The sequence below is a fragment of the Cnephaeus nilssonii genome, assembly GCF_951640355.1.
Source record: "Cnephaeus nilssonii genome assembly, chromosome: 3".
Classification (NCBI taxonomy): domain Eukaryota; kingdom Metazoa; phylum Chordata; class Mammalia; order Chiroptera; family Vespertilionidae; genus Cnephaeus; species Cnephaeus nilssonii.
Genome location: NC_137074.1, coordinates 42090436 through 42230681, shown reverse-complemented (window position 1 = coordinate 42230681; position 140246 = coordinate 42090436). Strand labels below are relative to the sequence as shown.

Sequence of the window (140246 nt, the reverse complement as noted above, 5' to 3'; positions counted from 1 at the left end):
CCGCCATTTTCGGGCTCACAAAACTCCTCACCTACTAGCATGATGTATCACACTTCAGAACATCATAACTTCAGAGCAAGGAACCCTTCTGATGGCAAAGGAAGTGTGACATGGACCTATGATCATAGGATCTACTGATCTTACTGTGTTCTTCAGCACCCCAGAAACAAACAGTCTAAGAGAACAGTGGAATGACCTGTTGAAGTCTCATCTGAGGCATGAGCTTGAGGACAAACCCCTGTGGAGTTGAGGTGCATCCTCTAAGACGAGGCATAGGCACTGGCCAGTGCGCGATAGTGTTATTTCTTCAGTAGCTGTTTGACATGAGTCCAGGGACCAAGAGTTAGAAGTAGGATTGAGTCTTCCCATCATTACTCCTAGTGGCCCATTTTCAGACTCTGTGCTTCCTGTATCAACAGCCTTATCCTCCGTTGTATTAGAAGACCTGGAGTGGGGTGGGGGAGAGGAGAAAGCATCCTATATAATAAAAGCGTAACATGCAAATCTACTGAAGGGTGGAGCCAGGCCAGCCAAGGCGCATGCCAACGGGCAGAGGGAGAGGATGGCGATCAGGGGGGTTAGCAGCGACCAGTGGCAGTGGAGGGGCGATTAGGGGGCAGAGCTGGCCACTCTCAGGCCTGGACCGTCCCCTGATCAGCCTGCCATGTCGCCTCCCGCAGAAAGAGGCCACCAGTGGTGGTGGCAGCAGCGGCTGTGGCAGAGGGAGGCCAGACTGCGACTTAGGCCCACTCCCTGCGACTTAGGCCCACTCCCGGGCCTAAGCCATCAGTCGGACAACCCCTGAGGGCTCCCGGACTACAAGAGGGCGCAGGCTGGGCTGAGGCACCCCCCACCCGAGTGCATGAATTTTCATGCACTGGGCCTCTAGTCTAACATAAGGGGTCTAGTGAACTTGAAAGTATACCTGCTATCTGGACTCTGGAATCCTATGCCAATGGACCAATAAGCAAAGATTACTCACTGGGGGTGATTGATTCTGATTGCCATGAAGAACTAGAGGTCCTATGTCCAGTGATAATGGTGATCAGGTAATAACTACAACCACTGTCCAACAAGAGCATGGTAGCTAAGGCTCAGATCCATTGGAATGAAGGTCTCCCCACCAGGCAACCAAGCCACACCAATCAAAGTGCTGGCTGATGGAGAGGAAAATCTATAACAGTGACAGGAGAAGGAGACGATAAATGCCAATTTCAGCTTTGGGACAGCTGTAGCAATGACGACACCCTTGTATAACATTCTTGCAGAGACTATAGCTGACAAACTTCTTGATTGGAACTCTATGGTGGACTGGACTTGACAGAAGACAAGCACAAATCTGAGTGATACAAGGATCCCCCTGTGCATCACCTCAAATCATCTTGGCCAAACCTCTTACTCCATCCACTGCTTTGGCAACCAGGTATGCACAGACTTTAATCAATCAGTTCTTTGCCTGTGCAACCTGACAGTGCCTTGCCTTGAGCCAGTGCTCTATACGTCTAGTTCTGTCCTGCTATTGGCACTTATATACATTACTAGAGGCCCGATGCACAAAATTCATACAAGAGTAGGCCTTTGCAGCTGCAGCTTCATCTGGAAGGTCATCCAGAAGGTCATCCAGACGGTCGTTCCGCTGTTTGGCCATTTGGTCAATTTGCATATTATGCTTTTATTATTATCCTATCTAATAAAGAGGGAATGTGCTAATTAACCATCACTCTGTCACAAAGATGGCTGCACCCACAGCTGAGGCCAAGTTCCCATAAGGAGCCTTAACGAGCAATCAGCAGGGACCTGAGGCTATGCCTCCCCCACCCCCATATAGGGCTTGACAGGGGACCTCAGGCTGTGTCCCCCACCCAGCGGGGCTTGACAGGGGACCTCAAGGTGCGCTTCCCATCCTGGTGCTGGGCTAGGGGAACTCAGGCTGCTCCCCCCGCCCCAGCGCCAGGCCAGGGGACCTCAGGCCGTGCCCCCCACCAGGTGGGGCTTGACAGAGGACCTCAGGCCGCACCCCCCAACCCCGGCACCAGGCCGGGGGACCTCAGACCGCACCCCCACCTGGCGGGGCTTGACAGGGGACCTCAGGCCATGCCCCCACCCAGCGGGGCTTGACGGGGGACCTGAGGCTGCCCCCCCCCCGCAGGGTGGGGCTTGACGGGGGACCTCAGGCCATGCCCCCCACTCAGGGGGATTGACAGGGGATCTCAGGACATGTCCCCCACAAGGCGGGGCTTGACAGAGGACCTCAAGGCACAACCCCCGCCCCAGTCTGGGCTGGGGGACCTCAGGCCACACACCCCATCCTGGCGCTGAGCCAGGGGACCTGAGGCTACGCCCCCTGCCCGGCGGGGCTTGACAAGGGTGGGACTGGCTGGCTCTGGATCTATCCCAATGGCAGGGGGGGGCGGCCGGGTCTGGGTCTCACGCAATTTTGAGATGCATGTGGGTGGGCAGGGACTTGACTCTGGGTCCCGTGGTGAGCCCCAGACTCTGACAGGAGGAAGATTGTCATATACATTTTACTAATTTTCTTTCATCTCTGACACTTCTATTATAGAGAAAGGGCAAATAGCAATATTAAATTGTTTCCTCTAATTAATCCCCTTTTAATGTGCACAAATTTTGTGCACCAGGTCACTAGTCTACACTAATAAAAGAGAAACATGCACATTACCATCACTCTGCTATGCTACCAACCAATCAGAGTGAGTATGCAAATTAACTTGAAACCATGGTGGCAGCCCCGCCCCGCCCCTCACCCCGGGCCTGTAGGGTTCGGAGAAGTCGGCCGCCAGTGCCTGAGGCTGGCTGCAGCCCGGGAGATGAAGAAGCCCCCTGCCCCATGATCCCAGGCTACAGCCAGCTGGAGAAGCCTCATGTCCACCTGCCCCACGTCCTGGGGGAGACAGAGAGATTGGCCCCAGCACCTGAGGCTGGGTGTGGCCCGGGAGATGAAGAAGCCGCCTGCCCCATGATCCCAGGCCGCAGCCAGCCGGAGAAGTCGCCCACACTGCATCCCAGGGAAGACAGAGAAGCCATCCGCCTGCGGTCCAGGCACCAGCACCTGCAGCTGGCTACAGCCTGGTAGACAGAGAAGCCACCCACCATGCAGTCCCAGGCACCAGTACCTGCGGCTGGCTGTGGCCTGGTAGACAGAGAAGCTGCCCACCCTGCGGTCCCGGGTGCCAGCACTTGCGGCTGCAGCCCAGGCGAAGCCACCTGCCCACCATCCCCTGCGGCTGCAGCCGGCCTGGGCGCCTATGGGTGACCAGAGGGAGGGAAGCCTGGATCCTGGGTGCCTGTGGTCGGCTGGAGGAGGGAATCCTGGGTCCCAGATGTGGGGCCAAGGCAGAGGTGGTTAGGGGCGATCAAGCCAGCAGGGGAATAGTTAGGGACAATCAGGCTGGCAGGCAGAAGAAGTTAGAGGCAATCAGGCAGGCAGGCGAGCGGTTAGGAGCCAGCAGTTCTGGATTGTGAGAGGGATGTCTGACTGCCGGTTATCCCCTGAGGGGTCCCAGATTGGAGAGGATGCAGGCCAGGCTGAGGGACACCCTTCCTCCCTGCCCCGCTCCCATGCACAAATTTTGTGCACCAGGCCACTAGTAGATTACAATAGATGTGCAATCCAAAATACATGGGGATTTAATGCTTGTGGTGCTATTCTTAGAGTCTAAGACTTAGATCAGTGGGGGATAGAAGACAAAGGATAAATTCTTCCTCTTTCATCCTTCAAGCAGAGAGCTCTGAGATGCATTCATGAGACTTAGCAGAAGGCTTCTAGACTGAGCACAGTCATGCATAGCAGTGGTCAACTCACAAACACATCCTCTGACCCTGTTTCACTTGTTCTTCATTCTTGCTTCCTGAGATCACATTCCCAAACAAACTGCCACCTGAAAGCCTTTATCTTAGTATCTGCTTTGGAAGAAACGAAGATAAGATGCATGACCACACCTAATAACTGCAAAGGATATCACTGGGCAGCTGTGTCCAGTTTTTCTTACTAAGAAGGAGGGAGAGGGTGTTGACGGCCAGCTAGCAGTCTCCACCTCAGCAGGGAAGTGTGAAAACATTTAACAGATGCCCCATCTAAAGAGGTAAAAATAATAAAAGTTTTGATGCATAAATGGATAAGTAGTAAAATTTCCCTTATCCTAAGAGGAGAAAACATTTCTTTGGCCGTGACCCAAGAGTGGAGAGAGGAGTATTCTAAGGGACAGGTGGCTAGGATGTGACCACGCTTAGTGGACAAGAAGGAAAGGATGAGCCATTAAAGGAGAAAAAACATAAGAAGTTTGGGAGGGAGGAGGGGCAGATGAACAAAAACAGGTGGTAAGGCTGCTGCTCACAAACCTATAAATTTGGCTGTAAACATTATTAGTATGAGAGTAGTGACGTGTCTCCCTTCCCTGTCAAAACCATTCCCTCTCTTGACTCAGGGACTCTGCTTTCTTTTCTGTCTCAAAAGAAACTGTTCCTTCTTGCTTAGATTTATCCCTTCCCTGTGTTCCAGACTCAGTTTTCAGAACTTGCTTCAAATATCCCGTCTCCTTCCTCTCTTCATTTTCACGGATTCTTTCTCCTTGTCTGGATTTCCCTCCTTCCCCTTCCTTGTCCCTTGCTCCCAAACTGCCAGGCAATAGTCCATTAGCCTCGTCTCTACCTCCTCACCCCCTACCCTCAACCCAGTACAGCCCCGCTTCAGCCCCAGTTCCTCCATGGAGACTGTTCCAAGACCACCAGTGACTCCCAGTTGCCAGTCTAAGGGCATCTTGTCTGTCTTGATCCCACTTGTCACTCTTGACCCCTCACTCCCTTACTCTGAAAACTCATTCCTCCCTATGTCTTCTTGACCCTTTTCCTACATTTCTGGCCTCTCCTTCTCATTGGTTCTTATGGTTCCTCCTGCCTTGTAAATACGGGTTCTCCCCAAAAGCCCCACCTTCAGCTACAATATAGTTTGCAATTTGGATAAATTGGACAACTTTCTCACAAAACTTACCAAAACTGAAAGAAATAAAAATTTAAAAAATGTGTGGTATCTTTTTAAGAAACTGTATTTGGCATTTAAATTTTCCAATATTCTAGGACATGGCAGAGTAACTAGTACTGGACTAGCCCTCCTGCTATAAATAACTATAAAACTAGACAACATGTATGAATAAATTTTTTTAAGATATTGGGACAACAGTTAGTAGAGAACTGTGATCCCTAAGAGGAGAATCACCCAAGTGAGCTCCATGAGTATCTGGCTTCTCTTTCTGAAGACATTTTCTAGACCACAGTACCGAGAGGTGGAGCCCAAGCAGAAAACAATGCACTCACTGAGCTGAAAGACAGAAATTAGATTTTAGGCCTGCTGAAGCAGCTGGAACTTGGTGAGGATGGTACTGGAAATGAGAGAGCTACACAGAAAAAGAGCTTTAGACATCTGTATAGGAGTCCCCTTAAGTCTTTGACTGTGAGCATGGACAGATGAGCAAAGCATGGCAGAGAACAGCTAGTGAGGAGCTGGGAGCTGCGCAGAGATTACAGGGGACTAACAGCAGGAAACTCAGACGTTCCAACCAGCCAGAGTGGCTGAACAATGTAAAATTCATTTGAGGCCTCAGAAAGGCCACATCTTAGGAGTAGTGCTATTCTAGCCCTAAAATAAGGAATATTCTAGACCAGTCCTAACAAAGCTTAAAACAAGCTTTGAAGAAAAAAAAAATCAAAGTGATTTATCAGCAAATAGATTGCCAGCAAATAGATTGCCTGCTAAAACAAACCTCAACAACCTTTACTAGTAAAGGAAAACCACATAATTCCAACAACATGGCACGTACAAGGTACAGCCTACAATTAAAAATCACTAGACAGGCAACAAAGTAGTAAAATGTGATTCAAAATCGGGGGGCGGGGGGTGGGGAATAGTTAGGAGAAACAAACCCAGACATGATAGAGATGTTGGGATTAATAGACATGGGCTTTAAAACAGCCATTATAAAAATGTTTAAGGGTTTAAAGGGAAAAACGAAACATAATGAGTAAACAAATGGGGAAATTCAGTAAATAAATGGAAACTATTAAAAGGGGTCAAATGCAAATTTTAGAATTGAAAAGTACACTATCAGAAATTAAAGTCTTCTTGACTGGCTTAAGGGAAGATTAGACACTGTAGAAAAAAATATTGGCAAACTTAAAGGCGGGGCAACAGAACTATCCAAAGTGAATCACAGAGATACATTTTTTTCAATGGCAAAAAAATTAACAGAGCCTTCGTGACCTGTAGGACAATATTAAGCAGTCTACTATATACGTATATAGATGAAGTCCCAGAAGGAGAGGTAAGAGGTTGTAGCAGGAATAAAACATATTTGGAGAAATAATGGCTGAAACATTTCAGACATGGGAAAAACAAGTCGATAGACAGACAGAAATTGAACGTGTAACCCAAATCAGTATCACCAATGAAGGGCAAGTGAGCACTGTGTTCCTCTGAATGTGACGCCCTGAAAAGGACACAGTGTCACTTGTATAGTGTCACTGCCCAGGATGTGTAAGCTACATCCAATATGGAAAGAATTGCTTCCTAATGAGATGAGATCTTAAGTACACAAAATTACCTAGGGAATGTACTTGCCAAAAATGTTTAACCTGTTTAACATACACAGATAAATCCAGAGCATGCAACATTCCACAAGATAGCTAGCCTAAGCTCTTCAAAAAGTCAGCACAATGAAAAACTGCCCCCAAAAGTGGTAAGGGGAAACTGTCCTAGGTTAAAAGAGAATAAGGAAACATAACTAACTGTAATACGTGACTCTTGATCCAATTCTGGATTTTACAAAATGCTACTAAAGTAAGTTTGGGCACAAATGGGGAGAATTAAATATGAACTGAGTATTAGGAGATATTATTGAATCAATGTTGTGTTTGGAGTGCAGTAATGATCTTGTGGTAGATAAGAGAATATTGTTATTCTAAATGGATATATATGCTGAAATATTTAAGAGTAAAATGTCATAATGTCTGCTATTACTTTCAAATGATTCAGGAAAAAAAAAACAGAAAGAGAGAAAGACAGCAAATGTAGCAAAATGCTAATGGTTGATGATTAGGGAAAGGGTGTACTCATATTCAGTGCACTATTTTTTCAACTTTTTTTAAGTTTGAACATTTTTTAAAATAAAAAGTTGAGAGACCCAATGAATTCAATTTTAAAAATTTGAGAAAACTATAAATCAGGAAAAATTGCCCAGCCGGGTGTGGCTCAGCTGTTGAGCGTTGACCCAGGAACCAAGAGATCACAGGTTTGATTCCCAGTCAGGGCATATGACCAAGTTGCAGGCTCAACCCCCAGTAGGGGGCATGCAGGAGGCAGTCGAACAATGGTTCTCTCTCATCATTGATATTTCTATCTCCTTCTCCCACTCTGAAATCAACAAAAATATTTTTTAAAAATAATAAATAATACAACAGGAAAACTGATCTTAGATAAGACTCGGGGAACAGTCCTAACCAGTTTGGCTCAATGGATAGAGCATCGACCTGCGGAGTGAAAGGTCACAGGTTTGATTCCAGTCAAGGGCATATACCTTGGTTGCAGACACATCCCCAGTAGGGGGTGTGCAGGAGGCAGCTGATTGATGTTTCTCTCTCATCGATGTTTCTAACTCTCTATCCCTCTCCATTCTTCTCTGTAAAAAAATCAATAAAATATATTTTTTTTAAAAACTCACAGAACAAGAGAAAACTTAAAAATATGCATATAGTGTCTTCAGGGAAATTTGAGAAGCTAGTACAAGCATTAAAAAGCCAGAATGCTCTATAATCAGAAAATTCAATGAACAAGACAGCACTCTTAGAAATTAAAAATATGATCACTGAAAAAATTTCAATAGAAGGATCAGTAGATCAGAAAATAGATCAAAGAGCATTTGAGATCCTGCTCCCTTGCCTATGTCATCAGTTTGGCTCAAATAAACTCTTATAAAAATTCAAAAATATATATTAAAAAGACAACAAAATAGAAAATGTAAGATAAAAGATAAGAGCTGTAGAGGATCAATCCAGGACTCCAACATATGATTAATAGAAGTTCTAGAAACTGAGGACAAAAATATACTGGGGTGGGGGAAAAGGGTATATGCTCAAAAAATAAAACAAGAAAATTTCCTAGAGATGATGAACATTTGACTTCCATCAAGATACCAAAAAAATGAACTGAAAATAATTCCATCAAGGTATATTTACATTGTCATTGTGCACGTTCACGGTGCTGAGGATACAGAGATTGTCCAAAGATTCCATGGAACGTGTTAAAATAAATAAAGGAAACATCATTTAAAATGAAGTCAAGAAGCCCTAAAGGGGAGCCAGACCCCAAACAAGAGGACACACCACAGCAGAAGGAAGGAGAATTTCTCCTTGTCCTGCAAAACACCTTAATGGTCACCAGAACTTCTTTTGCTGGTTGCCTTGGGTTTGAGCTCCTGGTTACAGCCCAGCCAATGAGAAGCCGTCACCACCTTGGACTCTGCAGCAGCCCCTCCCAACTTCCACTGTTGCCCTATAAAAGCATGCTCCCCTCCACTATTTTACAGACTTGCCTGTGGTTTACCATAGTTTGCTGGTCCTGAATTGCAATTCCTCTACTATTCCCAAATAAACCCCTTTTGCTGGTAAAAAATAGATGGTTCATTTGTTTTTGAAGGTTAACAAGAGATGTAAGCAAACACTCTGACTTGTCACCTGCAAAGGACCAAGAGTCAAGTGAGGTTCTGGACATTGTTACCAGACACTTGACTCTGGGAGACCCTCAAGGAGTACGTCTCATAGCAGGAGGCCTTGGCCACCAGAGGCTGGGCCTCCCCCCAAGAAGGCCCTTATACTTTGCCCAAGACCATAGTTACTGGCACATCTTTCTTTTTCACTAGGAAGTGAGTTACCTGAGAATAAGAATGCCAACTTATTTATTTTATATCCCCCCCCCCTCTCTTTATTTCTAAAGTCCTACAGGAAAGAGTCAAAGTTCCTTTAAATAAGCTCTAGTCAGTCTCCATCTCACTAGTTCCTCCTTGCCCATTTTCTCTCCCCTTCTTTCTCTCTTAGCTGTTCAAGCCAGAAGCATTGATGGAGACCCCAGTGTGCTAGGTGAGGGGTTATCAAATAAAGACCCGTCCTGGGTTCCAGGAGTTCACAGCTGTGAGGAGAGAGACTACATGCAGGCACTCCTGGGACCTTCCTCTCCAAATTACAGCACAGAATCCAGGTAGACCTACGCAATCGTGTAATGCTAAGTGTTGTAAAACTCGAGTTAGACGTGAATTAAATTTTCTGCTTATGTAGTTTAAACATTTAACTGGTTTTTACTTATGGAATTTTCTAAAGGGCCCATGGCTCCTGAGGGAAGAAAAGTTTCCTCCTTAATATTCTTAAAAGCAAAAGCAAATGAAGACCCTCCTTGAAGGTTTCCCGGGCAGACAAAACCAGGATTTAGCCTAACTCCCAGTCACTGTGAAGCGCCTTCTCACTGTAGAAGCTGCTTCATTACAGTGTTCCTCGGCGTCTCATCCTATGTTTTGGTCTGAGTGCTCCGGGTTTGCAAACTCCTTGGTGTGTACACAGTAAGCTTTTACTAATTACTGCTTCATTGGTTTTACTTTGACTATCTCTGAACCTTTGACAGTATAGTGCAGGTAAAATCCATAGGTACCCTCCAACGGCTGTACCCACTACCCCTGTGAGTTATTCCTTGAAAGGGGACGCCACGGCATGCCATGCCGATGAAGTCTCATCCGCACCCCTGGGCCCGAGGATAACAATGGGGAGTGGCCCAGAGACCCTGAGTGCCTTGGAAGGGTGACTGGGAGCCTGAAACTCGTCACAAGCAGTATCCAGGTGCGCAACTCCCTCTAGTGGCCATCAGTGGAAGCTGCGGTGCTCTCAGCCCAGGAAATTCCTCGCACATACCCCACCCACACACCCAGACCCTGGGCCACCTTTTCCGAGTCTGTCCTGTGGAAGAGGCACAGGCCACCGCCATTTATACAATGTCCCTGGGTCTGGGTGGAACTTGCGGTGTACTGGACTCTCCTTGGTTGTACCAGATCAGAGCTTTTGCTCGGGGCCTGCTCTGTGAAGGCAGCTTCTGCCTGCCCAGCCCCTCTGGGCATCAAACCTTGATAATGAAGCTTAAGCTTCAGCACCCTCCCTTGTGCAAGTCCCTTCTGAGGCCAAGGCAAAAAAGTAAGGTTTTTAAAAATTATTTTTCCTAAAGAGCGTTCCACAAATTGTATAAGACACAAAGTTTATATCTGAGCCTCTTGGTAACATAGGGACCACTCAATCCGGAGCTCTCTGAACAGTTATTTGATTCAAATGTCCAGTCCCTAACCCCACTTCAACCCCAAACATCACACAGAGGACTTTGAGAGGCCAGTCTGGGCAAGGGTCAAGGACACAGGTTTGTAGATCATACAGACATAGGTCTAAACCCTACTACTTGCCTGTGCCTCTCTTTCTTCATCTGAGACATAGAGATGATAGCCCTGGCCAATTTGGCTTAGTGGTTGGAGTGTTGGTCCACTGACCGAGGGGTCGTAGGTTCAATTCCTGGTCAAGGGCCTGTACCTCGGTTTCAGGTTTGATACCCAGCACTGGTTGGGGCATGTGTAGGAGGCAACCAGGGTTTATGTGTCTCTCTCACATCAATGTCTCTCTCTCTCTCTCTCTCTCCCTCCCTTTTATTCTCTCTAAAAAAAATAGAGAGATGATCATTGTACATACTCTTTAGGTTGCTGTGAGAATAGAATCAGACAATGCATAGTAAGACTTCGGTTTGATGCAAACCGAGGCACTCCAGGAATAAAGGCTATGGGAAGATTTATAAATAGACTAGTGGCCTGGTGCACAAAATTTGTGCACATTAAAAGGGAATTGATTAGAGGAAATATCATTGTTCATTGTTTTTCAATTACAGTTGACAGAGGGCTCAGGGTGTATGTGGGGGAGATGTTGGAAGGGTAGATGGACTTCAGAATCTCTTGAGTTCCCCAAACAGTACCGAGGGCCTGGACGCCCAGGGCCTGCTGGCTCCAGGGACTGAAACCCTGAGGTAGGCACCCCCCAGAGTGAGATGTTCATAAAGAGACCCTGATATCACCCGCTCCCCCTGTTCAGCAATGATTAACAGAAGGTCTCAAGGGAGAAGTGAGGACAGAGCCTGGGTGGGCAGGAGGCTGAGAAGAGCATGAGGGGCCGGGCATTGGGGCAGTGCCATGAGGGGACGATGGGGGTACTTTAGCTGCTGCTCTGCTGCTCCTGCTCATGGATGAGGTTGGCGATGGGGCTGGTGATGCCTCCTATCAAGGTCCAGTACTCGTCAAAGCTGATGCATCCATCGTGGTTGGCGTCCAAGTCCCGGATGAGCTTGTCAGCAGCCTTTCGGTTGCCCGTGTCCATCAGCATGTGGTTGAGCTCTTGCTGAAGCATCTTTCGGAAACTGCTCTTACTGATCTTGTTCTTGACCAGGCTGTACTTAGACACATATTTGTAGAAGTTTTCCACCAGAACTGCAACCGCCTTCTCTTGCTCTGTGTAGCAGTCCGCCATCTCACTGCCTCACTCCTCGAGGGGCCTGGGCACCATGAGAATCACAGATGAGAATAAACCCCACAGGCCAAACCTCCTCCCCCACATACACCCTGGGCTCTCTGTCAACTATAATTGAAAAACAATGCAAAATGATCAAAATTTTTTAAAAAAATTTAAGCCCCGTCGGTTCTATCTACTTCTACCCTGCAGGGACAGGGGGACCAATGCTTCTAGCAAAGACCCACGCCTGGGGAGGGAAGAAATCTAAGTGCAGTTTCCAGCAACCAGGCAGCTAAAGAAATATGGAATATGGTGGGAACACAGAGGTAGATGCAGGTTACTGCTAATGTTTTAGTTCTTAAAACTCGTAGCGAGCAGGGATATCTAATGAATAACACTAAAATCATTGGTCTTGCTGGGATTGAATCTGGGGAAAACAAAGAAAAGACCTGTATCTGGTTGGTGGGAGAAGAAGAGAAAGAGTCACCATGAAATGTGGGATGCAAATGATCTCAGCGATGTTGAAGAGGAAGAGACTTGCAGCTGAGAGCGAACCTGAAATTGTCAGCCTCCTGGAGTTCACAGAAATTTTCATGAAGCCTTCAAACTTCTCCCAGAATGAGGAGAGAAGGTGCAAATAAAACTATGATGTCGGCTGACACATTACATAGATGAAATGAAGTTCAGCTAAAGCACCCCTTATAGAAATATGTATCCCTTGGTACAATTGGGGAGCCACCCCTTCTACTGGCACGAACTTGTTCTATGAGATGAATCAGCACAACGTTTGGAAGTGTGGAGAGGCAGAGAGAAGGCAGGTGATGCCTGTCATAAATATGGAGAAGGGATCCCAAATTGATCCCATTTTCTATGATCCCCACTAGTGAAGCAGCTGCAATCCCACAATGGATTATGTGATCAAGGGATTGGAAAGCTTCAAGAAGCATCGAGAGGTTTTCCAATATGGCAGACAAGTTGAGCTGTAGTTTGAAGCTATCACTGAACATCACCTAAAGAAGCCGTGTTCCTGAGCATAGAAAACAGGTCCTACGGGGCTGAAGGGCAAGTGGTTAAGATAGAAAAGGTGAGCAATGGAAGGAACGGAAATGGGAAGGGTCTGGCAGACTCATCCTGGGATGGCAGACTCCAGATGTTGGAAGACGAAAGATTCCTCATCCTCCAACAGCTGGAACCAGACCAGCCCCAGCTTATCTTCCCAGGGGAGAGGCCCAGCCCCGAGATCTAATCCAGGCAGACTTTCCAGAACCCTGTTGGTGAGCACATCTCTATACCTACTGACAAAGGCAAGAAGGTGAACAGATGCGGGAGAGACACACAGAGCACAGGCCTCCAGCTAGCCTTCTGGGAGGTGAATTTGCACAGGTCGGTCCTGTGTACTATACCGTTGATGGCCCTGTGAACAACTTGTGGTTTTCTCTACACATGTGTGCTCTCACCCAGCTCAGCAGGAATCTGGCCACACAGACATATGACTCACACCAGTGGATTTCTTGTGTTTCTTTGAGACTTAAAGGAATGTCAACTTCATTATAAAAGAACTTCACTCTTAAATATTATAATTGAGATGTCATTTCATTGTGCCATTTCCATGGAGGAAAAAATAATATTTATTCACTTTTTTTATGATCACAAAAGTAATAAAATTCATTGGAAAACAGCTAAAAACTCAGATACGTATGAAGAAGAAAATTAATATTGCTCATAAGTTGACCATTCATTCATTAACACTTACTGAGCTCAGTCCTTCTCAATGCCTGGTCTGCTCTGGGCTGCAGAGATTAACCGAACTGGCAGAGCCTTTGTTCTTGTGCTGTTTACATGCTGATGGTGAAGCAGACAAGAGACATTCAATTAGCATAAAATATGCCTGGTCATCACAAATAGCATGAAGAAGAATAAGCAGGGCAAGGGGGCAGGGAGACGAATGGGAGGGGCAATTTTGCCCAGAAAGAAGCATAGTGAATTTTGGGGATTTTTTTTCCTTCTACTCTTTTATTTTTTTATTTTTTATTTTTTTTTATTTTATTTTATTGATTTATCACAGTGAGGAAGAGAGGGGGACAGAGAGTTAGAAACATCGATGAGAGAGAAACATCGACCAGCTGCCTCCTGCACACCCCCCACCGGGGTTGTGCCCGCAACCAAGGTACATGCCCTTGACCAGAATCGAACCTGGGACCTTTCAGTCTGCAGGCCGACGCTCTATCCACTGAGCCAAACTAGTTTCGGCTCCTTCTGCTCTTTTAACTATCCATCAACATTTTTATTATCAGTTGCAACTTTTCACATGAAACTTTAAAAAAACAAACATACTTTCTCTGTCTGACTTATTTCACTTAGCATAATACCCTCTAGGTCCATCCATGTTGTCACAAATGGCAAGATTTCATTCTTTTTTATTGCTGAGTAATAGTTCATTTTAAATATATATATATATATATATATATATATATATATATATATCACATCTTCTTTGTCCATGTATCAATGGACATGACAAATACCATATGATTTCACTTGTATTTGGAATTAAAAAACAAAACAAAAACAGACCCATAGAACCAAATCAAACTGATGGTTGCTAGAAGGGAGGGGTGGGAGGGGGAGAGGTGAAAAAGATGAAGGGGAATAGTCAGCGATATTGTGATAACTATGTACTGTGACAGTTGGTTACTAGACTTGTGAAATCACATCGTAAGGTATATAAATGTTGTACATCTGAAACTGTACACAGTATTGTATGTCAACTGTACATAAATAAATAAATAAACATATTTTATTTAAAACATAATTTTGCAGAAAACCTGGAACATATGGAAAAGTAGCAAGAAGACAAATCTCCCACAATAGTACCACAATAGGATAATCTTGCTAAACTCATATAGTATTTATACATTGAATCTTGCTTTTCTTTCTCTTAACTCTCCCTCATAAACATTGCCCCATGAGGGTCAGAGTTTTGAGAGAAAGTACCAGAAGCTACGATTTCTCTTCTATGTGGGAAAAGGCCTTCAGAGACACCTAGGTGCCCTGCTCCCCGGCTGGGAGAGGGAGAGAGGGATAGAAACATCAATGAGAGAGAATCATCGACCAGCTGACTCCTGCACTCCCCACACTGGGGATTGAGCCCACCACCCGGACATGTGCCATGACTGGGAATACAAGCTGTGACCACCTGGTTCATAGGTCAACACTCAACCACTGAGCCACCGACCGGGCCTTGGCAGCTTCTTAAAAAGTTAAAACTACATCTACTATACGACCAAACCATTCCATTTCTAGGTAGCTACCCAAGAGAAAAGAAAGCACATGCCCATCCAAAGACTTGTATACAAATATTTACAGCAAATTTATTTATGATAGCTAAAAACTGGAAATAACCCAAATGCCTTTCAAGAGATGAAAAGATAAACAAATTGTGGTTTAAGATAGAGTACTATTAACCCATAAGATAGAGTACTATTCTGCAATGAAAAGAAACGAACTATTAACACACACAACAGCATGAATAAAATTCAAAATAATAATGCTAATTAAATAAGTCAGATAGAAAAAGAGTATATATTGTATGATTTCATGTATATAAAATTTTAGAAAATTCAAGCTTCTTGGTAGTTCTAGAAAGTAGACCCATGATTGTCTAGGCCAGTGATGGCGAACCTATGACACGCGTGTCAGCATTGACACGCGTAGCCATTTCTGATGACACGCGGCCGCTAAGGCGGCCGCATGCCAAGGATAAAACATTTGAGAAATAATGTTTTTTCCTCAAAGTGACACACTACCCGAGTTATGCTCAGTTTTTTGGCGAAGTTTGACACACCAAGCTCAAAAGGTTGCCCATCACTGGTCTAGGCACAGAGGGTAAGGGAGGGAAGACTTACAAAGGGACAAAAGGAAACTTTTGGGACTAATGGATACATTCATTATCTTGATAATGTTGATGGTGCCAAAACTTATCAAATTGTACACTTTAAATACAAAGTTTATTGAATATCAATTATACCTTCTAATAAAGGTATAAATGAATATCTCAATAAAGCGTTTAGGGGGAAAAAAAAAAAGCAAATGTCCACTATAACTCTCCCCCTTTTTCTCTTGGGAGCCTGTATTTAGGGCCTTGCTTTATTTCCCCTTTTTCTGCCTTCTCTGTCTCTCCTTTAATTTCATAATCTTCCTAAATTAGTCAAGACTCTCCTCTCAGGACTGGGCAGTAATGTCATTCTCCCAGAGCAATGACATGAAAATATTAGGACACAACTAATCAGAATCCAATTACAAAGTTAATTCACCCTGTATTTCCTCTTATGGTGCCAAACAGTACCCAGATATTAATCGCACTGATTTGGCCCTATGTCAGGGGTCCAATTTCTGTGTTAGTCTAGGCAGGTGTGGTTCTCAGAGCTGAGGTGGCTCTCCTGGCAACAGACTAAACAGAGAGGAGTCTTTTCTGGAGAGCATGGCCTCTGAGCAGCAGCCATATACTTATTCCAAGGGCAGAAGTTGTTACTACATGTCTTACTACTTTCCCGAGAACAAAAATCATGACACCTCATTGTACATTTCTTTTTTTTTTCTTCTTTTTTTCTTTTTTTTGTGTGTGTTAATCCTCACCTGAGGATATTTTTCTATTGATGTTTAGAGTGGAAAGGAGAGGAAGAGATAGAGAAAGAGAAAGATCGATGTGAAAGAGATACATCGATTGGTTGCCTCCCACATGCGCCCCAACCAGGGCCAGGGACCAAGCCTGCAACTGAGGTATGTGCTCTTGACCGGAATTGAACATGGGACCCTTCAGTCCATAGGCTGATGCTCTATCCACTGAGCCAAACCAGTTAGGGCTAATTGTGCATTTCTTGAGTTATTCAATGACAAAGTGGGAAAATGTCCCTCAGTCATAAAGAGAAAACTAAAAAGCAAACCACGGTGGCTTTAAAACAAAGATGGATTTATGACAGGGAATTACAAGTATTTACAATATACCTCTGGCTGTGTACATTATAAGTAGAAACAATAATCAAGTCTGTTAATTCCATCTGCTTCCTATAAAAGGGAAAAATTCCTTACATGTAGGTATCAGGAAGCCTCCAGTTAATGGAGGGGTTTTCCCCCCAGAGTCTAGCAGAATCCCCTCCCGGTGGTGTTTTGCCTTCTACAAGCTTCACTTCTTCCACTGCTGTGACAAAGTGCTCGCTGTCTGCCTCAGCTTCCTTCTCATCACCCGGCCCTGAACTCGTCTCCATTTGGCTTTGGCCTCATCCCTCCAGTGAGGCAGCTCCCAAAAGCCACCAGCAGCCTCAGTGTTGTTTTCCTGACCTTGTTTTAGGGCTAGTCCTATCACCTCTCACACTCTTTATCCTTCTTCTCTCCTCTGCCCTTCTCCAAGTCTCCCGCTACCTCTCTAACCACTCTCTTCCATTGGTTCCTCATTTTATCCCAACCTCTTAAGTGTAGGTAATTTCCTAAATTCTATGCTTGGCTGGCTTTTCTTCTCTCTGTGCACAAGCTCTCTCTGAATATCTTTTATCCTCCCATGCTTCAAGTTTTCTTTTATTCTTATGACTCCTAAATCTACGTCGTTAGTTAGCCCTAACCTCTCTCTTCAAGCTTGAGATTCATAGATGGTGGCCTGTATGGCTCAGTTGGTTGAGCGTTGTCCCATGCACCGAAAAGTCGAGGTTTGATTCCCAGTAAGGGCACATACCCAGGTTGCGGGTTCCATCCCTGGTAGGGGTCCATGCAGGAAGCAACTGATCAATGTTTCTTTCTCACATCCATGTCTCTCTCTCTCTCTCTCTCTCTCTCTCTCTCTCTCTCTCTCCCTCTTTCTCTCTCTCTCTCTCTCTCTCTCTCTCTCTCTCTCTCTCTCTCTCTCTCTCTTTCTCTCTCTTTCTCTCTCTCTCCCTCTCCCTTCCTCTCACTCTTAAAAAAATCAATAAAAACATTTTTAAAAAGAACAACACACTTTTTTAAAAAAAGATACATTTCTAACAAATAAAAGAAAAAAATTTTTTAATCTGAAATTCAAAATTATGCAGGGGTCCCCTTGCTAGATCAGAAACTGTGGAGAATTCCTAAAGATGAAATGCTGATAAAATAATGATGGGACTGGACTAGAGAAAGAAAACAGTCCCGTGGGAGAGCACCATGCCCAGAGGAAGGAGTGCCCTGAGAGCTGGACCGGACCAAGGAAATTCAAAGGAGACCCACCAAGAGGAGCAGCATTTGGTCTCTGTAAACAGCCCTGTCACATAAACACAAACCCCCAGCCAGTTAGAGAGACCTGGGACATTCCCTCCGGGCAACACAGTAGATGTGGGCTTGGCTCCGTGCTTGCTTCAGACAAGGCAGTGTACCATGCATACCAGAAACTGGAGCTCCCACACCCACAAGACAGCCTCTGCCCTACCCTACTTCCCACTGCCCACCCTTCCCCTGCCCCACACTCACGCCCATGCCACACCTTCTCCAAGCAAGTAGCACGAACAGATGCTAGAGAGTCTAATGAGGTAAATCTCTCAACTACAACAATGAACATTGTCAGCAATCAGCAAACTTCTGAGGAAGGCCAACACCATGAAAGAAGTAGAGCAGACATTAAAAAAGAATGTACAGAGGCAACGTATAATCATAGCAAGACCTAAACATAATCCAAGTCCTCAGAGGAATAAGTGAGAGTCTGGCATCCAAGAATAGGCAGTCTGTGGTGAAAGGGCCAATGAGAACTCTTGAAAATAAGAAATTAAACAGATGAGCTATAACAAAATAATTACAGTTTATAAGAATTATTGAGCTGTAAAACTGAACTGAGGGATTCTTCTGAAATGTAACACAAGGAAAGGAAAATATGAATTAATGTTTTTAAGAAATGTGGAAAGTGGGTCCAAGATGGCAGCCTAGGAAGACCCCAAAATTACCTGCTCCCATGGACACTCCAAATATACATCTATATACAGAGCAATTCCTCCTAAAGAACAACTGATGGCTGAGTGAACAGCTTCTACTCAACAAACGAGAGAAGGACCACCTACGGACGGATAGGAGAGATGGAGAGGTGGTAACTAAGGAAACCCTTCCTCAATGGGTGACCTGCAGTAGGGAGGGATAACACTGAGGGGTCTGCAAGAGCAGACTTGCCTGCTCTGGGGCACAGAAACAAAATATTTATTCAAAGGACACCTAAACTGTATGTGAAAACAACCCATTTACTAACCCAAAAGAGCCTGCCAAGCAGGTGGGGGACTGTAGAAAGTTTTCGGGATCTGCAGCAATTGGAGATGCTGGTGAGTACCATTGTTCACATTCCCCCTCCACCTAGATAGCATGGGCAAGAGCTCAGGGCAAGCACTCTAGCCACCTCCACAGCACTCCTGAGCTTTTCCAGGCAGTGCCTGCTGCAGCCCCAGCCAGCCAGCCAGCCACATGCTCCAGGACACCTTAACCAGTGCTTACTGTAGCTCTGGCTGGCTAGCCTCCTGGGTGTCCCATGTGCCACACTTGCCAGATTTTGTTCCAGCCAGCCTGCCAAAAACACCCAACACACACAGTCTACACAGAGGTCATTCCTACATAAGACCACTTCTTCAAGATCAAGAGAGATAGATAACCTGGCTGGCGTGGCTCAGTGGTTGAACATGGACCTATGAATCAGGAGGTCACGGTTCGATTCCCAGTCAGGGCACATGCCTGGGTTGCTGGCTCGGTCCCCAGTGTGGGGAGTGCAAGAGGTAGCTGATCAATGATTCTCTCTCATCATTGATGTCTCTTTCTCTCCCTTTCCCTTCCTCTCTGAAACCAATAAATATATATATATATATTTTTTTTTAAAAGAGAGATAGCTGTTTTATGTAATTTATAAAAACAAACACAAAAAGTCAAATAAAATGAGAAGACAGGAATATTTTCCAAACGAAGTAACAATAATTAATTAATTAATAAATCAGAAAAAAACCCTAATGAAATGGAAATAAATAATTTGCCTGATAAAGAATTCAAAGTAGCCCTAACTGGTTTGGCTCAGTGAATAGAGCATCGGCCTGTGAACTGAAGAGTCCCAGGTTTGATTCCAGTCAAGGGCATGTACCTTGGTTGCGGGTACATCCCCAGTAGGGGTGTGCAGGAGGCAGCTGATCAATGTTTCTCTCTCATCGAAGTTTCTAACTTTCTATCCCTCTCCCTTCCTCTCTGTAAAAAAATCAATAAAATATTTTTTAAAAGAGAAAAAAAACAATTCAAAGTAGCATTCAAAAGAAGTTTGCCAAACTTGGGAGAACAATAGAGGAATTCAGTGAGAACTTCAACAAAGAGTTAGAAAATATAATAAAGAACCAATCAAAGCTGAAGAATACAGTAACTGAAATGAAAAATATACTAGAAGCATATAGATTAATGAAATGAAACAGAGACCCCAGAAATCAACCTATGCCTATATGCTCAATTAATATTTGCCAAAGGAGGCAAGAGCATACAATGGAGTAAGGACAGTCTCTTCAATAAATACTGTTGGGGAAATTGGACAGGTACATGCAAAAAAATGAAACTAGATCACCAACTTACACCATACACAAGAATAAACTCAAAATGGATAAAGGACTTAAATGTAAGTTGTAAAACCATAAAAATCCTAGAAGAAAACATAAGCAGTAAAATCTCAGACATCTCACATAGCAGAATATTTGCCAATACATCTCCTAGGGCAGTGATGGGCAACCTTTTGAGCTTGGTGTGTCAAAGTTTGCCAAAAAACTGAGCATAACTCGGGTAGTGTGTCACTTTGAGGAAAAAACATTATTTCGCAAATGTTTCATCCTCAAGAGCAGCAAATGTTTCATCCTCGGCATGCGGCCACCTCAGCGGCCGCGTGTCATCAGAAATGGCTACGCGTGTCAGTGCTGACACGCGTGTCATAGGTTCGCCATCACTGTCCTAGGGCAAAAGAAACACAAGAAAAAATAAACAAATTGGACTACATCAAACTAAAAAGTTTCTGCACAGCAAAAGAAACCATCCACAAAATGAAAAGGCAACCCACTGTATGGGAGAACATATTTGCCAGTGATACATCTTATGAGTTAATTTCCAAAATATATAAAGAACTCATACAACTCAACAAAAGGAAGACAAACAATCCAATTTAAAAATGGTCAAAAAACTTGAATAGACACTTCTCCAAAGAGGATATATAGATGCCCAATAGACATAAAAAAAAATGCTCGATGTCACTAATCATCAGAGAGATGCAAATTAAAACTACAATGAGGTATCACCTCACATCTGCCAGAATGCTACCATCAACAAATTAACAAATGACAAATGCTAGTGAGGATGTGGGGAAAGAGAACCCTAGTGCACTGCTGGTGGGAATGCAGATTGGTGCAGTCACTATGAAAAACAGCATGGAGAGTCCTCAAAAAATTAAGAATGGAACTGCCATTTGACCCAGCAATCCCACTTCTGGGAATATATCCTAAGAATCTTGAAATACCAATCAGAAAGAATATATGCACCCCTATGTTCATAGCAGTATTATTTACACCAGATAAGGTCTGGAAACAGCCCAAGTGCCCATCAGTAGATAAGTAGATAAAAAATTTTTAAAAAAGCTGTGGTACATTTACACAATGGAATACTCTGCAACTATAAAAAAGGATTGTTGGGGAGCACAAGAGACTTGGTTGGAAAGTTGTAAGGAGGATATTCCCAGAAAAGGAAAGTGAATGGATGGCCACCTGCCCTGTTTATCAGAATTCCAACTTAGGGGAGACTTAGGAGAGTGTTTGAAGGCAGCGCCCCTAATTATTCCTTGACCTTCCCAAACAAGTCTGTGCACATGCAGACCCCCAGGTGTTTACTGCAATCCTTATGCTTGGATGCCCTTGCCTAAAGGAAAATGTAAACACATGTGTCCTCCCAAGATTACTCACCCTACTGATTGTATCTAAAGATAAAAATTCCAATAAAAGCCTAACAAGGCAGGCAATCCAGGCTGCTTGGACCCTTGAGCCAGGCAAGCCCCTTAACTCTCTCCCCCCACAGTGAAATTGTGTCAGAGTAATCTGTTCATCCATTGTTCAGGGGCTGCTGGTCAGCTCCGGCAAAGGATCTCTTACTTTTTGAAACAGCATGGATGGACCTGAAGATTATTATGCTAAGTGAGATAAGCCAGTCAGAGAGAGACAGCATCACATGATCTCACTATATGTGGAATCTAATAAACAAAATGAACTGATGAACAAATAGGTCCAGAGACATGGAAACATGTAATATATTGACAGATCTCAGAGGGAAGGGATTAGGGAAGGGGAGAAGGGAGAGGGGAAGGAGGGGAGAAGAAGAGGACAGAAAGAGATTAACCAAAGAACTTATATGAATATATGCATAACCCATGGATACAAACAATAGTGCAGTGAAGGGAGCTGAGAGGAGTGGGGAACATCTCTAATATCCTCAAAAATAATTTTTTAAAAATACACTAGAAGAGTTCAACTGCAGATTAGATAATACAAAAGAACAGATTAGGAGCCTAGAAGACGGAAAAGTTTTAATCGCCTAATCAGAACAGCAAAAAGAAAAAAAAAAAGAACTTTAAAAAATGAGGATACTTTAAGGAACCTCTGGGACAACATCAAGCACATTAACACTTGCATTATGTGGATCCCAGAAAAAGAAGACAGAGAGAAAGGTGCAAAAAATGTATTTGAAGAAATAATAGCTGAAAACTTTCCTAACTGGGGAAGGAAAAGAGACATCCAAGTCAAGGAAGCAAAGAGAGTTCCAAAAGATGAACCCAAAGAAAACCACAGCAAGACAGATTGTAATTAAAATAACAAGTGTTAAAGATAAAAAGAGAATCTTGAAGGCAGTAAGAGAAAAACAACTTGCCACATACAAGGTAACTGTCATAAAACTAACAGCTGATTTCTCAGCAGAAACTTTACTGGCCAGAAGAGAGTGACAGGATATATTTAAAGTGCTGAAAGAAAAGAACATATAATCTAAAGTGCTCTGTCTGGCAAGGTTATTATTCGGAATTGGAGAGATAGTTTCCCAGACAAGCAAAAACTGAAGGAGTTCATCACCACTAACCTGGCATTTCAAGAAAAGTTGAAGGTCTTCTTTAAGTGGGGGGGGGGGGGGGGGGGGGAAAGGCCATAGCCAGAAATTTAAAAATATACAAAAGAAAAAACCTCATATGTTAAAGGCAAAAATATAGTAAAGGCAGTGGATAAGCCACTGAAAAAGCTAATATAAAGGTTAAAAGATAAAAACAGCAGAATCAAACATAAATACAATAAGTAGTTAAGGAATACACAAAACAAACAGATCTAAAATATTACATCAACCAGAGACGTAGAAGCATGGAACAGACTGTGGAATCTCAGAGGGAAGGTGAGGGTGGGTGGGTAAATGGGAAGAGATCAACCCCAAAACTTGTATACGTATATGTATAACCCATAGGGTGGTGAAGGCCTGGGGTGGGGGACTAGGGCAGGCTAGAAGAGTTCAATGAGGGAAAAGGGGGGACATATGTAATACTTTTAACAATAAAGATTTTTTTTAAAAATAAAATATTACATCAAAACAAAGTGTGGAGAGGGAGTAAAAATAGAGCATTTTAAATATACATTCAAACCTAAATGCCTATTAACTTAAAATAGACGGCCACATATGGAGGTCAATATACATAAACCTCATGGTAACCACAAACTAAAAATCTACAAAAGATACACAAAAAGTAAAGAGAAAGGAACACAAACATAACACTAAAGAAAAACAGCAAACTACAAGGAAAGAGACCAAGAGAAGAAGAAAGAAACAGAGAACTACCAAATCAATCAGAAAACATTCACGAAATGACAATACATACATGCCTAACAACAATTGCTTTAAATGTACATGGACTAAATGCTCTAATCAAAAGACATTGGTAGCTGAGTGGCTTTTTTATTTTTTTATATATTTTTATTGATTTCAGAGAAGAAGGGAAAGGGAGGGAGAGAAACATCAATGATGAGAGAGAATCAACAATCAGCTGCCTGCTGCACACCCCCTACTGGGGATTGAGTCCACAACCCAGGCATGTGCCTTAGACCAGAATTGAAGCTGGGACCCTTCAGTCTGCAGGCTGACCCTCTATCCACTGAGCCAAACCGGCTAGAGTCTGAGTGAATTTTTTAAAAAGACATCTATATGTTGACCTCAAGAGACTCACTTTACATCAAAAGACACACATAGACTGAAAGTGAAGGGATGGGAAAAGATATTTCATGCAAATAGAAACCACACAATAAAAGAAAACTGGGGTAGCAATACTCATATCAGGAAAAATTGACTTTAAAAGTATCTTTTTATTGATTTTTTTTTAAGAGAGAGAGGAAGGGAGAGGGAGAGAGAGAGATAGAAACATCAGTGAGAGAGAAATATCCATCAGCTGCCTCCTGCACGCCCCTTACAGGGGATCAATCTCCCAACCTTCGAATGTACCCTGACCGGGAATAGAACCAGTGACCTCTTTGTTCATGGGTCAATGCTCAACCAATGAGCCACACCATGGCCAGGCAGGAAAAATAGACTTTAAAACAAAGACTGTAAAAAGAGACACAGAAAGTCATTACATAATAATAAAAGGGTCAACCCAAGAAGGGGATATAACATTCATAAAAATGAGCACATAAATATATTAAGCAAATGTTAACAGATATAAAGGGAGAAATTGACATATTAGGTCAATTTAATACCCCACTTATACCAATGAATAGATCATCCAGACAAAAAAAATAATGAGGAAATATTGGCCTTAATACATTAGACCACATGAAATTAATAGATATTTACAGAATATTTTCAAAAGCTGTAGAATACATATTCTTGTCAAGTACACATGGAACATTCTCCAGGGTGGACCACATGTTAGGCCACAAAACAAGTCTCAATAAATTCAGGAAGATTGAAATCATATCAAGTATCTTTTTCAACCACACTGTATGAAACTAGAAATCCTATATAATAAAACTCTAATATGCAAATCGACTGACCAGGGGAACGACCAGTTGCTATGACATGCACTAATCACCAGGGGGCAAACACTTAATGCAGGAGCTGCCCCCTGGTGGTTAGTGCACTCCCACAGGGGGGAGCACCGCTCAGCCAGAAGCCAGGCTCACAGCTGGAGAGCGCTGTGGCGGTGGTGGGAGCCTCTCCCGCCTCCACTGCAGGCGGGCAGTAAGGAGCGAGGGGTCCCGGACTACGAGAGGGCGCAGGCCAGGCTGAGGGACCCACCCCCCAGTGCACAAAATTTCATGCACCAGGCCTCTAGTCAAGTATAAGAAGAAAACTGGAAAAAACACAAACATGTGGAGACTAAACAACATATTACTAAACAACCAATCGGGCAAAGAGGAAATTAAAAACTATCTTGAAACAAATTAAAATGAAAACACAACTCTCCAAAATTTATGGGATGCAGCAAAAGCAGTTCTAAAGAGGAAGTTCTTAGCAATACAGGTCTCAAGAAACAAGAAAAATCCCAAATAAACAATCTACTTTACATCAAAAGGAAGTAGAAAAAGAAGAATAAACAAAACCCAAAGTTAGTAGGAGGAAGGAAATAATAATGATCAGAGTAGAAATAAATAAAATAGAGACAAAAAAAATAGAAAAGATCAATGAAACTAACAACTGGTTCTTTAAAATAATAAACAAAATTGATAAACCTTTAGCCAGACTCATCAAGATAAAAGAGAGAGAGCCAAATAAATAAAATCAGAAATGAAAGAGGAAAGATTGCAACTGACACCACAGAAATACAAAGGACCATAAAAGAATACTATGAACAATTATATTCCAATAAATTGGACAACCAAGAAGAAATAGATAAATTCCTAGAAATGTACAAACTTCAAGACTGAACCAGGAAGAAACAGAAAATCTGAACAGACTTAATAGTAGTAATGAAATTGAATCAGTAATCAGTAATAATAAAATTAAATTAAAAACTCCCGACAAACAAAAGTGCAGGACCAGATGGCTTCACAGGTGAATTCTACCAAACATTTAAGGAAGAATTAATACCTATCCTTCTCAGACAATTCAAAAATTAAGAGGCAGAAACACTTCCAAATGACGCTAGCATTACCTGATATCAAAACACTACAAAAAAAAATTATAGGCCAATATTCTTGATGAACAGAGATGCAAAAATTCTCAACAAAACATTAGCATATCAATTTCAACAATACATTAAAATGATCATACACCATGACCAAGTGGAATTTATTCCAGGGATGCAAGGATGATTCAATAGCCATAAATTCATCAATGTGATAAACCACATTAACAAAGCCATGGATAAAAATCATATGATAATCTCCATAGATGCAGAAAAAGCATTTGACAAAATTCAACATTCATTTACGATAAAAACTGTCAACAAAGTGGCAGGTTTTTTTTAATATTACACCTCAATGTAACAAAGGTCATATTTGATACACCCATAGCTAACATCAGACTCAACGGTGAAAAGCTCAAAGCTTTCCCTCTAAGATTAAGAACAAGACAAGGATGCCCACTGTCACCACTTTTGTTTATTATAGTATTAGAAGTCCTAGTCACAGCAATTGGACAAGAAAAAAAATAAAATAAAAGGCATTCAAATTGCATAGCAATCAGACAAGATGACATACTATAGGTAAAAAATCCTAAAGACCCTACCAAAAACTATTAGGACAAATAAATAAATGCAGTCAAATTACAGAATACAAAATCAATATTCAGATATCCATTGCATTTTTATACACTAATAATGAGCTATCAGAAAAAGAAATGAGGAAAACAAACACATTTACAGTGACATCAAAAAGAATAAAATACCTAGGAATAAATTTAACCAAGGAGGTAAAAGCCCTGTGCAGTCAAACCTCGGTTCTCAAATGTCTCCCATCTGGAACAGTTCAGTTCTCGACCCAGTTGTTCATTGAAAAACGTCTCGGTTGTTGAACAAAACTTCAGTTCTGGACCCAACAACCTTTTCATGCTGATACCTGCATAATGAGTCATGCATCTCTCAGGTGACAAACGAAGGAGAGAATGCAGGAGTGTGAGTTTAGTTTACCGCTAAACCTGATGTTGTTAATGTCTCAGGGAATTGTACCGTGAATATTGATTGAGAAATATCACTATGACAAAGAAGTAACAAACCTTGCAATAAACTTGTTCAATGACAATGCAGTATTTCACTTCAGGCAAGTGTTAAAATGCAGGCAAAATCCCAACAAAGAACAAGTGTTGGTGAGGATGTAAAGAAAAGGGAACCCTTGTGCTCTGTTGATGAGAGTGTAACTGGTGCAGCCACTATGGAAAACAGTTTAAAACAGAACTACCATGCAACCCAGCAATTCTACTTTGGGGCATTTATCTGAAGAAAAAGAAAAAAAATATTTTAAAAAGTTATATGCACTCCTATGTTTAGGTCTGATCAAACCCCACCCCCCAGAACTGACCTTTAGGCCACTTCACAATGGACATTCCACTTGCTTAGACCACATTCCACTTGCTAAGACCATTATCTATCCCCTCTGGAGTTTCCCAGAATCCCAACCCTCACAAAGAATTCTCCGCCCAGAAAAAGCCCGCCTAGAGTCCTTTAAAAACCTCTGACTCCCTGTCTTTGGGTGCTAGCACCATTTTGGGGCCCAACCCATGTGGAATCCAGATGACCTAATAAATTTATAATCCCTTACCACTTTGGCCCCTTGCGTTCCTCCTTCCATGACCCTAACACTATGTTTATTGCAGCACTATTTATAATAGCTAAGATATGGAAGTAATCTAAGAGTCCATCAACGGATAAAGGTGTAATATGTGTGGGGTGGATGTGGGTGTAAAGAATGGAATATTAGCCATTAAAAAGAATGAAATCTTGCCGTTTGCAACAAAGTGAATGGACCTAGAGGGTATTATGCTAAGTAAAATGAGTCAGACAGAAAGACAAACATCATATGACTTCACTCATATATAGAATCTACAAAAACAACACAAACGAACAAACAAACCAAGTGCACAGGGCTCTCATAGTTACAGAGAATAAACTGATGGTTGCCTGAAAAGGAAGGGTGTCAGGGGATGGGTGAACAGGTGAATGGGACTAAGAGGTATAAACTTCCAGTTAGTAAATAAATAAAGCATGGGAGTGTGATCTGCAGCGCAGGGACTATAGTCAATAATATGGTGATAACTTGGTATGTAACCGACAGTTTACCAGATTTATTGTGTTAGTCACATTATAAGGTATATAAAAATTACTATGTTGTACACCTAAAACCAATATAATATTGTATGTCAACTATACTTATTTTTAAAATTAATAAAAAAGTAACTTAAATATTTACAAAAGTTTAAAAAAGGGAGAGAGCTAGAAATGTGGAAAATAAATTTGAAGTTCCAATTTTTCTCTAATAGGTGTTCCAGAAGAAGAAAATAAAAGAGAGGAAATTCTTAAAAGAAATGCTAAAACTACAAAATAGAACAGAAAATAATATAATACTGTGTTTCCACAAATCAGGAGTGACAATTTATAATGCTTTACCAGATGTGCCTTTAGCAATATTTTTAAAGAAATAAAACTACAAATAAAGCTGATGGTCTTTCTGACCCCAATCTCCCTTCCTCTCCTTTTTCCTTAGGGCAGCAACCACCGTCATGAATTTGTATGTATCTGTCTGGTCCAATAATGTGCATTGCATAATACAGATGATGCTGTTGCATATGGCTTTAAATCTCACTTAAGTAATAATATACCGGACATAGGGCTCTGCAACTCACTCCTTTTACTAACAGTGTAAGTTTTATCTCTCTCTCTGCATTTATAGGGAGAGTGCCAGTTAATTTCTCTGGACTACTGTAGAATATTTCATTGTATTACCAACTCTGCCACATTTTATATTATACCCTTGTTTATAGATGGACTTTTTACCATCATGAAACAATGCAATAATATGAGCCCTATGCACATGGGTGAAGGTTTTTCCAAGTGTATATCCAGAAGTAGAATTGCAGGGAGATAGGATATGCACATTTCCAATTTTACTAGGTTCTGTGAAACTGCTCTTCAGTTTATATTCCAACAAGCAGTATATGGCTGTCTCCGTTTTCCCTCAACCACACCAAGATGTAATATTTTCAGACTTTTTAATCTTGCCAGTCTAATGGGTGCAAAATTGTCCCTCATTACAATTTTTAGTTGCATGGCCCTTATTTCTAGTAAGTTTGACCATCCTTTCATAGTCTATTGGCCACTTGCCATTCCTTTTCTGTAAATTGTCTCTTTGAATCCTTTTTATTTTAAGTGCTATGTAATTTACATATTACATTATATTAGTTTCAGGTGTATAGCATAGTGATTCAATATATGGCAAGATGATCACCACAATAAGTCTAGTTAACATCCATCCCCACACATAGTTACAAATTGTTTTTTCTTGTATTGGGAACTCTTAAGATCTACTCTCTTAGCAACTTTCAAATATACAAAAGAGTATTATTAACTAAAGTCACCATACTGTATATTATATCCTCATGACTTAGTTATTTTGTAACTGGAAATTGATACCTTTTGACCCCCTTCATCCATTTCGCCCACCCCGTGAATTCTTTCTCAATTGTATTTATAGCGTCTTTTTTTTTTTCATACAAAAGCTTTTTTTTTTTTAATCCTCATTGGAGGATCTGTTTATTGATTTTTAGAGAGATGAAGGGGGGGGAAGAGAGAGAGAGAGAGAGAAGTTGCCTCCCTAACCTGCAGCCTTCAGGTGAGTGGGGAGAAAGATTTCTGTGCGTGTCCCAGCTGCTAACGGCGATGCTCGGAGCCCAAAGTAACTGGCGTGCTATTTCCTTGCAGCCTGGGTATGTGCCCTGGCAGGGAATTAAACCTCCCCTAACCGGTTTGGCTCAGTGAATAAAGCATCGGCCTGCGGACTGAAGGGTGCCAGGTTCGATTCCGGTCAAGGGCATGTATCTTGGTTGCGGTCACATCCCCAGTAGGGGGTGTGCAGGAGGCAGCTGGTCGATGTTTCTCTCTCATCGATGTTTCTAGCTCTCTATCCCTCTCTCTTCCTCTCTGTAAAAAATCAATAAAATATATTTAAAATAAATAATATTTAAAAAAAAAAAACTGCAACCTTTCGGTGTTGGGGACAACACTCCAACCAACTGAGCCACACTGGCCAGGGCAGTTTTTAATTTTTTTTATATTGTCAGATTTAACAATCTGATGGAAGATATATTTTTTGAAGAATGGATGGCCTCAAAATGGAGAGGATACACTGAGTGCTCAACGGGATGAATATAGCAAATGCCCATTTAGACACAGTGCAGTGAGACTTCAGAATATGATTGTCTGAGGGGTTTAGGGGCTTGGGGGTGGGGCTTGCTGTTTGTGCTAGCTTTTGCAATGAGACCAAAAGAGGGGTGGTGGGGGGCTCTCTGGGTGCTGGGAGAAACTGGCAAGGAACTGAGAAGCATTCAGCATTTCATTCTGTCAGTTGTGACTGCTTCACAAATCACCAGGGACCTTGAGACATTCCTGCAAACAGAATTCTGGAGACTCATTAGGAAGCATGGGTGTAAGACGTTTGTTGTTACTGTTTAAACAATATCTAACAGTTTAGAGTTCACAAAGCATTGTTTACATATGAGGATGAACCATCCGAACTCGGCATTTTTGTGGAGTAAAAAACGATTGAATGCTTGTTGGCTATGTCTTCGGGTTCAACCTAATCCAAGATTTCATTTCATCCTGTGAGATACACATTATTATCATGAACTTCGTCTACAGATGAGCAACCAGTGTGGCAGGGAGCTTAAGTCTGCTGACGGGGGCCTTCTGACGGCTCAATGGCAGCGGTTAGTTTGCCTGCTCCAACTTCCTACCCCCGTCTGAGAAATAGGAAAAACACTTCACGCTCTTCTCTTCCTGAGGAAGACTGTGCCTGTCACAGAGTCATCTGTCTTCTAGGGAGATCAGACTCAAGATCATCCGTGCCAAGAAATGGCTTTTGCCAAGAGAACTTGGCCTGGACGTTGGGACAGACAACATGCTTCAAGCATAACATATGAGCTGGAGAAAAGTATGTCAGGGCAAGAGCAGACTGTAAGCCAGAGAGGATCAGGTGAGCGGGGAGAAAGATTTCTGTGCGCGTCCCAGCTGCTAACGGCGATGCTCGGAGCCCGAGGTAACTGGCGTGCTATTTCCTTGCACCAACAGTATTCCAGGAAGGAAACCTCCCCGGCCTGGATGACAAGTCCAGCCAGCCTGAGAATTTTCTGCTCATTCTTAGAATAGTGTCTGTGGTCACTTTGGTTGCAAACCCAGTCTCCGTTCAGAAATTAGAATGCTAATGCAAGGTATTCATCCACAGTCTGAACCTTTTACCATAAACCCCACTCTTCCCCCCACCTGCCCAGCTGGAAGCCCACAGTGGGGACAGTGTAGAGGGGCTGGCTTCTTCTCTCTTTTTCCACTAGGCCTCCCCAGCCAGTTACCATGGCTACGACTACTGCTGCTCTGTGGGAGCAGTCGGGGAAGGGGCAGCAACAGCTGTTAAGTTGACTTCAGGCTTTCTTGCCAGGCAGATGCTAAATTCTGCCTCTTTCTCGCCAAGTGCTTTAATGCCCTCTCCAAGGGTTCCCCACTCGGGCTCTTTCTCCCAAAGTTCTCTCTAACTTCTGGGTGTATCTCCAGTCCAACCTCACTTGGGGTGGTCACCTGAGACCCCTTCCTCAGCCCCTGGGCATTCAGCTCCAGCCTTCAGCTAGTGGAGAGCCCCACAGAGGAACAAAGACATGGAGTCCTTGCAGGACCTCTCTACTGTGAGGCCCACATCTGTCCAGAGGAAACTCGCATGCTTCTCATCCCCACCCCCACAAAAAAAGACTCTGCAAGTACAGGCTGGTCCCAGCATAGTGGCAGCAGCCCAACCAAAGCAGCTCGTGGGCCCTCCTTTCACTTTCCAAGTTTCCCAGGTGGGACCAGAGCCCAGGCCAAAACGCCCAGCTGGAGGGGTCACACATTATGCTCTCAGAGCAGCCCTGTCCCCCAGGCGCAAGACCTCAGTAGGCTTGAGGTAAGGGAGCAGGAACTCACTTATCCCCGAGATGGGACTCCCAGCACAGCGTTCTTCGAGGAAATTTGCCCTCGCAAAACCCTCCTGTCTCCTCTCTTTTTCCTTTTACACAGTCCCAAAGTGGGCAAAGGGGTTTGAAAAGTCTTGGGTCAGATTCAGACATTTCAATAGGTGACTTGGCATCTCAATTTGGGTTTTCACATCTGTGGTACGTATTGGTGCCTGGTGGACATTTTAGTTACAAGGCCCTGTTATAACTCATATGCATCGACCCTTTTTATGGTCCTAAGTACAGATAGCACGATTTCTCACTTTAAAGAGGAGGGAAACTTATCTCTGAGGGCTCAACGAGGGAAAGCCAAGGCCACCCAGCCAGTCAGTGATGGAGCTGGGATTCCAGCCAGGCGTGTCCAGCGACATCTGGGAGGTGTGTGCTCCCTGGCCTTGTACCCAAGGAAAGCATTTAGAGACACCGAGGGAAGCGCTTCCTTCATTTAGGGCCCAGGCCCCAAGTCACAACAAGAGGCTCCAGGCCACTCTAGAGCTGACGTAAGACAGCTCCTGTGGCTCGCTCCTGCCCACACCCTCCCAGGACATCTTCTGGGACCTGGTTTCAGAGAGAGGACTGGTAGGACTTGGGCTGTGGGAGAGACCAATAAATAATTCTACTGATCTGGCAGTGACCCCATCTCAGTGAGACTTGCGACTGGAAGGAGGATGCCAGGAGGGCTGACTCACCTAGTCTAACATCCAAGCCAAACACTGAGGAAAGGGCTCAGCTCGGCCAAGACTGTAACTGCAGGGGGACGGGGAGTCGGTTCTGGGATCCCAGCCATGCCTTTGCCTCGATGTTTTCTCAGTGTGTTTGGGCCTCTTTTTCTCCACGAATTTTGTGTGCTTGGGAACAAGGCGTGCCGGGGCTTCACCTGGTGGTGCAGAAACAGCACACAGAGGTGTTGAGAGGGGAGATAAGGACAAACTGGCGTAGGGTCCTTGCAGGAGTGGGGAACATGGCAGTGGCCAGCTCCCGAGATGAGCTTAATTTGCTCTTCAATGAAGTCCAGTCTGGTAGGGGTTTCCAACACAGGGAGTTAGTTCATAAGCCATGGTCCATGCACAATGAGAGGCCACTGAAGAGCATGGCATAGCACACTTAATTATTGGCAAGATTATTAAGGGAAGAATGTGGAGAGCAGGATCCTGTGGGCCCTGGGATCACACCCTTCAATTAAGTTCCTTCTTATCCTCAGGCTGACCCAGCGGTGTAGCGTCAGGACAGGCCCCAGCCCCTTCCACTTGCTAAGGTCCGAGCACCTCACCTCCATCTCTCCTACATCCTCTCTCGGGGATCTGTCGGCTGGTCTTCCACACCCTTCAAATACAAACCGAGTTACCGTTCCCCACAGCATTAGCCCCAGACAACTGGGCTCACTCTGATGAATGCTCCCTGTGGGGATTCCAGAAGCCTTGCCCCATCCCACCCCCAATTTCTGATAGGGCTTCATCCCTGAGGCCAGAATGTGTTTTTGGCGCGCGCGCTCTTGTTTAATCTAGGTCAATCTACCTTGAAACAAAACCACAAACACACATATAAATATTGTTTGGGTTTTGTTTTTACACCCAATCGGCTCATAAGAGGTCTATTATTCTGCCACTAGGGTTGAGCTAAATTCATGCTTAGGACTGAAACATTTCCCCAAGGACATGGTCTGCAGAGATGCACCCCGTATGCCCCCACTGCAAAGGTGACCTTTCAATACGTTGGCAGGGCAGCCAGGTCTCGGTGCCTCAGACCGCTGCACGCCAGCGGAGGCTACAGGACGTACAACGAAAGAGCTGGAGGCAGATTTCTCAGGACGAGGAAGAGAGCTCAAACAGCTATCTCTCCTCAACACTATTGGTAGCTCCAAAATGACAGGGTTTGGATTTTGGATTCTGATGGGTTTATTTTGACTCTTAGTCTCTCCATTAGAAGGAGGACTGACTTCCTTGTTACGTATTTATGCCAGTATATGTATGCTTAGAGCAAATTCTGGAAGTAAATACAACAAAATGTTTAAAGTAGTTATGGAAATGACTTGACCTTAAAATATTCTTTCTTTTATTGTTACCTGTGTTTTCCACAATAAATGTCTTTCTTCTCTATTTTGCCAAAGAAATTGAAGCCATTGGCTTGAGCTGCCTGAAATTCCTGTTGCCTTCTCTACACCACTCCTCTAAGTTCTCATCCATCTCTGTGACCACATGCATCCTTCCCTCCTTCCCTCCAAAATCAGAGACTGAGGCAAACTCTCCTTCCATGTCCTTATTACCTCTCTCTGTGTTCTAACTATACCTAACGTGTAAAACTGACCTATTCATGCATTACAGAATTGTCAGCAGCCATACCTCTGATAAATAAAAAGAGCACAGTAATGATGATGATAATGTTTTGCCTCTCAGTACCTCAGTTTCTTCATCTATAAAATGGGGTGATTATAGTACCTATCTCATAGGACTGTTGTAAAGATTAAATGAGTTAATTTTATGTTAAGGACTTAGAAGAGCACCTGATATACAGTAGGTGTCTGTAAGTGTTTGCTAGTGTTAATATTACTGTACTAATTAGTGTTGCTAATATTAATATTAGTGCATTCCCTCATTTCTGCCAAAACTTTGATTCATCAACTATCTCCCCCCTCTCCAATATTTTGTTGTTGTTGTTAATCCCCACCAGAGCATTTTTTTTCCATTCATTTTTAGAAAGAGTGGAAGGAGGAGGAGAGACAGAGAAAGAATAACATTAATATGAGAGAGACACATCGATTGGTTGCCTCCCGCACGGGCCCCGACCAGGGCCAAGGATTGAGCCTACAACCAAGGTACATGCTCTTGACTGGCATCGAACCCGAGACCCTTCAGTCTGCAGGCCAGCACTATAAGCACTGAGCAAAACTGGTTAGACCCCCCCCCTCCTATATTTTAAACCTCTCTCTCTCTCTCTTCAGATTCCTTCCCTTAGTTTATTTAGAGTCAACAATCTTCAACCCCTAGCTCCACCCTTGATTTTACTAACCTACCTTCCTCCCCCCTTCAAGTCCAGACGTCTGAAAGAAGTGGGTTTTGAGGTTCACTTTTCCACATTTACTCACATTCAGCACTTCGTCACTCATGATATAATACAATCTGCTGTCCCTCTCACATCTCCAGTGAAACTCCTCCAGCAAAGACCACAAATGCCCTGCTTTTACCAAATTCAAAAGCACTATTTTGTTATCTTTCTGTACCTTTCTTCCTTATCTGACCCCACTCTCTCTCCTGAAACCTTTTTCCTTGCCTCTCCTGTCCTCCTCCTTCTCTGGACTCTCGTCTCAGCCTCCTTGCCTGGGTTCTTTCTCACCACTCAGTCCTCAAGCACTGATGCTCCCCAGGGTCTGTGTGCAGCTGCCTGCCCTCCTCAGTCTGTCCTCTCTCCCTAAGGATGCATAGGCACTGCCAGACTACTTATCCTCATTCTCCTATAACAACCAAATTACACTTCTGGCTCTGGCCTCTCTCCTAAGCTATAGTCCATTTATCCTAGTACAAGCTGGATATTTACACCTGGAGGTCTCACAGCACTATTTAAACTTAAACTCACTGTCTTCTTAAACTTACATGTTCTTTAGGATTCCCCACCTAAATAGGCAAAAAATGTCATGGCCAGCCACCATCGCCATCCTCTGAGCGAGAGCCTCAGGAAACATCCTGGGCTTCTTCCTCTAGTCATGTCTCAAGTCCAGCAGAGCTCATTTTCCTAGTTTTTCTCAAGTCCATCCACTTCTCTCCATAGCAGGCCATGTCAGATGCAGGCAGTAAAAGCATTGTCTCAACCTCTTTATCTATCCTCCTCCTAACTTTCCTTCTTTTTCATTCCCCTCTTGATCTGTTTACTCATTCAATCAGTCAGTCAGTCAACCAACAAACACAGGTTGAACATCTACAATATTCTAGGACCTAGGAATACAGAAAGGAAAAAGACAATTCTCCTAAGGGAGCTCAGGATTGGTGAGAAAGGGCTACCCAGAAGCCCAGCGTCATGAAATATGCACACACGGGAGCTCGGGAGTCCTTCTGTCTGAACTGAGAGGATTTTTATATAATATTTTAAGCAAACAAAGAAGTATAGACACTAACATATCTTACATATAAGCACCCAACACCCAGCTCTCTGGAATGCTGATATTTATCTTCCCCCTGTATATTATAAAATATATACACTGAGTGGCCAGATTATTATGATCTCTGAATGCATAATAATCTGGCCACTCAGTATATATATATATATATATATATATATATATATATATATATATATATATATTAGAGGCCCAGTGCATGAATTCGTGCATGAGTGGGGTCTGACCAGCCTGGCCAGGGGGAGGGGACATGGGCGGTTAGCCGGCCTGCCTGCTGGTCAAACTCCTGGTCAAGGGGACAATTTGCATATTAGTCTTTTATTATATAGGATATACACTGAGTGCCAGATTATTATGTGTTCAGAGATCATAATAATCTGGCCACTCAGTGTATGTATCTGTTACAGTATTCATGTTTTCAAACTTCATGTAAAATGTCTTTATGATATTTTTTCTCAACAAATACGTTTTTGAGATATATCCACTGTGTACATCAGGAGTATTTTCACTGCTTTGTAGTATTGCATTTACTTATTCATTCTCCTGTTGATGGATATGTAGACGATTTCCAGGTTTTCCAATATGAGCAATGTTATAATAAATTTTTATGCATGTCCCATATGTGTCTCCTTGTGCACATGTAGGATTTCTCTAGAAGTCCATTGTAGAGTTGACATTCCTTAGACATTGCCAAATTGCTCTTCAACATGATTGTACCACCAGCAGCCCATCAGAGTGTCTGTTTATCTACTCTACATCCTTGTAAATATTCAGTAGTATCCCTTTTTAATTATTGCCAACCCAATGGGTGTGAAATGGTATCTCATATAGCTTAAATTTTTACTTCTTTGATTATTAATAAAGTTGCCCATTCAGTTTCTTTTTGAGTAGCAAATACCTTCCCCTAGCCTGAGTCTTGTCTTCAAATTTATTTAAGATGTCTTTTTTGAACAGAAGTTGTTCTGAGAATGTCCTTCATTCCCTTTATGGTTGATTTTTGTGTCCTGTTTAAGAAATCATTACCTGCTCAAAGGTCATAAAGATTTCTCCGTATTTCTTCTAAAAGGTTAGCTTTTTAGTTATTTATTTTGGAGGATGAAACTAAGAACCTAATTTAATGTTTTTCCACGTGGATAACAAATTTTCCAAGCATCACTTATTTTTAAAAGTAATTTCTTTCCCCTGCTGATTTGAAATGCCAACTGTTGTATATCTTTTCCATATGTGCGTGGGTCTCTTCCTGGGCTCTCTGTTCTGCACCATCACCCCACTCTCTAATTATCATTCCTTTATAATATCACTGAGTCTTGTTATCTTGTAGGTTAAGTCTTCCTCCCATCCCACCTCCGTGTGTTCTTTTCTAAACTTATCTAGCTCTTGCTCTTCCATATGAATTTCAAGATCAGTTTGTCAAGTTCCATCAAAAAAAAAAACTTCATAGGGATTTTAAAATTGAAATTTAATTGAATGTCTAGATTATTTGGCAGAAATTGGCATATTTAGGATATTGAGTCTTCTGACCCATGAACCTATGTCTCTTCACTTATTTTCAGGTCTTCTTTTGCATTCTTCCCACAATGTTGTACTATTTTCTCCATAAAAATTATCCTATCTTCTGTTAGATTAATCACTAGGCATCTCATACTTTATTGTGCCATTATGAGTGAGATGTTTGTTTTTACATTGCTAACTGTCCATAATTGATGTGTAGGAAGACTAATAATTTTTCTCTGTTGACCTTGTGTCCAGCAATATTGCTGAATTAATTTAATACTTTTAATAGTTTATCTGTACATTCTTTTGAATTATCTATGTAGACAATTACAGTCTGCAGAACAAAACACTTACATTTCTTCCTTTCCAATTTTTATACCTCTTCTTTTTTTCCTTGAGTTGTTGCATAGGCGAGGTTCTCCAATGTGGAAAAGAAGTGATGATAGTAGGCATCTTATCTTACTCCTGAATATAAAAGAAATGCTTCTGAAATTGCACCATGTGAGTATGTTTGCTGTTGATTTTTTAAAATATATTTTTATTTATTTCAGAGAGGAAGGGAGAGGGAGAGAGAGATAGAAACATCAATGATGAGAGAGAATCATTGATTGGCTTCCTCCTGTACACCCCCCACTGGGGATCAAGCTTGCAACCTGGGTATATGCCCTTGACCAGAATCGAACCTTCCGTCCACAGGCTGACGCTCTACCCACTGAGCCAAACCAGCTAAGGCATGCTGTTGATTATTGATGAATAACCTTTATCCTGTTCAAAAAGTTTTCTTCTATTCACAATTCAGTGAGTTTTGTCATGAATGGATGTAAAAATTTATCAAATGCTTTCTCTGTATCTGTTAAGTTGTTCATATATTTTCTCCTTTATTTTTTTAATATGGTAAATCACATTAATAAACTTTCCTAAATTAAATATTCTCACATTCTGAAATAAACTCTAATTATACACTGCTAAATTCATTTTGCTAGTATTTTATTTATAACTTTTGCATCTAGGTTCTTAAATGAGTAACAGTTCTCCATGACAATAACAACTATCCCAAATTAGCTGATTAAATCAGCAATAAACATTTATTATCTCTCAGTTTCTGTGGGTCAGGAATATGGGAGCAACTTAGTTGGGAGATTCTGTCTTGGGGCACTCATGAGGTTACAATCAAGCCAGTGCTGCAGTAATATGAAGGCTTGACTATGACTGGAGGAACCACTTCTAAGATGACTCCTCACATGACCGGTGATTTGGTGTTGGATGTTGGCAAAAGGCTCAGTTCTTCATCATGTGGATCTCTCTATAGGGATGCTTGACTGTGTCCATGACATGGCAGCTGTTTCCTCCAGAGTGAGCTATCCAAAAGAGTAAGGCAAAGAAGCTTTAGTGTCTTTTATGAACAAGCCCCCAAGTCACTTCTGCAGTATCCAATGGGACACACAGACAAGCCATGGTTCATTGGGGGCAAGTATTACACAAGGATGTGAATAGCAAATGAAGGTCATTGAGGGCCATCTTGGAGGCTGGCTACCAGTGAGATTGGTTTATAATTTTCTTTTCTTGAATCTACCTTGTTTGGTTAATATCAAGAATATACTAGCCTCGCCCTGACCGGTTTGGCTCAGTGTATAGAGCATCGGCCTGCGGACTCAAGGGTTCCAGGTTCAATTCTGGTCAGGGGCATGTACCTTGGTTGCGGGCACATCCCCAGTAGTGAGTGTGCAGGAGACAGCTGATCGATGTTTCTAACTCTCTATCCCTCTCCCTTCCTCCCTGTAAAAAATCAATAAAACATATTTTTTTAAAAAGAATATACTAGCCTCAAAAATTAATTTCCCTGTTTCAATTTTCTAAAGCAGTGTTTTGAAGGTTCAGCAAAACCTTCCTGCAAAATTCATGTCTTTTGAAGGGGGATGTTTGATTAATTATACAATTATTATTGGTTAATTCAAACTTTCTATTTCTCCTTCAGTCAAGTTTGATTACTTACATTTTTTCGAAAAGTATCCATTTCTTATTTTCAATTTCATTGATGTGAACTTGTTCTATTGTTCTCTTACTATTTTTTAAATTTTATGTTCCATTTCTAGTTTTGCCTATTTTTGTTTCTAATATTGATTATGACTTTTTTCCTTGATAAGTATTGCTAGAAGCTTGTCTATTTTGTTACTTTTCTTTTTCAATGAACCACCATTATTTTTATTCTCTCCCCCTACTTTCCTTGGGTTTACTCATCATACCATTTTTGTACTGAGTACCTAATTAATTTTAAACCTGTCCTTTTTGTAATAAATGCCTTAAAATTATAATTGTTTTGCTTTATATTATAAGCTTTGCTATATAGTATTTTGTTATCATTTGGTTCTAAACATTTGGTAATTTCTGTTGTGATTTCTTTTTAACTCACTTTTTTAGGAATGACTCCTTACAGTTCATATATATGGTTCATGTGCTTTTATCCATTCTGATCATCTCTGCATGTAATTGGTCAACTTTATATAAATAGTGGTTACTTAAATATTTTATCTTATTGATATCAGTTTATTAAATAGAAGTTTAATAATGTTTCCTCTTTTTCTCTTTGAAAAATCTTTGCTGTTTTCTGGTGAATTGATAGTTTTTATAGTATCTTATTTTCTCTATGTTGGTTTGGAAGCTATATGTTGTATTTTAATTCTTCAGTTTATCTTTAATTCTTTTTTTAAATTCTTTATTGTTGAAAGTATTACATACGTCTCCTTTTTCCCCCTTTGACCTCTCCCCACCCACTCCCACCCCCCAGCACAGGTCCTCACCCCCCTACTGTCTGTGTCCATTGTTTATGCTTATATCCATGCATACAAGTCCTTTGGTTGATCTCTTACCCCCTCCCCTCCCCTGCCTTCCCTCTGAAGTTTGACGGTCTATTCGATGCATCTATGCCTCTGGATCTATTTTTGTTCATCAGTTTATGTTGTTCATTATATTCCACAAATGAGTGAGATCATGTGATATTTAGCTTTTTCTGACTGACTTATTTTGCTTAGCATATGCTTTCCAGGTCCATCCATGTTGTTGCAAATGGTAAGAGTTATTTCTTTTTTCAGTTATTTCTTTTTTATGGTACTTCATTGTATAGATGTACCACAGTTTTTTAATCTACTTATCTGGTGATGGGCACTTAGGCTGTTTCCAAATCTTAGCTATTGTAAACTGTGCTGCTATGAACATAGGGGTGCATATATCCTTTCTGATTGGTGTTTCTGATTTCTTGGGATATATTCCTAGAAGTGGGATCACTGGGTCAAATGGGAGTTCCATTTTTTATTTTTTGAGGAAATTCCATACTGTTTTCCATAGTGGCTGCACCAGTCCGCATTCCCACCAGCACTTGTTGTTTGTTGATTTGTTTATGATAGCCATTCTGACAGGTGTGAGATGGTACCTCATTGTCATTTTTTTTGCATCTCTCGGATGATTAGTGACTTTGAGCATTTTTTCATATGTTTCTTGGCCTTCTGTATGTCCACTTTCTAAAAGTGTCTAGATCCTTTGCCCATTTTTTTGATTGGATTGTTTATCTTTCTTTTGTTAAGTTGTATGAGTTCCCTATAAATTTTGGAGATTAAACCCTTATCGGATGTTACATCGGATGTTACATGCAAATGTGTTCTCCCATGCAGTGGGCTCTCTTGTTTTGTTGATGTTTTCTTTTGCTGTGCAGAAGCTTTTTATTTTGATGTAGTCCCATTTGTTTATTTTCTCCTTAGTTTCCATCGTCCTAGGAGATGTATCGGTAAAGATATGTCTGATATTTTGCTGCCTATGGATTCTTCTAAGATTTTTATGGTTTCCCATCTTATATTTAAGTCTTTTACCCATTTTGAGTTTGTTTTTGTGTATGGTGTAGGTTGGTGTTATCTTTAATTATTGACTATTATATCTAATCATAATTTATTCTAACAAATCTAAAGTTGTTCCATTTTCTTCTTCATATACATCAAGGACACTATCACACTTTACTTGATCATTAAACAACTCCTCAATCTTTTGTCATCCAGAGTAGTGCTGTCCTATAGAAATAAAACATGATCCATGCATATAATTTTCTATTTTTAGTAGCCACATTTTAAATAGTTTAAAAGGTGAAGTTTATATTAGTAGTATATTTTATTTAACCCAATAAATCTAAAATATTGACATTTTAATATGTAATTTTTTTCAATAACGGGCCATTTCGCATTCTTTTGTTCATACTAAGTTTCAGAAATTCAATGTATAGAGCTACACTGTAAATGTAATACATCTCATTTTAGACTAGCCACATTTCAATTGCTCAATGGCCATATGTGGCTAGTAGCTACCATATTGAGCAGCAAAGGTCTAGGTTTTAGTTTTGCCTATTACTTAGGTGAGGGGGGGTTGAAGATTTCCAGTTAACAATTACCCCAACTCCTTCCCAAGTCTCTATTTTAGAACTGTCTAAAATGATTTTTTAAGCATAAACCCACAAAAGAATGAAAGACAAAAGGACACCATTTGGAAGCTGAAAAACAGATAGATGAGGAGTAGCAGACCCAATATACCAGAAAAAACTGACACCAAAGCCCACCATACAAAAAATTCAGGAGCAAAGTGGTACAGTGGGCCCAATCCTGAAAAGTCATAGAAACTGGGAATACCAGGTATCTCTGAGAGTAGAGATGTGGGACTGAACATAGGATGATTTATTTAAAATCTGTGTGAGTTGGACTATTCAGCATCCCAGAACATGGCAAATGGGTTAACACCTCACAGTCAACAGATGAGATTCTTCTCCAGAGAGGTTGACCAGTCCTAGAGAAAAGACTTACATATATTGGCACTTGTGGACTCATGGGAAAGTGGTTCAGTCAAACCATCCTACAGTGAAACCCACCTGGACAACACCAGCCCATGCACACAGAGCTTCCAGTCAGCTTTTTATTGCTTTATCCTAAATAATAACAAGCAAGGATTACCAGACATTTGAGCCTCCTCTGGGAAGAGACCAAAAAAAAAAAAAAGGATATAAAGACAATTGAGAAGAAAATTGCTTAAAAGTCTATAATTAATATCCTTGGAAAGATAAGCAGAGATATGTGAATAATAAAAATATGAGAGAAGAAATGAAAAATTACAAGGAGGTTTTGGGGAAAAGCCAAAAAATCTCCCTGCATGTAAAACAGAGAAAGGGAGAGAGAGAGAGAGAGAGAGAGAGAGAGAGAGAGAGAGAGAGAGAGAGAGACGGGAGGGGGGGAGGGGGTGTGTTAAAAAATAGGAGAGAAAAAGTAAGACCTCTAAATAATCAACCTTTAGATTTATTAACATAATTTTATCAATTTATGTGCTTAGCATTGTTTATTGTATCCTTTCCTTTCTTTCTGGGTTCATTTTTCTTCTTGAAGCACACCCTATAATGATGCTTTCAGTGAGGTTTTTATCTGTATGGAAAGGTTCCTTTTTGTCTTTAACGTCAACTGTAAGTTCGCTGGGTATAAAAGTCCAGTGGCACTTTGAAAATACTACTCCATCATCCAGATATTTTTTTGCTGAGGCTAGAAGTTCCTTTGTAAGTAATCTGTCTTTCCTCAGGTCTATTGTAAGGTCTTTTTCTCTTTGCCTTTGATGTTCTGTAATTTCCCCAGGGAAATTTCTCTGCTACTATTTCCTCATATATCACTTCACTGTGATTCCATTCATTTTTCTTTTTCTAAAACTCGTATTGGACATACATTGTCATTTTACACGCCATCTTTCATGATTCATACGTGCTTTTATATTTTTAATCTTTGTCTCTGTTTATTGTATTAGTGTTCATTCCTAAGCAATGTCTTCTAATTCACTAAATCCCTCTTGTGTCTAGTCTAACAGTTTATTCTGTCTAGTGTATTTTTTAATGATCACTGTTTTCATTTCCAAGATTTCTTATTGATTCTTTTTACATCTACTTCTCGTTTTATTTCTATCTACCCTCATCCATGTCCTGTTAAAGTTCAATGGATATTAAGCCTTCATTTGCCTTTTTAAGCATACTAAACATTTTTTAATTATTTATAAGACTTTCACAAAATTAATTTAATCTAGGGTGAATTCATATTACAAATGTGGATTCTGTTGACTGTTTTCTTACCACATTTTCATATATTTTGGTTTACAATCTCATAGTGAGTTAAAGAATTTTTAAATTTTGTATTTACATCTATTTTTTCATCTGTTTCTGAATGTCCTGAGCTTGAGACCCTAGGCTCCGTTGAAAACCAGGTCTTATAATAGTGTCTCGGGGCTCCTGCTCTGTGTGGTATGAGGACATCACAGATCCAGGAACATAGCCAGAGGACGGCTTGGCTCTGCTCCTAGTCAAGAGTTTGTCTTCATCTTCCCACATTTCAAGCCCCAGACTGCATAGAAACAGCTGGCTTTTTTTTTTTTCTTGCCTCTTTTCATAAACAGAGGGAACCTCACCCCACCTCGGACTACAAGAAGCCAGGCTGTTGTCCCCTGTCTCACAGGGAGCACTTCAGTTCTTCACCAGGAGCTATGCCTCCGCAGCTCTTGCTGCTTTTAGACCCCGAGGCCAACCTGCCCTCAGCCCCACATTTCTGATCTGCTCCTGGTACACAAAGATATCCATTTTGATTTGGGGTCCAACTATGTCCTTTTATTTATCATTGTAAAAAAATTGTTTATTATTGTTATGTGTTTGGAGGAGAGGGAATAGGCCACAGCATGAACTCACTATGCCATCTTGGCTGGAAATTGAGAGCTGAATTGTGTGATAGCCATACCTACAGAGAAATCCCATGTTTCCTTTTATTAAATGTAAAAGAGAATATATCATTTTACAGAAATGTGGTAGGCATTTGTACATGGGCTTAGCTATGAATACTGTCTGAGGGCCAGTGGTTCTGATGGAACACATTTCCTCCTCAAGATAAAAGAGGTCCTCAGTTACTTATGTACCCACTACACACACACACACACACACACACACACACACACGCTCATAGTGAGTTGTTTTTTGAAAGGGAAGACCACAGGATGGATGCAGACAAGGCCTTAACAGCATCCACTCCTCTCTCCTCAGAGCAGAAGTAGGCCTGAGAATAACTGCAGGGAGTGGCCCTGTGCCATTGAAGGGGACCGCCCCCTAGTGGCCAAAAGAGGAAGCTGCCATGCCCGCAGCTAAGGAAATGTCCACAGGAGTTAAGGTTTCCTCATACATCCCATCTTGGCCCACTTCTGACCAGTGGAGAGGGCACAGTCAACCCAGAGGGCCACTTACACAGGCCCCAAGGTGGAATTCTCTCTACTGTCTCCCCTGATGTGCCAAAATGTAGCCTACCCTACTCGGGTCTATTCTGTGAAGGCTGCCACTTCCTGTCTTGCCCCTTTACTCCAGGGGCCCCTTGATCCAGAGAGCTCTTTGAGTGGGTTCCTTAAGTCAAATGTCCAGACTGTCCCATGAAGGCTACACAGAGGGTTGTGGGAAGTCAGAACGTGGGTTTGGGGATAAGATAGACCTGATCATACCTCTGTCACTCACTAGCTGTGTGTCTCTGAACAAGTTACTTAACCTCTCTGCGTCTCTGTTTCTCCCTCTGTAAAGTAAAGATACCGGCTGCACATACTTCAATGGGTCATTGTGAGGAAGACCCAGATAATCAGGTAACTCCCTGTGTCCCCTATATGCAGTCCCTGTTTGGGGGGTGCCGAGGCTCTTACGGCCCCCTCCCCTCCCGTTCCTGGGCCCTGAAGTCTTCAATCAGCCTCCTTTGGCCTTTGGGTAGCAGGGATGGGGGAATTTTCTAGAATAAGCCAAACCCAGGTGGAATCCACACTGCAGAGGCCCACATGAAGGCCAAAGTCCTGCCTAAAGCTGTTCCTGGGTATCAGAAACTCACAAACATACCCTCTGACTGACAGTGCCTGGCTGGCTCCTATTTAACTATTTCCCACCCAGTGGCCTGCAGACCATACTCTCAGAAGACACATGCAGAATTCTGGAGCCCAAGCCAGAGGCACGATTCAAGCACAGCCAAGCTGGGCACTCAGCCGGCCAGTAAGTTGTTAGGTGCCTGCTCTGTGCTGGCCCTGGGTGCTCAGGGAAAGGAGGGGAGCCCTGTCCTCAAGGCATTCACAGCAGGGTGGGGAGACTGACAGGCAGACCCTCATGGCATGGCTCTTATAACTGCTTTGAAGAGGGTTGCAGCGCAGAGGAAGAGCATAGATCAGGGCCGGTCTGGGCTCACCAGGGACGGCTCCCAGCAGAGGGGCCTCCGGCTGGGCACTTGAATGTGGGGTAAAGAATCTGCCGAGCACAGACTTCATCAATTGGTTCAACACATTTTTATTCAATACCCTCTCCTCCAGTTTCTGTTCTATCCACTAAGGATTCAATGGTCATAAAAAGAAAGCTATCCCTGGCATCCTGGTTTTTGCCCTGGCACCCACAGCCAAGCTATGGCATTCTCCTGTGGAATATAAACAATTTCACAGAACATCAACACCAGACAAGGCCACTCTATGACCAGGATGGATCTAGACAAAAACAAGCCCAAACCCTGCAGGTCCTTTCTGACGCCCGCATGAGAAGCTCCCAGTGCCCCGTGGTGGGTGTTCTCCTTCACTGCAACTAGCAATAAACCCAGCTCGCTCCTCTGCAGGTGGGTTCCTGGCGGTCTTTGGGTGGAGGGCATTGACAGTGATGACCAAGAGGTAGGACTGGAGTGGAGACAATGAAACGAGGGGCAAGCCACGTGGAGACGTGCGGGAAGAACATTCCAGGCAGAGAGAACAGCCAACGCGAAGGCTCGAAGGTGAGAATATGACTGGCATGTTTGAAAAATAGCAACTCGGCTAACCTAGCTGGAATAGAAAAGGTAGAGTGGGTTTTCCAGGCAGAGGGAGCAGACTGCAAAACTGCATGTCCAAGAACGTAAGCTATTGCCTGGCAAGTATGGGGAGTTCCATGTGGTTGAACCAGAAAGTCGGTGCGTTGTGTTCTGGGGAAGAGAGACAGGTACAAAGGAAAAGCACAACGAAGAGTCTGCATTGCCTTTTTTGAGAGACTCTCAGCAAAGTCACCCTGGGTCCTAACACTCTGTTGGAGCCACTCACGATGGCACTTTTCTTTTATATGGCAAGGGAGTGAATAGATCAATACGTTCTCTTTTTGAGCAAGATCTACCAAACGCAACTTCACTTGTTCATAACTATCCTTCGTGTTATCGCTAGGGAAAAGAGAAAATAGATGCCAATCCCCCCACCTTTTGGTGATCCCGCCAGCTCCCACTGTGGATGTGTCTCCCTAATCCATCTGGGGGAAAGCCTGTCCCTCTACTCTAGCAGGATTACCTAAGCCAAGTATTTGTGTGGTCCAATGTGATGGCATAGTGAGGGAGACTGAACAAGTTTTATCACCGGCTGTAATTTATGCCCCAGAAAGAATACAAAAAAAAAGAGTCTGCCTTCTCACTGCTGGCAACATAAACCGGAAATTTCCTGCAGCTGCTCAGGGCTGCGGCCACAGGTGTGAACATACACACACACACACACACACACACACACACACACACACACACCATTACACCATCATTGTACCCCAACTCCAACCAACTCAGGGCTCAGAGCAATTCAGCAATTAAAGTTTCCCAGAGAAAAAGGGACAGAGGTGATGCAGGTGATAGCCAAACACTGTTCAGCATTGACATTTAATAGAGAACAAAAGTGAAATTTTGACTCTATCTCTAGGTGTCCTGAAATTCCTGTTTCATTAAAATTAATAGAATCCAATAAAAACTCTGATTTAGAACAAAGCCTTCAAAATGTCATGCACAGATTTCTGGTTTTTTATCCTGCTGCCAATGGGGAGCAACGGAAGTATTTTGAACAGAAGGGAGATGTAATCAGATTTAAATGTTAGAGAGATCAGATTAAATAATAGAGAGATCGCTCTGTTAGCTTAACAGTGGTAGACTGGGCCAACGCATTCATCCTCCGTGCTTTCTGAAATCAATTTTTTTTAATATGTTTTTATTGATTTCACAGAGAGGAAGAGAGAGGGATAGAGAGATGGGAACATCGGTGAGAGAGAAACATCATTTATTGGCTGCCTCCTGCATGCCCCCTACTGGGGATCATTCCCGCAGCCCAGGCCTGTGTCCTGACTGGGAATGGAACTGTGATCTCCTGATACATGGGTCGACGCTCAACCACTGAGCCACACCTGCCAGGCTGAAATCTTTTTTTTTTTTTTTAAGGTTAAAAAGTCATAAGGAAAAAGAGAATAGAAGAAGTGTCAATAGCAACATTTTAGAAGCTGGAAAGCAACTAGACAAAAGGTAACCAATGTACCAGACTTCAGAAAACTCAGTCCTGAGCTGTGGTGCAAGTAAAGGAAACATCCTATTAAAGCCGAAGAACGGCCAAATGGTTCAGGAATCAGTGGCACCAGGTACTTCTGAAAGTGGAGCCAAAAACAGGAGGATTGAGGGTCCTGACCATCCCATTCCATCCCTCATTCCAACAAACACTAGAGGTGGTTTTGTTTTTTTTGTTGTTGCTTTTTTCTGAACTGACATAGCAGGCAGAGTGAGGGCAGGGCACCACGCTCAAAACGGGGTCCAATGCTGGGTTACATGTTAAATGCTGAGACGTGCCCCACCCACAGCCCCCTCCCCCGCACTGGCAGCCAGGTTCCGAGCCCCCAGCCAGGACCCTGGAAGAGCCATCTCCAGAACTCTGACCCGCTCAAGAAGAAATCCCTGAAAGTTCTGAGAGCCACACTCCTGTGAAGCAGCCCCGCCCATCCCAGTCCCACATCCATGCTTGAGGCGAACCGGCTAGATCTGGTGACAGGGGGTCAGGGAGGGGAGGAGCCCATACAGTGCCTGGCTTCTGTTCATCTGGTCCCAAAAGACACTTCCCCCATGCCTTCTCACCAGTCTCTTCCTCCTGACTTTCCGCCTGGCTAGCTCTGTGAACCTCACTGCGAGGAAATGATAGCAAGGCTGTTATTACTCACGGCGCATTGGTTCTTCAAGAACTGTTTCTATTAACACAACATGGACCTTCCTGCCTCTGCGGTTCCATCACGACTCATGACACTGCATCGCCCACAGTGCAGCCATGAGTGCTGGCTTCCAGGACTCTTCAAAGGTTGTGCGAGGGCTCCCTTAGTAAATGATCACAAATGCAAGTCTTCCTAGAGTGTGCAAAACAATATGTGCAATTATTTATTTTCAGATCGTGTTAAATTTACCCCTGGGGGGACTTCATAGCATAAACACAGACAGCACATCTTCCAGCCGTAACTCCTCTAGAACTCTCTAGGCCATAATCACTGAATTCCTAGAACACGATCTCCTTCCCTGTTGACCACACCCATGCCTTCCAGAGGAAGGAAAGGTGAGAGGGCCCGTGGCCAGAGTGAAAAGAACAGACTCGTTCATGCTCCCCATAACATCACAGCAAGCAAAAGCACCCATGGGGAAAGCCCCTTGCTGTTGAGCTGGTGTTGAAAGCCCTGGGAGGAGATGAGTAACACCCAGAAGACTGCCTGGAGTGGCCGTCCTAGTGCCACTGGCAAGGTGGGGAGGGTGCCCAGAGCGCCCTTGCTGCCAGCCCCACCACCCTCAGGTGCTGCCGGCCCGAGGCAGCGCGGCAGTTGGAGCACCGCCAGGCGAGAACTGAAGCCTGGCGTCACACACAGGCAAGCCCAAGAGTTGGCCGTTGACCATTGTTCGCCCAGAGCCTTGAATTTGTCCTGTATCCTGAATGACTCAGTTATATGATCCCACAAAAAAAAAAAAATACTGTGCTGGCTACAGGAGCAATCCACTCACCAGGCTGCCCTCCTGGAAATGGGGCCCAGGCCCAGGCCCCAGGAGGACACCTGGTCCTGGCTCAACGATTCTGCTAGGAGGGCAGCTCTGACTCGTCTAAGCGGGCAGAGTGAGACTTCAAAAATTTTGAGGAACAGGCTTCTGGAGACCATGGGCCACAGAGGCCCCAGTGCAGGCTCAGGGCACCTAGCCCAGCTGGTGCCCCAGCCCAACCCAGACATCCAAGGGGATGGAGGAGAGGTTGGAACATTTGGAGGAAGGCACTCAGAAGCATTGAGTCCTCTGAGGCCTGGCCCGGGGCAGAGACCTGCTTGCCTGCCTCTAACGGCAGTATTCCCAGTTTACCTCCAAGCTGTCCCCTCAGCCCTGAGTTTTGGGGGCCCTTGGTTCTTCTGGTTGCAGGTATGTATGATAGTCAAGGTCCTCCTCCACAGTCTTCCCTGGCCTATCTGTCCAACCTCATGCCCTCATCTCCTGTTCCTTCTCCAACCCCACTGAGTCTAGGACTGAGTCTCTATAAACAAGTGATGGAAACCCAGATGGAGCAAAAAGGGGCCGCTCTGGCTCACCAACTGCTAAGCAAAATACTGCTTTGCGTCAGGCCCAGCTGTGTCCGTGTAGCAGAGTTTGTCCCTCTCTCCACCTCTTGACTCTACTTGGATCTAGTTTTTTCCCATCGTAGAGGTAAAGGCCTTTAGAAGTGCCAGGGAAAATGAGAATTCCTCCCCTCAAGTTCACAGCTCTGCCCACGAAGATTCTAGCTGACACTGCTTGGACCGCATGCCAGCGTTGAGCCAAAGTATGCTGATGGATGCCCTCCCCAGGTGTGTCTGCCTGTATCCAGGGGTGGAGGTCGGCTGGCAGAGGGGTCCCCAAAAGCACTAGAAGAAGGGGTCTGGCTGAGCAAGCATGGTGAGAATCCAAACGTCCACTGAGCTCAGTCCTGTTCAGAGCAAAGACAACAATGCCTGACCCTCACAGTCTCAGAAGGCCAAGCATCATCTTACTGAAGATGATTTCTGTTATATGTAACCAGAATAGCAAGGCAACCCCCTTTCATGCATCTATAACAGCACAGGCAAAAGACTAGATGGTTACATGAAAATCTTTTTTTTAATCATCTTTTAATTTTCACTTACAATTGACATGCATCATTATATTTGTTTCAGATGTACACCCCAATAACCAGATATTATGTAACTTAATAAGTGATCACCCCAATAAATCCTGCACCCATCTAGCACCACACCTAGTTATTAGAATATTATTGACTAGGCCCGGTACATGAAAATTCATGGACTGGAGTGGGGGTCCCTCAGCCCAGCCTGCCCCCTCTCACAGTCCGGGAGCCCTCAGGGGCGAGAGGCGCCCCAGCGATCAGGTGAAGGCGACGCCCCCATCACACCTCTGCTGCTGCCACTGCCAGCAGCACAAGCCTTGGCCAGCCCTGGTTATCTGAGCTTCAGGCAGCCCTGGGCGGCTGGGCAGCCTCCATCCAAGGCTTGCCTGCACCTCGGGCCAGCCCTGGGCAGCCGGGGGGCTGAGGAGACTAGGGGACTCCGGAGGCAGGAGCACAGTGGGGCTGAGGGGACTGGGTGCCGCCATCTTGTGGCTGTGGGCACCTCCATCTTTGTGGGCGTGGCAGTCAATTAGCAAATTCCCTCTTTATTAGATAGGATATTCCCTATGTTATTACTTTACATCCCCATGACTATACTGTAACAACTAATTTGTACTTCTTAATCCCTTCATCTTTTTCATCCATCCGCCTAACTCCCCTCCCTTCTAGAAACTAACAAAAAGTTCTCTGTATCTATGAGTCTATTTCTGTTCTGCTTGTTCATTTTATTTGTAGATTCAATTGTTGATAGAGATATATTTATTGCCATTTTATTGTTCATATTCTTTGTCTTCTTCTTCTTAAAGAAGACCCTTTAACATTTCATATAATACTGGTTTGGTGGTGATGAACTCCTTTAGCTTTTCTTGGTCTGGGAAGCTCTTTATATGTCCATCGATTCTAAATAATAGCTTTGCAGAATAGAGTAATCTTGGTTGTAGGTCCTTGCTTTTCATCATTTTTAATATTTCTTGCCACTCCCTTCTGGCCTGCAAAGTTTATTTTGAAAAATCAGCTGAGAGTCATATGGGACCTCCCTTGTAGGTAACTAACTGCTTTTCTCTTGCTGCTTTTAAGATTCTCTGTTTGTCTTTAACCTTGTGCATTTTAATTATGATGTGTCTTGTTGTTTGGGACTCTCTGCACTCGCTGGACTTGTATGTCTGTTTCCTTCACCAAGTTAGGGAAGTTTTCTGTCATTATTTTTTCAAATAGGTTTTCAATTTCTTGCTCTCTCTCTTCTCCTTCCAGAATCCCCATGATGTAATGTTGGTATGCTTGAAGTTGACCAGAAGCTCCTTACAATCTTCCCCTTTTTTAATTTTTTTTATTCTTTTTTCTTTTTGTTGTTCTGATTGGGTGTTTTTTGCTTCCTTATATTCCAAATTAATGGTTTGACTCTCGGCTTCACCTACTCTACTGATGATTCCCTATAAATTATTCTTTATTTCACTTGGAGTAGTCTTCATTTCTGACTGGTTCCTTTTTATTCTGTTGAAAGCCTCACTAAGTTCCTTGAGCATCCTTTTAACCAGTGGTTTGAACTTAGCTTATAGTAGATTGCTTGTCTCAATTTTGTTTAGTTCTTTTCTGGAGTTTTGTACTGTTCTTTCATTTGGGCCATGTTTCTTTGTTGCTTCATTTTTGCCACCTCCCTGTGTTTGTTTCTATGTATTAGGTAGACTTGCTATATCTCCTAGGCTTGGTAACATGGCCTAATGCAGTAATTGTCCTGTAGGGTCCAGTGGCACAGCCTTCCTGATCACCCCAGCTGAGTACTTGAGATGCACCCCGGTATGTGGGCTGTACACCCTTCTGTTGTAATTGAGTCTTGATTGCTGTTGGCATGTCAATGGGATTTGTTTCTATGTATTAGGTAGACTTGCTATATCTCCTAGGCTTGGTAACATGGCCTAATGCAGTAATTGTCCTGTAGGGTCCAGTGGCACAGCCTTCCTGATCACCCCAGCTGAGTACTTGAGATGCACCCCGGTATGTGGGCTGTATACCCTTCTGTTGTAATTGAGTCTTGATTGCTGTTGGCATGTCAATGGGATGGATTTACCCAGACTGATCAGCTACAAGGATGGGCTGTGACTACTTATCACCGACCTCCCACCACCTTGGAGGATCAGTTGTGCAGAGGCCCACTCTGAAGAGCAGGAGTTACCTTATAGGGGCTCTGGTACCCACTGAGTCCACCCTTTGAATGTATTGCTTGTGGAGGTGGTTGGGTGGTGGTGCCTCAACGTGGTCTGAAGCTGTCCCCTGGGTGCACTGGCTCTGGGGGCTCTTGGGAGATGCAGACCAAGGTCAGCCACAGCCTGTGTAGCATACTAGTAAGCAACAAAGCAATCTGCAGATGGCTACTTCTTGTATTGTGCTTGAAGGTGAGACCAAGGTCAGCTGCTACTAGTGCCAGACCTGGAGCCACTTAGCAAGAGGTATGGGGCTTGCTGAGCCCAGATGCTACTTGTTTGAGAGAATTTAGAAAAGTCTCAAGCATGAGCCAAGACAGGCCATTCCTATGGTAAAGCCACTGGAAACAGCTTGGATGGGCCCAAAAGTTGGGTGGGGGAGGGTCTCAGGGAATCACCAGGGTTAGGGTTGAAATTATACATGATTTTGGTTTTCTTCTTTATATGGTTTTTTATGTTTATCCAGATTATACTTACTTTACCTTTATAATATAAGTACTAAATATTGATATAACAAAAAATGTAAAGAAAACAACATGTTTTTCAGCAAGAATCCTGACACTCAGGGATCATTGACTATTATGTTTTGGCTTCTTAACAACAACACACACACTGTGACCTGTGGAATTGAGTGACACCATCCTGTAGGTACCCTTTATCTATAATAATAAAAGCATAATATGCTCATTAGACCGGATGACCTTCCGGATGAAGCCAGGGCTGCAAGGGAAACCCAGTCCCAGGTGCCAGAGGGAAGCCGGTGCCTGCAGCTGGGGGAAGGAAGGCCTACTCTTGCACGAATTTCGTTCATTGGGCCTCTAGTGTTGTCATAAAGTGCTTGGAGACATTAAAAGAAGTATTTTTGGCCCCGTGGAAAATAAGTTGAACCCTAATCATATTTAAGATTCACATGTGTATGGAAAGCTGTAATGCATAGTTGGTGGGTGGGTGATGAGATCCATGATATGAGCAGCAACTAGAACCCCAGGAAAGCAATTACCATGAGGAAGTGGGCCAGACTCAACACCACAATGTGAAGGCCAGGGGCAGTAGTGAGATAAAGGCTCCTGATCACTATAAACTGAGCTCCACTTGGAATGCAAAGATCTGAGGTTAAAGGGGCAGGGGGAGGGAGACATATATCATGGGGAACCTATTCAACTATGTTAGTTTGGAAAATTACTTCTATGTACCTTGTTTTTCTTATCTGCACAATGGGGATAGGAGGATAATAATAACCATTTCATGGTTGCTTGCAGGACCACATGTATGTTAACTCTTATCATGGTGCTCTTTGGTTCACGGTAAACATTCAGTAAATGGTCATGAGGGTGATGCTGAAGGAAGCACGTCTCCTCCCAGAAAGGCTCAGAGTAAAAGGGGGGCCAGAGCAGTGAGGGGAGGAAACACCATTAGGAACTCAAGCATGGGACACACGCATCTTCTCCCCTTAAAAAGCTAAACTGAAATAGAAGGATTGTAAGCCCCAGAAATTTGGGAATAAGTGACAAGGCACTCTTAGGCACAGGCAAAAGAGTGAGCATTGTCCCAAGACCCAGGGACAGGCTGAGGATGTGTCACCAACTCTGCATAGGCAGCCAGTCCCACGAGGTACAGGAGGAGGCAGAGACGGGGGTCAGAGATGACTGGCAAACAGTAGGGACAGGGGCCCGTGGCAGGGAGGTAGGAGATAGTTGACAACACAGCAGAGAAATGGTGAAAGCAGCAACTGAAAGGAGCTTCAGAGACCTGCTCTAATCGAAATGAGACACCCCACACACACCCTACCTCTTCTCCATTCTCATCCTTGACCCCAGGACACCTGGAGAAATACAATAAGAGGAAAGGTTATGGTCCTACCTTTTGAAAGTTGATGGCAATTGACCCAGTACACTTGCGGGAGCGCGGGGCGGGAGGGGATGTGTAAACTAGTAACCTTACCCAGAACCCACAAGTGTGTGGGGTTTAGGAGACTTCTATGGGAGATCCCTGAACCTTCTGGTACTAACTACCCTGGAACAACCTTCTCATGGGCACCGATAGCAGATTATCACCATTGCTTTTGACCACAGTGTACCGAAGTTGCTGCACCCTTCTCTGACTGGCTGCTCTGAGAGAGACCTCTGACATGGTCACATCGCCTGCCTTTGTCCTCCTCCCTCACCTGCATCAGCATCCCATGGGGAGCTTTCTAAAACTGTTGCTGCCAGGCTCCCACCCCCAGAGAGTCTGGTTTAGGAGCCAGGCATAGGTGTTTAGTAAAAACTCCCAGGTCAGAACTACTCCTCTACGTAATCTGGACCTTGCAGACCTTTTAAAGACCTGCGATGAAACAGGCACGACCTCCTTGAGAATTCTGTGAACTGGATGAGGCCCCATGAAGCCTTCCTCAAGGGGACCGGGATCCTGGACACTGACTCTGGGAATCCTTAAACATCCTGTCCCTTCCCTTAAAACTAAAATGATGGCGGGGGGGTGGGGGGGAGGTGATGACAAATATGTGATACCTTAATCAATAAAGAAATTTTTAAAAAAAAGAAAATTGACATACAGACAAAAAAAAAAACTAAAATGATCCCACCCAGCCAGTGTAGCTCAGTGGTTGAGCATCAACCCAGGAACCAAGAGGTCATGGTTAGATTCTCAACCAGGGCACATGCTCGGGTTGCAGGCTCCATCTCCAGTAGGGGGTGTGCAGGAGGCAGCCAATCGATGATGTTCCTCTCTCACCGATGTTTCTACCTCTCTATCCTTCTCCCTTACTCTCTCTCTCTAAAAATCAATAAAAACATATTTTTAAAAAGATAAAGTAGCCCTAGCCAGTTTGGCTCAGTGAATAGAGCCTCAGCCTGTGGACCGAAAGGTCCCAGGTTCAATTCCAGTCAAGGGCACATACCTCAGTTGCAGGCTCCTCCCTGGCCCGGGCCCTGGTAGGGGCTTGTGCAGGAGGCAACCAATCGAAGTGTTTCTCTCACATTGATATTTCTCTCTGTCTTTCCCTCTCTCTTCACTCTCTCTAAAAATCAATAGAAAAATATCCTCAGGTGAGGATTTAAAAAAAAAAGGATAAAATAAAACGATCCCTTGAATTCATGTCCCCTGAGTCAGAACTTCATTTGAGCCCTCACCCAACCACTTACTATCAGTGTGTCTTTGTACGCCTTGCCTAATCTCTTAAGCCTCAGTTTCCTCTTCTATAAAGTGGGAATAATAGTACCTACCCAAGGGCATTATGGATGAAATTAAGAATGTAGCCCTAACCGGTTTGGCTCAGTGGATAGAGCGTTGGCCTGAGAACTGAAGGGTCCCAGGTTCGATTCCGGTCAAGGGCATGCACCTTGGTTGCAGGCACATCCTCAGTAGGGGGTGTGCAAGAGGCAGCTGATGGATGTTTCTCTCTCATCGATGTTTCTAACTCTCTCTCCCTTCCTCTCTGTAAAAAATCAATAAAATATATATTTTAAAAAAAAAAAAAAAAGAATGCATGTCACAGCCCTGGCCAGTGTGGTTCAGTTGGTTGGGCATCATCCTGTGCACTGAAAGCTTGCAGGAGGCAGCCGATTGACGATCCCTTCTCTCTCTCTAAAAATCTATTTAAAATCGTTTTTTAAAAAAGAATGCATGGTTCAGTGTAGGCATGTAATAAATAATAGCTGTTGTCATTCATTGTATTATTACCCCAAACCAGTAAGGACAGAAGGAGCACATTCGCACATCTGCCACAACAACCCCACACACATATCACCACCTCCACAAAGTACAACAGTGGGGAACCAGACACCACTGCTGAAATGTGGCACTATCGGGACCAAGGATAGACACCTCCCCTGTACCAATGACTGGCCTCCCCAGTGTGGGCTTGCCTGGATTCATTACTTGGTCCTTATCTTCCTCTTCTCCATCTTCCTCTTTCCCCATTGATACTTCTATTTTTTTCCCTTCTCCTCCTTTCTACCTGCTCTTACCCTATTTGTATCATCAAGTTTCATGACTTACAAACAACAGAAACTTATCCTAGCCATTGGAAGCAAAATGGGAATTGGTATGATAAGGAGGAGGAAGCAGGGACGTTCTTGAGAGCAGTAAGAATGTCAAGGTCTCAGCACAGGACCATCTATCCACAAGCTGCTGCCGTTGACACAACGGAATTCACCTGCCACCATCCTCAAACCTTTGGTCACAGCCCAGGAGAGGGTATCCGATTGGTTGAGCCCAACTCACCTGCCCACTCACAGCTGTCCCCGAGAGAGGGATAAATGGTCTCTTTGGTTTATACAGGGGACTGTGGCTATGCCTTTTATCAAGACTTCTCTGAGTGGAGAACTGGGAGGCTGAGGGTGATCTCTGAACTGGTGATCTGGGAGCTAATAGGATTGGGAGATTTCATTGGCAGTCTCAAAATGACAAGTAATCACTAGACTACCATCCCCCCTCCCCCAGTTTGTATTAAGGTATATGTTACATGTGATAAAATTTACCCTTCCTAGAATTCAGTTCTGAGAGCTTTTGATAAATGTATATAATCATGTAAACACCACTACAATCAAGATATAGAATTGTCCCATGATTCCAAAATTCTCCTGTGCTCCTGTGTAGTCAACCTCTTCCTCAGCCCCAGTCCCTGAAAACACTGATCTCTTTTCTATCCATATAGTTTTGCCTTTTCTAGAATGCCATATGAATAAAATCATACTTTCGAGTTGGCTTTTTTCACTGAGCGTAATGAACCTGAGATGCATCCACGTTGCTGTGTGTCTTAGTAGTTCGTTATTATTTATTGCCTAGTGGTTTTGTTTCACTGACAGACCCAGCATAGTTTGTTCATCTGTTCACCTGCTGAAAACCTTTGGGTTGTCCCCGGTTGTTGACAGTTATTAACAAAGCTTCCATAAACATTCATGTGCAGAGTTTTGTGAAAACGTGGTTTTCTTTTCACTAGGTACCTAGTGAAAGTAAAGGGTAGACCGTCATCACTACAGACCAACATCACTACAGACCAACGTTCCCTGGGCATCAGCTGTGTACAAAGCCCAGAGATAAGATAAGCATAGGGCCTTGTCTTCCCACCCTTTACTTTCTCCTTCTGGCCAGGGTGCAGATCTCCCCCGGCCCCACCTGGTGAGCTGCAGAAGCTCTGAGGTTCCAGAAGCTTCACCTCAGAGCCCTGGGCCAGACCAGGTCCTGAGGGCTGCTTGGGTGGGAGAGGGGACACTCTCCCCAGAAAACCTGAGGAAGCAGCCCTGTAGCCACTGACTGTTACTTCCTTCCCCCATGAAATGCAGCTCCAAGAACTCTAATCCTAAAAGCCTAGATAGCTGGGCGGTTCATTCTCAGAGTAGATTTATGTTTAAGAAGCACAATTCGTGCCCTAACTGGTTTGTTTCAGTGGATAGAGCATCGGGCCTACAGACTGAAGGGTCCCAGGTTCGATTCCGGCCAAGGGCATGTACCTTGGTTGCGGGCACATCCCCAGTATGTGCAGGAGGCAGCTGATCAATGTTTCTCTCTCATCGATGTTTCTAACTCTCTATCCCTCTCCCTTCCTCTCTGTAAAAAATCAATAAAATATATTTTTAAAAAAAAAAAAAAAAGAAGCACAATTCGTACCTCCTGATATGACCCACTAGGAAATTCAGAACACTCCTATGAAATATTCCTGTGGAAAACTTGAACCAGCATCCAATCAAGACTCTATATTTAACTTTCGGTTTTCAGGAACATAGGGGATGCGGGAACAAATTATATGGCACTACAAGGAGCCAATAAATAAATACATACATACATACATACATACATACATACATACATAAATCTAGAATGTGGATCATTCTGTAGAGATAATCTAGTTTCTCCAACAAATCACTGGCATGAAATAAAGGGGGGACTATAACAGAATTGTAAGACTTGAGAAACATAATAAGAACAAAAGATGCACAACCAAAGTTAAACAGAGAATTGCCATATAAACCAGCCATGCTGCTTCTGAGTAAATATGCAAAGAATTCAAAGCAGGGACTCAGATATTTGTACCCCAGTGTTTATGGTAGCATTATTCATAATAGCCAAAAAGTGGAAACAACCCAAATATCAAAACCAACAGGTGAATGGTAAACAAAATGTGAAATATACATACAATAGAAAATTATTCAGGCTTAAAAGCACGAAATTCTGATACATGCTACCACATGGATAAACTTCGAAAATATTATGTGGGGTGAAATAAGCCCAACACAGAGCACCAATATTCTATGATCCCACTTCTACTAGGTGTCTAGAATAGGCAAATTCAAAGAGACTGAAAGTATAATAAAAGTTACCAGGGGCTGGAAGGCGAACGGGGAGTTGGTTATTGTTTAATGGGTTCAAAGTTTCTGTTTGAGATGATGAAAAAGTTCTAGAAATGGATAGTGGTAATTGTTGCACAACACTGTACCAGTAAATATACTTAATGCCACTGAATTATACACATAAAAATTGTTTAAATGGTTGATTTTATGTTATATACACAGGGTAACCCCCAAAATGTATATACACTTTAACAGCTGATAGCTCAATTTTGAAAATGAAATGTATTTTAATGAAATAGTGACTTTATAATTATTCAATGTGTGTATATACATTTTTGGACACCCTATATATTTTACCACAAAAAAATAATTCTATTTTTATTCATATCTTGCAAAATATTAAAGGAGACCTATAAACACAGCCCACAGCAACCTGTTGGAGCCTCTTTGCTCTCATGGCTACTTCCCTTTCATTCACATTGCTGCTGCACACTTCTCCAGCCCCAGAGCCCTGCCCCTGCACCCCATCTCTCTCACCACTTGATTAGGTAGATTGGCTTCGCCTCACTCCCAGCAAGAAAGAACGTTTCCTCTCTGTGCTGGGAAAGGAGGGTGAGGATTAGGCTGGCTACGAAAGACTCTCTTTGACAGTAGAAAGGCAGCAATAATGTGTGTCCTATCACACAAGAGAGGCCTTAGCACTCCATTTCCTCTACCCCAGAATAACCTCACCCTTCCATGGGCATGCACAGCACTTTATACCTCCCTAATGAATCCCATCCCAATCAGGTCTAATTATAGTGATGTCATTGAGTGTCAACTCTATGAAAGAAGATATTTGCAAATGATATAACTCCAAAAAGGAGTTATATCCAAAATATGTTTAAAAAGTCATACAACTCAACAATAAAAAAACAACTCATTTTTTTAAAAAATGGGCAAAGGATCTGAATAGATATTTTCCCAAGGAAGACAGACAGATGGTCAACAGGCACATGAAAAGATGTTCAACATCACTAATTATTAGGGAAATGCAAGTCAAAACCACAACGAAGTATCAATCACCGTACACCCATCAGAATGGCTATTATCAAAAGATGAGAAATAACAAGTGTCTTTGAGAATGTGGAGAAAAGGGAACTCTTGTACACTATTGGTGGGATTATAAATTGTTGCAGCCTCTATGGAAAACAGTATAGCATTTCCTCAAAAAATTAAGAATAGAACTACCATATATCCAGCAATTCCTCTTTGGGTATTTATCTGAAGAATATGAAAACACTAATTCAAAAGATATATGCAACCATATGTTCACTGCAGCACTATTTACAATAGCCAAGATATGGAAGCCACCTAAGTGTCCATCAACAGGTGACTGGATAAAGAAGATGTGATAGCCCTAGCCGGTTTGGCTCAGTGGATAGAGCATCAGCCTGTGGACCAAAGGGTCCCAGGTTTGATTCCGATCAAGGGCACATGCCCGGAGTTGCGAGCTCGATCCCCAGGGGGGTGCGTGCAGGAGGCAGCCAATCAATGATTCTCTCATCATTGATGTTTCTATCTCTCTCTCCCTCTACCTTCCTCTCTGAAATCAATAAAAATATAAAAAAAGAAGATGTGATATAGATATGGATGATAGATATAGATACAGATATAGATACATCTAGGTAATGGAACATTACTCAGCCATAGCAATGATGAAATATTGCCATTCATGACAACAAGGATGGACCTTGAGGATGTTATGCTAAGTGAAATAAGTCAGAGGAAAAAGTATAAACTGTGATTTCATTCATAGGTGGCATATAAACCGGAAAAAAAACACACACAAATGAACTAACAAAACAAAACAAACTCATAGATACAGACAAAAGATTGGTGTTTACCAGAGGGAAAGAGGATGAGGGAGAGTGAAATGGCGAAAGGTGGTCAAATGTTCCGTGAGGGACGAAACAAGGCTTTAGGTGGTGAGCATGCTATAGTGTACACAGATATCAAATTAGAATGTTGTACACCTGAAACTTATATAATGTTATTAATCAATGTTATCTCAATTTTTTTTTAAGTGTCAGGCCCTGTATTCAAACCACTGTACTAAGCTGCTGCTGCTTCAAGACATGCCATGTTTCTGGGAAGTTTTTACAAGTAAGTAAACTGAGGCAATAGAGGTCAATTGACCATGAGGGTCTCTAGCAAAGCAGCCTTTTCTTGCTCCTCAGGCCCGGCTCCACCACCATCCCCAACAACTGCCTCCCTTCTTCTCACAAAATGTTATCTCCTGAGCCCAAATCCACTCAGCGGAGTCTTCTTGGCAACCAAAATGAATACACACGTTGCAAACTATTAAGGTAACCACAGCTATGTGGAGAGAGCTCGTCCAAGCTTCGGAGCAGCTTTTCCCTGATCTCAGGGGGACAGCCCCTCCCCCCCCCTGGAGGCACATCTGTGACTCCCTCTAACTGCCACTTGCCAGCATCTTCATGGCTCCCCACTGCTTCAGACTGTGGTTCATCTTAGGTGTCCAAACTCATTCCTTCTTTATCCCAGGCGCTGTCGCCACGTATCTGCTCTGCCATTATCCCACCAGACCGAGGGCCAAGTTTAGCCCACGCCCGCACTCAGGCTGCGGGGTGTCAGCTTATCCCTCTGCTTCTGCGTCTGGCTTCACCCTTATGTGGAAAAAGAGTCTCTTAAAACCCCAACAATCCATGGCAAAAGCTCATGAGATATGTGATAATAGGGCCAAGCAGAGAAAAGAAGGATATAAAACTATAAACACAGGATAAACTCAACAAAACACACAAGAGGAAGAAAGTATCTCAAAAAACTTTGTATTCTCTGCAAAAACAAATTCTGGATTTTTTTTTTCTTTAACCAGATTTTCTACATTATTGCAAACATTACTTTTATAATTTAAAAAGATGGTTCACTAGAAATAACCATCTGAAATGTTCAGATAAATCATGGTATAGCACTGTTCAGAAAAAGGCTAGGAGGGAAATCAAAGTTAAATGAGGATTATTTCTGAGGTGGTGTTTTAATTTTATTAGGTAATGGACATTAAATGTCTTCACTTTACCCTCTTCTGTTTGCCAAAACTTTTTTTCAATAAAAATTAATTAAATTTGTCACCAGACGAAAATAAAACACTACTTTTTTAATCCCTGTCAGGAAGTTCCCTCGTTCGCCTATCTCTGGAGGAGAGCTGGGGAAATTAAAAACTACCTCTGGCCCAGCCGGTGTGGCTCAGTGGTTGAGTATCCACCTATGAACCAGAAGGTCACGGTTTGATTCCTGGTCAGAGCACATGCCCATGTTGTGGGCTCAGTTCCCAGTGTGGGACTTTCAGGAGGCAGCCTATCAGTGATTCTCTGTCATCATTGATGTTTATAACTTCTCTCTCCTTCTCCCTTCCTCTCTGAAATCAATAAAAATATTTTTTAAAAAAAAAAACTACATCTGCCTAACCGGTTTGGCTCAGTGGGTAGAGCGTCAGCCTGTGGACTGAAAGGTCCCAGGTTCAATTCCGGTACCTTGGTTGTGGGCACATCCCCAGTAGGAGGTGTGCAGGAGGCAGCTGATCAATGTTTCTCTCTCATCGATGTTTCTAACTCTTTCTCCCTCTCCCTTCCTCTCAGTAAAAAAATCAATAAAGTATATTTTTTAAAAAACTACATCTGAAGGTCTTCCCTGGTGCCATTCCCAGTGGTACCTCCTTTGGAGCCTAAGTGATCCTCAGTTGAAACCTATGAGAAAAAAGTTCCTTCATAATAACGTCAGCCTTTCTTAAAAAAAAAAAAACTCTGAAAGTCAGGAAAAACATAGTTGATGTGAATCATATGTCTGAGTGGCCGAGTTCCCGCTAAGCTGGGAGAGTGCACAGATGTGCAGGACAGAAATTCCATCTCACACAGCAACTATTCCTCGTGGAGGTCTGGAAGGTAACAGCCCGGCCCTCGTCAATGTCCCCGCCTGGAAGGCTGTCTGTGCGTTCCCATTTCCCTACCTCCTCACCCTTCCGTCGCCCATCCTCTACCTTGTTTCTAACTCCCCCCTTGTCAAAAGAAAGAGAATCTGACAATAGTCATTTGCATTTGTTGACTGATAGGTTGTACTTGAGCAGATGACCTACTATCTTAACCAGTTGTTTGCATTTTAAAACTCCCATCTTCCGGTTGTGGAAGGAAAAAACTCTTCTAAAGGAATTTCAGGCATCAGCCAGCAGGTGCAGTAATGTTTGTGTCAAGGGGAGAGGGGGATGAGTCCTGAAAGTAAATCTATTTAGACCTCCTGGAACCTGGGGGGAGGGGGGTCAGAAGGAGAAGTGCTGGGCCACTCCCCAGGTGGGCTCCCTGCTCCCCTGGGAAGACACCTGGGGTTGATCTGGTTCCAGCTGCAGGAGCTGCTGAAAAGGGGTGGGGGCGGGAGAATGAGGCATCTTTTGTCCTCCAGCATCTAAGAGCCTTTCCAGGGCAGGTCCATCAGGTACCCACCCCTACCATCTTTCCTTGCCCCCCTTCTTTCGCATGAACCCCTTTCCTGAGCGGTTTCAGGAGCCCATTTGTGTGTTCTGCGTGGTGCTTCTTTAGGAGGTGTTCAGTGAGATTTTCAAACTACAGCTCCGCTAGCCAACCTCTGCTGCCCACATGAGGACCAGACAACCTCGAGGCCTACCCAACACCCCTCCGCTGAGGAGCTGGAACCCCCCTGGTGGACTCCAGTCAATGCCCTGAAAATCAAATCACTGAATACCAACCCATCTGCCAACTTCTCTGAGTTGGTGAAAATTTTTTCCAAATTTCTGGGGTTTTGCCTCCCCTGCCAATTTAAATACAAAGGGTCAGGTTTCCCTTAAATGCAATCTCCGGCTTTCCTTATTTGTGCAGACGTACATGCGCTCCAGCTCCAGAGGTTATCACACGAATCCCCTCAGCTGGGGCAAGGGCAGGCATCACAGCCACTCCACAGGTGGGGACAGAGGTGCTGCAGGGGCAGGACCCAGAGTGGGGGCCGGACTGGGGCTGGGCAAACTAAAACTCAGAAAAACGCTCAGTGAGTTATTAATAGCGATTATGCAGGGGTTGGAATTCTATCTTTCTAACAGGTGAATTTTTCTTTCTTCCCCACACATTTGTGTATTACTATAATTATTCGCAATGATTTACTTTTATGGTGAGCAAAAATAATCCTGGCAGCCCCCTTGATCCATGAAAACATATCTTAGAGCCAAACAAAAGGGTGGCTTCATTCTCAGAACTGTATAATCATTAACAGTCACACAAAAATCCCTCCCTTGTGCCATCCTTAACAGTATATTTCCAGGATTCCATACATATTCTGTTTTTTCCTTCACATTTCATCTCTGACTGACCGAAAATCTGGTGAGCGAAAATGTGTCCCTTCCAGTATGCCTGCTGAACCCCGTCCTGGTCCTAATTCTATTACTTTATGAGACACCCCCTTCGTCACTATCATTGTGTCAGAAGGGTCACACTTTTGCCCTGGCTGGTTTGGCTCTGTGGATGGAGCGTCAGCCTGTGGACTGAAGGGTCCCTGATTTGATTCTGGGCATGTACTTCCGTTCAATCTGATTCAAGTGTGTCTCTCTCACATTGATGTTTCTCTCTCTCTGTCTCCCCTTCCCTTCCACTCTCTCTGAAATGGAAAAATATCCTCGGGTGAGGATTAACAACAACAAAAAGTGTCACACCTTTGTGTGTCTACTTCCCATTGTTTTCTTAAAGGCTAAGGGTGAAATGCAATAGAACAGTTGTCTGAAACTCTTCTTTCTGAGAAGTGCAGCAGCCTACGTGGAAGTTGAGTGGGGGGCCCTGGACTCCCCACTCCCCACAAGCACCTGGGCTGTTCACTCTCCACAGCCCCCGTTCTCCTGCTGCCTGGAGGCCCTTTCACACGTCAGAGGGTCCGAGGCAGAGTTTGGAAATTACCATTCTGAAGTCATTGCCGTAAACTACTCAAATACCTACACAGACCCTGCTCCACGTGACAGGCCCAAAGCAAACTGGTGGCTGCCAGCTGCCAGCAGCCAGCAGCGCCACCAGGTCACAGCCCGCATGGCTATCCCTCACCAGACACCAAAATTTGGATGTGGCGAATAAAAGATGGCACAGGGGTGTCCCCGCAGAAAGCCCAAAGATGCTCACAAGTAGAAAGCGCAAAGTGGAGGACTGCATGTGAAGGACACTTCAAAAACCAGGTGTATCAGAACCACCCCCCTCCCCTCTGGCAGCAGAGCCCCTGTGTATTACCTTCCATCTCTTTCCCCGGAGAAGCTTAGAGGCCCAGTCAAACCCTCTACCACATAGAAGGCTTGACTGACCCAATTTTAAATCTTACCAGCACCTGATTGGAGACACTAAAATCCTCTGCCCAGGATGGGCTCTCCTTGGGTTTTGTTATTGTTGTAGGGTTGCTTTTGTTTTTTTAGGAAGGCGAAGGACTCTCTGGGGTAATGCAGTTGCCTAAAGGTGAATGGATGGGGTGCCCTCTTGAGGTCTCTGCAAGTCAGGGCTTCCAAGTTGTCTGACCTGTGGCTCCCATGTGCCCAGGGCTGGACCTCTGCAGTCACTATACCAGGTCCCCAGGATCTGGGGACAGGTCAGCTCTGGTTAGAATGCAGGCCCGTGAGGGGAAAGGTGTTTCAAGGACTGTGGTCTAAGAAGAACAATGGTCTGCCTAGATCCATTAGCTCTTCATTCCTTTGCTCAACTGGCATCCACTGATGCTGCTCTGAAGGCTGGCTGGGTGCCTGGGGCAGGATCCAGGAGCAAGGCCCTGCCTCTCGGAGCCCATGGAGCCACCCTGTGGATGCGCACTCTTCCTCTTGTCTTGTGTCAGTAGCAAACTCATGTTAAATCTAGGGATCAAAATTTCCTTCCTCAACCCTTCTTCCCACCAAACTCCCTCATCAGAGGGGCAGTACTGTCAACTCATCCATTTCTGGGCTAAATCCTCCATCATACCACACCTGGAGCTGACTTGGTTCCCTGCACTTAGCCCCATGCCGATCCTGCTGCTTTTTCTTCCCTATCCGACCCTCTGATACCCCTACTGACAGCCAGGGCTCTGGGCCAAGTCCAGTCTCTCCCATCCTCATCGTCTTCTCATCCCCAGCCTGGCCTCCCCATTCCGCCTGAGCACTCGGCAGACTATCACACCAAACAAAGTTGGAACCCACTGCCACTCTCCTCCCCAGATTTCTCCCTGCCTTTTATTTCAAACCAGCTCCAGGAATCCTACCTCAGCTCGAGTATCTTTGCAATGAATGTATGCCAAGCACTGAGCTGTGTGATTCACAAGCTCTGATTGAATCCTGTGAGGGAGATCTCTGTTCTACAGAAAGGAAATAGGGACTCGCGGAGGTTAAATCACTCAGCTAGTTAATAGCAGAACTGGAACTAGATGCTTCAATGGGCTAAGACCATAACTTCTCAAGCACAGCGCACCATGCCTATCCCTAAATAAGAAGGCGCTGGTTTCCGCTTCCTACTACCCCAGTAGGTCATAAAACTCCAGACTCATTTCATCCCACATTGTTTATACAAAAGACAAGCCTGCAGGTGTGTGTATTTGACAGCTCTCGATCCTGACGCTCTTATTTCCCACAAGCCTGTGCGGTCTGTGGGAGCGCCCAGGTGCTGGTGGCAGGAAAGGGGAGAAAGGAACAAGGGGCCTTATTCCGTCCACCACTTAGATAAGCTCAGCCAAGAACTGGACTAGGGCTGATTCCAATCCGCTCTGATCCAGAATTTCCCCAGAACTGATCCAGAATGCAATTAGTTTCCAGGAAAGATTAACAGGAAGTGTTTGCCTCATTTTAGATAAAGAAAATAGAGGCTGGTTATACTTTTTTCTCTTTTTGGAGCAACTTCAAACGTGGAGTCAGCAAAAATGCAGCCATGGGTAGACCAGTGGAAACCAAACTTGCACTTCAGTTCTGCTTCAGAGTGCCATCGTTCTTGAGGCTCTAGTCCACCTCAAAGACAGGCCCAAGCTTCTCTGTGGAATCAGGCCTGCCAGCCAGCTGCTGTGCCATCTGCTTCATCTCAGGTCTCTTCCCGCTCCCCAAGGGTCCGAGCAAAGCTCCCGGAGCCAGAGTTCATCTCTCCACCCTCCTACTCTCAGACCCTTGTCCATGGGGTCCCTGGCCATAAAGAAAGACCTTTAGCTCAAAGATTGAAAAAGATGTTTTAATAAATACAAAAATCTTCAATAATGACTCTGCTCAGCTCAGGGGCAGCAGGAGTGAAGTAGGGGGGGACCCTTGGTGCTGAGTGAGGATAAATTAAAAATCCCAACAAGCCAGTGACATTATGTACAGAAGGAAAGGGGTTGGGCTTCCAAGGCAGAGGCCAGAGGGTGACAGGGCAGGAGTTGGAGTGGACATGGCCTTGGTCTGCCCTGACAGCCCCTCCCCCTTGTGGAGCTGTGGTCCCAGAGGTAGTGGGGGAGGGAGAAGAGGCAGAAAAGAGGAGCCAAAGGCACTGGGTTTCCCGCGGGAGGAGGCAGGGTCCTCGGCGCCACTCCTTCTCCCAGCCCAGGCCCCATCCTCTTGGTCATGGGCCTTCCCGCTGCTCCCTAGGAGCCCGGGGCTTCTTTCTTCAGCTCTGGAGCTGTCCTGGTCTCTGGGGCTGCTGAGGACAGAAGGGAGTGAACTTTGGAGGAGGAGACAGGGAAATGAGGTGGCACAGAGAGCCCAGCAAAGTATCCCTGTTCTGGTCCCAGAAAGGTCAGTATTTTCTAAGCAAGTTTGCACAGAGCAGCTGTGTAACCTTAACCTAGTAGCCTAACTCCTGGGAGCTTCAGAAATCTCATATGTAAAGAAAAGATTATGCCTGGCCGGCGTGGCTCAGCGGTTGAGCATCGACCAGGAGGTCACAGTTTAATTCCCGGTTGGGGCACGTGCCCAGGATGTGGGCTTGATCCCCAGTGTGTGGCATGCAGGAGGCAGCCAATCAATGATTCTCATTGATGTTTCTCTCTCTCTCCCTTCCTCTCTTTCTAAAAATCAATAAAAACATTTTTTTTACAACAATGGAAGATTACCAATAACAAGCCCACCAGGTCAGCTGTGAGGGCAGAATAGAGTGGCAATTGTGAAGCAGAGGGCACTGTCCCTGGCACACGGCGGGTGCTCCCCTCCCTCCTCAGCACCCCACGGTCAGTGCTGCCCCTGGGTCCCCTCACTTACATCGGCGGGGCGTGCAGTGGGAGCAGCAGCGACTCTCCTTCCCTGAGCCGCAGGACAGTGGCAGCGAACAGTCATCTCGCTCACAGTGGGGCACCCCTGCCTGAGGCAGGACAGAGCAGATCCTGAGGGTCCCCAGAGGCACGGGGGCACAGCAGCCTTCAGCCTCTTTAGGGAGGGCTGCCCCCCGGACCCTGCCCTCCCTGGGAAGGTCGCCCTAGTCCAGGTCAGGCCTCCAATGCCCACCTCACACAAGCCCCTCACGCCTCACTTACCCCACATCTGCAGGTGATACAGCTCATCTCCCCAAAGGGGGGCACTGAGGGGTGCCAGCTCTGGCTCTCCGGAAACCACTGCCCTGCAAACCGGCAGCCCCGGGGCCCATCGGCCTGCATGGGGTCCCCCAGTTGGAGGTGGGTTCCTGACCCCACTGTTGGAAGGGAAAGAGGGAGATGAAGAGGAAGAGGTCAGTAGATCTGAGCTCTATGAGGGCCACCCAGGTTTTATTTGTCTTTGAATCTCCAGCACCTAGCAGTTTCTGGCCCTTAGTAGGTGATAAATCTGGATGGATGGATGGATGGATGGATGGATGGATGGATGGATAGATGGGGCAGGAACTAGAACCCATCATAGCCCCCTGATACATGCACATCTTTCCATTGTGTTTAGAACCCTGGCTCCAGACTAGGCACAGCGTGGTGCCCAGGAAATGCTGAATGAGCTGAGAAGTCCCTTCCATCCACCCTCACTGTGCATCCCCTCACCCAGGACACGGCGTGAAGGGCCCCATCTGCCCCAGGAGGCCTCAGTGCCCACGCCCCTCACCTGGACACTGTTTGCAGCAGTCAGTGGGGTTGGCGCGGACAGGCTGGGCACAGGCCAGCCGGGGACACTGCACCTTCTCACAGTGCACCTCTCCCGTGTCCCCCTGTAGGGATCCGTTGTGTGAGGGGTGTTAGGAAGGAGGGGGAGCACTCCTGCTTCCTCCCTCTCCTCCCGCATACCTCGAGTAATATATCCATGGCCTTCTACTCAGGCCCTGGGCTGGTGCTTTATACACCTGAACTAAATGCTCACCGTCGCCTGCCAGGCAGGTGCTAGCACATCCGCTCACAGGAGAGGAAAGTGCAGCTGGGGCGGGGGGGGGGGGGGGGGGGCGGGGGGGGGCACAGGAAGCGCCCGGGTTACATGGAGACAGTCAGCTGGCAGAATTCACACAGGTCACCCTTGCCCTTCTCCTGCAGGAAGCCAGCTCTCAAAGCCCAAAGGACTTTCCCATATTATTTTGATCTTTGAGCCCCCCTCACCAAGGCTGGGCTTTTCCTCTCCTGGAGCCCCCTTCCCATCTCTGCAGCCCCCCGGGGTTATAGCACTGGGGAAGACTCAGCAGCCATACCTTGCAGGTGCAGACGGCGCACTTAATTAAGCCAAAAGGGGGGACGACGGGGTGCCACCGGGTACCCGCTGCCCGCCAGCTCCGGTCACCATCAAAATAGCAGCCTGGTGGCAGACAGTGGCCAGCTGCCATTAGTACTGAGCTCCTTGGCTGGATCCAAAAACCAAGGCTTCAGGCTCAGGCCAACCCCACACCCTCTAACCCCTGGGCCCATTCTTGGGCCAGTCACTCTAATGAAGCCTATCAGGTGTTGTGCCGCGCCAGCACAGCCAAGGGTTCGGCGAGCCTGAGCCGGGGCGACGAAGGATGGAGAAATGATAGACAAAGAGAAAAGGCCGGGTCTAGGTGGATCTTCTGTGCCTGGCTGAGGCCACAGAACAGATCCAGACTGCAAAGCTGAGGCTTTGTTTATAATCAGGGACAAACAAGGTAATCTGCAATGTTGTTGTAAGTTTCACTTGTTTTGGCAGCACTTGCTGCCCCGCCCACAGCCCACTAGCTACCCAGGAAAGATCTAGGGAGCAGTCACAAGATCAAGCTTAATTATGCTTAGAGGATTGTGCCCTCCAAGCTGGGACTTGTTTGTGACTTTGCCAGCAGGTCAGTCCGAGGCTTAACCCTATAACCGCTTCCTACAAGGTGTCACTGAAATCTGTATCCCTCAGCCTTCACCCACCCATATCTATTCTCACCCTACCGTCCCCCTCCTGGTCCCACCCAACAGCGCCTCTTGGTTCCCCACCCTGGCTCATACACTGCCAGCTCACCCTCTCCGGGGTCCCTGCTCCTCGGCAGCCCGGGCAGGTCTCTGACATCTTGTTTCTCTGTGGAGCCAAAAAGTAGTGAAGGCAGAGGGTGACACCCTCCTTCCCTTCCTAGAGGCCTCATCCCCCGTTGGCGGAGCCCCCGTGACCGTCTCCACCCCTGCATGGCACTCACCGGGGCACACAGGGCAGCACTGGTCCGGCACCTGCACTGGACTCGGGCAGCTGAGCAGCGGGCACACCACAGGGTCACAAATCACTGTCCGCCTCTGCAGGGAGAGGTGGGAGGTTGACTGGAGCCCTTGCCCCAGAACCCAGGCCCCAGTACGGCCTGCCTTTCCGGGGCCTCCTACCTGGCAGGTGCAGAGTGAGCAGAGTGGGTCGTAGTTAGGTGCCCAGCGAGCCCCATGGGGGCGCTGCTGTCCCTCGAAGAAGCAAGTGTTGGGGTCTCGGGCTCTCCAGGGGCTGCCAGGTTTGACTGGCGCGGGGGCATCAGGGCCAAGCACAGCGGGCAGCATGGGCAGTGCAGCTGCGCCCACTGCCTCAGGAGCCCCAGGCTTCCGGGCCTCCTCCGCCCCTGCCTCCGCCAGGCGCAGGCCGCCCACCTCGCATTGGTTGGCGAGGTGCACCTGGGAGGGGAGGGGAGCTGAGGCAGCGCCCGGGCTGCCCCTTGCGTCTCCACCAGCTGTGGCCAGCCCGCCAAGCATGAACACCTCATCCCCTGCGTGACCCTGTGCCCCAGAAGGATGCTCTTCATCCCAGCAATCATTCTCACTGCCAGGCACAGGGTGGCCTGCTGCCAGCCTTGTTATCTATGTGCCTCGTATGGCTTCATCCTCCCAGGCAGCAAAGCAGTGTGATACTTCCACCCCCGGGGGCTTGGAGAGAACAAGTGACACGGAGACACAGGGTGCCAGCCCAACTCTGACCCACCCCCACTGCTGCCTACCTGCCCTCGAAGCTCCCCTTGGGGGCTCCCCTTGGTGGAGATGAGCAGGGAGGCAGTGCCCTGTGCCAGGTGCAGCAGCAGCTCAGGCTCCAGGTCCTTCACCACGCCCTGGGCCTGTGAGTAGATAGGATAAGGGATGGGAACAAGGCACTCTAGGGCTGAGTCTACTGTTCCCGACTTGCAGATGAGGAAACTGAGACCCAGGGAGATTAAATAAGGTCTCCAGGATGCAAAGCTCATTAGCAATGGTATGGAGCTCAGGAACCCAGTCTCTCTGACAACAAGTCCATGACCGCCCATCTACTTCAGGGGGCGTGGTCACCCCACCTACTCCTCTGGAGGTCCAGGATATGACCTACTATTCAAGGGATCCCACCAGAGAAGGACGCAGGGAAGAGAATGAATAATAAAAGGCTGGGTCAGGTTCACAGCCCGGTCTGTCTGACTCCTGAGCCCATGCCAGCTCTGCCATACCAGGCAGCCTGTTCTCTTACACACACACACACACACACACACACACACACACACTCTCACACACACACACACTCACACACACACACTCACACTCACTCACACACACACACACACACACACACACACTCACACACACACACAGCCGTTTAAGCTAAAAAGCAGATATTTTCCAAGCTGCCTCCCACCATCGCATCCTCACCTCTGGGCCATAGAATCCCTTCAGCAGCCGCCGGGGCCCTGGCATCCCAGGTGGACCGAGGAGGTGGGCAGTGACCGTGCCCTGTTCTGAGCCACCAAGCCCGGCCAGCAGCACTTCATAGTGCAGGTGACAGTGGGTATCCAGGGAGAGCCAGGCATGCCCTGCAGCCTGACTCTGCACAGGGGGTAACACCAGGGCTCCCGCCAGGGGCACGGGCAGTGCTGGATCCGGACAGAGGAGAGGTGACAGATGAGCAGGTGGCCTAGAGCAGCCGCTCAATCCCGGCTTTCCCATGTTGCCCAGCACAGACTCCATGAGCTGGCAGACACTGCCCATCGGCCCAGGGCTGGGGGAGCAGCAAGTTTTAGACCCCTGCACCATCGCAACAGGGAGGGTCTCCCAGGAGGGCCACCCTTTACATCCCCACCTAGACATCTCCAGATGCGAACTAGAGCTCAGGCACAGAAAGACACATCAGGCTCTCGCACTGACACCAGCCCTTATGTGCTTGGGTCACTGATGAGAGGGCAGCCAAGGGCAGGCAAACCCGTGGGGCACTCACTGTCATGGCGGGCGCTGTGCCCGCTGTAGGGCAGGGCAGCCACATGCCCCCGCAGCTCTCCATCTGGGAAGTCCTTGGTGGCCACGTTCAGGAACAGCTCATTCTGCAGCAGCATATGAGTCCCTCGGGCACCCAGCCCAGGGCAGACGCCCATGGCCTAGGGGACAGTGAAGGGTGAGCCCCAGCTGGAGCCTGCCAGATCCCAGATGAACCCTCCTCAGCTTTCACACAAGCCTAAGATTCTGAAGCCTTTCCATGTTTTGTGCCCCCACTACACCCATACACACTTCCCCACACCAGTCACACTGAATAAGAACCGTGCAGGCCCAGGTTCAAGTCCCTTCTCTGCCACTTCCTACCTACATAATAACCTTGAAGAGTTAACCTCTGACCGTTCACTTCATCGTCTCTAAAATGGGTACTGTGAGGGCCAAAAATAATATAAGTAAGGCAACCAGCATAGTACGTGGCACCTAGAAAGGCTCAGTAAGTGGCAGCCATTGCCCTCACAATTAGTATATCATCTCCTGCACTGGTCTCCCTGTCTTACTCCTCTCGTTGGACATGAGCTTGCTGAGGACAGGGGCCATATCTGATTTCCTTTGTCCTCTTTGGCCTGAGTCTCACTAAAAATGTGTCCCGTGAATCAATGTATCAATGAGAGAGCCTGTGAATGCGTGAAGGATGCTGAACCTATCTGCTCCTCCAACTTAGCTTCCCACAACCCCCACGTCGTGGTACACGGGCCCTGGGGCCCCGCTCTGCCTGTAGCACTCACTGTGTGTCCTCCCGCCTGGAGTCCAGCCATGTGGCACAGGACCGTGCGCTGGTCCCCTCCGCTGAGGCTTGGTCTCCAGCGTCATGGCCACCACCTCACTGCCTGTACCTACCACTTGTACCTGGTGGGCAGAGTTGGGGAGAGCAAACTGGAGTGGCAGAGAAGGCCTGGGGCCTGAACTGCAGGCCAAATCTCTAGCCTCACTCTGCTGCCCTTCCACCTCCTGCAGCCCCTGACTTACCTGGTAGATTAGGGAGCCGTTTCCTAGCAGTGTAAGGCTGGCTGAGCCAGCGGCACCTGTCTGAACTGGGGTCAGGGCATCGGCCCCACAAAGGACACTTTGCAGGACTGCAGAGGGGCAAGACAAGTGGAGGCAGGCTGGCCCCATGGCCATTCATACCCCCAGCCCCCAGGATCCCTCCCATATCCACCCTGGCCCTGCCCCTGGCACTTGTCTGTGCCTCTCAGTCGTGTGTGCCCAGGGTGCCAGGCTCCACCCTGCCTCACCATCGCAGCTCTGCCTGGCAGCAATGTGTCCACTGATACGCAACCCTGGGCTCCCTGCCCTCTCCAGGGCTATCTGCAGCTTCCCCAGCACCAGCCAGTCCATCTCCTGGGCTGTCAGGTTAGGCAGCACCTCAGCGAAGCCTGGGTCCTAGGGACAGAGCAGGATAATCGGTGGGAGCAGCAAGAGGCCAGAGCAGATGGCAACGAAAGCCAAACCTTCGCTCACCTGGGCTGAGGCATTGGCCTGGAGCTCTCGCAGCAGCTGCCCCTGGTGTAGAATCTGGAGCCGCAAGGGAACCTGGGCCGGTCCTGAAACGATGGTACCTGTGGACACCTCTGAGAGCCAGGTGCTCTCCCGCCCGTCTCACATCCCTCCCCGTATCCCACTTACCCCCACTCCTGGATTCCAGCAGCCCACGGAAGAGCAGCAAAAAATGCAAGGAGTCCTCTGTGTCACTGAGAGTGAGTAGGGTGATGCCCCCTATGCCCTGTTGTGGGGTGCCTTCCAGGGTCAGGATGGCACTGAAGGTCTCTGGGGGAGGTTAGGACCAGGAGAGCCCATCAGAAAGTCCCCTCCGCAGCCCACTCCATTCCTTGGGATAGAGAAGACAGAACTTCATGCCCAGGGGCTGTTGCTCCCCTCACCTGCAGCCAGCGCCCGGTGCCGGATGAGGGGCCCCCAGACCTCGCCTGAAGGATGAGCGGGTGTCACAAGTGCCACGTGTAGCTGTTCTGCCCTGAGGAGCCGCAGAGACAACCGAGGCACTGCTCGCCACACCCCACACACCTGGAGCAGAGAGACAAGAAGACCCTACTCAAACAGTATGCAGGACAGGCCAGCGAAGAGGCCTGTCTGATGAAGAGGGAATACGGGAAGGAGCCCCCATGCTCTCCTAGGAAGCTTAAGAAAGAATCCAGCCCTAGCCGGTTTGGCTCATGGATAGAGTGTCGGCCTGCGGACTGAAGGGTCCCAGGTTCATTCCGGTCAAGGGCACATGCCCAGGTTGCGGGCTCGATCCCCAGTAGGGGGTGTGCAGGAGGCAGCCGATCAATGATTCTCTCTCATCATTGATGTTTCTATCTCTCTCTCCCTCTCCCTTCCCCTCTAAAATCAATAAAAAAATATTTTTTTAAAAAAGAAGAAGGAATCCAGGGGTCTAAGTCCTGGCCCCACCACTTACTAGCTGTGTGACCTTGCGCAAATCACATTCTGCTACTGAGCCTCAATTTCCTCATCTGTAAAATGGGCATATAACATCAGTGCCTTCCTCCCACTTGGACTGTTGTGAGGACCAAAGGCGGTAATGCAGAGCACACGCTCAGCACAGTGTCCAGACGAGATAAACACTCATAAATGGCATCATCTCACCAAGCCATCTTGGGTCGGGGCTGCAGGGTGTTCAAACAGGACGCTGCCAGTGGAGTCTGAGAAGCGGATTCGGGTTGGACGGTCCAGCCTGGGAATGGGGGTGGAGGGGAGCGCGGACTCTGAGCCTGGGCCCGAAGCAGCCCTCCAGCCCCTCCCGGCTCTCCCGCCCCAGCGCCCGGCCCGCTCTTCCTCCCTCCTTGCCCGTTCTCACCGCCGGTAGGAGATGGAGAAACGCAGACTAGAGCGCAGCAGTATCACTCGGGCCCTGGCCACGGCCTGCGACCTCGGCCCCGTCAGCAGCGCCACGAAGTCTGGGAGAGAAGGAAGATGTCCCTAACGTCTTCACCCGCTGTGACGGCCTGGCCGCGCCAAAGCCGCGACCCCGGTCCTGGCTGGGTCCCTGCCTACCCGTGTGGCCATCCCCACGCGCCCGATCCTCGGCGCCCGGCTCCCCGCGGTCGCTGTAGCTGCGGTGCTCCGGGTCCCGCGGATACTCGAAGGCCAGGCCGGGGGGGCTGCTTCTCCGGGCCGCTGCGCTCTGCGCCGGGGGTGGGGGCGCGGGCTTCAGCGGGGCGCTGGGGGGGCCCGTCGGCCGCTCCATCCGCTCTAAGGGCTCCATCCGCCCCGGAGGAGGGGCTCAGGACCCAGAACCCCGCCCTGCCGCCCTCCCCTCACCGCGGAGCGGGCCTCACCCGGCGGGCAGGTCTGGCAGCAGTGGCCCGGCAGCTGGCGCGGCTGCCCGCAGGTCAGGGTGGGGCACTCGGGTTTAATGTTCTTGCAGCTGACCTTGCCCGGGCCCCTCCCGCGGCGACCCCACTGGGGCTGCTCACGGAAAAGACAGACAACTGGGTGAGTGTAAGGCACCGATCCCAAGACCCAAGGAGGGGGTGTCAGAGACCAAGGTCCCGCCCAGGCAGACACGGCCCCTTCCAAGCTGCGGACCCCAGACAAGTTACTCACACTCTCTGGGCCTCGGGGTCCCTGTCTGAAAGTGGGGACAATAACCATCTACCGAGGGGGGCTGTGCTGGGAGTCAATACGTGAGGGACCGATGAGGGGAGCTGGCAAACAGCCCGGCACATAGTGGGCGATCCAGAACGGTCCACACCTGCGCCTGGACGGGGGCGCTTCCGCCCCAGCCCTCCGCCGGGAAAGCACCCCAGATATCTGCAGGCTCGCCCTTTCTCCTCGCCATCTCCGCGTCCCCTCCGACACCCCGGACCCCATGCCCCCCGCCCCGCCCGCCCGCGAGGGGCCCGGCCAGCGCCGTTGGGGGCACTCACCGTCTCGCAGGCGCACAGCACACAGCGCATCACCCCGAAGGGCTCCCCCAGGTCCGGGTGCCACGTCTCGTCCAAGGCATAGACCTTCCCGCCGAAGGAGCAGCCTGCGGGGACGGGGTTGGCTGGCAGCCGCCGTCCCGCTCCTGCCTGTGCCCGCCCCGGGCGCTGCCAGCGGGCCCTGGGTCCCCGGCACCGCGCGCCTCGACCCCCGGCCCCCCTCCCGGCCCCCCGCCGCGCCGAACCACCTGCGCCCGCGCCCCCTCGGGGCGGGCACGGACTCGCCCCGAGCGGACTCCCCTCCCGCACCTCCCCGGGGCGCCCACCTACCTGCCGCTCCCCGAATGGGCAGCGGCTCCTTCTCGGGCCGGATGGGCAGCGCGGGCGGCTCGGGGCCGGCGCCGCGGGCCGGCCGGGGACCGAGCAGCAGGAGCCCGAGGAGCAGCAGCGGGGCCGGCGGGGCCGGGAGGCTCGGCATGACGCGAACCGGACAGCTGGGGAGGCGGGAGGAGGAGGGGGCAGGAGAGGGAGGAGGGAGGCGGGAGGAGGGCCGGGCCGGGGGCGGTGCGGCGGAGGGGCCGGGGCCAGGGCCCGGGCAGTGCGAGGGGCTCGTCGGGCGGCCGCGGAGTCGGCGCCGGGCCAGGCGAGAGAGAGGCCGGGAGCGCGAGCGGTCGGCTCTGACCCGGCGGTCCGCTGCTCTGGTGCCCCGGGCGCCGCGCTGGCCCGTTTTATGCCCCGTGCTCCGCACCCCGGCCGGGGGCCTCCTCCTCTGCAAACGGGGCGGCGGCGGCGGTGGCTCGGCGAGGGGCCGGGCTGAGCCCGGGGGGTCCGGCCCAGCCGCCGCGGCCCGGATCGCGAGTGGGGGAGGGGAGGGAGGGGCTGGGACCGGGCAGGGGAGGAGGGAGGGGCTGGAGGGCCAGGGGGAGCGAGGGGGGAGGGGAGGGGAGGGACCAGGGGGCGCGAAGAGGGGAGGAGAGGCAGGTCTGGAGGGCCCCCCCAGCCCCCCCTCCCCTGCCGGTGGCCCCAGGGTGGCTGGACCAAGCAGGAGGTGCGTGTCCCGCCCAGGATGAGAACCCCAGGCCAGGGAGGGGCAAAGGCTAGGCCTGAGGCCTGGGCCGGGATTCGGTTCCTGCGGGAAGGATGAAGACTTGTCTTTAAGGGTGACAACGTCAGGAGAGGCCTGTCAACCGATCTCCCCCTGACTCTGGGCTCACAGCACCTCTCAAACCTCACCCACCCACTTTCACTGCCTAGCCTGTGTCCCCACCTCTTGTCTGAGGTCTCTCCTCATTCTACTGTTCACCAGGACAGAAACTTAGCCAGAAATAGACTGTGTCCTTTCCGCCTGGTGACAGTTCCCTCCCGGCTGTGTAACCTGTCCTCAAGATCATCCAACCACCATCGTCCCCACCTGACAGGCTTTCTCACCTCTTCCTTCACCGAGGGCTGCGGGGACCCTCAGCCTCCCCACTCACCTCAAACTCCTCTGTCTTGGTTGGTTTTCTGGTCATGACTGCCTCCCTGTCCCCACCCACACCATCCCAACCATCCCAGCACCCTCCTTCCTAATCTTGGGAGGCATCTCATCTGGTTGAGATGGAGAATTCCGGGATCTAGGCCATACTCCTTAGCAGACAGCCCCATCCTGCCTGGGGAGGAGGAGCAGGAGAGAGCCTGAAGAAGAACTTGGGGGGGGGGGGGAGGGGGGATGGGAACAAGGTCAGGCCAGGAGGCCCTGAGGACAGAGGCTGTGGGGAGCCTGGGACTGAGAGGAAAGTAAAGGACCTAGAGGCAGGGCCAAAGGAAGAGGGGGGCTAGGCCAGCAGGAGGTATGGGGCCGGGGGGGGGGGGGGGGAATAGCAGCTGTCTTTCCTAAGACTGGGACACATGGGCCTGGTTATTCCTCTTGTCACATGTGGAATGGTAGGAGATGGAAGAGGGAGAAAGACCCAGCAAGCAAAGGTGTACACTGGCAGAGAGAAGTGGGCTTAGCTGTCCGAGCCAATGGGCCCCAGCACACACCCCCTCACTGTGCAGTCCTTTCAAACTGTCCAAACCCTTTCCCCATAACACTGACCTCTGACAGCGTCATTCTCTAATACAGGCAATACCCATGTTCCCGCTCAGAAAGGGGGTATAAGACACTACCCCCTAGGGGTTATAGGAGAGAGAAGCAGGAAGGCAGGAGCCTTATTGGATTTCAGCAGCAGGTGTGGTATCTCGGGAAAAGAAATTTGGCCAGCCAGGAACTGAAAACAAAAATGTCCTGCTGGATTCCTCCTGGGAAAAAAAAAAAAACCTGTTCCCCTCCCATCTGCTCTCCAGCCAGGTCCCAGGTTGCGCATTTCCCAGGAAAAGACAGATCCTCCAGGTGGTGTGTGTGGGTGGAGGAGCTGGGCTCTGATAGTAGACCATGGTCCAGGCAGGGGCTCCAGGTCCAGTGAGGGTGGGAGGAGAAGGCGTCACTTCCGGGGGCCCTCCGCAGTGTCTGGTGGCTCCCTGCTCTCTGATTGGGCAGAAGTGGCCCAGGCAGGCGTGTGACCCCACTGCTGGGAAGGGGCTATGCCCCAACGCCACAAGCTTTCCTACCCATCTGCTCCCCGAGTGCCTCCTGCTCTGCACCTGGGTCCTGGAGCCCTTCTCACCCGGTGAGTGGCAAGCAGGGCTTGCAGTTAAGTGAGGGTAGGAAGGACAGGAAAGAGGAATTGGGCTCTCAGCTGGGGGAGGGGCGGGCAAACTGGAACCTACAGGCACTGACCTTTGTCAAGAAGCGTGTGGCCTTCCCAGAATGGGAGGAGTAGAACAGAGCAGGGGTAGGGGGTGGGGTGCTGTGTTCTGAGGGACTGATCACAGACTTCATAGAATACAGCACAGTCCCGGCGGGCACTAAGGAAAGGAGACATGGGCTGGGGGTGGCGGGGGGATGAGAAAGGAAGTATATTATTAGGACTGGGGGAACACGGCGCCAAGGTGGACACAGCTCCAATCTTCATTCTTACCCAGTCATTCCTAATTAGCTTAAGGTTCTGAATCCAGGGGCTGGGGAGCTGGGTCAGGCAAGCCAGGGCACAAGGAGAGAGGGTGATGGGAGGAGGGTTCCTGCATGTTGACAGACCTATAGGAAATCCCAATATTGAAACAGGTGCAGGCCTCTTTGCACAACTTGTGAAAGAAGGAGGAAGCCATGTGGGGGGTCCTGTGAAGGAACCGGAAGGGGTCTGAAGAGGGGGCAGGGAGGAAGGTATGGGCTATGAGGTATGGTGGGTGGCCGTGGCGAGGTATACCATGTAAGGAGGGCATCATCTCACTCAGTAGGTATCCATTCCTGGACAACGTGCCTCAGGAAGAAAGTCTCAGGAATGTTAGCCTACCTCCTTGCCTTGGAAAACCCAGTATTTCAGAACTTGGGGTGCAAAGAAAAACTTTAAGAGGCTTTATGTGTGGGAGTAAATAGGGAAAGAATGAGAGGTTAAGTTCTCCCATGCCACCTTCTCTTAATCTTTTAATCAATGACTTGTATTAGTCCAATGTTTTGTTTTTTGTTGGTGTTGCTTATTTGTTTGTTTTTGCCTAATTCCACTTCCCAGCCCCACGCCACAAGCTACCCCTCCGCACATTGTACGTACATATTTGCCAGTTCCCCATCCTGGCCTTTTTCCGGTTTCCGCCCTCTCTTCTTCAGGTTTGTGCCACAGTGCTCCCTTCTCTATCCCCATTCCAGATTTTATCCCACCAAACAATCAAGGTTGCTCAGAATTTGAGGCCCATTAAGATGTGTGTTTGTGTACATATCCTGTCCTGCTGCTCTCGGCAGGAGGCACCAAACTCGTGTCAGATTCACTGAGAAACCCTGACAAAGAGGAGACACCATATGCTACAATCACGAGAAAACGTGGGAGCGCTCAGAGCTTTAGCAGTTCTAGGCTGGTCAGTCAGCATCGCAAGCCCTCCCAGCATCTGTTCCCCCAGCCAGAGTCTCTTCCTTAAAACTTGAATAAGTGTTCATCACTCCCGTCACTCGCAGGATAGATTCCAGACCCTCTTCCTCAGCCCACCTGTGCCGCGCCCCACCCAGCTCTGTGTGCCCCACCCCACTCTGCCCACAAGTGCAAGAGCCCAAGCCGCCTCCATGGCCCCAGGAAGGATTCAGGGCAGAGGCCCCGTACAGGGAGCCACTCCAGCCAGACAGCCTGGCCAGAATGGAGCTGACTGGTAAGCACACGCTTGCGGGGCTGAGAGCCAAATCAGAGCACGGAAGAAGGGGAAAGAGAAAGGAGATATGCTGCAGTGGGGGAGGGCTGGGAGAAGCCAATTTCCGAGGAATGAGGCATCTGAGTGGCAGATTCCGTGGGTTTCAGGTCTGGGTCCTAAATGGGAATTCCTGGACCACCACCCAACAATGATTTCTTCCTTATCCACCCCTTCGAACCTCGCCTCTCCTGATCTAAGAACTGCTCCTCGTGGTCATGCTTCTCCTAACTGCACGACTGACCCTGTCTAGCCCGGCTCCTCCTGCCTGTGACCCCCGACTGCTAAATAAACTGCTACGTGACTCTCATGTCCTTCACGGCCGACTGGTGAGAACCCCCAAACACTGTCCCCTCTGCCCGTTTAACTGGTAAGATACCCTCACTCCCTGATCCAATCCCTGTTCTTCCAATATTGTCTTTGGTAAGACCATGACCTTGACAAGGGTTATGATTTGCAATCAAGCTCTCCTCTAAAAGCTAATCTGGACCTATTACTCATGGACGCATCTTAGTCATTAGGTTACCATGTCCTTTCTCTTCCCCTCTCCCACCAATTTTTTCAACAGAGCCAGTGCCCAGACATTCACCCTTTGTCCACACCTGTCCTGCTGCCTGCTGTGGACTTTAGCTTGGGAGAATGGAAAACCCAGACGGTAAGAAAGCCACCCCTTCCCTGGGTTTCTCTAAGTCCTGTCTTCGTCAGTTTCCTATTGCTTCCTGTGGGTTCTTTAAAATTCCTGAGTTCTCTGAAAATATCTCATCTTCAGCTTGGCCACTCTAACCCAATCTACATTCTACTGTGATAACATCCTCTGGACAAGAGGATGACTTGCAGTTCCAGTGTGTTAAATAGATTCAAAGCTGAACATCATGAAAAGCTGGATAGAGGTCTCTCATGGGCCATGCCTTTGACTTATTCCAATTCAAGCTTCTTCAGTTGGCATGAATAAGTAAGACTGATCTGTCATCCACAGATGACACAAAGCTGGGAACCACCACAAAAATAACAAAAGACAGAATCAAAATTCAAATCACTGAAAGGCGAGGTTCAAAACATGGTGGAATTTAACAGAGATAGATAAAAAAAATCTACATGTGTAAAGTACTTGAGCAAAGTCCTATTCCAGCTTGCAGGCCACAATGCCCTGCTTCCCTCATATAAACTTCTGGCCCTAGAATTTACTATGAAAAGGATCCAGGAGGGTTGAGTTGACCCCAAACTTCACATGTAACAACATTATTGAGGCAGCTATTTAAAAACCTAGTGGTTCTGGGTAGCTTTCAATGTTTAGCACCAATAATGTGGAAATACTCCCATAAAATTCCGAGTGGACTGCACTTAAAAATACTGGACTAAGTACTAGACACACGCTAATTTATTCAGAGGACCTATTAAACTAACATATACCCAGGAGGAAACAACCTGAACAGTAAGTGATTAGAAAACATGTTATATGAGGAATGGTTTAAAAAAATAAAAAGCCTGCCCTAGCTGGTTTGGCTCAGTGGATAGAGCATCGGCCTGCGGATTGAAGGGTCCCAGGTTCGATTCCGGTCAAGGGCACATGCCCGGGTTGTGGGCTTGATCCCCAGTGGGGGACGCGCAAGAGGCAGCCAATCAATGATTCCCTGTCATCATTGATGCTTCTATCTCTCTCTCCCTCTCCCTTCCTTTCTGAAATCAATAAAAATGTATTTAAAATTTTTTTTAAAAAAATAAAAAGCCTGTCTGATTAGCTTGGATGAAGTGGCAGTCTCATGGTATAGCATGGGGAGCTTTAGTCAGAGGCTCAGGAAACCACTGGGAAGGAGCACTCCACGGTAGGTCAAATCTTCTATCCTCAAGACCCCTGGAATCTCATTCTCCCTTCGGGTCCTAGGGGGCTGGGCTAGGGGGGGGGGGGCAGCTCCTGGAGAGCCCTTAGTTCCAGCTCTGCCACGTACCAGCAAGCCCTTCCCTTCACCTTTATGCTCTTCATGATGGTTTATCTCTACATTCAGTTAAAAAAGAATCACATGATCCTAAGATTTTGTAGCAGAAAGAGATTTTTTTTGCAGCACTAGAACCAAGAGGCAAATGCCATAAAAGGGCAGATTTCGGTATAATGTAAGAAAGAAAGAAAAAGAGCTTTTCTGACTGAAAGTAAGTGTAAGACCAGGCAGGGTTACCGGACACTGGAGTTATTCAAGCAGAGGCTGATGACCAATTGTCGGGAGACTGTGAAGGAATTCCTGTGCTGGGTGGGACCTTGGTCCTGTCCAATTCTCAGCTTCTATGATTCATTCTGCTGGCTACTCCTCCCAGCTTCCCACCCGCTATTAGCATGCCCTTTGAAGCAGTGCACTCCTCTCGTCCATCTCTTTCCCAGGAGCAGACCAAGGCACAGGACGTTCTGGGGGCGACGACCCTCCTGCTGGAGGGAGTGATGTCAGCACGGGGACAACTGGGACCCACTTGCCTCTCATTCTTACTGGGGCAGCTTTCTGGACAAGTTCGCCTCCTCCTTGGGGCCCTGCAGGGCCTCCTTGGAACCCAGGTAAGTCCCCAGTCAAGGGAACTATAGGAAATGTCCCTCTTTCCTGACTCAGTCTCCTTAGAAGGCCTGAGGGAAGAGGAATTCTAAGAATCTTGAGGTAGAAGAGATGACCTCCCAAGGAATGCTCCCTCCCAGCCATAAAGCCTGGGTGCTGGTACCCTCTCTTCCCACATAGACAAGGGAGGCATGAGATCTGGCCCAGGTCTCTGGCCTCAGGCCCATCCTCTGCCCTCAGCTTCCTCCACAGGGCAGGACCACAGCTCACAAAGATCCCCATGCCATCTTCCTGAGCTTCCAACAACTGCTCCGAGGAAAGGTGCGTTTCCTGCTGCATGCAGTAGGGCCCACCCTCTGTGCCAAGCGGGCCCTACCCACCACAGCGCTCCCACACAGTACCTCTCTACTCCTCACACTGAACAAGCTTCCAAACAGGACTTCTGGATTGTTGGAGACGAACTCCAGCGCCCTGGCCAAAACTACTGGCTCTGGACTTCTGAAGAGGCTGCAGGGAGTCAGAGCCAAGAGGCCTGGTCTGCTGAACCAAACCTCCAGGTTCCTAGACCAAATCCCTGGACAACTGAACAGGACACACGGACCTTTGAATGGAACTCATGGGCTCTTTCCTGGACCCTCACCCAGGGCCCTCGGAGCCCTGAATATTCCTCCAGGAACTTCGGACATGGGTTTCCTGCCACCCAACCTCCAGCCTGGATATTCTTCCCTAACCCTTCCTCCCACTGGACAACATACACTCTTCTCTCCTTCACCCTCCGTGCCCACCCCCACGGCCCAGCTCCAACTCCCGCTTCCTGACCCCTCTGCTGCCATGCCCAGCCCCACCAGTCCTCTCCTTGCGGGGGCGCACCCTCACTTCCAAAATCTGTCTCAGGAGGAGTAAGGTGCTCAGGCACTGCCCACACCAGCAGTGTCTCCCATTGTAATTCTCTTACCCGGAGGAGAGGCCCGGGAGACAACTGCAGCTCCACCAGGTTTCCTGCTTTCCCTGGAACCCACAGCCCTGGTAAAGGCAGATACATAGGACAGAAAGGGGATCGTTTTTCACTGTTTAAAACACCAGAAGCTATTTTTTTAAAATATGTTTTTATTGATTTCAGAGAAGGGAAGGGGGAAGGGGGAAGGGAGAGAAACATTGATGTGAGATACATCGATTGCTGCCTCCTACATGCCCCCTCCTGGGAATGGAGCCTGCAACCCAACCTGGGCATATGCCCTGACCAGAATCGAACCAGCGACCTCCTGGTGCATGGGATGACGCTCAACCAACTGAGCCACACCGGCGGGGCAGAAAAAGCTATTTTTTTAACCTATCAATAATATTCACCAGAGCAGCTAGTTATCGTTGGTCTATTTTCTGTACAAATCTACAACTTACGAATTCTCTATATGCTTTTTCGTATGATAATTCCTTAAAGGCCTGGACTGGCCTGCCCTCTGAACAAAGGTAGAGACTAATCTTATGTCAGAAAACAGAAAAGCGAGCTTTGGTTTTCTGCTCAGAACTAAGGTTAGTCTCTTTACCATAACCCTTTACCTCATTCTCAATGGCATTCTGATCTCCTTTTCTTAGGAGATCCTTACCCCTGAGAAATGAATGAGACGTTGTCTCCCAGAAAGACTGTCTGAGCCTGTATAAATAAAGAATAAATTAAGTACCCAAAAGCTAACTGAAAAGAAAAAGATATTCTTCTCAGAGGGCAATAGTTCTGCTCCTCCCTAACAAAATTAAAAGAAGAAAAGAAAAAAAAAGAAAAGAAAAGCTAACAGGAAGCCTAGGAGTGCCTCACACCTCAGGTAAGGATGTGCAGACAGTTCAGGCAAGACAAGACCTGGAAGTGACAGCTGAGCAAACAGCCGGAGCTTCAGCAGCTCAGCGGGAAGCTTCGCCAAGCTTGGGGTCCTGCCTCCCTCCTGTGGAGGTCAGGGGGAAGTGCAGGAAGTGGCATGAGTCAGCCTCCTAGGGCTCACACAGCAGGAGACACAAGTTACAACTCAAGTACAAGTTGAAGGCTCATTTCCCAATACCCAGAGGTAAATAGTATCTAAAAAGCAGCTTTGTGTGACCACCATAAACTCTGTTAGGGGATCTCCAGAGAAAAAAGCCAGGCTTATGGGGCTTTGCCCATAAATGCCATCTTGGTGCTAAGGGAGCGGAGGTTTATATTGCCCAGAACAAATCTCCACTGCAAAGGTCAACACTACCTCCAGAGGCTCCTGTAGGGAAAACTAATGGAAGTTCCTCCTCTTCCCTCCCCACCAAAAGGTCCCTATTGAATATCTAACCCATTCCCAAATCATTGTCTCCTCTTCCCTTCACACAAAACAAAACAAAAAACTGTTACGACAAGGAAGTTCCTATCTCTATTCAACTGTGTGCCAGTTCTTTCTTCTGGCACCCAGAGCAGCTAGGACAGGAGGGGCACGTCCACAGTGTAGGCAGAGGAGCCAGGAACCCAGAGCTCCCAACTCTGCCGCCAATACCTGGGGTCACTGGAGGCGTGCTGAAGCAGGATGAAAGTCAGTGTGCCAGGAACCGTATGGCCTCCTTTAAGGCTCCGGCGACTCTCTATTTTATAGATGAGGGAGAAGCCAGGCAAGTTCCCAAAGGTTTCACAGCCTGTGAGAAGGAAAAGAAACACCCTCACGAGCCACATGCGGCTGTTTGGCCCCTTGAGTGTGGCTCTTCCACAAAAGACCACGGCCTGGGCGAGTCTAGTTTGAAGAAGTGGCGTTAGAAGAAGTTTAAGTTTAAAAAATGTGGCTCTCAAAAGAAATTTCAATCGTTGTACTGTTGATATTTGGCTCTGTTGACTAATGAGTTTGCCGACCACTGGCCTAGGCCAACTTAGTCTAAAGCGCATGCTCTCCCCAGTGCGGTGCACTGTCCAATGTTATTCAGTGATTCTGTTTATTAGGGAAAATTCCCAAGTCCTTAGGGAGTAAATACATCAACAGATAAAAGAGTTCTGAGTAGAAAGCCAAAGCTCTTGGTACGAGTGACCAATTTAGACATCTCCATGTGTCCCTCTCCCCCATTATGGACAGAACAGTTGCCATGGAGAAGGAATCAACAAATGCACAAAGCTCAAAAGTGTTGTCCAAATCTCGAATGGTGTCAGTTTCTACGTGGGAAAGAATCAGTTCATCTACACTACAAATTCCAGGATGCAGTCAAGGGAATGATAAGTGGAAATTTTAATTTACTGCAGTACTCAAGTAGAGTACATCTAATAATCAAATGAAACCCTTTATGGTACATGAAAGAGGCAGCACCCAGAACCAGGTATGTCAAAGGGACCAGAGACAATTAGGAGTTCTCAGCACAGTCAGATGAGACAAAGATAGCAAAACTGCAGAAAGTATGTAGCCAGAAAGTTCCAGGCATCCAGTATTGGCATCTGACTTGCTCTGGGGCAAATGTAAATAACTCATGGGCTTCTCCAGTGTGAACTAATTTGTCCCTATTGAATATCTAACCCATTCTCAAATCTGTCTCCTCTTCTCTTCACACAGAACAAAACAAAAAACTGTTACAGCCAGAACATTCCTATCTCTTTTCAACTGTATGCCAGTTCTCTTTCTTCTGCCGCCCAGAGCAGCTAGGACAGTCTGCTGTGCCACCCCAGAAACTACTATTGATAATTAGGTTCTCCCACTCCAACCTAAATTCACCCTTCTCTACCTGTCTCCCACCCCAAAACTGGACTCTATGGAAAGGCTGTAGGATCCCATAAAAATCCACCCCAACACCCACTGCATCTCCAGTTTCCCTCTCCACCCTCCCCACCCCATACTAAAGCAAAAGAAACACCTTTACCTCCTCCCCTGCAGGGACCACTCATTTTCAACCCATTTCCCTAAATACTCTAACACCTCATGTAAAGACCTGAAAATGATGGGGAAGGAGATACCCCAGGCATCCCACCAGGGGCCCAGCTCCCCTGGCAATACAAGAGATCAAAAGAGACAACTGCTTAATACACACTCACAAATCTCTGGATAGTTACCCTGAATTTCCCAGGGGTAATCAGAGTCCCGCATGCTTTCTCAGGGACCTTGCATGCCAGGCTGAAGAGCCAGCTCCTCTGCTGGAGTCCTTGTAAGCATCACCATTTCCTCAACTGGGTGCTTCCTCCACGTTCCAGGTGGTGACTACAGTCAGGCTGCTGCACTGTCTCGGGCACTGGCACTGGACTGCCAGCCTCATTGGTATTGGTGCCCTGTCCGCTTCACTGGTCTGTGCAGCAGCTCCCTGTTCAGTGTCACCGGTAAGAAACTTACCCTCCCTCCAGGTCACCACCAGAACACAGAGCAGACAGCTAGCTCCTCCACCTGGTCCCATAACCACCAAATCCACTCTTCCTATTTTCTTCATAGTTGTGTCCCATGCTTGTGTATAAAAGCCTCTACCCAAAGCTTCCTTCAAAATGATGAACATTTCCAGGCTACCCAAGTGACTCTCTCAAGTCAACGTGATTTGACTTCTTAAGCGACTGAAAGTGTTGGAAGGACACAAGCAGGGCTCCTTGCCAATTCAAAATTCTATGCCAAAGGGGGTTATCTTCTGCGCCTGGGGGTGCCCCAGGAGCCAAAAACACCATATCTTCTCTTGTGTAGAAAATCACATTGGAGGACAAATGTTGGGGATAGTCAGCCAGGAGACTGAGAAACTCTGAACCTAGATACCAAAAGGCTGAGACAGATCTTACATTGGATGATCATCTGGCTATGGGCCAGAGACATAATATACCATAGGCAATCTAAAAATAAATGATTTTAAAGTAAATGGGGGAAAAATTTAAGGGGAGGAAAAGTCTGAAAAAGTAAAGTTTAATTTAAAAAAATCATACACACAAAACAACTCTGGTTCATTTTAAACTCTCCCGCTGGGTCTTTCCCAGGCAAGTCAGTTTCCCACTGAGTCCAGACCAGGTAGAGAAGCACCAGTGGACAGAGAGCCGGCCCCTCCTGAACAGGACAACAGCCACTGCAACTCAGGCTTGAACAAATGTCCATGACCTGAGTGACTAAGCAGCAAGGTTGGCTTCCCAGTGGTTCAGAAGGCCAGTTTCTTCATCAGCAGATAAACTCTGGAATCCACTTCAAATCCATGCAGGTTGTTGGCATCACCCTGCAGCCTCATGAGCAGGCCCCCGTAGGACACGTAGGCAGAGCTGAAACAGAAGGTCCAGTCCCATGAGTCTGAGATTTGGAGCAGCTGTTATTCAGCAGCTCTCCAGCCCAGCCTAAGAAAAAGAGGCACCTTTCTAATGTTTTGTCACTAGGAACCAAAATTCAGACAAAAATGAATGCACAGACATATGCAAGGCAGTGTTTTTTATATTAGCAAAAGTGGAAAATACTACATGCCCAGAATAAAGGAAATGGTCAAATCAATTCAGATATATCCATTTACTGGAATGTTAGATATACAGCTATTAAAATGTTTAGGAAAAGCTCTAAACTGACATGGGGAAACATGTTTTACATAACGTTAAGCAAAAAGAGTAGAAGAAAACATTGTAATAAACAACAAGATCTCAAAGAAAAAAGCACAGAAGAAAAAAATACCTAAATTATTCAAAAATGTTTATGTAAAAGGTTCCCTCTGGGTATGGAATTATAGATGACTTTTGTTCCTTCTTGACATTACTTCTCTGCTTTTCATATTTCTTACAAAGGGCACATATTGTTTTAATAAGATTTTAAAGAAAAGAAAAAATAGCTAGGCAGGGAAACCAAAGAACTAGGGATTGGGTTGCAGTGTAGCAACATATACATATACATACATACATACATACATACATACATACATACATACAAACACACAAACACACCTAGCAGTTTAATTACTTAATGCTGCATTTATTTCCTAAGGAAGCAACCTTCCTTTGCACCGCACACAGCAAGATTATCAGTCTCTCACTTGGACCACCAGGGCCGAGACCCTGACAAAGAGCAAAGTGAGCAGCCTACATTTTAGACTGAAAACTGTTCCCAGAAGTTTCTTTCTGGGTCCTGCTTAGGTCTGAGGTACTTAGAGAGAGGGACCCAACACAGGAAGGATAAGCAAGTCCCAAATTCTCAGAACAGGGCAGGGTGAAAGGGTTCTCACAAGACCAAGGAACTTACAGACGTGTTGCTGCTTCAGTAGACGTTTCGTCTCCCTCAATCCTGTACACTTTTCCATACATTACATACTCAAATTGGTCAGCCCTGTGGAACAATAGAGGCAGTTACTCTTAAAAGTAGTTAACAATGCCAGGCCAGTGTTGCTCAGTGGCTGGACATCGACCCATGCACCAAGAGGTCACTGGTTTGATTCCTGGTCAGGGCACATGCCCAGTTGGGAGCTCAATCCCCAGTAGGGGGCGTGCAGGAGACAGCCAATCGAAGTTTCTCTCGATGTTTCTATCTCTCCCTTCTCCCTCTCCCTTCCTCTCTCTCTAAAAGTCAATAAAAACATATTTTTTAAAGTAGTTAACAATAATAAGAGGTTCTTTAAAGTTGGTAACTACTAACTAAGTGCCAGCATTATAGCAACAGGCACTTTCCAAATACAATGTTATTTAGTCCTCACAGCAAACCTGTGAACTAGATACAACCATCTGTCTTTCACTGACAAGAAAACTGAGGCTGAAAGAGGTTAAGGTTATTCAACAAATGAGTGGTAGGACTGAGATTTTAACTCAATGGGGCTCCAAACTCCCATCACACCAAACTCCCCCCCAAGACTCAAGGCCCATACAGCCTAGGTCACTCAGTAGTCATTTCCTCCACCATCAAAAAGCTACAAATCACAAGCATGTACTCACTGTTCTGGATAAACACCTTGTTAATTCTTTTTTTTAAATATGTTTTCATTTATTTCAGAGAGAGAAAGTGAGAGGGAGAGATAGAAATATCAATGATGAGAGAGAATCATTGATCGGCTACCTCCTGTATGCCCCACACTGGGGATCAAGCTTGCAACCCAGGCATGTGCCCTGACCAGGAATCGAACCATGACTGCCTGGTTCATAGGTCGACACTCAACCACTAAGCCACACTGGCCAGGTACCTTGCTAATTCTTAAGTGCAGCAATTTCTTTAACTTCCTCAGATTCTGCTGATAATCATTTATTCCACGACAATTAAATAAGGGTCTTTCTATACCACTTATCTACTTTGTTCTCAGGCATATTTCAAGTACTCCCTTCTTCACTCCCTCACCTGGAAGGTCTGTCATCTGTGGGGTTATATTCACCATCATCCAAGGTACCATCTTCATACAAGGTACTGGCTATGACCAACCGGAACTTGTCACCTGAAAGTAACGGCAATATCTGAGAGTGAAAACAGCCGAAATGGCAAAAAGTCTCCTGCTATTTTCTGTGTTCAATACTTACCCAAATCTACAGGGTAAATCTGAATGTTTACATCTAAGATAAGGTCCATCTTGAAAGATTCACTCTCACAATGCAGTCGGGACACTGAAGAGAAGTAGAGAAAGAGTGGCAGAGGGTAAGTGCCTGACCCAGGGTGACCCTGCAGACCACACTTTGGGGGGCAGAACGCAATAGAAGACTCAACCTAACCCAATTTGCATCCACTGGCCTCTCATCTGCTCTCAGAAGTGCAGACTCAATCAGAACCCGATATGCAAGAAGCAAAGTGGAGAAAATTCCAGGAAAAGAATCAAAAGTCCTCTGGCAACAAAGAATATCCAGACTCCAGGCCTACCTCGGTGATTAAGAAACAACCTAACTTTGGGCAAAGGTTTTGTCTTTCTGTGTCAGGTGCTGTGTTGAGGGGATTATTAGGACATGTAAGAACTGGTGTTTGTCTTGAAGAACATCTCAGTCTCCAGGCAAAGGGTGAGAAAACAGAAAGAAACAATTATTGATCAATGACAGGATAAAGAGCAACTCTTTATTATTCCAAGCAGTCAACTCTAACTCGGAGAGGGCTTCACAAAAAGCTAAAGATCCTAAGGGCAATACAAGAATATAGGTGGAAAGAGGCTTTACTCTGGGTGATGGGCTCACGATGCAGTATGCAGATGATTTGTTGAATTGTACACTTGAAGCCTGCATGGTTTTGTCAACCAATGTCACCCCAATAAACTCAATAAAAACTAAAAAACAAACAAAAAATAATATAGGTTCTGGAGTCGGATTACTTGCTGTGCAGTCTTGGGTGGGTTACTTCTCAAAGAAAAATGGGTAAGACAATAACTACCTCATGTAGATTCTTGAAAGAAATAAGACAAAGCGTGTAAGATGCACAGTACAGCGCCTAGCGGAGTGGGCAGTGACCGGAAAGATGCCCAGGAGTTTCCTAGCACCACGAGGAAAGGCCACCCAGACACGGGCACAGGATGCGTGAACCCAAGGAGAGCTCGGAGTCTCCGTTCTTTCATCTATAAAATGTTTCCTGAGCGCGGTCCCTACATCAGGACCTGACGGTAGGCGCCTGCCACGTGGGTTGGGTGGACCGGGGCCGGCCGGGGGCGTGTCCCCAAGAACCAGATTAGTCCCTTACCCAAAACCGCCTCTATATACCTCGCTTACCTCGGTCAAACTTCTTGCCCTCCGGGTCAATGTCTTTCACATCAAAAATATCCTCAAACAGAATGCCGGCCATGGCAATAGGGCGACGAGAGTAGCACAGGGGGCGCTGACCGCGCAACCACGACTAGGAGGACGGCGCACCCCCCTCGCGCGGAGAACAGGAGCAGGAGCGGGGGGGAAAGGTACCGCCAGAACGGCAACAGCCGGGAAATGGAATAGCGCCTGCGCACAGACAGGCAGTAGCACGGCCACTTCCGTCGCCTAGCTCTCGGGGCTTCCTAACTTCCGCCCCGAACTACTGCTTCTGAGAGCCTTCAGTGCTGAGGGCGGGCCTCAGGCCGATAACCCCGCCCCAGGGCGGGATCGCAACAGATAGACCCCCACCTCCCGCGGAGGTGGCGCGGTTTCTCGCTCTCTGCGGAGGCTCGACTGCGCCCTCTGCAGTATTCCTGTTGGGAAAACTGGAACGCACGGGGCGCTACCCCAGCCAGAGACCTTGATCCTTGGCCCAGAGAAGCCCAGCCCAGCCCAGCCCTACCCTGCCAGCACGCGTGCTCGCCGAGGGCACAGTCCGCGCCGAGAAAGGGCGGAGCAGCACCCCGCCCCCAGAGCGCCGGCTCCGCAGGGCGCAGTCCCTAGCCCCTCCGGCTGGCACCGAGGCCCTTCAGGCCGGCCTGGCCCAGCTCGGCCCGGCTGGCTGTCACCCGAGCTGGGTCCTTTCAGTTTGGGAATTTGCCATGATGTCACTATGGGGAAGAGGAAAGCCTGCACTATCCCTGCCCCTGGTACCGCACCCTCCCCACCATTGTCCTCTGGCCCTGAGCCCTGCTCTCTTCCCCCGCACCGCCCCTGTAGCCTGGCATTGACCCCATCACACTGCCCTCGGGAGCACTGCCCCTTCAGCTTGGTACTGCTCGTTCCCTCTCCACTGCCCTGTCCCCCTGGGCACTGATCTGTGTGCCCCTTCACCCTGGCACGCTCCTCTCCTACGGATACTCTGGCCTTACACTGGCTGCCCCTTCCTCCAGGACGCCGGCTCCTCTCACACTGCCCCCTTCCTGGGCGCTGTGCCCTCCCCCCAGCCAGCACCTCTACCTCCCACACGTCCCTCCATCCTGTTGCCTCCTCCGGCACACCGCCTCTTTCCTGGGCACTGGCCTCTGCCCTGACACTATCTCTGACACGCACACACAGACCATCCACGCTGCGTTCACCCCACCCTCTGCTCTATCCTTCTTCGAACCCTGATGGAGAACCAAGAGCCCATCGGGCCATTTCCCCCATGGCGGCGAGATGTCAGCAGCTACTCGGGTTTCTCCGTGGGCCCTGCCAGGGAGAAGCGACCTCTGTCCCTCCACGCCCGCCTCCAGGAGCGCCCTCTCCCGCACCTAGACCTCCCTTCCTCCGGGCCTCACTGCCCCCCCCCCCGCCCCCCCCCCCCCCCCCCCGCTCCCTCGGCCCAGCCCCGCACACCCCGCAGTCCAGAGTGCTCCAGGTGCACCTCCCTGGGGAAGCCGCGAGAAAGGGGAGGAAGGGAAGGGATGAGAGAGACCCAGGGCCTCAACTCCGAGCATTGCCCCCCCCCAACCCTACCCCCCTATTCCTGGACTTAATGCTCCCCTCCGAGCCCCGCAGTTTTGCTTCTCACTCCAGACGGAGCAGCGGCGTCTCTGAGCTGCTGGTCCCTCCGGAGAAGCAAGAGAGGGACCCACTTCCGAGAGAGAGACGGGGCCTCCAGAGCCTGATGCGGACGGCGCCGCCGGCCCCGGTCCCGGCTCTCCGACCCCGGCGTCTCCGGTCTCTCCCGCTCGGCTCGGGCACCGGGAGCTGCAGACCCAGCCCGCCCCTCCACGTGCCAGCGGACCCGCCCCCGCTCGGGCACCCGGCGCCCCGCTCTGCCCCCCGCCTCCGCGGAGAGGGGGCGCGGGCTCGCGCGTTCCCAGCGCCCCCTACCGCCTCTGCCTCGCCTAGGAGGCGGCCCCCGCGCAGACCCCGGCCGGGCTGGGCCGGCCCCCGCCAATGGGCCGGCGGGCGGGGCAGCACCGTGGGCGCCGCCCTCGGCCCGCCCGCCGAGGAGGGGACGCGAGCGGGAGGCTCTCTGCACTCGGCCGCCCGGGCTGCGGGGACGGGACGGGTGTCGGCGCGGGCTCTGCGGGCGGGGAGCCGAGTCCAGGCCAGAGCCCGAGCCGCGGCGGGAGGCCGGAGGGCTGTGCGCGGAGATGGCGGCCGGAGCGGCCGCGGCGGCGGAGGAAGGGATGGAGCCGCGGGCGCTGCAGTACGAGCAGACCCTGGTGAGTGAAGCCGAGCCGAGCTCTGCGGCGTGCGCCCCGGACCGCTGCTCCCGGCTCCCCTCGGAAGCGCGAGGACCCGGGACCTACCCGAGCCCCGCCCCAGCCTTCTGAGCTGGGGAAACTGAGGCTCGAGGGCCTGAGAGGTTGGAGGGCTAAGGGACAGGCTGCATGCAGGTTTCTGGCCGAGGCTGGGGCCTGCAGAGGACAAGATCAGGTGCTTGTCCGAGGTGTCCTTCCCATTACCTCTCCCCACCACACACCACGTTCTCTTAGCTCCTCCCCCTGGCCACCTGGACCCAAGTCTCAGCACCCCACTACCCCTCCCCAGCACCGCTCACACCCGTTGAACTTTATCTGTCTACACCTCTATCTCCACCACCAAGACATTCTCTCTGTCCCCAGTACGTGCACTTTACTGTGCTAGACACAGAAACAAGAGTGTGTAGAAAGATGGTCAAACCCAGCCCCCAATATTGGCAGGAACCCCTGCGTCTATTCTTTGGGGGGAAAAAAAAAAAAGGTGACCTGCTGCTCTGGGGGACAGGAACTTAAGGGGGGATGGGTCAAGCAGGAATGGGTGTGGGAATTGGGACCTTTGTCCATGCTTACTCTGAGTATCCAGCCCCTACCCACCCCAGGGGTGTCCCTTGACCTCATTAGAAGCAGGGGGTCCTGGGGTTCTGAGCTGACGTGTGGCCACCACTGTAACTTAGTGTTTGAGAAGCCTTTTGCCCTTCCTTGTTCACTGGGGTGGGGGGCCCAAACTCTAGGGAAGGGCTCCTTCATAAACAGCTGGTCCTGGAATTTGCCCAGGAAGGAGGCAGGGAGGGAATCTCTCCAGGAGGAGGGAGCCCCTGGCTGTAATTGAGGCTGGGAGGTGCCCAGTTCAGAGAGGGAATGGCCGGATGGAACAGGATGACAGGGAGAGGTGACAGGGGTGGGGGTGGAGCGAGGGTATAGGGTTGAGCCTTCACATAGGGTGGGAGGTGTCTGTCCATCTGCACAAGCCAAGAACGGGGGGGGCATTGGTCTAGGAAGCCAGGCACCTGGCCCCAAAACGGTGTCTATCAGTTGCACCAGCCCAGCCCCATCCCCTGCGCCTGGGCTTTATCTCTGGTGTGAGTTCTCAGGGTCACGCTCTCTCCCGGGCACTCTCTGCTCCAGGCTCTCCCCCTTCTCCTTCCGATCCCTTTGTCTTTTTCTCACAGGCTCACCTCCCACTCTGACATTGTGTCGGCCTGTTTATACTCTACTTTGTTTCTCTCCCTTCCTCCTCCCTTCTTCTCCCTCTTCTCTGCTCCTCCCCAGTCCTCTCTTCCCTCCCCACCTTTCCTCTCTCTGGTCTCTCTCCTCCCTTTTCTTGCTCTCTCTCTCTCTCTCTCTCTCTCTCTCTCTCTCTCTCTCTGTCTTTCCCTCCCTCACCACCACCACCCCCCAGTCCCAACAGGAGCTCTTTGTGTCTCGAAGCTCTGCGGGTGGCAGCCGGAATCTACTCCTCCCCACCCCTCAACACATGCCCAGCTGGGCAGGTCTAGCCATAGCTCGGAGACTCCCCGGTCCCATCACCCCAGCATCATAGCCCAGCCATCAGCTTCTGCTGTCCCCCAACCTACCACTGGGCTCAGGGCAGCTCCAGTGTGGGCTGAGGCCACCAAGTACTCCCCACCCACCCTCGAGACTTTCCACTCCCAGCTGGTCTGGCAGGCTGGGGCGGGGGGGGGGGGGGGGGAGAATAGGGACAAGGGGATTAGGATGGGAGGAAGGGGTACAGCTGACTCGGTCACAGGCCAGAGGCCCAGCAGGAACGTGATAAGGATTGAGGCCCCGCCTGTTCCTAGACCCAACTCAACTGCCCCCAGCTCCTTGAGGATCTTATTGTTACCCGTGTGCCCTTGACCTTCCCTCCTCCCACTTTCAGAGCTGTAGGTTTTTCCAGCTCTCCTCTGGGGCTTCCCTCCCACTCCTCCTCAGCGCTACCCTCCCCCAGGCAGCGCCGTGAGAAGAGGACTGATTATTCTGCCACCCCCCCGCGCTGTGTCCCTGTACCTTGGCAGTCCCCATCACTCCGCAGGACAGCTCCCACAGTCTGCAATGTGCATTGTTCCCACACCCCGAGCCAAAGTGGGACCTGTGGGTTCAAGAGGGGATATATAATCTGGGGGCTGGGAGAAGGGGAGCGGAGACCCCAGGGCCCTCCCTGAATCCCCTCTCAGCCACGCAGAGCTGCTAACCCTGTCTTCCCCATTGCTCAGATGTATGGCCGGTACACTCAGGACCTTGGGGCTTTTGCCAAAGAGGAGGCTGCTCGGATCCGCCTGGCAGGGCCCAAGCCCTGGAGGAGCCCGCTGTCCCCTCCGGCTCCCCTAGAGCTCCTCGAATACGGACAGAGCCGTTGCGCCCGGTGCCGCAGTGAGACTTGGGTTGGGCAGGGGATCTGGCTGTGCTGTACTGGGGGGACAGAGGCCATTCATTAGAGCTGCCCCTTGGGGGTTGGGGGAGGCAGGGGTAGGAGCACTTTGGTGCCAGCCCCCCGTTGTTTCCTTCCCTGCCCCCAGTCTGTTCCGTGCGCTGTCATAAGTTCCTAGTATCCAGGGTTGGTGAAGACTGGATCTTCCTGGTCCTGCTGGGGCTCGTCATGGCGCTGGTCAGCTGGGCCATGGACTATGCCATTGCCGCCTGTCTGCAGGGTGAGGACAAGGGCTGGCAGGGGAGGGCTGGGAAACGCCAGCCTGCGTCCTCCATGCCAAACTTGCCGAAGTATCTGGGCTCCTTGGCCGCCTGAGGGCCTATCTTCAGACATAATCACTGCCACCGCCCATCGGCCGTGACTTCTCGCCTCCCCTCTCCAACTGCCCCTCTTACCTACAATGATCTCTCCCCCGCTGAAGGCCTGTAGGACCCCCTCCCTGCCCCTGTGCCCGGGCTCTGTGTGGTATTCCCTGGGACAGCCTCTCCTATCCATGTGGCCCAGCGGCCAGGCGGGCCCTGGGTGTGCCCCCAGGGGTCCAGCAGCACCTCCTCTCCCCACAGCTCAGCAGTGGATGTCTCGAGGCTTGAACACCAGCCTCTTGCTCCAGTACCTGGCCTGGGTCACCTATCCTGTCGTCCTCATCACTTTCTCAGCTGGATTCACACAGATCCTGGCTCCTCAGGCTGTCGGTACAGCAGGGCGAGAAGGGAAGGGCGGGCGGAGGTGGGTCCTCCGGAACCAGGCCCATCCAATTCCTCTCCTGGGACTGTCCACTCGCCAGGGTCCGGCATCCCCGAGATGAAGACCATCTTGCGGGGCGTGGTGCTAAAGGAATACCTCACCCTCAAGACCTTTGTAGCGAAGGTCATCGGGCTGACCTGTGCTCTGGGCAGTGGGATGCCCCTTGGCAAAGAGGTAACTGCGGGCTGGGGAAGAAAGGAGGCCCTCCCAGCGGAGGAAGAAGCCAGGCCGGGGCCAGGGTGTGCGGCTTCCCCTCTCACCTCCGGACCCCCTCCCCCAGGGCCCTTTTGTACACATCGCAAGCATGTGTGCTGCGCTGCTCAGCAAGTTCCTCTCCCTCTTCGGGGGCATCTATGAGGTGAGGGGTGCCCTGGAGGAGGGCAGAGGAGAGGGGTGTGCTCTGAGCCCAGCTGACTCCCCGGTCCACCACTCCCGCCAGAATGAATCACGGAACACAGAGATGCTGGCCGCCGCCTGTGCCGTGGGAGTGGGCTGCTGCTTTGCAGCACCTATCGGAGGTAGGTGGCCAGTCCAGCCCCCGGCCCTGCCCGGGGCCTTACCTTCTCATCGGCTCTGAGTCCTGGCCCAGGCCCCGGCCCCGGCCTGAAGTGGCGCTCCCCGGCCCCCCGCAGGTGTCTTGTTCAGCATCGAGGTCACCTCCACCTTCTTCGCGGTGCGCAACTATTGGCGGGGCTTCTTTGCTGCCACCTTCAGTGCCTTCATCTTCCGGGTCTTGGCCGTCTGGAACCGGGATGAAGGTGGGGGCTCCTGGGGGGGTGCGGGGAGCCCCTGAGATGGCTCAGGTGGGGCCCTCGACGCTACACCTGCCTCCCTCTGCTACTCTGCCTTCCCCCAGAGACTATCACTGCCCTCTTCAAAACCCGGTTCCGGCTCGACTTCCCCTTTGACCTCCAGGAGCTGCCAGCCTTTGCTGTCATTGGGTGAGGAGCTGTGGGAGCTGGGGCGGTGGGAGGGGAGGAGGTAAAAGAGGGAAGACCCCTCTTGCAATGATGCTTCTTCCCTCCCCAGTATTGCCAGTGGCTTTGGGGGGGCGCTCTTCGTCTACCTGAACCGGAAGATTGTCCAGGTGATGCGGAAGCAGAAAACCATCAACCGCTTCCTCATGAAAAAGTGGGTTGGCTTTGGGTGTGTGCGGGTCACAGTGCGGTGGGGGGGTTGGGGGGGGTGACAGGTGAGCTGGCATATAGTGGCCCAGTCAAAAACGGGGCACTCCAGCCCTGGCCAGTTTGCTCAGTGGTTAGAGTGTCGGCCCAAGGACCAAAGGGTTGAGAGTTCGATTCCGGGTCAAGGGCACATACCTCAGTTGCAAGTTCGATCCCCAGCCCCAGTCAGGGCACATGCGGGAGGCAACCAATTGATGTGTCTCTCTCACATCGATGATTCTTCTCTCTCTCTCCCCCTCCTCCCTTCCCTTCACTCTCTCCAAAATAATCAATGGGAAAAAATATCCTCAGGTGATAATTAAAAAAAAAAATAGGCACTCCATTGAGAAAATCAGCCAGTGGTGTTTTCCTGGTGGGTTGACCAGTTTGGCTCTCACATGAATTACCTGAAAACTGGCACTTTTGACTTTGCAGTCAGTAGCAGAGGGCACTTAGGTCAAAGACTAAGACCTCCTGGCCCTGGGCCTGGCGCCTGCTCCCTGGAGAGTAGATGAGCCTTTGTTTCCTCCAGGGAAGCATGGAGATGGGCGAGACTTTTTTTTAATCTCCAGAGCACAGCTCTCTCAGTTGTGACCTGAGGATTGGGAGGGGGAAGCCCAAGACGTGACTTTTGTTGGGACTAATGTCCTTCAGGGGAAGGGCAGCCAACTGAGCCTGCTCCCTATGGCTCCTTCAGTCAACTTCATAAGTGACCCCCGCCTCTCTCCCCTAACACTGACCTTCAGCCTAAGTCACCGCAGAGAAACAGACAGAGCCAGAACCCCTTTCCTCTCGCGCAAAGCCCTTCAGCTAGGCCTGCTGAGGGCGAAGGAAGGAGACACAGCTCCGAGGTGTCCCGAAGGGAGCTGGGGGGTGGACTTTCTGCCATTGCTGCCCGCCTAGGGAGTTTGGAGCCAACAGAAAGTCGTTGGGGCTCGTGATAACCCCAGTGGCCACCACCCTCCGGGCCGTCATCTCGTGAACAGCCAAGGGGACCCTCTCGGAACCGGGTGCTTTTCTGTAAGAGCTAAGGCTCTGCTGCCACCTCAGCCCTGAGGTGCGCGAGGGCCCCCAGCCGCTCCCCCGCAGCAAGGGCACCGCGTGTTTGATGCTGTGAAACCTACATCTCTAGACGCCTGCTCTTCCCGGCGCTCGTGACCCTGCTCATCTCCACGCTGACCTTCCCCCCTGGCTTGGGACAGTTCATGGCTGGACAGGTAACCCCAGGCAGAACAGGAACGTATGCTTTCCGTTGCCCCTGCTCTCCGACGGACCCCGTCCCTTCATCCTAAGACCTGAGGCACCCTTTTCCCCTATAGCTGTCACAGAAAGAGACGCTGGTCACCCTGTTTGACAACCGGACATGGGTCCGCCAGGGCCTGGTGGAGGAGTTGGAGCCTCCCGGGACTGCACAGGCCTGGAGCCCTCCACGTGCCAATGTCTTCCTCACCCTGGTCATCTTCATTCTCATGAAGGTGGGGCTCCTTACCAATGTACGGCTGATGCTTACAAGGCTTTTTAGGTGCCAGGCACTGTTCTCAGCACTTTCCGCGTATTAACTCCTTTAAGCCTCACAACAACGCTATGGAAAGGTACTATTAGTCTCCCTGTTTTAAAGATGGGCATTCAAGCCCGGCCAGTGTGGTTCAGTGGTTGAGCATCGACCCATGAACCAAGAGGTTACTGATTTGATTCCCTGTCAGGATGGTCAGGGCACATGCCCGGGTTGCTGGCCGATCCCTAGTAGGGGGCATGCAGGAGGCAGCCAATCGGTGTTTCTCTCCCATCGATATTTCTATCTCTCTATCCCTCTCCCTTCCTCTCTAAAAATCAATAAAATTTTTTTTAAAAAAGAGCCCTAGCCAGTTTGGCTCAGTGGATAGAGCGTCAGCCTGTGGACTGAAGGGTTCCTGGTTTGATTCTGGTCAGGGGCACATGCCTGGGTTGCGGGCTCGGTCCCCAGTGGGGGGCATGCAGGCGGTAGCCAATCAGTGATTCTCATCATTGATGTTTCTATCTCTTCCTCTCCCTTCCTCTCTGAAATCAATTTTTTAAAAAAAGATGAGAAGTTGAGACATAAAGGGATCATAATTGGCCCAACATCACATAGCTAGTGGCAAAGTGAGAATTTAAACCCACGCCATCTGGTTCTGGAGAATTTAAACCCAAGCCATCTGGTTCTGGAGTCCTTCATTCCTGGGGAATTCTGGGATAGCTGGTAAATCTACATTTACCTGATAAGCAATGGGGAGTCCTTGGGGTGGAGCTGGGGGCTACCTGGAGCCAGGTGGCACTTTTACCTGTTTGAACTGCCTTCCGCCTACAGTTCTGGATGTCTGCACTGGCCACCACTATCCCAGTACCCTGTGGGGCCTTCATGCCTGTCTTCGTCATTGGTGAGTCCTCAGTTGCCTGTTTTCCCTTCCCACCTTCTGGCTACCCCCTGGCCATACCCTCACTGCCCGGGAGTGGGTTTTGGTCCAGCCCTGTCCCAGTGCCCACCCCCAAAGGACTGTCCCCTGCACTGAATGACCCACTGGCCCCTCCCCCACCCTCTGACCCTCTCTCTTCCTAGTGTTCCCACCCTCCCCCTCCACTACCTATTTCTCTTCCCACCCCACTCCCTGAAGGAGCAGCATTTGGGCGTCTGGTGGGCGAAAGCATGGCCGCCTGGTTCCCAGATGGGATTCACACGGACAGCAGCACCTATCGGATTGTGCCTGGGGGCTATGCAGTGGTGGGTGAGTGCTCCAGTTCCCCACAGGTCCTGGAAAACCCCTGGTAGGGCCACAGGGTCTGAGGCTCTGGTGCCCCCTGCTGGCAGAAACCAGGCTTCCTTCAAATGCAGAAACCCAATTCTCAAAACTGTCCTGGGCAGCCCTGCGGGTACCCATGGGACTGTCCCCAGGTGGGAAGGGCCACCTGCTCCCTGGGCACCCGGAGACTAAAGGTGGCTTCCCTAGGAGCGGCTGCACTGGCAGGAGCAGTGACCCACACGGTGTCCACGGCTGTGATCGTGTTTGAGCTCACAGGCCAGATCGCCCACATCCTGCCCGTCATGATCGCCGTCATCCTGGCCAATGCTGTTGCCCAGAGCCTACAGCCCTCACTCTACGACAGCATCATCCGAATCAAGAAACTGCCTTATCTGCCTGAGCTGGGCTGGGGGCGCCACCAGTACGGAGGGCCGGGCAACCAAGGGGTTATGGGTGAGGGGCAGGTGACCTAGGACCCCCTCACACCCACCTCCAGCAGGGTCCACAGTCAGTGAAGCTGGGAGACCAGCCACCTTGCTCCCTCCTGCCCAGAGCTCCCCTTGTCCATACCCTGGCAGGGACTACTCCTTGGCCCTTAGTCCTTGTCCCCATGGGCTCTGGGGCCTTCCCTAGGGCCCTGCTGGTAGTGCTCCGGCTATCCTCCCCATGCTCACCACAAACCAAGTGCCTCTCTGCCCCCAGGCAGTACCGGGTGCGAGTGGAGGACATCATGGTGCGAGATGTTCCCCATGTGGCCCTCAGCTGCACCTTCCGGGACCTGCGGTTGGCACTGCACAGGACCAAGGGCCGCATGTTGGCCCTAGTTGAGTCCTCGGGTGAGACCAGCAAGGGGCCAGGAGCAATGAGCCTCTCCCAGGGTCGCTGCTCAGGAAGGGGGAGGGAACAGGAAGAGCCAGCATTTGCCAGGCAGGGCTTTCCCCCTGGTGTGTGGCCTGTGTCCAAGGCCCCACTCTGAGTGCGGGAGAAGGTTGGGGTGGGGAGGAGGGCCTCACTATCGGCTCCTGAGTCCTCCCACCTGCTCTGTTCAGAGTCGATGATCCTCCTGGGCTCCATTGAGCGCTCGCAGGTGGTGGCGCTGCTGGGGGCCCAGCTAAGCCCAGCCCGCCGGCGGCAGCACATGCAGGAGCGGAGAGCTGCCCAGACTCCTCCGCCCCCCGATCAGGAGAGTCCCCCCAGCCCTGAGACCTCAGTCCGCTTCCAGGTGAGGGAAAGCCCTGCAGTCACACACACCTCCTCCCAACTGCGTGGACTGATCAGGAGGGCGACCTAGCGGTATCCTGGGGCCACCGCCTCACCAGCCCCTTTGCCTGTGCAGGTGAGCACAGAGGACCCGGGCTTCCCGGCAGCCCGGGGGGAGACTCACAAGCCCCTGAAGCCCGCTCTCAAGAGGGCGTCCAGCAACTCCATGAGCCTCAGGGAGAGTCCCCCAGGTGAGCCCAGCACCCACCAGCACCTCCCTCCGCTCGCCCACAGAGCTGGAGCCCGGCCTCTGAGACCACACAAGGGCCCCTGCGCTCCTTTTAGCTGGGGCACATCCCAGCGAAGAGGCTGCCCGAATGGACCGGGGGTAGAACCAGGATGCCTCTCCCCTTGCCCTCCTCCCCTCTCCCCCAAAGATGACATTGCCCCAGGGCCTTGTGTTTGGGAACACAGGGAACGTGGAGCAGGCTGGCATCGCCCTCAGGAGCCTCTTCTGTGGCAGTCCACCCCCCGAGGCTGCTTCAGAGGTGAGTGGCTGGAGCCTCTCCGTCTAGCTCAACCTCTAGTGCTGAGATAACCTCTCCAGTAGCCCTGTAGCACCTGCTTCCATTCTCCCTGCCCTTCTGCCCTCCTGGATGCCAGCTCTGTCCTTGCAATGCACCCTTCCCCCCGGCTCCACCACTCTTCTCACCTCCCTCCTCCCTATAACGTCAATTCCTCTTCTCTCCCTGTCGGCTCTAACCAAGGTGGAGAAGTCGGAATCATGTGACAAGCGCAAGCTGAAGCGGGTCCGAATTTCCCTGGCAGTAAGTGCTCACTTCTTTCTGCAGCTCAGGAGCACTAGACAGGGCAGGCCAGGGTCTAGGTGATAAACCTCCCCCAGTGGGGGGGGGGGGATGTACCCCCTTTCCCCAGCCCCAGCTGCCAGCCTCCCTCCCTCTCTCCTAGAGCGACTCAGACCTGGAAAGTGAAATGACCCCTGAGGAGGTAAGGTGTGACTGGACTCTGGACTCTGTTTCTTCCGGGATGTGTTCAGTCATCATCTTGGCTTCTGTCCCCATGGGAGGGACCACGGGGTAGGAAAAGGGGCAGGCCAGCTTTCAGGGAGGTGAGGGCCGCCGGTGGCACCTTCTGCCTAACCCTCCTAGTCTCATACCCTCAGATTCTGGAGTGGGAGGAGCAGCAACTAGATGAACCTGTCAACTTCAGCGACTGCAAAATTGACCCTGCCCCCTTCCAGCTGGTGGAGCGGACCTCTTTGCACAAGGTAGGGCCAGCAACCTGGGGCTGGCCTGGGTGGGGGTCTAGGTCCTCCCACAAGTTTGGGCTCAAGCCAGTGGGCAAAAAAAGGGACAGCGGAGAGCGGGCTCTGTGCTGAGCTGTTTTTCAAACACATTGCTTCACACGACGGGGAGGCCAGGCGCGGGGTCCCCTGAGCCTCTTCCTGCCTGCGGCGGAATCAAGCATCATTTTTCCTCTTCTCCGCCTTGCCCCCAGGGAACTCTGGACCAAAGCAGCAACACAGACCCGGCTCAAGCTGGGTGGGAGCCAGGAGGCCAGGCTAGGGTCAGAGCTAGGGGGGAGGCTGCCAGCTCCCAACAAGGCTGATACACCCACACTGAAAAAGAAAGGGTGAGAAACAGGCAGGAAAAGAAAATCTCCTAAACAAGCTAACAAACATCCAAGTAGGGGTGGGGACACTGCAGAGAAGAGATAAACAAAGATGAGAAACGCCCAGTGGGGGGCTTGGAATGTCAGACCCCAGAACGTCTCAGTTAATGTAGGCCAAAGGAAAAGGGGTAAGGACGCAGGAAGATAGCTCAGCAGAAGGGCAAGACCAGCCTGCAGAAATGGGGAGAAAACGTGAGTGCAGACAGGTTGGTGGTGGGTGAGGCTGACATTAGAGAACAGGGCTCTCTGGGGAGGACTGCCTTGGGCTCATCACTGGGCACCTTCAGGGTCCTCAGTGAAGGCGGGGCGTGCAGGCACACCCAGAAACCTGTTTTAGCTAAATTGTTAGATTTAATGTGCAAACCTCTGTTGTGTGGGGGCCGGGGCCAGTGGGGGAGCATTCCCAAGGTCTGCAGTTTGGACAGCTAACTTAGATGCAAGCTGTGCCTCAAAGCCAGTTTAGTGTAGACAAGCAGGGGCCCTGGCAGGGAACAAAAGAGAAACAAAAAAGCAAAAAATGTATTAAAGGAACTTATAAGCCTTTGGGTAAAGACCTCTGATCAGAGTGAGTGAGGAACTGCAGCGCAGTTGCAAGAAAAAAAGGAGATAGGCCCGAGAACAATACATTTGGCTTTTATTTAAAGCAGGGGTGGGAACCTTTTCGCTGCCAAGGCCCATTGGGATATTTATAACATCATTCGTGGGCCGTACAAAATTATCAGCTGTTTATATATTAGCCTGCTATGTTCGGCCAAACGTTTAATCAATTCACCCCTAATGCCTTGGCAGGGCCAGACCAAATGATTTTGCGGACCTTATATAGCCCGCGGGCTGGATGTTCCCCACCCTGATTTAAAGCCTTTCTTCCCAAGACCGCTAAAGCTTTTCCATCATCTTACTTAGTTCTCAAACGTCACAGAAAGATGATGATGCTGCTGACATTCTATTAGTGCCTGCTGAGTCTCAGGCACTGGGCTAAGCTGTTCACGTGTTTGATTTCATCCTCACAACCACAGTGTAAGATAGATAGTGTGATACTCCAGTTTTTATGGATGGGGACATTGAAATTCAAAGAAGTTAAGCAATTTGGCCAAGATCACATAGCCAGTAAGTAGCAAAATCCAAGATTGACCCAAAAGCCTGTGGTTTGAACCATTTTGATACATGGGGAAACTGAGGCAGTGAGGTCACTTGCCTCGGTCAGCATAGCAGAGTCAGGCCGAGAGCCCAGATTTCCTGGCCTCAGTCCCAGTATTCTTTCAGCGGGCCACGCTGTCCCTCTCCCTTTCAATTCACTGTTCCCAAGCCCAAGAAATGCAGGCTCTCCAATGAACTCCCTGGTGTCTAATTAAATTAAAATGAAAAAGAACAAAGTAGGTGTTTGTTACAAACTTTTAAAAAAATCAGAGGAAGAGAAACCTTTGAGGAACCGACTACCAAAAGTACAAAGAACTGGAAGTGATAAGAACATACGATTAGAATTCAAAATGTCCTTGCAGGCCCGAGGAGTCAATAAGTAGTAGCTCAATTAAGTTCAGGAGGGGAACATCCAGAGGGGCAAGGGAATACACAAGACTATTTAGGAACCTGTGCAACCGGAGATCACCATATCAGCCAAGCCCCGCATTCATTCAGAGGCCACCTACCCAGAAGCAGTGCGTGGAGGTGGGGGAGGAAGTAGAGTGCCAACACTGGGTCAGACTGGCTGGACCTAACCCTCATTCTGCCCAGTGCTGGCTAGCTGTGTGACCTTGTCAAATTTCTTAGCTTCTCTGTGCTTCATTTCCTTATCTGTAAAATGGGGTACTAAGATAGTACCTACACCACAGGGTTTTCTGAGGATTAAGGGAGGTCATACATGTGAGCCACTTAGAAAAGTACCTGGCACATAGTAAGTATTGAATATATTTTAGAAATTACTACTAGTTATGCTTAGAGGTGAAAAATAGGGGGCTTTAAGAGATGGTGTAATGAAGGAAGTGTGCAAGAAATTAATATGTTCAGAATAGGATGAGTGATTAGGTGAGGCTGGAAGCTGGAGAGTCTGGTGGAATCTGAGATTAGAAAGACAGGCTGAGGTGGGCTTGAAAAGGGTCCTATAGGCCATTCTGGGGAGTCTGGGCTCTAACTCGAGTTTGAGAAAGCTGATAGGATGGTAATTCTTGGATAGAAGGGAGGCAGAAAGGATAAGCCATTAAGATGTTATAGTCCCATCCTGGCTGGTGTGCTAAGTGGTTAGAGCATCAGCCTGTACACCAAAGTGTCTCAGGTTCATTTCCAGTGAAGGGCACATACCTGGATTGCAGGTTTGATCCCCGGCCCCAGTCAGGGCAAGTGTGGGAGGCAGCCAATCGATGTGCCTCTCTCACATCTATGTTTCTCTCTCTCTCTCTCGCTCTCTCTCTCTCTCTCGCAAGTGTGGGAGGCAGCCAATCGATGTGCCTCTCTCACATCTATGTTTCTCTCTCTCTCTCTCTCTCTCTCTCTCTATATATATATATATATATATATATATATATATATATATATATATGCTCATACATACATACACACACACACTAGAGGCGTGGTGCACAAAATTCATGCATGGGGGTGGGGGTCCCTCAGCCCGACCTGCACCCTCTCCAATCCAGAACCCCTCAGGGGATGTCTGACTGCTGGTTTAGGCCCGATCCCTGCAGGCAGTTGGACATCCCTCTCGCAATCCGGGACCGCTGGCTCCTAACTACTCACCTGCCTGCCCGCCTGATTGCCCCTAACTGCCCTCCCCTGCCTGCCTGGTTGCCCCTAACCGCCTCTGCCTCGGCCCCCACCACTGTGGCTTTGTCCAGAAGGATGCCTGGAAGATGTCCGGTCTAATTAGCATATTACCCTTTTATTAGTATAGATATCCTTCCCTCCTTCCCATCCTATGTAAAAACAATGGAAAAATATCCTCAGGTGAGGATTAACAAAAATAAAATAAAAATGATGTTACAGTCCCATCCTGATCAGGATGGTGAGGAAGTCAGGAAGAATTGCCAGGATGTTTAGGAGGCAGATCAGTAAGGCTTGGTGACTCCCCAGGACAAGTGGTTTGCAAACCCAAAAGGCATATAACCTATCAGAAGCTCACTCTGATTAGGATTGTGGAAAATTCAGGGGAACGAATTAATAGGATCCTTGAGAGAGGATGAGATGGATTATTAAACATAAGAAGACAAATCCAAGGGATTATTAGTACAGGAAATCTTTTTTTAAATTATATATATATATATATAATATATATATATATATATTATTTCAGAGAGGAAGGGAGAGAGAGAGAGCAATAGAAATATCAATGATGAGAGAGAACTGTTGATCGGCTGCCTCCTACACACCCCACACTGAGGATCGAGCCCACAACCTGGACATGTGCCCTGACCAGGAATCGAACCGTGACCTCCTGGTTCATAGGTTGACGCTCAACCACTGAGCCACACCAGCTGGGCAATACAGGAAATCTTATTAAGATATGTTTCCCAATGAAATCAGATGAGGAAATTAAAGATAACTTGTAGCATGTAGGATTCAAGGGACTTGCTAAAGAATGGCAGTTAAGACATTTATTAAAGGAACACAGAAAAACTTATGCTAAAACTGAATTTCCACCTCCTTTTATAAGTACTGTCATGCCTTAGAAGGAGGAAGCTAGGAAAGTTCAGGAAGTTCTTTCCTAAGGAATTCAGCAGCTGTACAAGAAAACATTTTTAAAACATTTTTAAAGTGTTAAGATCATTACAATGATTTCTGAGTAGCTGGTACTCAAGAAGCTGGGATAGTAATGCCCATTTCAATTCAAGCATTAAGCCAAGAGGCTTACAAGTAAACTATAAACAGTGTGATAACTGATAGGCCAAAAATTCCAGGAACTGCTGAGTCAGTAGAGTGTTTTTTCAAGACATCTGGCCCAAGAAAATCCACTTGGAGCACAAGGGGAACTAGCTGACAATTTCTGAACCCTGGGTGATTACATTGGAAAGCTTGGGGGAAGGGTCCAAAGCAAGAAAAACATGGGGGTTGGGGGATACTATTGTCCATTGCACCGTAAGCTACATGTCAACAAGACCTGGGATGCTTTGGGCCCTAGAAAAGGCAAACTGTGAGAGACATACAGAGTGCTGCAGGCCAATACTGGGGGGGGCGGGGGGGGGGGTTTGGAGCCAGGGTGAGGGATACCTTACATGTTCAGCCAGCTGAGGGCAAAGGGGAAGCATGTGTCAGCCACCCAGGTGGAGTAAGAGGAACAGGATTCAGGGCCAGGACCGCTAAGCGGGGGAGGGGGGTGGAACTTTCCTCCTGGATATATCCATGACTAATCGGACATCCGCATAGTGCCTCCTCCTAGAGGGTACTGAAAGTGGCCTGGAGCTGCTGGGCCACTTCTTACTGATGACCCCCAGCAAGTCACTGCACCACTGAGCCTCATGTGGCCTGTCCTGTAGAATGGGTGTCAGACTTCTCAGGACAGTGCTAAAGTTAAACACTAATTAATGTAAGACTTAGCTAGGTGCCTGGCCAATCATTAGGTGTCATATTTGAACAGTTGTTCTCCTCATCCATTCTCCTTGCTAACATGGGATAAAGAATCCTTCCTCTGTCTGTTTCCCATCCATATGAAGATTCTCACTATCAAGTTTCTGAAGACTGGTTGTACAATCTCATACTTTTCCCTCCATTTGGCCTTCCCCCTCCCCCACCACCTGTAGCACCCCCTCTATCCTGCCCCCAACCCAACACCTCCTCCTGGGCCCCTCTCCCCTGGTGCATAAAGTCCAGTGTTTTTCTCCCCACCCTGTAGACGCACACCATCTTCTCGCTCCTGGGAGTGGACCATGCTTATGTCACCAGTATTGGCAGACTCATTGGGATCGTTACCCTGAAGGAGGTAAGATGATAGTGGCTGTCAACGCCACTTCCACTTCCAAAAAGGCATGGAAGCTTATGTCCAGCCACCTGGAGGGAACGGCTGGAGAGGATGAGCAGGGAGCCCAGACTGACCCTCTCACCTTTCCAGCTCCGGAAAGCTATTGAGGGCTCCGTCACAGCACAGGGCGTGAAAGTCCGGCCACCCCTCGCCAGCTTCCGTGACAGCGCCACCAGCAGCAGTGACACAGAGACGACTGAGGTGCATGCACTCTGGGGGCCCCGCTCCCGCCACAGCCTCCCTGGGGAGGGCAGCCCTTCTGACAGCGATGACAAGTGCCAGTGAATTCCTCAGCAGGCAGCCTGGGGTGGCAGTGGCCTTGCTGTCAGCCCGGATCCTACAGCTCTCCTGTCCCTTCTGCCGTGGGAAAGCAGGAGGCAGCTACAGCCAAAGGTTGGGGCCCCAGCCCCCACTTCCAGACCAGGGGCACCAGCTTCTTCCAGTTCCTCCTACTTGGAATCTGACACAGCACCCACCTGCAAGTGTTCCAAGGGCAGGAAGATCAGCACTGCCCTGGCGGGGTGGGGGTGGGGCGGGGTACTTGACCCCTGCTGCCCCTTTGCGGGGGAAAGGGGTAGAACTAAGATGGGTTTATACTGGAACCTCCAATGACCAGATGTATATAGAGATTTACAAAGATTTTTATATTAATTTAATAAAACAAATTCTTAAATAGAACAAAATAAACACCTAATGAGCCACTTATATAGAGAATGCTTGTGCCCATCACCTCGTGTTCTTACCTTGGGCCCTCCTGCCTGCCAAAGCCTACAAGGCCTGAAATCTGTAGCCACCTGCACCCCGTGGCCATAAAACTCCAGAGCCTGCTGTCCACGGAGTGTAGGATCTGCAGAGGCCTCCACTGCTTGGCCATCAACACCCTGGCTGCCCCCAGTACTGTAGCTCTGGCCTTTCCTTCAGACAAAAAGGCACTGCCCTCTTTCCTCCCCAAGGAGAGGCACTCCCTTGGCACAATTCCTGCCCTGCTCAGGGCCACCCGTGTGGCCCCCTGGTGGCCCTCTCTGGAAGAACGTAGAAGTCACATCTCTGTAGCAACCAGAGCCATGCCCTCTTCCAGCTCCACCCTGCAGCAACCTGGTGGGCTGGGAGCCACGGGGCCCCTGCCCACACATCCTACAAGGGACTGGGAAAGCGCCCAGCCCCCTTCAGGGTGGCCAGGAAAAGGGTGGGGGTACATGCTTTCATCATTCCAATGCCTCCCAGAGAAGATCCGACTGAAAGAACAGACCAAAACCCCTCTTTCTTTAGAAAAAAGGTTTAGAGACAATGGAGAGGTGTAGCACAGGATGAGCCCAGCTGGGAAAGGGACCCTGGGGGACGGCTCAATCCGTAGGCGCCCTGGGTAGGGGTGATTCTATCAAGCACTGTACACGGACTTGGAGGTGAGGAGAGAAGCAGAGGAGAGAGGCAGGGGGAGGGGCAGGGGAGGCCGGGCTCCCTCCCATTCTATCCCACGTAGCCCAGTCGTAACTGCCCCCTCAGAGGTTCACATCACCAGAGGAGGAAATATGTGGCATTTTTGATTTAAGAACATGAACATCACTCTGCCACTGCTGTAGCCATGCCCCAGGGGCCCCGGGCAACCCCCGGCAAGCCCCAGGAGTGGGGGCTGGACATGCGCCCCCAGCCTGGTCCCTGCCTCCTCTCTAGACACTTTCATGCAAAACACACAATGAGGAGTGAGTGCTCCCAGGAGCCCCCCAGGCTTTGGAGCTCTGCTGGGAGCCTCAAGCCCACAACTGGGCCCAAAGGCCGTGCCCCCCGCAGCGGCCAGGGGACACGTGCCGCCGACAAGCACGGTTTGCATCACTGTTCCTCGGGCTCCACCTCGTCCTCCTCTAAGGACACCACCCCAGAAGAAGCCACGTCAGAGGCTTGCCGCTGGTGCTCCCAGCTGCCCACCGCTGGGTAGAGTGGCTGGCAGTCCTCGCAGGGGGCCGGCTCCACCTCGGCGGGGGAAAGGCAGGACTCCGTGAGGGGCGAGTTGTAGAGCGAGTCCTGGGCCTCCAGCGGGCCCAGGCTGCGGAAGGCACTTTCCCGGCTGGGGGGCAGTTTGGCAAGAAGCAGCTCTTCACCCAGCAGCTGGGAGGCCAGGTGGGCCGGGGAGCCCAGCAGCCCGTCCTCCAGGCTGCACAGACTAGAGCACAGGGTCTCTGGGGACACTGTCTGCGAGCAGTCGCTCTCAGGCTCCACGGAGCCCTGGCGCACAGGCCGGGAAAACCGGTGGCCAGTGAAGAGGTCCTGGAGGTGGGGTCCCAGGGGCAGCTGCCCAGCCATGTCTGTCGGGGAGAGAAAAGAAGATCACCCTGCTAGCCCCATCTCAATTGGCCAACCTGGAAGCCGCATCTCCGCACTCTACCTTGGTACGGCTCTAGGGATGGTGGGTAGGACCTGGGGAACTTTAGGCAAGTCACTTCACCTCTCTGCCTCAGTTTCCTTAATGGCGAATTGGGGATTCTTATATACCTACCTTACAGGGTTGCTGAGAGAACAGTCTGGCACACAGTAAGAAAGCAATAAATGCAGGGATACCTACATGTCGTGCAGGTTGTTCACTGCCCAAGGGGAGTGTGTCCAAGGCAGCAAGTGAAATTCAGACCACGCTCTGCTCACCAAGCAGCATGCCCTGGCATGGGGCTGTGCCCACCAGGAAAAGGAGAACTTTTTTCAAATTTGCACAATGATTCTACATGGGCCAGTAGTGGCCTTGGATAAATGTAGCTGTTTTCATGATGCCAGGGGTCAAAGCAGGCCTGGAACTCAATGAAACAAAAACATTGTGGCCCGGATCTGTCTTTGTCTCGGTCATCCCAATCAGTCCTCTCTGGACCACAGCGGCAGTCTCAAAGCTGCTTTAATGTATTGCCCACTTCGGAGAATGTTAATTAGCTAACGGGATGGGGCATGTGGACGCAATCTTCAAAGACAAAGGGGTGAAAGGGGGATGGTGGTCTGGGAGGCTTGAGCCCAGAAGCTACAGAGAAAGTCAGCCATTTGGTCCCGAGAATGGAAGATGAAAGGAGGGCCTTGCACAGCTGCACAGCCCCGCAGGGTCCCTTCTGCAAGTACCAGCGGAGAGGAGGCCCGCTAGCCTGGAATGCAAGGATGCTAAGCTGGAGCCAAGCAGCCCTGTGGGCAGTCCAGGCTCCGCCAGCTTCCTGTTTGCCTGGGCCTCAGCCCCGGGAGGTGCTGTGGCTGCTGCACCATGCATCTGTGCTGCCTCGGCCAGCCGGGAGGCTGTCTTGAGAGGACTTTCAGAGGCAAGGCACGGCAGACCCTCCCAGAGACAACATGGTTGCACAGAAGGTGCTGGCGAGGTCTCCGGGCATTTTTTTTTTATTTTTTTTTTTAGGACTGCAAGGCTCAACTGCATCGATGGGCAGAGAAAGGAACTACTCCATTTCCACCTGCTGACTGCCCACCCACGAGAGTGGACAGCCCTCCTTCACTATAGCTAAGGAAAGTCGAGCATTACCTGGACAGAGTCTGCCTCTCTCCGCTCTCCTTCCAAAGGCTGAGGACATTCTGGATCTCCCCTTCCAAAGGCTGAGCTCTGAATCAGAGGGCCTATCAGGCAGTTCCACCCCAGTTGGCAGTACTAGTATGGAATGTCCCCTCACCTGAGTCAGTTCCCCCAGCGAAGTCCTCATCATAGGATTCATCGGTCGAGTCCTCACCATCCACTGAAGACCATGCCCGGAGCTTGGCTTCTGCAATGGCAAATTGCTCAGCCACTCCTGTTGGGGAAGACATGGAATTCATTAGCAGAAGTGAGCTAAGGTTAGGGCTCAGCTTGGAGACAGGAGAGGGAAGACACATGGGTGTGGAAACACTCCAAACCCCACATCAGGCCCAAGGAGATGAGAGAGAATACCCCTATGACAAATGTGTGGCTGATTCTCTTTCTGTCACTCACCTGCCGCAAAGCGAGCCTCTTGCTCACCCTCACTGAGATCCGAATAGGAGGAAAAGGCTGATTCCAAGGCAGCAGGAGAGTCGCTTGGCTTGCTCCAGCCCTTCCATTCAATAAGGTGAGCCACTCGACCCTGGGCCATGGCAGTGGGCTTGGTCACGTGGTCTTTCACCACCTGGGAAATACCTGGAGGTGGGGCAGAGTCAGAAAGCCTGGTAAGAGCATGGGTCAGGGAGCATCTGGGAGGGAAGTGTAAGGGTGGTGGTAGTGAGGGCCCACATGTGCCTTTGGCTGGGCAGGGGGCAGGGATTCACCTGAGAAAGAGAGGAAAAGGGAGATAGCAGCAGGAGCTCACAGGATACAATCCCCAAGGGCATGTAAGAAAGGTCCAAATAGCCACAGGCATGGGAAGGGGTACATACCATGCAGGGAGGATCTGGCCAGTGCAGCGATCTCCTGGATAGTTAGGGCTCTCCGGGACTTGGGCAGCATCGCGACTGTGTCTCCAACATTCACCTTGGGTGACAGAATCAGAGGGTGAGTGCTCCTCTGACAGCAGTGTCCTCCCACATGCCCGTACCCCACCCAAGGCATCAAGTGGATATGGGAGCTGGGAAGAGATGACAGGGCAACACATGTTTCCCAAAGGCTGCTGGGATATGTAAGAAGGTAAGAAGCCAGGACCAGCAAATTATGTCCCCGCAGGAAGCAATGGAGACGTGGGCAGGCCCAAAGGAGCAGAACTATAGCTAACCCTCTGCCTTCCAAGCTCCCAGAGAAGAAGACAGTTCTGGAAGAACCATGGAGTAGGGTCTTTGAGAAAAGAGGAAAGGAAGAGGATATAACATCCAGGTCCCCTTCCTTTTACCCCTCTTCTCCTCTGTCTTTAGACCCACATTCTAGCTGTTTCTGGAGCCTATCACAGCCACAAACTCAGGATGACCAAAAACAAACCCAACACCTTCTCCTCCATATCTGGCCCTTACTTTGCATCATCCCACCATTCTCCTGTTCAGCCTGGCTCCAAACCTCAGCATTACCATCAACTCTCCCATAAGCTTTCCTTACGCATATCTGTTGTTAAGATCTAACGATTCCATCACCAACTGCCTCTAATACTACCCTCATCCTTTGCAAATGCTCCTTGCCCGGATTAGCATAGTGGTAGTCCCCCAAGCTCCTCAGACTCCATGCTATTTTCTCAGCCTCCTATGTTGTGTAAGTGTTCTCCTTCCCCCTTTCCATGTCTGGCTGGCTCTTTCTCACCTTTTGGGTCTTGGCTGAAATATCACTCCCTCAGAGAAGGCTTCCTGGCCACCCTACCAGTTGTCCACCCTCGCTCTGTAGTCTGTGACAAGTCACCATCCTCTATCAATGTATCTCAAGTGTGTAATTATGGTCTATTTTATGTGTTTCCTTATTTCTTGTTGGTCTCCCTCACTGGTCTTAAGCTCTTTCAGAAATTCGGTCTCTTTTGGTCACTGCTGCATGCCAGGGTTTAGCACAATGCCTGGTACAGAGCAATCTCTCAAAATACACAGGCCGAATGAACAAGGCAATGTATAAATGTACACAATATTCCTGGGGTGCAACTGGTCACAACATGTCCTTATTTAAAATCTTTCCTGGGCCCCTTCACTGTCCAATGAAGTGCAAGCTCACAGCCAGGCACTGAAGGACTCCGTGAGGCCCTGCCTCCTACCAGGCCTGCTTGGAATCCACCACTGATCTCCTCTGTCCAGTAAAACCCCATTTCTCACTTTCCCTGTCAGTAGGCAGCCTCCTGCCTTCCTCCAGGCAAAGAAACCCAGCTTTTCCCTGGGCAAAAAATGCCATCTTTGCCTGACAAATGCTCCCTACCATTCAAGGCCTGACTCAAGTGACACCTCCTATTGTGTTTTCAGTCGTTTTCCCATCCCCAGCATTACCCTTGCATCTCTCCTGAGGGATCCCAGGATGGCAGGGCCTGAGTCTGATTCACCTGGGTTCCTACCTCCACCCTGCACCTGGCTCTGTGCTCCTTGGCAAGCCCAGGCAAATGTTTCCCTCAACAAATGAATGAAGTCAGAGATACAGGCACCCTCCCTGGCATTGCCTAGCTCTACTCCATCAGTTCCCACCCCTCACAAGAGGGGCTCCACCTGCCCCTTGACCTCAGGCCCACCCCCTCGGTCCCTCCCCTTCAGTACCTGGCTGACAGGGCCCCCAGGGTGCGCCGGTAGCCTCTGGCCAGGCCTGGAGGGAGGAGCACCTGCTGGGTGTTTCCTGGCTCGCTCTCCCTCCCTCCCCTCATTCCCCCCAGCCGCCACCATCAGTGCCAGCACTCCGCGCAGCTGCGGCCCAGGCCCAGAGAAAAGGTGTATGTCTCCCTGGCAACCCATCACCATGCAACAGGGTCTCCAGGGATATGGCCCGGGATGCGCTGACGTCAGCGCCGAAGGCGCGAGCAGCCCGCCCGCCGACGCTGGCAAGGCGCCGAGCAGAGCAGACCGGTGGGGGCGGCCTTACTGCCGGCCGGATAGCGCCTCCGCGCTCAGGCAAAGGCAGCCAGAAACGGGCTGGCGAGGGATACAGATCCCCTTCGTGTGGATACGGTTCCCCCACCCCCTCCCAACACCAGGGGCCCAGCACCTCTGGCAAGTCCTGACTGTCCACGGAGGAAGAGGAAGGGCGAGAGGACCGGCTCCAGCCTCGGAGGGTTCGAGCAGATCCCAAGGAAGATAGAGAGAGGCCCCGAGGAAGCTCGATCCACTCCACAGCCCACGCGGGGTCCGAGGCCACTGAGGGGTGGGGGAAACGCTGTTCAGCTGGGCTCCCACTTCTGCCAAGATCCCCCTCCTTTTCATCCGGTGTTGCCACATCATCCTCCTCACCTCTCCCCACCTCCCAGAACATCAGCAACCACCTGGTGTTCCCACAACTCTGCAAGCTCCTATCCCACTACCCCTAACCTTCCGGCTCCTTTTGTGGCCATTTTGTGGCAGCCACTGACCACCTTCCTCCACTGGATATATTTTGCCATCAAAACCCTCGGGATGAAACCTAAACTTTGATAAATTCTGAATCTTCTCTGGTTTCTCAGCCTACCGATTCCTCTTGGAAAGCACACCTCATTCATCCTTCCACCGCCATCACCGGCCCCCTCTCCACCACCATCTTGGGCCCTTTGCAGGCTTGCTGCCTTCCTTCTCTTGGTTCTCTCCTCTCGCCAGGCTCAGCTTTACTCTTCTTCTCTGACAAGCCCATGATTTTTTTCCTTCGTCCCAGTCCCCTAAGGCTGTTTCCTGATGGCCTGTCTGGCCCCAGCCTGGCTGTTCCTGTTTCAGCCTGGTTCCCAATATCTAAGCCAAAGTAATTTTCCTCTTGCCACCTGAACACCCTACTCCTCAGGTTCCCGTCACCTCCCAGATCACATCTACAGTCCCTGGTCTCACCTCTGCGACTTGTCTGACAAGTCCATCGTCCTCCAGGCCCTTCACGCTGCCAAAGAAACATTTTGCCCAGCACAGAAATCATAGGCATGCTGGCTGTATTGATGCAGAGAACCAAAAGCCCAGCACTGCTCCAGGCTCAGCTCCCAGTTCTATTCCTATTTTGGTTCCGGATGTTGAGCCATTCTCCTCCCCACTTGGAACCTGTTCCTAGTCACATAAGGAAAGTGTTCCTGTCTCATGGCTTTGAGGAGGTGGGTGTGCCAGGGGCCCAGCCAAGCTCTGTGGAGCTCAGCTAGCTGAGGCTCTTCCCCTAGGCAGTGCCAACAGGCAATGTATATCACAACTGACCTTTAGCTGGAGCAGCCGTCTCTGTCCCTGGGCCTCATCCAGCTGGTGGTTCCCAGAAATGCTACCAACCAGAAGACAGACACAAGGTTACAGGCCATCCCTGGCCCTAGCTGGTACCTAACCCTGAAGTCAGCCAAACTCTCCCGACTACAAGAGGAATGACTTCCTGAACTCCAAGCGTTACAGCGCCAGAGAGGTCAGAGCAGCTTTATGCTTCTCAGCTTCAAACGCTGAGGCTAATTTGGTACTACAAATCCCAGAATTCCTCATGGGAACCCAAGGAAAGTACAAATCTGAGTCTTAGTTCCAAAGAACCTCAAGTACCAACCAGGCCTGTGTGACTGACCACCTATGCTGAAACCCAGGACCCATCAGAAACCTAGCCCTCAACATCTTAAGTTCCTACCTGGCCTTAGGCTTGGCGAAATCCATGACACTGAAGTAGAGTGGCCAACCACAGATGCACAGGACTAAGACCAGGCCCCAGCATGCACCATCCAGGGGAACCAAGGCAAGGGTCAGCAGTTGTGGGTAGACCTGATGGCCTCCCTTTAGGCTCCTGTTTGCCTCCACAGGGTAGGGTGATTTGTTGTTATTGTTATTGTTGAGAGTGGGGGAAGGGAACTAAAAGAGTTATAAGAGGTGAGAGGTGATCAGGTGCACACAGGTGCCCCAAGTTGGGTCTCAGTCCCGTTCATCAACCATCTGACCCTGAAGTGGGGAGTAAAGGTTTAATTAAAAATTCCCTGGTAGGGTACTTGGCCAGCGTTTGCAGGCTTAAGGAGATTGGGGCACAGATAAGAGAGGTAGGTTCCCAGGATAGGGCCATTCCCAGGACAGCAAGAAGAGAGGTGTGGGAAGGGGTGGTGGTGGTGGTGATGAGTATATGTGGGTGGACAAGGACAGTCTCCATGGGCTGGAGAGGATTTACTAACCCCTCCCCAGGCCATGCGCCTCCTGCCACCCTCAGCGGTGGGAATCCGGGCGGAAAGACACGAGTCTACCCTGCAGAGCCCAGAAGCAGGCAGGCCAAGGGACCGAACCCAAGTTGATTCAGCCCTCTCCCCGCTCAGGCCTGCTCCGCTCCCTCCTCTAGCCTGGCCCGCCTCCCTGGTGCAGGCTCCTCCCTCTCCCGACGCTGGCCCCTTCCTCAAGGCCCCGACCCACCCGCTCACCGCAACCGGACTCCCCAACCAGTGCCCGGCCTCTGCCTCTTACCCTGACCCGCTGGGCTCCGAGAGCCGATACAGCCCATGGCCGGGAACCCAGGCACGCTAGCCCGCGCTCGGGACCCGGGCCATCGGCTTGCAGAGGGTCGGGCCGCGGCCGCCACCAGGGAGGGGAAAACCCGTCAGGGGAGGGGGGTGGGAACCGCGCATCCGCCACCGCTCCCGGGAGAGGGAACCGGTCCGCTGACGTCAGCGCGGGGGCGTGGCCATCGCGTCACCACCTAAAGTGAGCAGGCGGGCGGGGCCGAGCCGGCGTCAGGGGCACGCAGGGCAGGGGTATGGAAAAAGCTTGTCCTCTGCTCCCAGGCCCAACCATGGAATGACCCCTTAAGGCGGATGGCGCAGGGGAGGGGAGTCGACATGTCTTGTTGTCTTGGCGAGAATTCATTGGACCAGGCTGCCAGTAGCATGTATGGGGCCATAGGACCTCACTGCATCCAACCCCCTCATTTTATTGATGAGCCCTTGTAACCAGAAAGGACTCGCCGGCTATAAACAGCCTGAAACTCAGGACCACCTCCTCTCAACAGGGGTTTGAGCACATTCTGCTAGGAAAGTGAAACCAGCCAAGTGTATTCTACTAAATACCCCACAGCTATTCAGTCTCCCTCTCCCCTCCTAACAGGGAACCCCCACCACGTCCACTTCAAGGGCCACCCTCCAAGAAAGTGACTCCCAGCTCCCACAATCATGGACAGGGGAAGAGGTAAGAGGGGTGCCAAGTTCTAGGAAGCTGCTGTAGTGCCAGCTCTGGAAAGGAGGCTGCCCGCCGATCCATACCCCTTCTCCGAGGGAGGCCATAAAGCAGAGGCAGTGAGCTTAATTGAATTCATGTTTAATAATTACAGGCACCGTGCCCCCCCTTCCCCCTGCCCAGGCAGCAGCAGGGGTGGTGCAGGGGCTGGGGCATATGCCCCCAGCAGCGAGGACGGCAGTCCCAAGAGTGATTTTCAGAAAATAAAAAAAGGACCCCAGGGGCAAGCAGTGGTGCCCCCCCAAGACACACCAAATTTCAAGACTTTATATATAATATATCTCTGTGTCCCAGGGGGAGGAGAGGGACACCTGGCAGCATCCTGGAGGGGGGCCCCAGGCAGCCCCACGCCATCCTGCCTCTTCAGCCACTTTATTAGCTCAGACACATCGCACTACAGGCACCCACTGCCACCGCCGCTGCTGCTGACCCCCCTGCAGTCCGGGCGGCTGGCTGGGCCATCCGAGTGTCCATGGGGTTCCAAGTCCCCGACCCCACCGGCCCTCAGTTGTGGTCGGATTCCTCCTCCCCCTCACGAAGCCACTTGAAGAAGCCTGTGACAGATTTAAGGGCCACGCCCTTGCCCTGCTGCTCAGCGGGGTCCTTGCTACTCTCCCAGCTGTAGAAGGCGTCTTCCTTCAGCACATCCTCATCGTACAACGCATCAAAGAACATCCCAAGCAGGTCTGCAAGGTAGGACAGATGTAAGAGGTGTGCTGCCCACAGCCACCCCATCCCACCCACAGGAATCCCTCCCAAGCTCCAATGTTAAAACAAGGCCCTTGACCAACTGTCCAGACATCTGTATCTTTGACCATCTCAGAGTGACTAGGTCTTGTGACGGGACGCTAACCTCATGATCTAAAGAGACTGGTGACTGCGCAGAAATGAGTCACTTAGCCAAAACTTGCCTAGCTTCACTCACCTCAGCAGCTTCAAATTTCTTCACTCTTAATATAATTAACATGTAATTAATATGTAAAATTGGTACTCCTGAATTTGGAATCACAATCCCAGATGTATCACTCACAATTCAAGGGTATAACCTAAACATCTACTGGCCCCTATTACAGATCCTGACAAACTTGATTCCAATTTCCTCTTACTTTCCACCTCCTGAAACATATACACCCTCTCTGGCTTTGACATATTTATATGTGCTACATCTTTTGCCAGGAACATCCTTTCTCTTGTCACCTTCCTAGTGAATTCCTTTAGGCTCAACTCAAGCACCCCCTTCTCTAACCCTCTTTCTCCCTCACCCCTAGCCTTCCCAAGCACTTGTCCTATAACCCTGAACACAACCTACTTCCTTCCCCACACTGCACTGCCGGTATTTCCAAAGCAAACTTTATATTCCTAAAAGTAGTGAACATAGTTCTTCTGAATAAAGAAATTAAGCCCTGGCCTGTTTGGCTCAGTGGATAGAGTGTTGGCCTTAGGACTGAAGGGTCCCAGGTTCAATTCCAGTCAAGGGCACATGCCCGGGTTGCAGGCTCGATCCCCAGTAGGGGGCATGTAGGAGGCAGCCAATCAATGATTCTCATCATCGATGTCTCTCCCCCCCACTTCATCTCTGAAATCAATAAAAACATATATATATATATATATATATATATATATATATATACACACACACACATACACACACACACAATAAATTAATATACCCCTGACCAGGTAGCTCAGTTGGTGTTATCCTGATAGACCAAGATTGAGGGTTCGATCCCCAGTCAGAGCACATAAAAGAATCAATGAATCCATAAATAAGAGGAACAAATTGATGTTTTCCTCTTTCTCTCTCTCTAAAGAATCAATAAATTTTTCTAAAAAAGGAGAGGGAAATGAATAAACCATAGAATCTAGAGCCCAGTTCATTTGTGAAAAGCTGACTGAGCTGCCTAAGAAGCTGCAATCCAGGATACTCTTAGGGGTATGCACACCCTCAAATCTACAACTGCTTGCTTGGGCAGCCTCCCATCCCCATCCCACAGCAATGGCAGCAGTACATTTTTGTCCCAAACTTGTGCTCCAAATCCTTTGCACACCCATCCTGGGGACCCTATACACACAATCTGCCCTGTATTTTCAAGCCTAAGTTTCTCTGATCTCAACACAAAAGGCCTCCTTTACAACCACTATGTCATACCCAAGTATTTTCGTATTTTGACAGAGATTGAATTCAAAGATTTTTGTTTACATTTGCTGTTTTCTTTTCTCAAATACTATTCAGTCCTTTCCAATTAAGATCCTGCACCCTACTCCACCAAATAATGATTCTGCTAGGATGGCCTCCGCATGTTTTTATGCTGCAGAAGCCCTTAATTTTCAGGTCATCTCTCATGGAGTTCTCAAGCAGTATCTAGCATTACTGACCACTTCCCTCTCCTAAAATTAGTCCTTCATTCATAGGGTCCTGTCCTCCTTGATATCTATCTGTTGATCCTTCACCTGAAGGTACTATCTCAGGCCCTCATCACTCTCCCTCAGGCAATCCCGTAATTTGTTGTGTTCTACTTGTGACTTGCATGTGCTGTTGCCCTGTGCTAGCAACTCACAGGTAGACCTCTGGTCCTGATCTCTTCCTCTCCAAATGAATTCAGATATCCAGCTATCTACCAACATCTCTGATCACCCCCACCCACAGACCACAAACTCAATATGGCCAGACTCAACTTGATCCAGTGTTCCCTACCACTCAATGGATGGTACCACACTATCACCTCACCTACTAAATACTAAAAACCATCCCGGGAGGCTTATGACTCTCATCGCCCTCTCCCAGGTCAGTGTATGTCTTGGAATCTGCCCACACCTCTCCCATCCCCACAGCCAGACTGAGCCACTACCAACACATTCCTGGATTAGCTGATCCTACTGCATTCACCCTCACCCCTATTCCAAACCATACTCTTCCCCTAATAGCCAGATCTAAAGACTAAATTAGAATATTTTAATTTTGCTTAAAGGCCCACAAAGGCCTCTTCTTGTCCTTAGGCTAAAGCCCAGAACTCAACCCCTGGGTACATAGCCCTGCGTGACCCAGCCCATGTCCATCTCTCGCCCCCATTTTGCCTCACATGACTGGTTTCTGTGCTCTCCCACAATGGTCTTCCTTCAAGTTTCAAGTTCTTTTACCTTCTGTCCAGTTCTTCCTACTTCATGGCCTTCTACACAGTTCCTTTTTCCAAGTCTCCCCCTACCACTTGTTATTTAGCTCCCATTTGTCAATTCCCATTCATTATCCCTTAGACCAAGCATGTCAAAATCTCAGCCCTCTGGCCAAGATTTTGACACGCTTGCCTTAGACTAAGTGTACTCCCCCAAGAGCACCCCGCAGGATCCATCTTCCAACTCCTCACTCTGTTGCGGATTCCAGGACAGCATGGGAACTGTGCTTGATTTACTGCTAACAGCCCAGGGTCCCAGCACCTTCCTATTTATGGAATGCATAACTTCAGGCATGTTAACCTAACCCTCAGTCTCCCAAAATGGAAGAAGACAATACCATCTATTCTAAAGAACAGTTGTGAGATTAAATGAGGCAAGAAATGTATCTCAGCCCTGTGCCTGGCAGAGGGAACCATCATTTATCAGCTCTGCATTCCTGACACCTAATAGCTGGCTAAGCACAAAACAGGTAGTCACACCTTCAAGACTGAGTCTAACTCCTCCCATTTGTAGACAAGGAAACAAACACTATAGAGGGAAGTAATCAACCATCAGAGCATTTTGCTCTCCAATGACCACCCACCTTTCCATGACTGTCCCCGCTTTCTGGCGGTTCTTCCACCCCACCCCCAACCCTCCAGCCTGGCTCTTACTGGGGGGCTGTTCTAAGGTCACTACAAGGGCCTGGAGGGCATAGAGTGCCTGCAGCTCCTTCTGCTCATCACATAGGTATTTCTGTAGCAGTTTCGCTCGTGCTTTCAGGACTGCAACATCCACTCGGAGGGTAGTCTCAACTATGGGAAGAAAGACAGAGATAAGTGGGATAATGCACCCTCATTCTGGTTCAGAACTAGGAGGCAAAGACCAAAACCTCCCTCCCTCCGTCTGTTGGGCCCACACCCTTGCCCCACCATCTTCCTGGCTCCTCTTACAGATAATTGCGGAATAGCAGACAGTTTTCATGAGGGCTCGAACTAATGTGTTGGATGCTACCTGCTGCTCAGTCAGGTTGGCCTATTCAGGAAAAAGAAAAACATATGACCCATAAATTCTGAATTTTGCCCCCATCATCACACCAGAACAACTTCTCCTTTATCCTGCTCTCCCGATATCAAAAGAAACGTACCTCTATCCAGTCAAACACCTGCTGGTTACTACTGTCCTCCTTGAGCAGCTTCTCCAGCTGCCTGCTCAGCTCCTCAGAGGAGAGCAACCTCTGGCCAGGGGCTTCTGACTCCTCTCCCAGGGTATACTCCACCTTCTGCAATCAAAAAGCCCATAGTCAAGAGGTAAGTGTACCACGTGAGTGAGATGACGGAAGACTGGCCAGCCCCAAATGGAGCTCCAGCAACAAACCTGTTCAGCAACAAAGGCAGCAACATCCTGGCCTTCCAGTAGGAATTCTTTCCAGCTGAGTCCAGCTTCTCGCCATAGTGCACCCACCTTTTTGGGACCCTGGAAAACACAAGAACAACTCAGCATCCCTTTCTCTCTCCAAGAATCTAACAGCACCACAAATGGCATCTATCAAACATTTACTGAAAGGCCACTAGGTGCCAGTTAGAGCTCAGGATGCTCTAGACCAGTGGTTCCCAACGTGGGGCACATGCTCCACAGGGGAGAAATTTGATTGTTATGGGGGGAATTCCAGAATGAGTTATTTTTTGCATCTTATGGTTCTAGGAGCCTCATATACAGTATATAAACATACATTGTGATATATTTATGCATTTCAGTCCTCTATTATGTTTTGAAACTTTATTTGCTATATTTTCATATCACTTCATATCATTTTTTTAAAAACAATTTCTTAGTGATTTCTTCCTCAGTACTTCAACTGTCCTTTCGTTCTTTGATTTTTCTCTTTCATGGATGCCATGTTCTTTGGAAGCTTGTTTAGACCAAGTTAATGGCCTTTTAGGCTTCCTCCACATGAATAGGAGTTCACTTTTTTTAAAAAAATATATTTTATTGATTTCTCACAGAGAGGAAGAGAGAGGGATAGTCAGAAATATCGATCAGCTGCCTCCCGCACACCCCCCACTGGGGATGTGCCCGCAACCAAGGTACATGCCCTTGACCGGAATCGAACCTGGGACCCTTCAGTCCGCAGGCCGACGCTCCATCCACCGAGCCAAACCGGTCTTGGCAGGAGTTCACTTTTTAAATAAGAATTATATGTCGGGCGGAGGGGAGGGGCGTGCATCAGGATTTGAGAGATGCTTAGGTAGGGCATGGCCATAAAAAAGGTTGGGAACCACTGCTATAGAGGTACAAAATAGGCACAGGACCTCCAAGTTTACAGTCTAGTACCAGGCATAGACATCAATCACAGACAAGGCACTCATCCACTAAGACACTGCGGGTTGGGGGGATGGCCTAAGAGGCTCCAGGAAAGATGTCAATTACCTTTCACAGGATTATCCAAGAATTACTGGATCACAAAAGGTAAACAGCCAAATCCAAATAGATACCTCGTCCTAGCCTTACACACTCCTACACATTTTTTCCCCCCTAAAATAGCTTCGTTTTTCCTTACTCCAAGTAACAAATGCTGATGGGAAAGGACAGCTAACAAGTACATTCATTGGTTCCCAAGTCCAGAAAATTTTAGAAGCATATACACCCCTCCACCCACAACACAAATCAGAATCCTCTCATAAACAGCAGTCTGAGAGCACATCTATACTAATAAAAGGGTAATATGCTAATTAGACCCCAGACAAAGCCATGGAGGCAGGGCCGAGGCAGAGGTGGTTAGGGGAGATCAGGCCAGGAGGGGAGGACAGTTGGGGGTGATCAGGCCGGTGTGTGTGTGTGGGGGGGGGGACGACGGGGGAGGCCAGTTGGGGGCGAGCAGGCCGGCAGGGGGGCAGTTGGGGGCAAGCAGGTTGGCGGGGGGGGGGGGGCAGTTGGGGGCGAGAAGGCTGGTGGGGGGTGGCAGTTGGGGCGAGCAGGCCAGCAGGCAGGTGAGCGGTTAGGAGCCAGTGGTCCTGGATTTCGAGAGTGATGTCCAACTGTGGGATTGGGCCTAAACCGGCAGTCGGACATACCCTGAGGAGTCCCAGATTGGAGAGGGTACAGGCCAGGCTGAGGGACCCCCGTCCCCCCCCCCCCCCCCGCACGAATTTCGTGCACTCGGCCACTAGTATCCTATAAAAAGCAAGAGATTCTGAAAGGATTACTTTCGTAATCACAGGTATTCAAAATGATGACATCAACTCTTAACAAGATTATTTTATACTAGCAGTTCATAGATTTTAAAGATGCCCATGGATTTTACCACCACTGAAATGGAGTTGTCTCAGTATATTACATTTCTTAATGGTTACTTTATTTTATTTTTTTTTAAAGATTTTTATGATTTCAGAGAGGAAGGGAGAGGAAGAGATAAATAGAAAAATCAATAATGAAAATCATTGGTCGGCTGCCTCCTGCACTGGGGGATCCAGCCCACAACCCAAAAATGTGCCCTTGTCCAGAATCGAACCTAGGACCCTTCAGTCCGCAGGTCAACGCTCTATCCACTGAGCAAAACCAGCTAGGGAAGTATATTACATTTAAAAATACGACCATAAGTCTTTTTTTTTTTCTTAGCAGAGCATAAATACATCCTATAATCTATGGCACCTTAGATTCAATGAAAATACAGAAGCAGTTCAACATGCTTTTTCTTTTTTTAAACATAAATTATCCTGGTACATAATTATGTATGCTGAAAGAACAATTCCTTTCAATTCCAAGTCTCATTCCTCCAGGTTCCAGGTAGCTGAACTCTTCTGAAACTGCACTTTCCAACTTCTCACTACCACTAAACACCACACCCAGCTTGCCTTTCCTATCTTCCCACCTTTCTACCTGCTAGTCAACAATTAACTTTCACACCAGGCAGCTTTTCCAGGAAAGCATACTGTCATGATTATCAAACAGACATTCATTTGCAACTTCACAGTGCTTAAAACACTCAATTTCAACCACTTTATTTTATGCTTTACTTCACACTGTTGTTTTTGTTAAGTCGTCTTTTTTTCTCCTCTTCCAACTTGTTTTTATTCATTGCTGTATTATCAATGCTTACTATGTAGTAAATGTTTTTGTGTTTCTTTAAACACTAGTTTTTAAAAAATGAATGAATGGGGAGGGCAACGGGGGAAAAAAGGACATGTATAATACTTTCAACATTATTTATAAAAAACAAAATGAATGAATAAATAAAAGAACGAATGAAACAATCAAACAAGGGTCTAGGGCCGTGGTCGGCTGCAGCTCACGAGCCATATGCGGCTCTTTGGCCCCTTGAGGGTGGCTCTTCCACAAAATACCACGGCCTGGGCGAGTCTATTTTGAAGAAGTGGCGTTAGAAGAAGTTTAAGTTTAAAAAATTTGGCTCTCAAAAGAAATTTCAATCGTTGTACTGTTGATATTTGGCTCTGATGACTAATGAGTTTGCCGACCACTGGTCTAGGGTCTTAGATTCTCATTCTTCAGACTTGGCCAGAACTCTAAGAGGAACTGGTCTGAGGGAGTACCAGCCTCTCTCAGATACTAACACAGCATTACCATCCATCCCCATTAACCCCATCCCACCACAGGACCAGGAGAGGCTTCAGTGTCACCCCAAATAGCCCAAACAGCACAGTGGGAAGAAATCCTGAACACACCATCCCTGAAAGGCTCTCACTCACCATGCTTTTGCATAGGAGCCCCAGGATCTCCAGCAACAGGGAAGCAGCTTTGCCCAGGGGCCTCAGAGGTTTTGTAATCTCCCTATAAGAAAATTCAGTTGTTTTTGTTAAGCCCTCAACATACTACCCCACCCCTCCCTAAACCCAGGCATCTTAGCCAAACACCCCTCCGTCCTCATCCCCCCCTTTCTACCTCTCCTGAATTCCAGCTAAGGGAGCTCACCTGAATAGCTCCCCCATGGGTACTCCACCGTCCTGCAGAATTGGCGTTACCAGTTCTGCTAGGTAGAGCCACACATGGGGGATGTCAATTTCCATATCTTCAGCCAATTCTAGGATTTCAAACAGCCTGAAAAGGGAATTCAAAGTTAGGGCATTCTAGGAAAGAGGAGCCAGGTGTCCACCCTCCTTTTGGGGTAACAAGGCATGACTAAAGAATTAAACATGGAGCCCATCAGGAATATTTCATAAACATGGGGCAATTAGCTCAAGCTAAGGACACCTTCTTGTCCTTAGATGGCTCAACCCCCTACACCCCTGACAAAAATAATGTTGACCAGGGTGGTTGAGGAACCTACATTCTTCCTCAAGGTTCCACAGGTCCTAAAAAGGAAGGAAATTTGTGGTTTTGTAAAAGTGGGAGGGTCAAAGAAGTCGGTCATACCCTTGATAGTACTGAGCAGTGGAGAGGTGCCCAGCACAGAGCAGCTGGTGCAGCAGCCGTCCCATATGTTCACGAGCAATGGCACTGCGCTCCAGTGTGGACTCGATGCCATGCCGCACAAAGATGAAAAGCAGGGAGGGTGAGGCCAGCTCCTGCACACACTGCACTGCCTCCTGCAGGGGGCACAGGGTACAGGAGGAAGAGAGCAGTCAGAATCTGGTCCAGACCCTACAATGTATACCAGGCAGCACAGTCTCTGCCCACTCTACCATCACTCAGATCCCTCCCACTACCAACCTTCATGTCATTGAGATGGAGGTATTCCTCAATGATGGCCTTGGATTTCTTCTCAAGCTCCTCTTCTGATAGTGCAGCCTTAGGGGGACTCACAGGAGGCAAGGTGGCTTCTCGCTTCCCTGAGGGGGTACAAAACAGATCAGAGACTCTTCAGTTCCAGTCTTTCCAGCAAACTGCAGCTCTGAAGACTATCTAGGGACTGATTAGTCCCAAACTAGCCCACACCATTCCTCCCCTTCCTCTCTCAACCCCTTACCAGCATCCCGCCCGCGGTCCCGTTCCTCCGAGAGGCTAGCTGCCTTGCGCAGCCCCTCTGGCTGGGAAGGCCGCTCTCTACTCCGTTCCTCCACTTCCTTGCTGAAGCTCCGCTTGGTGCCAGGTGTCCGAGAGCGATCTAGCCGGTCCCCACGATCACCTCCCCGCTCACTCCGCTCTAAGCGGTCTCCCCGGTCCCCAGCTTTCTCACCTCGTTCTCGGCTCAAGCTACTCCTGGAAGAAAGACAAGCACACGGTCTCTCACCTGTACTGCCCAGGCATTCGCTCCCTTACCCAACATGCTGAGCAACCATCAGGCCTTGTTCTTGGCATCAGGAAAATGCCCCATGCTCAGCATTACAGTTGTGTGTGAGGAATCCTATGGCAACAACCCAAACCCAATCATGGTATCCTCCATGTGTGTGAAAAACAGAGACCTAGGAAACTTCACCTCTGGGCCACACGTCTGTTTTCTGTGCTTTCAGTAGGTGCTGCTTGTTGAAGGGCTGAGAAGCGATTCAAGGTACTAGTAGCTGGACGAGCAGCTTCTGATGCTGGGGAGGCAGTAAATGAAAATTAAAATACATTTTCTTACATCCTATCACCTACTTGCCAGTTTGGGACACTTGGTCCTAGCCCCAACACTAAAGCATTTCAGTCCCTAGTCCCACCAAGTGGTACACGGCTCCTGCATTACCTAACCACTCTGTACTGAAAGCCCCACAGACAGGCAAGGAGACAAGCCTCCCATGCAGACAAGGCTCTACCCAAGAGAGCTCATGACTAATCACCCAGCTCTTTACAGTGGCCTCCCTACCTGCGTCAGAGGGCTTGGCTCCTGAGCCTCCACTGCTGCCCTTGCCCCAGCTCAATCGCCCTCCAGGTGCAAAGAGCTGGTTGTTAGAATCGATGGAGCCAGGCTGAGGAAGGAAAGGGGGTGAAGAGTCATGGGTCTGACCTGGCCAAAGCCCCCAGCCACACAGCCACCAACAGCCCAGACCAGGGGCCAGGGAAGCTTTTCCTGTAAAGGGCCAAATAGTAAATATTTGAGGCTTTGCAGCCACACAGTCTCTATTCAACTACTCAACAATGCCGCTGTCACACAAGAGCACTCACAGAGGATAATGGGAATGAGTGTGGTTGAGTTCCAATAAAACTAAGAACAATGAAATGTAAATTTTACATAATTTCACATCACATAATAACATTTACTTTTTCCTACCAGTAAAAACCATTTTTAGCCTGGGGGATGTACAGAACAGGGAATGGACCTACCTAATTTGGTGTGTTTGTCAGTGTGCTGACCACAGAGTGGCCCAGACCAATGTGATCACACGTCTTAGGGTTGGCAGTCCTGTCTCTAGTAATCTAACCAGTTAATCTAAGAGGAAAATTTTAGCTGTCACTTTCCCAACCTCAGAGAATGAGGGCAGGAGACCCAAATGGTGTTTAATGCCTTACTTTGATCCCTCAGTATCCTCCTATCACAAACATTACGCCCTCCAACACACACACACCTACCTTCGTGATCTTGGTGAGTCGTGAGGTGTCAATAGGGCGACTGCCCTTACTGATGGGGACTGTGTTCCAGCCACCACCATCATCTACAAGTGGAAGGCCACGGCCTGGGACAAAAAGGAGAGCATACTGAAACAGTGAGTAAAGCCTAACAGCCCTGTCCACTTGGGCTGACCCCAGCCTCGCTTCCTCAGATCCTCAGTTCCATCATGGGGTATCAGTGGCCCAGACACGTGGCACTAACAAGAAGTCATCAGTGGAAAGCACAACCCCTCATATTGCCCCTCCTCAATTGTAGCCTCAAACTCACTGATAGGTGGGCCGGGAGGGCCACCCCGGCGCTTATCGCTGCCCTTGGCCATTAGCTGCTGCACTTTTATGTGCTCCCGATGCTCCTCCATCTCCGCCTCCTTATGGATCTGGTCAATGGTCTTGGGACCCTGATCCCCTCGGCGTGGCACCCAATTGCTCTGTGGGGACATGAAGCCAACCACAAGATAATTACATCAGAGAGGCCAGACAAAGCAGGCACAACTGGGGGCTATCGGGTCAGAGGCAGCAGATTAGTAGTGGGAAGGCAAGGACACACACCCGTCGCAGATCCAGCACGTCTTGCAGCATAAAGCGGATTCGGGATGAAGTCTTCTTTTCCTTGATGATTTTTTCCATCTGGTTGAAATACTGATCCATTCGGGGCTAGGGAGAAGCAGCAAAGAGGTCAGGCCAGGAACTTCTAATTCTTCACCTCCAGCTGCAGGCCCTCAGCTCCATCACTGTGGTTCAGTGGCCCAGACATGACAGCCCAACAGGGAGTTTACCAGTGGACAGTAGGCCCCACGTATTTCAGCTTGTCCCCTTCCACATCCCAGGACCCCTACCTTGGCTTTTTCAAAGTCTAGGTCTTTGCCAATGGTAGTGAGCAGACGGCAAAGGCATTCAAGGGACTCTTCATCGTGGTTCTTAAGCAGTTTAACTACACAGTCGTGCATTATTGCCTCTGTTAACATCTTCAGCTTGAACAACTCCCCAATAAACTTGATATTCCCTAAAGAGCGCCGCCGGGCTATATCTCGAGCCTCTTCCAGCTCTTCCTTCAGGCGTCCCCGTTCCTCTGCCTGGCAGTCGTGAGACAGGAAACACATCAAAAAGATACCCAGCCACAGGGCTAAAACCCTCTCCTCCAACATCTGGATTTCTATACCCAGCAACAAGCACTCATGTCCTCAGGCAGAGAAACCCCATACCACTACCCTCACCCCCAATTCTACAGCTAAGTAGCTTCTGGATAAGCAGTGGAATTGGTTAGTTTTCTCTCACCGTAGCAGCTTCATCCATCTCTTTTTGCTTCTTCTCAAAAACTTCATCATCATCTTTGTCTTTTTCAAACTCCTTCTGACATCGATTCAACAACAGTTTTCGAAAGTTTACAGTCACTGTTGGCTTTTCTGTAGTGGGCACTTTCAGCTGTATGTCAAAGAGATGGTCACATTCAGATTAGTCCAGGGCAGGGAAGACCCTCAGAGTCTTTACCTAAAAGCCAGGAAGACCTTTAGCTCCGGCTCTGCCTCCTCTTAGCTGCCATCAACAGCACAGACTGGAGGAGAACCAAGAAGCTGGACTCAAGAAATGGGAGGCCAGACCCCAAGATTTAGAAAATAGTGGAAACTAACCGCCATGAGGCAGCGACACATGTTGGCATAGGCCACAGAGAAGTTGGGCTCTGAAATGGCCTTCTCAAAAATGAGGTCAATGACCCCTTTCAGGCGTTCCTCGGTGTCGATGGCCAGCTGCGTCACCTGCTTCATCAACTGCTGGAACATCTGGGGTGTCAGCTTATTCAGAATGGAGCGCACCCTGCGGAACAGGTCCTGGTGGGGAGAGGGAATAGGATCCAGTGAGGTTCTCAGAACAGGGGCCACTGGGAGGGATGGAAAAGGGTATGAGAATGGAAGAGGCTAGGGATAGGATGGACAGAAGCAAAATAGGCAAAGTTGGCTCAGCAAACTGAAGAGAAAGAACAGAGACTAAACAAGGGACTTGCCAGTACCTGGGTTTTGCTGCCATCAGCATCCTCTTCCCCTCGGTCCTTATCAGCTGCTGTCCGCTTGCTGCTGGGTTTCCAGGCCTTCTCTGCTTTGTTCAGTTTTATATCTTCAGTCATCAACACTGTAGCAATGATCTTGCGCGGCTCCTTTCGGGGGCCCTGCTGAGAGCGCCGGGGTCCCAGACCAGCCTGCTAAGCAAGGGGGAAGGACAAGAGAAGATGCAGTAGTCAGCACAACCTGACACGACTACCACACATCTTCAGGGAAAACTTCTAATTCCCCAATGAGATACAGAGGGCCACACATCCCACTCCCCTTGCCCATCTATCCCGCTAGCCAGTCCCACTCACCGGCCCTCGGGGCAGCTCCCCACCTGGCCCACCCCTTGGGGGCCCACGATTGCTGAGGGTTGGTCGGCCAAGGTTGGCAAAGGATGGAGTAAAGTCTGGGCCACAATTTATGCCTTGAAGTCTAGCAGGATCCAGTGGCCGCAGTGGTGTTTTATTGGCCTGTGAAAAGAACAGAGAAGGTATCAGAAACAGGCTAGGACCACTGACTGCTCTTTCCGGACCTTGGGCTCCTCCCCATCCAGCCAGCCAGTCAGTACAAACTTAGCTTCCCCTCAAGCCCACCAACCTTATCCAATACCACATCACTGATATGAGGCAGTCCCTCCGGCTTCTGCATACTGGCAAAGATGAACTGAAAGCCAAGCAGGAACTCACGGTCATAACGCTTTTTCTCCTCAAGGTTTAGAGGCTTCCACTGATCTGTAAGGAAGACAGATGAACCAACCATACTGCCTCCTGGGGTCCTGATAAGAGTACTCAGCCCTCTGAACCCTTCCTTCAACATACCTGACTTATATTCATACTTCTGTTCCCCAGGTTGGATATTCTCAGCATTGTGGATTTTGTCTTCCTTTGAGTCCCAGGTCTCATCTGGTTCCTCAGGTCGCGGGGGCACACTACTGCTCTCAGGCTCTGGACAGGGGTTGTTGCCTACAGAAGGCTGATTTTCCACCTCCGGTACTCCTGGGTTCGCCTGCAACCGTGGGGACATTTCGTTTGGTTGCAATTCAGCCACCATTCCATACCCAAACTCTGCCCTCTGCTACTATCTGCTTCCTTACCTCCTTGAAGGCATCTAGAAGGTCTCCTACAGCTTCCTTCTTATTGAGCTCCTTAATTTTCCGTCTCCTCTTTGGCACAGATACTGCCACTATATTTAGGACAGGGGAGGAAAAAAGGAATGGGAATAACTTAAGAAGTGCCCCTAACCCCTAAGGGGAAAAAGCAGTCACTATGTAACATTTCCTCTTTCCATCACACCCTCTCTTAAAATTCCTTAATCTAGTTCTTAGTTTCCATCACAGAGCTTCTGACCCAGACATAATAGCACAAATGGGAGATCAATAAATAGAAAGAACCACACCCTCCAGCCACATCTTACCTTGGTTGGCTGCTGCTGCCTCCAAATTCTGGGACAGGTGAGCTGGAACAGGAGTACTCTCTGGTGGAAGCAGTTCCTCTCCTCCCTTCTCACTCTCAGCTTCTCCTTCTTCCTCCTCCTCCTCCTCCTCCTCCTCCTCCATTTCCTCCTCTGGAGCAGGGGAAGTCACCGGAGGAGCCACAGCTGGAGTGGCAGAGAGGATGGTGCGGGGAAGCACTGGTGCTGTACCCTCCTTGGCCTGCTCCTTTGGCTCACTGACTGGGCTCACGTCCACAGCTGGTGGTGAGGGGGCTCCATTGAGCAGTTCCTCAGGTTGGGCAGTTGGAGCAATAGGCGTGGGGGATTCAGAGGGACAAGCGGGAGGAAGGAAAGGGGCAAGTTCTGGGTTTGAGGACTCTAGCTCTGGTTCTAGATCCTCGGATGTGACCGTGCCATTAGGCTCAGGAAGAATTTCCACCTTGGGAGATGCCAGGGGGATGGAAACCTGGAGAGGACTGGAAGAGAACTCAGATTCCGGAATTGGTTTGCTAAGTGTCACTTCTACTTCCAGTATGGGTTCAGCGAGGGGAGTGGGTTCTGGAGAGACACAAAATGGCTCCCCAGTTTCACGGGGCATGGGGGTTGATTCTTCTACAGACATTTGTATTATCCCCGTTGTCATAGTGTCCCCAGGAATAGAGAGGACTGCAAGATTAGGCTCAGATCCTGGTTCCAAGATTGGGGGTGGTGATGGGGTCGGAGAAGGTGACGAAGGCTGCGATTCTGAAGGGCTATGCTCTGTGCCAGGCAGCCCCGGCCGGCCCCCAATGATTGCTCCCTGTGACCGGTCATCTGCACCACAGGAAGAAGAATGAGTAATTAAAGGCAAGTCTTTCTCTGTTGTTCCTCCACCTCCGCCTCCCAGCCAAGGCATTCCCAACCTAATGTTCCCTTCCCCCAATCTTCTCCCACCTAAGCCTTTTCCCTTTTCACCCAAAACCCAACCCACTCAAAATCCACTACCTGAAACTTAAGTCATTCTTCTCTGGCACCTGGTTCAAGGCACCACCCCAACTCCTTGGCATTTTGTTTTATTTCTTATACCTCCTTGGCATTTTAAATTGTCACACTCCTTTTCCCCGTAAAAGCTCTGCTCCACATGCTTACCCACCTGGCCGGACAACAACAGCAACCTGGGGAGTCTCCCCATTAGCTTGAGGCTCCAGGCCGACTCCCGTCTGCAGGACACAAAGTGTTACCAACTTTGCCTTGAAGAGTCCCACAACCCTCTTTACTAGAGCCATTTCTACTTTAGCTCTGCCTAGAATCCAGGAAGCAGGGAAATAAATCCCTTAGTTGAAGGAAAAGACCACCGGACTTGGGAGTCCAGGGCAGAATAGCCATCCCAACCATGGTCTTACTTAGCAGACAATACCTGGGGAGGAGTGGGTGTGGAGGCAGTTCGGGCCCCAGACATAATTTCCTCTGTGATATCCTTCCCTCCTTGGTTTGGATCTCGAATTCGGATCTGAGGAAAAAAAGCTACAGGATGAGTGGAACGCAGGAGGAGCCCACCTCTCCACCCTGCCCCACACCTAAGACTCCAGGCCAACCCTCCACCCTCCCACTGGGAACAGGTGGGCGGGTGCCGGAAACCCTATGAGTTCTACTGTCAACCCATCCGGCTGCTCTTGTAGTCCCTGGCCTGGTCCCCACCCCTGAGACCCTTGACCTCACAGAGCAGCCCTGTACATCACAATGCCCCTCCCTCCCTCATCCCTGCCCCAACAGTCCCCAAGGCAGTGGTTGCACACCCTGGGGCCCAGGACCCCCATCTAGGACCCATTCGGCTCACTTGTGGCTAGTCGGCCTGATCTCTGGGGGCAGGGCCCAGATCCAGTGGGTGGAGCCAGGGTGACTCAGCGGCTTCCCCAGCCCTGGCACCCTATTCTGGGCACCACGCCCAGGGCTTGAGGATTGAGCAGAGGCGGAGGCCTCAAGAGCTTCCAGGACTAGGGGGTGGGGGTGGGGCCACAGAAAACTAACCATTTCTAAAGCAAGCCACCAGAAACCTAAAACCAAACATGGATCTTTTGGACCCCAGAACCCAGGTCTCTCAGGAATTTCCCCACCAGCCACTTTAGTCTTCCCATGAGCTTCTTCTAGAGTAATCTTAGCACCACACAAAAAAACAGGAGCACTTCACAGATCCCCATTCTTTGCCCATTTCAACCGAAGATCTCCTTCCTCAACTTCCTGCTCCCTGACCCACAACGCGCCTGACCTTGATTCTCCCTTTCCAACATGTCCTAGAGCCCCTGTTGCTACTCACCGTTTTCCGCTCCCTCTTGGGAGCAATCTGGGGTGGCTGGTTCATCAAAACCGGGGCGGGGGCCACACCAGTGGGAAACTGCTGCACACCCTGGGCTGGGTAGTAGGTGCCAGCTTGGCGGGGGAGGGGGGAGACGACACACGGAAAGGAAGAATGGTGGCAGCGTCAGGGCACAACCATATACAAATGCCTGCTTGAGTACCTCCCAACCCCAGAACTTCTCATCACCCACAGCCGGCCCCTTGCCCTGCCCCACCCTCCTCCCCAAGGGAATTAGGTGTCTATCAAAGCTGGGGAACCAGTCTGAGCTGCGTTTACAAGAATTCCTGACACCGGCACACACACCCCTTATAGGCAGGGACTCGTTCCCCATCACACACCAGCCACCAGAATTCTGTCTGTTCCTCTTCCACCTGATAACATGCTGTATGTACCCCACCCCAGGCACCACGTACACATATACTCTGAGGGAGCAGCAACTACTTAACCTGAAACAGAATCAGGTCTTTGGCTGGGAATGAGAAAAAGAGATTTGCCAACCCTATCCACTCAACATGAGTCCAGTTCCAGTCTCCAGCCCTTTGCTCAGGAGCAAGGAAATAAAAAGTAAAATTATGAACCAGGCCCAGGATGAGGAAAAATTAATTCCTTAAAGCAATGGTCTCCAAAGTGGGATACATTCTTTAATCTCATCCATAATCTCCACTTGTTTTTCACAAGCAACCTAAGTATTATTTGTTTAAATTATGCAAATTTACAAAAAAAACAACATAACATGTATTAGAGGTACCTAATCAAAATTTTTCGTGATAGATGATCAAAAAACTCTGGAAACCACTACCATAAAGAACAGACTAATCCTCTCTGAGAATATAAATGAAAAACAGCTACAAAAACCTCCCAAATCCATGGGTCCCAAAACCATGGAATGAGTATCACAGGAAATGTTTACTTACAGGCCCTCAAACTGGTGCCTGATCCAATATTCCTTGAGGTGGAGAGGACTCCAACTCTCAGAAATAGGATAAAATTCCCCACCACCCACACATATCCCTACAACCTATTAACCCTATCATTTTTAGACCAAGAGACAAGCCTAGAAAGGGTTTTAGGAATTAGTGAGTTTAGATGTCCCTTGTACTCAACTCTCACCTGATCCCCCCTCCCCTGCTTACCATAGGTCCCAAACTCTGTAGGGCTTGCACCCGGATAGAAACTTGGGGCTCCAGGCTGCACAGGATACTGCTGTGTCGGAACAACATATGTGGAACGCCCCTGGTGAGGGGGAAGGGAGAGGAGGAGGGGGAGAGAAGGAGTTGAGGAAGCTGAGTATCATATCAGACTACAAAGAGAATGTAGGGCAAGACAGGACAAGCCATTAAAAAAAAAAGATAGGACAAGCCAACTCTGGGCAGTGACCAGAAAGAAGTCCTACCCTATGGAGAAGAGATGGGATTGGAGGGTCAGGATTGGGGAGATGAGGGTTGGAGTACAAGATTCTGTGGCTTCCAGCCCCCAGCCTCCAGCCTCACCTGTCCAGGGATGTAGTAGGCCCCCTGGGAGGCTGGGTAGGAGATCTGGGAAGGGATCATCATTACTTGGGATCCAGCAGGGTAGACATGGGCAGCTGGGCCAGGGCGGGCGGGGGCTGCACTCTGCACTCGGGAAGCTGCACTGCTCGGGGGCTGGGCCCGGCTAGGGTAGAAGTGCTGTCAAGAGAGAGGAAGGCAGTTGACATTGGGAAGGGCCACTCCTGCAATGTCTCTAATCTGGAGAGAAGTACTAGGGCTATGGAGCATGGGGCCCAATCCTTCCAAGGCCCACTTCACCAAATGATGGTTAAGTGGCCTCTTGTACCTACACATGCCCTCTACACTGAGGTACACACTTCGCACCCTGTGTATTCACTCCCTCACTGCCATGCATACTCATGTCACCTCCACCAGGCTACCCTTCTGCAGAGGCTTCCTAGCACCCAGATGCATTATGCCTAACTAAAGCCTTTTTGGACAACATACTCCCAGCATGCACTGCTCCACCCTAAAGTACTGAGGAACTAACTAACATGCAAAGGTCGCCCAGTTGCCAGGTACACAGTGCAAGATTTAGCCCCTAACATGCATCAGTCAGTCGCAGACTGAAAACCTAGACAGCAAATAAGTCCCCACCCTGAAGCCTCCAGTCCCTAGGTCTAGCCCTGGACTAGGACAGAGGATACGGGTGAGACCAGGAGAAGGTCCAGAATTAGCAAAAGGGTATTACCTGCAGAGACCTGAATCCTCCCTGAGAGCACATGGGGACAGGAAAGAAGAGCATTATCCCCAAGGTGATGCGGGGAGGTGGGGAAGGAAGTAGGACAAGAATCCTCCCACTTAGTGAGGAAGAATTTAGGGAACAGAGAAAGGCAAGAAGCAGCTGGAGTGTTTATCTTGCCACAGTCCAAAGAGAAAGAAGGGAAGGGGAATGGAGCAATGGCAGCCTCCCAGTAAAAGGAGGAAATAGGAAAGGAGTTGGCAGCAGGGCCCAAAGTACTGCCCCCAATTCTCATGGCACCAGGACCCCTAGTAATGTCACCCCCCACCAACTACATACTCCCCAAAGGGCCATAAGTAATCAACAGTGCAAAGTGCAGAGTCGCATGAAAGAACACAGAGCAACTGTCAGGAAATTGGGGCAGGTACAGGGCCTCCATAGTTTCCATCCAGGCCCAAGCTGGCTTAAGCTTTCCACAGCTCCCACCCAGGCCCCCTATTCCCATCCCCACAGCCCCTCACCTGACGGGGCTGAGAAGGCGTGTTCATTTGTGTCGCTTGTGGCGTACTGAACACCACCGGTGCTGTCTGCCCCGGGGGAAACGCTGGCTGAAGGGGGAGACCAGAGTTCAGCAAGAGGGGAAACCCGGGTGGGGCAGAAACCCAAGCTGGTGAAGTAAGGGGAGCAGATCTGGGGCAAGAGCCTCAGCAGTCCACATACCCCCTCTCCATGACAGCCCCTGGGAACAGCCAGGAGCCCTGTCTCAAATTGGCAGCAGAAAACTGCACTTTGCCCTGACACAGATGGGGGTGGGAAAATCCAGAGGGTTGGAACCTGTTCCTGACCGGCTGCCTGATCTCCCCCACCCCCACCCCAGTCTCTGCTAATTCCTTCCTAATTACCTGTGGGAGTCCAGGGGATGGGGCGGGTGGGGGGCCTGTGGGCTGTGGAGCTTTGTTCATTTCATTTGGTCCACATCAGGGTCCCCCCAACACCTGTTGGGAAAGAGTGGAGCTCGGAAAGGGGAAGGGACCCAGGCTTAAGGCAAATGGAGTGGGGGAGGGGTGAGAAAAGGGCTAGGTCCCACACTGAGCCCCTGAGACGCCAAGGGGGTGAAGGAGCAGACAAGATACAGCTTATGCCCCCACCAACACGTTGTCAACCCGCATCACCTCCAACCACCCCCCTGACCTGCTGAAACAGCACCCTCACTCACCCCCTCGGTTAAGAATAAGTCCACGGTGCGGCCTACAGGTTCTGGGCATCCGAGGGCCTGGGGTTGGGAGGTGAGGGGTATCAACCTGGCTCCGCGGGGCCCAAGACCAACCAGACCGGAAATTCCAGGTCTCGCTGGCACCAGGCTCCCGGATCATAAACGGAGCTAGCAGCTTCGGCCGTGGTGTCCCCACCCCCCACCTGGGGACACCGGGTTCCGGGCCTGGCCCAGGGGCACACAAGGCACGCCTGCCGCGGGTGGCCACGGGGGCACCCGCGCGGGGCCCGAGGCGAAGCCTGCCGCCGCCCAGGAGTGGAAGCCAGGAAGGGCGGGAGTCGGGCAGTAAAAGGCCAGGCGGGCGGCGGCCGAAGAGGAGCCGGTTTCAAGCGAGGGTCGGCCTGGAGGGCGGGCGGGCGGGGCCGGGGGCTCCTCCCTGCCCACCGCCGTCGCCTCCCTCCCCTGCGCCCTCCCTGCGCAGAGCCGACCAGTGCCAAAGAACAACGTGTCACTTCCCGGCGGCCGGGCCGCAAAGGGGGGAGGGGGCGGCGGGCCGGGAGCCGCGGTGCCTGCGCCGGCGGGGCCTCCTCGGGTCAGACCGCGGCGGGACTTCGTGGCCGGTGAACCCGGCGCCCTCCCAGGCCGCAGGGACCGCATATTCTGGCCCCGCGCTTCCCCACCCCCACCCAGCCGCCGGGCCGGGCCAGGCCGGGCACACGTGGGCCGGGGATCGGGCCCTGGCGGGCGGGGGCCTGGGCTTGAGCCGCGGAGCCAGGGCGCCGGGGCGGCGGCACAGGGTGGCCGGTCCCGGCCCGGATGGCGGCGGATGCGGGGGGAGGGGGTGGGGGGGCCGGGTCGGGCCCGGACATGGCGGCTTTACCTTCAGTCTCCTTCAGTCCGCGCGGCCGAGCCCCACGCAGCCGCACAGACGTAGTCCACAACCATTTCCGGCTCCCCGCACAGATCCCGCTCGGCGGCCACCGCTTCTCCGCAGGCGCAGCCGGCGCCCCCACGTGACCGGCGCGGAGGGCGGAGCCGCGCCCGGCGCCGCGGAGCACATGGGATTTGCTCCGCCTCGTCATGTGACAGCCACGGCCCGCCCCCGTGTCCCCTCCCGAACTTTAGAACTCCAGACAGACCCTCCAACTCTGAGGCTGTGTTCCGCAGTCCTTTAGTTCATTCATACTTGGAGCCAGCGTTTACTGAGTGCACACTAAGTGCTAGGTGAAGTGCTAGCTAGGGGTCGAGAATATTGAAATCAAAGACTCAGTATTGCCTAAGTAAGTCATGGTACAAATAGAATGTAAAATATTCTATAAAAATACAAAAAGAAATATGAACTATACAGCCTTTGGAAATGATGTAGGTTAGTTCATTAACAGACCCATTAAACTGAGTGTTATGCCCTGGCTGGGTATCTCAGTTGGTTAGAGCGTGGTCTGGATACACCAAGGTTGTGGGTTTGATCTGGTCAGGGCACATAGAAGAATCAACCAATGTTTTAGAAACTGTTTTTTACATTAGTAATGTATGTTCATTTAAAAACTTTAGAAAATAAAGATAAGTTAATATTTTAAAATTTTTTAAAAAAGAATCAACCAATGAATGAGAAAATAGGGGGAACAACAAATCAATGTCTGTGTCTCTGTCTTGCTCTCTCTCCCCCTTCCTCTCTCTAAAAAGTCTATCTAAATAATTTAAAAATATATAAACTGAGTGCTATGTTAAAAGAATTGAAACATTCTAACTATGA

General features: G+C 49.0%; 7 protein-coding genes across 17 annotated transcripts; 2 read left to right on the top strand and 5 right to left on the bottom strand.

The window, feature by feature from the left end:
* Positions 1–10351: 10351 nt before the first annotated feature.
* LOC307097312 (protein S100-A16-like) lies at positions 10352–26608 on the bottom strand. Of its 4 annotated transcripts, none has more exons than XM_079767310.1 (3): positions 26523–26588; positions 13340–13428; positions 10352–11629 (listed from the first exon to the last, which is right to left on the bottom strand). In XM_079767310.1, the coding sequence occupies exon 3, from the start codon at positions 11602–11604 to the stop codon at positions 11293–11295; it is 312 nt and encodes a 103-aa protein (XP_079623436.1). In that variant the 5' UTR covers positions 11605–11629; positions 13340–13428; positions 26523–26588; the 3' UTR covers positions 10352–11292. The 4 variants fall into 4 exon arrangements, with proteins under 4 accessions (XP_079623436.1, XP_079623435.1, XP_079623438.1 ...); XM_079767309.1 differs by having other exon boundaries at positions 26476–26578; XM_079767312.1 differs by lacking the exon at positions 13340–13428 and having other exon boundaries at positions 26523–26608.
* A 40418-nt stretch (positions 26609–67026) lies between these two features.
* Positions 67027–77441, bottom strand: CHRD (chordin). Its single transcript, XM_079766588.1, is given in 25 exon segments — positions 67027–67480; positions 68038–68137; positions 68310–68464; positions 68860–68962; positions 69431–69534; positions 70198–70254; positions 70370–70463; positions 70548–70823; positions 71144–71257; positions 71817–72037; positions 72379–72535; positions 73157–73210; positions 73212–73277; positions 73398–73504; positions 73664–73811; positions 73890–73972; positions 74055–74195; positions 74309–74450; positions 75033–75120; positions 75244–75343; positions 75441–75541; positions 75543–75570; positions 75725–75854; positions 76316–76419; positions 76643–77441. Coding segments are annotated over 25 exon segments (2877 nt in total). The 5' UTR covers positions 76791–77441; the 3' UTR covers positions 67027–67424.
* Positions 77442–80055: 2614 nt separating this feature from the next.
* On the top strand, positions 80056–86858 carry THPO (thrombopoietin). Its single transcript, XM_079766589.1, has 6 exons — positions 80056–80239; positions 80337–80524; positions 80762–80889; positions 81129–81215; positions 82932–83099; positions 83335–86858. Exons 1-6 carry the CDS (start codon positions 80184–80186, stop codon positions 83995–83997), a joined length of 1290 nt encoding a protein of 429 aa, XP_079622715.1. The 5' UTR covers positions 80056–80183; the 3' UTR covers positions 83998–86858.
* Positions 86859–87931: 1073 nt separating this feature from the next.
* POLR2H (RNA polymerase II, I and III subunit H) lies at positions 87932–92555 on the bottom strand. Its single transcript, XM_079767361.1, has 5 exons — positions 91670–92555; positions 90506–90589; positions 90330–90423; positions 89250–89333; positions 87932–88291 (listed from the first exon to the last, which is right to left on the bottom strand). Exons 1-5 carry the CDS (start codon positions 91740–91742, stop codon positions 88174–88176), a joined length of 453 nt encoding a protein of 150 aa, XP_079623487.1. The 5' UTR covers positions 91743–92555; the 3' UTR covers positions 87932–88173.
* Positions 92556–93688: 1133 nt separating this feature from the next.
* CLCN2 (chloride voltage-gated channel 2) lies at positions 93689–109218 on the top strand (the record flags this gene model as incomplete). The annotated part of the gene is given in 25 exon segments (XM_079765253.1): positions 93689–93767; positions 93770–93960; positions 96213–96369; positions 96516–96647; positions 96991–97119; positions 97212–97345; positions 97452–97529; positions 97611–97689; positions 97804–97929; positions 98028–98112; positions 98201–98302; positions 99467–99551; positions 99654–99809; positions 100661–100730; positions 100965–101075; positions 101298–101511; positions 101793–101926; positions 102140–102312; positions 102427–102541; positions 102765–102838; positions 103058–103117; positions 103260–103298; positions 103474–103578; positions 108805–108891; positions 109021–109218. Coding segments are annotated over 25 exon segments (2910 nt in total). The 3' UTR covers positions 109216–109218.
* Positions 109219–110752: 1534 nt separating this feature from the next.
* Positions 110753–117827, bottom strand: FAM131A (family with sequence similarity 131 member A). Of its 3 annotated transcripts, XM_079765418.1 has the most exons (6): positions 116299–117827; positions 115496–115644; positions 113287–113380; positions 112868–113050; positions 112572–112688; positions 110753–111230 (listed from the first exon to the last, which is right to left on the bottom strand). In XM_079765418.1, the coding sequence occupies exons 1-6, from the start codon at positions 116384–116386 to the stop codon at positions 110758–110760; spliced, it is 1104 nt and encodes a 367-aa protein (XP_079621544.1). In that variant the 5' UTR covers positions 116387–117827; the 3' UTR covers positions 110753–110757. The 3 variants fall into 3 exon arrangements, with proteins under 3 accessions (XP_079621544.1, XP_079621543.1, XP_079621545.1); XM_079765417.1 differs by lacking the exon at positions 116299–117827 and having other exon boundaries at positions 115496–116272; XM_079765419.1 differs by lacking the exons at positions 115496–115644; positions 116299–117827 and adding an exon at positions 115054–115111.
* Positions 117828–118694: 867 nt separating this feature from the next.
* EIF4G1 (eukaryotic translation initiation factor 4 gamma 1) lies at positions 118695–139512 on the bottom strand. Of its 6 annotated transcripts, none has more exons than XM_079765173.1 (33): positions 139374–139512; positions 138497–138553; positions 138183–138275; positions 137802–137888; positions 136560–136736; positions 136203–136302; positions 135028–135140; positions 134131–134223; positions 133867–133933; positions 132717–133547; positions 132397–132485; positions 132122–132308; positions 131901–132034; positions 131615–131773; positions 131267–131455; positions 130890–131087; positions 130537–130683; positions 130098–130334; positions 129811–129915; positions 129530–129689; positions 129223–129326; positions 128519–128621; positions 128153–128255; positions 127703–127935; positions 127447–127565; positions 127150–127322; positions 126709–126834; positions 126486–126567; positions 123157–123255; positions 122927–123061; positions 122733–122814; positions 122454–122594; positions 118695–119315 (listed from the first exon to the last, which is right to left on the bottom strand). In XM_079765173.1, the coding sequence occupies exons 3-33, from the start codon at positions 138240–138242 to the stop codon at positions 119134–119136; spliced, it is 4815 nt and encodes a 1604-aa protein (XP_079621299.1). In that variant the 5' UTR covers positions 138243–138275; positions 138497–138553; positions 139374–139512; the 3' UTR covers positions 118695–119133. The 6 variants fall into 6 exon arrangements, with proteins under 6 accessions (XP_079621299.1, XP_079621300.1, XP_079621301.1 ...); XM_079765174.1 differs by having other exon boundaries at positions 131267–131452; XM_079765175.1 differs by having other exon boundaries at positions 136203–136272.
* Positions 139513–140246: the final 734 nt, after the last annotated feature.

Excerpts from the sequence above, each read along its gene's own strand:
- LOC307097312 (XM_079767312.1), bottom strand. The coding sequence starts at position 11,604 with ATGGCGGACTGCTACACAGAGCAAGAGAAGGCGGTTGCAGTTCTGGTG.
- EIF4G1 (XM_079765173.1), bottom strand. The coding sequence starts at position 138,242 with ATGAACAAAGCTCCACAGCCCACAGGCCCCCCACCCGCCCCATCCCCT. Across the intron at positions 129,327-129,529 it reads CCCTCCCGGCCCACCTATCA|GCCGTGGCCTTCCACTTGTA; the intron begins GTGAGTTTGAGG and ends TTTTTGTCCCAG. Across the intron at positions 126,568-126,708 it reads CCCATGGGGGAGCTATTCAG|GGAGATTACAAAACCTCTGA; the intron begins GTGAGCTCCCTT and ends ATTTTCTTATAG.
- FAM131A (XM_079765417.1), bottom strand. The coding sequence starts at position 115,759 with ATGTTCTGGGAGGTGGGGAGAGGTGAGGAGGATGATGTGGCAACACCG. Across the intron at positions 112,689-112,867 it reads AGAGGCTCGCTTTGCGGCAG|GAGTGGCTGAGCAATTTGCC; the intron begins GTGAGTGACAGA and ends CTTCCCCAACAG. Across the intron at positions 111,231-112,571 it reads CGCTGGGGGAACTGACTCAG|ACATGGCTGGGCAGCTGCCC; the intron begins GTGAGGGGACAT and ends TCTCCCCGACAG.
- POLR2H (XM_079767361.1), bottom strand. The coding sequence starts at position 91,742 with ATGGCCGGCATTCTGTTTGAGGATATTTTTGATGTGAAAGACATTGAC. Across the intron at positions 90,424-90,505 it reads GATTTACCCTGTAGATTTGG|GTGACAAGTTCCGGTTGGTC; the intron begins GTAAGTATTGAA and ends CGTTACTTTCAG. Across the intron at positions 88,292-89,249 it reads ACTGAAGCAGCAACACGTCT|CTCTGCCTACGTGTCCTACG; the intron begins GTAAGTTCCTTG and ends CTTCTGTTTCAG.
- THPO (XM_079766589.1), top strand. The coding sequence starts at position 80,184 with ATGCTACAATCACGAGAAAACGTGGGAGCGCTCAGAGCTTTAGCAGTT. Across the intron at positions 80,240-80,336 it reads GCTTTAGCAGTTCTAGGCTG|GATAGATTCCAGACCCTCTT; the intron begins GTCAGTCAGCAT and ends CGTCACTCGCAG. Across the intron at positions 80,890-81,128 it reads ATGTCCTTCACGGCCGACTG|AGCCAGTGCCCAGACATTCA; the intron begins GTGAGAACCCCC and ends TTTTTTCAACAG.